This window comes from Scardinius erythrophthalmus (genome assembly GCF_964197995.2).
Source record: "Scardinius erythrophthalmus genome assembly, chromosome: 21".
Classification (NCBI taxonomy): domain Eukaryota; kingdom Metazoa; phylum Chordata; class Actinopteri; order Cypriniformes; family Leuciscidae; genus Scardinius; species Scardinius erythrophthalmus.
In genome coordinates, this window is record NC_138241.1 from 12,528,276 (window position 1) to 12,672,454 (window position 144,179).

Below are 144,179 nucleotides of genomic sequence, written 5' to 3' on the forward strand. Positions count from 1 at the left end.
AAAGAATTTGCAAATTTTCTCTCAGATCGATTGGTCAATGTCGATAAAGTATTAATTGTTGGAGATTTTTACATACACGTAGATAATCAAAATGATACGTTAGGAGCTGCGTTTATAGATTTATTAAACTCCTTTGGGGTTAAGCAAAACGTTACCGGACCAACTCATCGTCTTAATCATACACTCGATTTAATTATATCACATGGAACCGATCCAACCGATATAGATATCATTCCGCAAAGTGATGGTGTAACTGACCATTACATGGTAACTTGCATATTACATACCCCGGTAATATATCATGCTGCGCCACGTTATCGATTAGGCAGAACAATCCTTCCATCCACCATAGATAATTTTTCAAATTGCTTATCGGATATGTCTCAGCTGCTGCCTGAACCTAAACAAACAGATGAACTAGACGAACTAACCAGCACTATGAGCACCATTCTCTCTGGAAAATTGGATATTGTTGCACCTATGAGACTAAAAAAGGTCAGAGAGAAAATTAAAGCACCATGGTACAACAATACTACGCGTGTTCTAAAGAGAGAAACCCGTAATTTAGAGCGTAAATGGAAACAAACTAATTTAGAAGTTTTTAGAATCGCTTGGAAAGACAGTATGTCACACTATAAAAAGGCCCTAAAAGCGGCCAGGGCTAAGCACCTCCGCAAACTAATAGAAAACAACCAAAACAAGGATCCTAGGTTCTTATTTAACACCGTGGCTAGACTAACAAATAAACAGATGTCTCCTGAACAAAATATCCCCTTACAGTTTAGTAGTAATGATTTCATGAATTTTTTTACTGAGAAAATAGAAAACATCAGATCCACAATTGTAAACGTTCAATCCTCAATCGCGCCTTATAATTTAGCCTCGATTATCACCCCGCAAGAACAATTACAGTGCTTTACAACTATAGAACAAAAAGAGTTAAATAAACTTATCATTTCCTCTAAAACAACAACATGTTTATTAGATCCCATACCAACTAAACTATTGAAAGAAGTGTTACCTATAGTGGAAGAGCCTCTCCTCAATATTATTATTAACTCATCTTTAACTTTAGGTCATGTTCCAAGAACATTTAAATTGGCAGTTATAAAACCTCTTATTAAGAAACCACAATTAGACCCAAATAACCTAGCAAATTATAGACCCATTTCAAATCTTCCTTTTATGTCCAAAATATTAGAAAAAGTTGTGTCTGCCCAACTGGGCTCTTTCTTGCAAGAAAATGACACCTATGAAAAGTTTCAGTCTGGGTTCAGGCCGCACCATAGCACTGAAACTGCGCTCGTTAAAATCACAAATGATTTACTCTTAGCTTCTGACCAAGGCTGTATCTCAATACTAGTTTTACTTGATCTTAGTGCTGCGTTCGATACTATAGATCACACAATACTCTTAGATCGACTACAAAACTATACCGGTGTTCAAGGACAAGCATTAAGCTGGTTCAGATCATACCTATCTGACCGCTACCATTTTGTCTATTTAAACGGAGAAAAATCGATCATAACTCCAGTAAACTATGGAGTGCCGCAAGGATCTGTGTTAGGCCCTCTATTATTCTCAATATATATGCTGCCACTTGGAAATATTATAAGGAAACATGGAATTAGTTTCCATTGTTATGCTGATGAAACTCAACTAAATATTTCATCACGGCCGGATGAAAACGCTAAATTATCCAAATTGACAGAGTGTGTTAAAGATATAAAAGATTGAATGACGCGCAATTTTCTTTTATTAAATCCAGACAGGACAGAGGTACTAATCATCGGTTCAAAAAACCACCCACAAAACCTCTCACAATACAACTTTAACATAGTAGGATGTCCTGTTACTTCATCCTCTACAGTAAAAGACCTGGGTGTTATATTAGATTGTAACTTGTCTTTTGAAAATCATATTTCATATGTTACAAGAACAGCCTTTTTCCACCTTAGAAACATTGCTAAGCTACGTAACATGCTATCAGTTTCTGATGCAGAAAAGTTAGTTCATGCATTCATGACCTCAAGACTAGATTACTGTAATGCTTTATCAGCTGGTTGTCCTGCATCCTCAATAAACAAGCTACAGTTAGTCCAAAATGCCGCCGCTAGAGTTCTTACTAGATCAAGAAAGTTTGACCATATAACACCAATTTTATCATCACTACATTGGTTACCTATAAAGTTCCGTATTAATTACAAGGTATTGCTACTGACTTATAAAGCCCTAAACGGCTTAGCTCCAGTTTATTTAACGGATCTTCTATCGCCCTATAATCCATCGCGCTCTTTAAGATCACTAAATTCGAGGCTTTTGGTCATACCTAGGATATCCAGATCCACCAAAGGAGGGAGAGCATTTTCACATTTAGCTCCAAAACTCTGGAATAGTCTTCCTGATACTGTTCGTTGCTTAGACTCGCTCTCCCAGTTTAAAACTAGATTAAAGACGCATCTCTTCAGCCAGGCATTCATATAATACTTTTAATCTTACAGTTAAATCCGACCTCTAGTTCATAAACGCCAGAGGAGAACTGGCCCCCGACTGAGCCTGGGTTCTCCCAAGGTTTTATTTTTTCTCCATTAGGTCACCTGATGGAGTTTTTCGGTTCCTTGCCACTGTTGCCTTTGGCTTGCTCAGTTGGGGATACTTAATTTGATTAATCGATTCAACAGTGCTATTGATCAGCATTACCAAACGTGGATGTTTTACACCAGAAACAAACACTGATGTACTATTTTATTTAATACTGTGAAGCTGCTTTGATACAATCTGTATTGTGAAAAGCGCTATATAAATAAAGTTGACTTGACTTGACTTGACTTGATTTCAAAATGGTATATTTTTTTAAATTGTGCAAACTCTATAAAAGATTGGATGACAAAAAAATTACTTGAAGTTAAATACTGAAAACAACAGAAGTACTTATTTCGGCTCCTGCTGCTCTCCCTAAGGCAATGGAAAGTCTTGGCCCTTTATCTCTCTCTGTTAAACCTATACCCTTCATCATTTAGGAGTTCATAATGGGACAGGCCTTGAGTCTTTCTCAACACGTTAACTCTCTGGTTTGCACCTGCTTGTATCGGTTGAGAAACATTGCAAAACAGAGGCCAGTTGTGTCCACAGTGGAGATGAACCTTGATTATTGTAATTCTCTTTTTACTTGTCTTAGTTATTCATCCTTGAAATGATTTCAAGTGGTTCTAAATGCTGCCACTAAACTTTAAACTAAGTCATCAAATAGATCACATGTAACCCCAATTTTAATTTCCCTACATTGGCTACCAGTCAGAGCCAATGTAAAAATCCTTGTGATTGTTTTTAAAGCATTGCAGGGCCAAGCTCCTGTTTAAAAGAGATGTTGCAACCTTATAACTCCTCAAGTAGGAATCTGAGATCCTCCAAACAGGTCTTGTTAGCTGTTCCTCGTTCCAGATTAAAGACTAAGGGCCCTATCTTGCACCCAGCGCAATTGACTTTATACACCGACGCATGTATCATTCCTATTTTGCACCTGTCACGGAACAGTGAACGAGAGACGAGGATACAAATGCAGAGGAGATTTATTAGTGACAAGCAGACAAGGTACAAACTCAAAACTCAGGAACTCCAGGAACGAGAAACTCGGACAAACGAACCAGCACAAGACTACAAACACAAGGAGGCTAAATAGGGGAACAAACAAAGGAGGGTAACGAGAAAGACAGGTGGGACAAATTAACCAATAATCAGATAACAAGATGGGAGGGGCTAGACAATAGACACGAGCACATGGCCCAAAATAACAAAACACCCATGTGCAGCACAAGACAGGACAGGCATGTGAAAGCACCGGCGCATAGCGGACTTTTCCCTCCACAGACGCACGTTGGTTAACTAAGAAATACACTTGCGCTCCCAGGGGCGGTTCAGCGCAAAGAGGAGGCGTGTTCCGGCGCAAACGTTCCCTCATGCTATTTTGCAGGTTTAGAAAACAATTCCGCCACTGACCGGAAAAAAACTAGTTTAAAGTAAGTGGCGCGTTGCGCATGTTATTCATGTGCTATTTTAAGGGCGCATGCTTGGCCATAATCAATGTAGCGTGTGCACAACGCGCATACACTTTGATTCTCTCATCTACACACAGACGCAGCAGTTCTCATTTTTGCAAATTATAGCCTACATTATTACGATAGATAGATAGATAGATAGATAGATAGATAGATAGATAGATAGATAGATAGATAGATAGATAGATAGATAGACAGTTTATTATAAAAGCATACATCTAGCTTACACATTTACCCAAATTATCATACGCCTGTTTAACCGAAGTTAATTTGGGTGTGTTTCTCCATCCCCAACGTCCCTGACGAAAACGTCGATCTCCTCGGCTGTGAACCGCTCCTCGTGTGCGCCTGGCAAATCCGCCGTTATAATAGCAATCCGCTACAGAACAAGCGCGCCTGCTCTTAAAGGGAATGCGAGATGTCGCTCTGATTGGTTTATTTCACGTTACGCTCAAACCACACTTATGAATAATGAAGCTACTTCAGACCAACCCAATTTAGATTTGCGTCGGGCGCAAGAGTCATTTATCCCGCCGGTATAATAGCAACAGCGCCCAAGACCCGCCCACAAAGTTACTTGCGTTTTGCGCTTGATACTTGCGCTTCAGATCGTTAAAATAGGGCCCTAAAGGTGACTGTGCCTTTGAGGTTGTTACTCTTAAACGTTGGAATGCTCTTCCTTTGGATCTAAGATCTGTGGATTTTGGGGACACTTTTAAAAAGCTTGTTTAAACTTTTTTAAACTCGTTCCATTCTGTTACAAAGAGTAAAAAGACAAAAAATAAAGATGGCATCTAAAAGTTGCGGTTAGTGGTCAGTTTGAGTGTAAATGTCTATTTTTGATCAACATTTTCCACTTCTGATGTCATTTCTAGCAAGAAATTAGTATTGTAGAAGTTAAATATTTGCTTAGTTATCACCAAAGCTTTCTCTAGTTTGTTGGAGATCATTAAATCGTTATGCTGCCTCAGAAGTCTGTCCGAAATCCGTTTTTTGAGGTATCTTTTTGCGCAAATGCACATGCAAAGTCACTGCTTGATAGGGCAGAGGCAATACGCAACACGAGGCAATACGTCAGCTGCCTAAGCTTTCGGACGCATTTCAATGTAAAATATGTGAAAAATAATGTGTTTTTTGAACATTCAAGCATGAAAATCGATTCTAGTAGACCCTGAAAACAAAATCAAGACTTTATAAAAGGGCACTCACAAAGCAGTGCTTTATAGTTCAGGGATATACAGGGATAGCTCGGCCCAAAATGAAAAGTCTATCATCAATTACTCACTCCCATGTTGTATTTCAATTTCAGTTAGTCATAACTGAGGCTCCCTAGTGGTCTCCTCAAAAAAAAAAAAAAAAAAAACCCTGTTAGTTTTGACTTAAGGTTTGACTGTTTATGATTGAACGGGACGATACAGTAGTTGTGACGTACTGTCTCAAAACTCTTGCCATGTTATCTTGCAATGTACTCACAAAAGCCCCAGAGGGTCAGTCTGAGTCTCCTATGGCTCAGCCAGGATTTTTCATCATTTTTGCTTTGTTTTGCATCTGTTACATCATCAGGAAGCTGCATTCTAGATGGCGTCGAGTCTTGTCTGCAGCTGTTCAGTGCGTGTGGAGCACATTCCGTCTGATCTGTTATTCAGTGCCAATGTAAAAGAAAACAGATGCTTTACTATGTGCAAATCCATGTAGCTCTTTCAGAGCAGGGCAACCTTATAAAGGAAACGTCGCTGTCGCAACTTTTATCAGTGCACTGCCAAAACACACATCTGTACGGAATTCTGTCAAAGTGCTGGATATAAATCTTCTAATCATGTGATTGAAGGTTGTAAAAGATGGAAATGGCTTTAATGATTTCTACATTATAAATATACTAGTCTATATTAATGTTTTTATTCAGGTACGTTCAATTGAAAGTTTCAGTAAAGACATTCATAATGATTTCTATTTTAAATAAATGCAGGGTTTTTTTTACATTTCCATTTATCAAAGAATACTGACAAAATGTATCTTGGTTTCCACAAAAACATTTAGCAGAACAACTGTTTTAAAAATGTATAATAATAATAATAATAAATGTTTCCTGAGCAACAGATCATAATATTAGAATGATTTCTGAAGGATCATGTGACACTGAAGACTGAGGAATGATGCTGAAAACTCAGCTTTGATCACAGGAATAAATAACATTTTAAAATATATTAAAATAGAAAACATTTCTTTTAAATTGTAATAATATTTTTCAATATTACTTTTTTTACTGTATTATTTTTATAATAAATGCAGCTTTGGTGAGCATAAGAGACATTATAGAGAGACAATATTAAAGTCCCCCTGTGGTCATTTTTTTATGTTGTTTATATGTCTATGTGGTGTTTTTAATATGATTTAGGGCTACACCATTGCTAAGTATTTTCTCTTTAAAACTGCAGTGATCTGCAGAGTCTCAGAAGCACGGTTTGAAATCGCTGGTGTTTCTGACGTGACAAACTACCTTGTAAACAATCACGTCAACGTGCCGGCTGGCTTTAGCATATCACTAACTATGACCGCTCTGAAGCAGTGGAGTCTCAAGAGAAGCAAGGTTATCCCGGTATATTTTTCTGTTGATATGAAAAATCGGGGTAGATTTAGCAAGCGGGTGTATGATGTATATGTTATGATGAACTACATGCCTTTCTCCACTGAGCGTTTCTAAGGATGCTGATTGCTAGAAGGCCGGTGTCTGTATCTGAGATGGCGAACGGGAAAATGGTTTGTGTAACATTAGGAAAACATTATTAGCTGTTGGATAATGTAGTCAAGCAAAAGGCTAACGATATTAATTACCGTTATGTGTCCGACGTTTAAAGAGCGATACCATTATGCAGCGTTTACCTCAGTAAGTTGAGTGAATGGATCTCTCCCGATCTCTGAGCTGGTGTGACTGAGCGAGAGGAAGTGGTGCTAATTAGCATTTTCATGGATCGGCATATGCTAAATGAAGCAAGCTTGTAGAGTTACATTCAAGCTATTTAAGGCATGAATACATTTTTTTCACAGGAATAAACGTTTAAATATGTCATTTTGGTGATAAAAGGTGAGTTGTAAGGGATTATTGACCTTTGAAGATTAAAGAAAATAGTCCAATGCCATGGTACAACGAGCACACTCAAGCCCTTAAGAGAGCAGTCGAAAAAAATGGAGCACAGCTAGTAGAAAACAAAACTAGAGGTTTTGCGCATTTCGTGGGAAGACAGCATTATTGCATACGGAAAAGCAAAACCAAACACATCCATAGGTATTTATTTGATACAATGGCTAAATTAATGAGAAATAAAGCTTCAACCTCAGACGTTTCCAAACAGCACAGCAGTAAAGACTTTATTATGAACTTATTTGCTTGCAAGATTGATAATATTAGAGAGAAAAGTATAACCATGCAACCGTCTACTACAGTATCGCATCAGACAAATTAAATTCATTCATTGCTTTAGGAGAGGAAGAATTGTCTAAACTCATTAAATCATCTAAATCAACAACATGTATGTTAGACCCTGTACCGACTAGCTACTGAAAGAGATGATTTCATAGATCCTCTTCTTAATATCATTAATTCCTCTTTCATTAGGATACACACCGAAAACTTTTAAGCTGGCTATTATTAAACCGCTTACTAAAGAAAACCCAACTTGATCCTACAGAATTAGTCAATTACAGGCCCGATCTCGAATCTACCTTTTCTTTCAAAAGATAGTAGAAAAGACAGTATCCTATTACTATTATTAGGCACGTTGATTTTCTGATCATATTTTATTTCCAGGAACATTTTGCCAATTCCAAACCATATTAATCTTAATAACTACTGTTAATTTTGTATTTAATCATTTATAAGTGATATATAATTGTTCATGAAGGCTGGAAATTATTTTCAGGTGTGCAGAATTATTAGGCAAGTTTTCTATTACAGATAAAATAAGCCAAAAAAGAGATTTAACAAAGACTGAAAAGTCAAAAATTAATAGTAATTAATGATGAATTTTAATTTTTGGGCGAACTATCCCTTTAAATGTGACATCGAAGAAACATATGTCAAAAGTAATCTAAATTTAATCAACAAGTAGTCAGATTACATTTTCAAATGTGTAATCTAAGAGATCGTTACTGACTACAAAATTTTGTCTCTGTAGTCAACAATCAGAAACTGATAACAATTCCCTGTAATCCACTGCCTACTGAATACTATGATGCTTTTACTCACAAAAATTATCATAGCTGACTGTGTAAAATTCATGCTGCCATATGTAAACAAAGATGACTTCCGTATTGACCATGACTGAAAGCTCTGCCTCAGATACAAAAAAAGGTTTGTGTAGAAGAATATCATGTGGCTTTCGAACATGACTTTGTATCTTGTGTCTCACACATCTTGCTGTTACTTCCCTCTATGAGGCTGGAGAGGAGCAAAGTGAGGGAGAGACAGAAATATCTGAGGGTGTGTAAGCCAAGGTCTAACCACTGGCATGCAGCAGGAAACAGGCTTCTCTCCAGCAGGAGGATATGTTTGCTTCCCTGACAGAAAGAGAGATGGTTGTGATTACTCATAATATTCATAAAAGACACGGTCATACATCTTTTCTGTTGTCAACTACCTTCCGGTCACATACAGTTGCACATAGCATGTCACAACAGTGTAACTGTAACAGATACCTCGTGCTTTTACACTACTTTATATAACCCCACTTCCAGAAAATTGTAAAATGCCATAAATTCAAGAATCTGGTTTTGTTAATTTTCTTAAATCTTTGTTTAACTGACAAAAGTACAAAGAAAAGATGACCAAAATAATTGGATTTTGTAAATATAAATGATTGGCTGTAACACACTCCAAAAAAGTTGGGACAGAGGCAAAAGTGACTTGTTAACCTACTGGAAAAGCTGCTTTATTTCAGATTTCAGATTTAATTTAGTAATTTAATTAATTAATTTGATAATTTAGTATACTGGCACTATTACTGCTGGTGAGTAAAACATTAAATAAGAAAATACCAGGAAATGCAACAAATGCTTTGAACAGTGTAGTTCAACTGTTTTTTGGTAACACTTTACAATAAGGTTCATTAGTTAGATAAAGGATTAGTTCACGTTCAAAAAAATGTTTTGCTGATAATTTACTCACCCCGATGTCATCCAAGATATCCATGTCTTTCTTTCTGCAGTCGAAAAGAAATTAAGGTTTTTGAAGAAAACATTCCAGGATTTTTCTAAAAGGAATGGACTTCAATGGCAACCAACTATTCCAATGTTTAAAGAAGGTTCAAATGTCCGTCTCAATGCAGCTTCAAAGTCTCTACATGATCCCAGTCGAGAAATAAGGGTCTTATCTAGCGAAACAATCGGTCATTTTCTAAAAATAAATAAATAAATAATATATATATATATATATATATATATATATATATATATATATATACAGTGGTGGACAGAATTAATGGCACCCCTGGTAAATATGATCAAAAATGGCTGTAAAAAATAAATCTGCATTGTTTATCCTTTTGATCTTTCATTCAAAAAATTTGCAAAAATCTAACCTTTCATTGAAGTAAAAGAATTTAAAGTGGGAAGGAAATCACATTATGTCGGCCACAATTATTGGCACCCCTAGAATTTTTTACGAGTAAAATATCTCTGAAGTATTTTCCCATTAATATTTACCTTTATTTAGCACACCAGGGTGACTAGGAACATTAAATTGTCTAGCTATGACTTCTTGTTTCACAGGAGTTTAAATATGAGGAAACACAAAGGCCAAATTCCCTTAATCATCCATCACAATGAGTAAAACCAAAGAATATAGTTCTGCTGTGCATCAAAAGATTGTTGAGCATCACAAAATAGAAAGTGGCTGTAAGAAAATATCTAAAGAATTGAAAATCCCCATTTTGACCATCAGGGCAATAATCAAGAAGTTCCCATCAACTAAAGATGTTACGAATCCTCCTGGAAGAGGACGTGTGTCTATATTTTCTTAATGGATGGTGAGGAGGAAAGTTTGAGTGGCCAAAGACTCTCCGAGGGTCACAGATGGAGAACTGCAGAGATTACTGGAGTCTTGGGGATCAGAAAGCCTAAAAAAAAATATCAAACAATCCCCTACATCCCCACATGTTGTTTGGGAGGGTTTCAAGAAAAATCCTCCTTGCTCCTCCAAAAATAAACTCCAGCATATTCAGTGGTCAGACACGACTGGATCTTCAAAAGGGACCGGATTCTATGGTCAGATGAAACAAAAAAATGGCTTTTTGGCAGAAAACCCACCAGATGTGTTTGGTGCAAACAGGGATAAAAAGTACACCATGCTACGGTTAAATACACTGCTCGATCTTATATGTTGTGGGCCTATTTTTATGCTGGAGGTCCTGGACATCTTGTTCAGATACATGGTATTATGGATTCTAGCAAATACCAACAGTTAAAAAATCAAAACCTGACAGCCTCTGCTAGAAATCTTATAATGGGCCGTGGTTGGATCTTCCATCAGGACAACGGTCCAAAACAAACATCAAAATCAACACAAAAATGGGTAACTGAGCACAAAATGAAGCTTCTGCCATGACCGCCCCAGTCCCCTAAACTGAACCCTATAGAAAACGAATGGGATGAACTGAACAGAAGAAGGACCAACATGAACTTCTGAATCTGAAGGATCTGGAGAGATTCTGTATGGAGGAATGGTCTCTGATCTCTTGTCAGTTATTCTTCAAACTCATCAGTTTAGAAGAAAACTCAGATCTGTTATCTTGGCAAAAGGAGGTTGCAAAAAGTAGGCTATTTAATAACAGGGAGCCAATAATTATGGCCATGCAGCGTGTTTTGGAGAAAAGCATTTATTTTATAATGTGATTAACCCCCCACTTTCAATTCTTTTACTTCAATGAAAGGTTAGATATATATATATATATATATATATATATATATATATATATATATATATATATATATATATATATATATATATTTTTTTTTATTTTATTTTTTTTTTTTTTTAAATGACCGAACGTTTCGCTAGATAAGACCCTTATTTCTCGACTGGGATCGTGTAGAGACTTTGAAGCTGCATTGAGACGGACATGTGAACCTTCTTTGAACCTTGGTATAGTTGGTTGCAATTGAAGTCCATTCTGTGTAGAAAAATGTTTTCCTCAAAAACCTTAATTTCTTTTCGACTGAATAAAGAAAGACATGGATATCTTGGATGACATTGGGGTGAGTAAATTATCAGCAACAATTTTTTTAAAGTAAACTAATCCTTTAACTACCTTAATTATTAATGTTAGTTAATATTAATTTCAACATTTAATAATATGATAATATGATAATAATAAAATTAAAAAATGTTATTAACAAACATTAACAAAGATTAATAAATACTGTAACAAATGTAGGCCTATTGTTCATTGTTAGTTCATGTTGGTTAATACATTAACTAATGTTAATTAATGATGTGTAGATTAATGACAAATGAAGTGTTGCCAATTTTTTTAGTAAACATGATTTTACTCTTTAGGAGATATTTTAGGTGAAAACACCACCCACTGATGGACCAAAAACTTGGCTCTTCTTGACCGTTGGAGTTGTTTGGACTTGGAAATCCAAATTAGGCTACATTAAAACTAACACAGGGCATGGTCATAACATCTCTATTAATAGACTCTGTCCCTCCTACAACTGTAGACAAACTTAAAAAATATGAACAAACACCCTCTACAAATGTCAGCATCTGTTTTTAACCAAATTCCAGCCGGAAAAAGTTTGTCACACTCATTAACACAGAAATACGCACTCATGTTGAATGAATCTCTGTCTTGTTTGCGGGCAAATGAAGCATTTAATGCTAAACTGAGCTGACCACAGGAAAGAGCATGCAGTCAAAAGTCACAAAAAACACACACCACAAAAACACCACAGTAGGATCCCTTGGCAGCCGGTTTAACAGACATGATAGTCGGTGACAGTAATGCAAGCGCCCCCTGCTGGGATATGTCTGCATGTGCACATCTTCACACAAGTTTTTTACAGTCTGTAATCTAAAATGTATTTTTACTGTCAGTTATATACACCGTATAGAATCTATGGTAAAAATCACTGAATATAAATGTTCGCTGATGAAGTGCTAATGGCTAAAATGGGGAATTCCGAATCTGAATTCTGATTGGTTGAGTTGCAATAGATAAATTCTATATTACTGTGCAAGTTGCTTTACAACCGTAAACATTCATATTTATATTCATCTAGATTTCTGATTAGACATTTTAATAATATGTGTAAATATTTACAGAAAACTGGTATATTTTATCATACGCTTACATGCAATTACAATTTTTATTCATTTATTTATTTTGAAACCAATGTTTCAACCACAAAATTCTTAACATTCTGCTGGTTAATGAGTTTTTAGACATTAAATGGAGATCAAATTGAGACTTTTGAGAAAAGTATCACACTTATTTAAATGCTCATTTGCAAAAGTTCTGCTCTTACTTCATATCAAAAATTGTCTTATTTATGTATATTTGTATTGCTCCCAATGAATGTTAGGAAAAATATCAAGACGACGTGGAAAATGTATTTAATCACAACTGAATATGAACTCTGATAACTGAACTCTATGAACGCCATGGAGTTTCCTGACTAAAAGAGCAAACTTAAATAGTTTGAGACAGCATGCAGGCTTACAGACGCTGCACTGATGTGTATCTTCTTCTGCTGGTGTGCGAGGCCACTGACATGTAGCTGAAGCACGTACAGACTTTAGATGGAGAGGAGAAAAGGAAACAATCGATTCATCTCTCTCTCTCACTCCTGTATGGGCCCACTGCCAACGGGAATCCTTTTTATAGCCTATAGTGAGTTATGAATTCATGGGGGCACTGAGTAATGGAACAGGGTCACGGTGAGGAAAATAGCATGTTTTATTTCTTTCTTTTTCTTTTTCTAAAATCACTTTATGCGCACGTATGTCTGGCAGTTATTTTACTGTATCTCAAAACGTGCAGCTTTGGAATGTGAAACATTTTCCTGGACCTGGATACATCTAAGCAGCATTTTTTGTTGTTGTTGTTTTGGAAATATCCTCAGGAAGTTCAGTGAAGTTCAAGTAAAATCTGATGGTTCTGATATGCATTTAACTGCCCTTACATGCACGAACAGACCATCAGATTATATGTGCCTTTCAAAATCCCATTACACAAACAGTAATATACTGTAACAGGCTACTGTAAATGTGGTCATTCTACATGCAGCTTGTGTCAGTAGCTTAATAGCAGGTAAATGCATAGCCTCAGGAACATATTTTATTTGATCATGATACTCAAATGTAGCTTTGGCACTCAGGAGTAATGCCAATGAATGCTTTAATCAAGACCTGTGTATTCAGTTTTTCAATGATATCTGGGGGAACATGCAAGTGCAGATGAGTGGTAGTGGAAATAGTACTGAAAAATACACTCAAGTAAACGTATCATTCTTTTCCAAAACATGTAGAGCAAGTAGAGTAAAATACACTAAAAAATACACTAAAAAAATACACTTAAACAACATGGAATGGCTATTATAGAGATGAAAAAGCTATTTTCAGTCACTGTTTAAATAATAATGTTTGGGAAAAAAAATTCAAATCAGTTGTAAGGCCTTAATAAACACTTAATACATAACAAAAAATCAATGTTCAGAACAGTGCAAAGAATACAAAAACTCATATGAGAGTGTAACATCACAACTTTGGCTGGTGCCTAAAACCAACATTGTGCCAGTTGACTAGGTGAGTGTTCATGTTGATGCTGCTTATAGGACAGCAGTATCAAGTGGTTGTAGCTAGAACGTAGCAGGCTCCCCTTGATAAGTGAATGTAGAGTACAACCCTCCCATCCTCTGCTCCCCACTGGAGCTTTCTCTACTGATCTTTAAGACCCAATGAAGAATGGTCTTTTGTCTTGTATGTTTGCAAACCTTTCTTGTTGTAGGACACGAGGGAGTGTTGAAGTCTGAAGTCCGGTATGTATCCTACGGACAGCATTATCGATAGGTTGCAGCTATAGTGCTTGGCAGACTCCCCTTGGTAAGTAAGTGAGCAATCCAGGTTGAGTATAGAGTAGAACCCTCCCCCATGGTTTTGGGGTCTTAAAGTAGGATCCTCTTCTCCCCTTTATCTCTTTCAGTCTGGAATAAAGGGTGTTTCTCAAAACCAAGAATGCAAAGAATGGACTTGTGTTCTTGGGGAGAACGCTCTTGCTTGATGTTCTTGGAAGAATGAACTCACAAGGTGATGAGCACACAGAACGCTGCTGACAGTTTGAGACGATGTGTTCTTGCTGGTGTTGCGCAATAATACCCCCGCACAGACGCCGTCTGCACTGCAGTACCCAAGCATAACGAGAATTATTGACGATAACAGCCAGGCTTTATCGCCCAAGCCTACCCTCAGCTCAAGGGATTACTCTACAACTGTACACTATAATGTAATGTATATTCATAACAATAAAACTACGCTTATGGAGATTCTCACTTCCGAAAACGTTTGAGCACATTTTCGATTCGCCATAAATTTTCGTAAAAATGCCAATATTTGAAATCTACACAGTTGATTTCTCACATCAAATGTTCTCAGTAGTGAATTTAGTGATGTTACCAACCTATGCATCCTCGGTAAAATGGGCGTGTCAAGAACACTTCCGGGATTTTTAACCGTTCTTGCCAAAATGCAAACTTGTGTATTGGGACAGTACTTGGGCAGCGACTGATGACGTTTCACAAGTCCACAAGAACACAAGTACAGACAAGAGCGCATATTGAGAAACGGCCAAAGACAGCATTTCAGGTGGTTGTAGCTTGCATTCTGCTAGCTCCCCTTGGTAAGCGAGTCTTCAGGGTTTAGTGTAGAGTTGAACCCTCCTCCACTGCTGAGGGTCTTAAAGTAGGGTCCTCCACTCCCTTGTGGGTACGCTCGGTTGGATCTCCGAGAACCTGATGAAGATTGTTTTTTTCACCTGGAATTAAAAGCCCTTTTTGTTACTGGGCAACTTTGGGAGTGCTGGTGTCTTGAGATCTCGTAGGAAAGCTTGAGTGGTTGGAGCTAGCTCTTTGCCAGCTCCACCTGGATTGCAAGTCTTTAGGGTTCGAGTGTTCCTTCCCCACTGCTCGGGCTGTTAATTAGAGCTCGTTATGAGAGCTCGTTCTGTTCTTAGAACCTGATGGGATGTGGCTTTCGCCTTTATTTGCGAACCCTTTTCATTGGATCCAACTGACTTTCATTGCATGGACAAAGATTTCAAGCAATGACTGAATGACAGAATTTTAATTCTTGAGTGGACTTTCCCTTTAAATTTGTATATTTATTTGCGAATCATACTTTGATTGTGTTACAATGACAGTTATGACATCTCTGATTAGAAATTATTTTTTGCAGATTGATGGTTTAAACATGTCCGCATAAGCTATTTAATATGTATGAGCTATGATATCAAGCTATTTTCAGCACATTTTAAAACATGTGCTGGTATCTAAAGGGGAATTAACATGCAAACAATTCTGATGACCTCAATAAAATATTAATAGTGACAGAATCTATATATGGAGTTGCATAAGTTGGCTTTTATGCTGTGGTTGTATATCTAACATATTTCAAAACCACCATGAGAGATTCCAGTTATATCAAATATCTTGGATGACTTTATGTAAGAGTCTTTATCTACTGTATCTATCAGTCTTCCATTCATACCGCAGGCGTCTGATGCTTAGATAGCTGTTGATCTTTATATATAACTTCAGTACAGTTTCAGCATGTGTGTCTTTGAATAACATGCCGTGACATTGGTGATTAATCTGGATCAGAATGAGTTCTTTGGTGGATGACACCTATCATTCAATCTCATGTGAAGCAGCACCTTCTTCTGCTTTGGGCTTGTTTGTGTGTTTATAGGTTGAGCGAATACAGGTTGGTTTGGAACAATGAAGTGTTTTCATGAAAAGAAGCACGTCCGTGAGACTGCACGTAGCAATCGAAGCCATGCATGCAGGCTCCACCTCACACACCTTCATGTGGGCTTCACCATCACTACACTGTGTTTAAATGGGGCGGTACAGGCTAGGTTCATGGTTGACTGCACGTTTTAAATAAAAATGCATAAATAGCCTATGTTACATAAAGAAATTAGACTGTGTGTTGCATCCTCCATTGATTTCAACTGACAAAGTTGCATCCAAGAGCCACTTTTATAGCGGCTTTTTTTCTCACAGTTTTTTTCTTGTAGTTTATATCTTGCAATTCTGAGAAAAGTCAGAATATGAAGTCGCAATTCTGAGAAATGAAGGCAGAATTGCAAGATATAAACACAATTCTGACTTTTTTTCTCACAATTGTGAGATATAAACTCACATTTGCAAATTATTAGATCTGAATTGTGAGATATAAACTTACAATTGTTAGGGGGAAAAAATAGATGTATAATTGTGCAATTACTTATTCTTTTTTTTTATTCCGTGGCTGAAACAAGCTTCCATATGCAATAGAAGAGTCAAGAGAGAGTCATTATAACAACCAGATGTTGTAATGTATTATGAGGTGAATCCTAGACTTTTATTGGAATGTTGAATGTCAGAGGTCTCATTCAGCTCTTATATGTTTTAAATGGTTCTAACATAATTGGGCATCTGAACATCCCACTCTTCATGGACAGGAGCGGGTACCGTAGGTGTTTCTCCCTGCCTTCTTGGCTGTTTCGATGATCAGTTTGGCATATTGGAACAGCTTTTCCTCCTCAATGACGAGAGTGGTGTTCCTCGCCACAAAGTCCTGTTCTTTTAGTTTTTTTAGCTATTTCTTGTATGTAGATGACCTGTTGAGTTTTTCCTTCTTCTTCAGTTTTAGCTCTTTGAACTTGAGGTTCTTGCTTTTCCATGAAGATTTGATCTGCTTCCTTCTTGGATTTAGCATCTCCAGAGCTTTCTTATGTTGTATTAAACCCATAAGCTTTATATTTTCTTTGAAACACAAAAGGAGGGAATTTAATGCAGCATTTCCATACAATGATAGTTTGCAGTGAACACAGCTTCTATTGCACTTTATTGTGTGCCTTCTGTCGATTGCTTTGTGTGAGGAAAAGGCTGAATTCAGTGGATTTATCCAATAAAGTGGAAATTATTCCCTCTGCTCCACGTATTCAAAATACATGTCTATGTTTTTTTTATTATTATTTTTATTGGACTATGAGAAAAAGTGACAGAATTTTTGTTTATGAGTGAATAATAACGATGCTCTTGCTTGTCTGAAAGAAAATCACAGAGCATTCTTGATTAGGGCAAGAAATCTTTCTGAGAAATGGCAGTTTAAAATCAATCATGCTTAGACACGGCCATCAATGGTTCTGCTTTTAAAAAGGCTGCCATTGAAAGTGCTTTCAGATCATAAGGCATAGAGACAAGATTGTACTGATGATAAGCAGATGTTACGACAGTACATAATAGTTTCACCTAAAAATAGACATTGTATATCATTTTAACAATTATGTATAAATATAAATATGAATTAAAAAATAAAAATGAATTAAGTGTATATTTGGCATTCTATTAAGCAAGATATTAGTATGTAATATGACTCCATTAAGAAGTTAAGGGTTATCCATTAAATCTATTGAAGTATTTACATCATCAGTTTATGTAGACAGTAACTCTTTACAAAAGGCCAATTCTATATATAAATAGATTTTATTTTATTTACATCGATATATGTATTATTTATTATCTTAAACAATAATAATAATAATAATAATAACCATGTATTATTCATATAAATTTTAAATTGAACGAATTGGCATTCTGTTATGTAGATATTATAAAATATGACTCCAGTTGAATAATTAAATTATTATTAAATGATTATTCAATATTTATGTATTTCATACAAAACTTTCAAACAATCTCTGAATGAAAATTCAAAGGGTCCCTTTCACCTGAAGCAAGTCGGGTCAAGAACTAGGAAAGAGCCTCTGCGGTACATAAAATAACTTTTATATGTGCAGTGATTCGTTTCATATTCAACCGGTCTGGGAGACCAGCTGTCACCGAAGAGAGGCGTTTTTCAGTGATAAGGTTTTTTCCATCGGCACTCTTAAAAAAAGAATTCAGGGGACCTGTTACCACAACTTAAATAAATGCATGGATGCAAGTTAAAAAAAAATAACATATGCAAAAGTCTAGTGTGTAGAAACATTCACAAATTTAGTAAGGTCAAACAGTCAAACAGAGATAAAAAGTCCTTGGCCATAGCACAGGCTTTCTGATCAAAATGTATGTTAAAATCACCCATATTCAGAATTCTCTTAAAGGCCCTCTGAAATCATTAGTTCATCTCAAAGAGCAAAAAACAAGTTCACTCTCTGAAGACACAGTGGTAGCTGATGAGTTTCCACTTACACGCAGTTTCTGTATTTTCTTTTACACGACAGTTTAGACGCCGGAATTTTATGAATGACCAGACAGAGAGAATGATGTCACCTGTTCCTTCCTCTGAGAGAACAGTGCTGTGCTGAAAGGCTCAGACTGCAAACATGTCTGTTTTTATTGCTTAGATCCAGGTCACATAATAACTGACTGCAAAGCATGGAAACAAAAGACTGCTGATGAACAATCCAAGAGTGTAGCTTTTGCTCAAGCTGGTTCTTTCTCTGACCACTCATTTCCACAGCTCCAGAATCCTGGCTACCAACCCTTCCTGTTAACTGGCTCTGTGTCTCTTTCAGCTGTCTTACCTGCGAGATACGGGGACAGCACAGTCCTTTACTCTCAAGTTTTTTTTTACTTTTAGTGTGAATATGTTAGACTTAAGGTTATGAATAAGCTGGTGTTACAAAACAATGAAACAATTTGCATTTAGGAGATATAAGCATTCAAACTTACAGTCTCTCACTTCCTCTAAAATTTTTTGACATCACCGCAGACTTCAGCTTCTCATGTCAAGTCAAGTCACCTTTATTTCTATAGCGCTTTTTACAATACAGATCATATCAAAGCAGCTTCACAGTGATAACATGAAAATAATACAACAAAGTTTGTTAGAAGAAAATCGTGTCATTGTCCACCTCAAGTAAGGCAGATCAATAATATTGTTGAATATTAAATGTCCCCAACTAAGCAAGCCAAAAGCCAAGGCAACAGTGGCAAGGAACCAAAACTTTCCACAGCTTCTGTCCAATCAAATGCTCTCTAGAATCTAAAGCTCCGCCCCCTATGCTATAAATACCACCTGACCAAAGCGACCGTTGACACGTCACGGAGCAATATGGGTTGGAGACGTGTGTTCGGTTGCTCAAACTTTCAAGTTTTATTCCGTTTTCCAACTGTACGTTGGTTAAGAATGAAATGGCCAGAATTTATTCACACCTCTACTATTGAATCCAATGTATCATCAGCGCTCATATTCGCTTCTGTGGTGCTGTCAAGTATGACTTTCAGTCTGTGAGGTAAACTAAACCCTATTGGCTATTTGAAAAGGGGGAGGAGCCATTCAGTATGTCCCGCCTTAGCTTCCTGTTTCAGTGGAAATTACGACAATGCATCATACAAAGCTTACGCGTTCCAAGGCACTTCAGTGGGCCTTTAAATTTAACAAACAACATTGTCAGCAAAAAAAAAAAAAAAAAAAAACTCTGACAGAAATTCTGCATTTGGTTTTTGAGGTCTATAGATCGTAGCAATAGCAGCAACATGAGGAGCAGTTACACTAAGTACAAGGCATTCAAAACATGTAAAATTAAGTAATGCAGCGTTTAAAAAGTTAAAGGTACCTCAGCGAATGGATGAATGGATTCCTGTTCCTTCTACGACAACCTCAATGAAATGTTAGGTGCAAGCACTTGTGCTCGTTTGACAGATGTTGTTGAAGGTGGAAGTGTTTTAGTGTTTACATGCAAAATGCACTGAGATCTGAGTTCTTTTGAGGTTGTGGTGTGAACAAGAAATGGCCTGAGTGTTTTCATGCATCACAGTGTCTATGGTTTACAGAGAATGGTGCAAAAGTTGGTTGCAGTTCTGTGGGCATAAAGGTCAGAGGAGAATGACAAGACTTTTCAGTCTCACAGCAGCTGAAATTTCACAATATTACAACAAATGAGGAAGAGCACCTCTGAACACACTGAAGTTTGGATCATTGAAGTGGATGGGATACAGGAGAGAAGAACTAGTGGGCACAGATATAACAAATCTGGACAGTTCAAGAGTGTGAACACATTAAAATATTGCAAGGTCTGACCAGTGGGTCAAAGTTTGATCAGTTAACATGACCCCATTGGACCCCTTCTGGTAGATGCTGTAACTACACCATCTGAACCCAAAAGCATCTTTCCCCATTCAAGTCTATCAATGATTCGTATTTATATAACAACTTTCTCCAAAACTAAAGGTTGCTTTACATAGCCAAAATCACAGGCAAGAAATAACATATTTTTCAAACTTTTGACTTTTGAGAGTATTACCTTTTTTTCTGTTACTTTTGATCAACTGAATGCATCCTTATTGAATATATATATTCTGTACACCCCCCCCCCCACGCACACACACACACACACACACACACACACACACACACACACACACACACACACACACAATATTTATATTTCACTGTATCTTTAGTCAACTAAATGCATCTTTGATGGGCACACAATACTTCTTTCAAAAGCATTTTAACATAGGCTACAGTGTAATGTATACTGTAATTGAGTGCAATGTCATTAAAATAGGCTAAATGTTTGAGCGAAGATACTAAAAGCCAATCAGAGCAGCTGAAACAGCTGGTCCACAGTTCAAGGTTGATCAGATACATGTGTGTATAGAGAGAAACACACCATAGCACTGAACTCCACCGCAGTGAAGGCCACAGACCTGCTACGTTACAGTAAGTTTTCCAAACTGAAGTCAACTTCTAACATTGCTTTGACGGTGAGTCAGGGTTTTCTCTGTCTTATTTTTTGGAATATGATTACAGGATTGTGCTCAAGAGATTCTTTGTGCGCATATTTCGTACAGATTATTTAAATGCAATACAAAAACAGCTTGTTTTTTAGCTTAGTTGTACATTTTCTGCAGGTCTGTTTTAGAGTCTGTTTTTGTAAATCAGTGTATATTAGCAATGTAAGTGTGACTCTGTTAATGAGTGATTTTAATGAACTTTGATTCTTTGCTTCATCTGTTTTTGGCAGGTCATTAACATTGATGGTGATGGTGCCTCTTTATATATAGTTCAATTAGTTTAAAGTACAAATATGTATACAGTAAATAACTATAACAACAAACAAAACCATGTTACTAGGCTACCATGTTTCAAGTTCTCTTGTAAAAACTTAATATTGCATCAAAATTGCTTTTTGAGAGTGTAGCCTAATTTAAAAAAATAAATAACACGATATGATACCATGGCACCATCTTTCGTTGTTATTGCAAAATATTTTGTAACATTTATGTTCGACTTAAGTTATACTGTAAATGCTTGCAGTTTCTGGGCGGAACCTTCACTATCGAGCACTGGAGCGAAACGGACTGTTTTTGCAGACGAACCGCGGCGCTCAAGGGAATTTGAACAGGTAAAATCTGCTGTTTTTATTAGAATATCGCTGTTTTATGCTTTTGCTGATGGTTCTGAACGGATGTACTCTGTTCTGAGAATGGTATAAGTTTTTTTTTCTTCTCCGCTACATATATAACTTAGACAGATCGCATGCTGCCCGTTAAGACCTTGACAGCTGATTAATATGACCACTGCTGCTATTTAAAATGTTTTTTTGCTCTCTCTTTTTTCCACCTGAACTTTGAAACTTAACTTTAAGTTGAATTGAGAGCCTGTATCAGAATAAGTATGTGCTTTCATTATTACTGCTGCTTTTATTGCTGCTCTTGTTTTGCTCTCATGTGAAAATAATGTACCACTTGCCTGGGAAAATGTATGTGGAAAGGTTTACTAAACGAATGCTCTGGTCAAGCCCAAACACCTAGCCTAAACGTTATTAAACACCTAACTTGATTAAGAGTTCTGACTTAAAATAAGACACTTCTCATTGACTGACAGCTTTTGAGGGTTTCAAGTTCAGCTTGTTCATTTTGATGTATTTAACATCTTATGTTGTCAGTGTTGAGGACAGTTGTGTACATCAGGATTCTTTGATGAATAGAAAGTAAAAATAATAAATAAATATCAGCATGTAGCTATCTGAAATATTATCTTTTGTTACACTACTGTTTAGAAGTTTGTGATCAGTAAGACATTTTTTATGGAAAGAAATGAATAGGCTACTTTTAAGCATGGATGCATTAACTTGACCAAAAGTGACAGTAAAGACATGTATAATCAATGTTACAAAAGATTCTATTTCAAATACATGATTAATTTTCTATTCATCAAAGAACCCTGAAAAAAAAAAAAAAAAAAAAAAAAAAAAAGAAATTCACAACTGTTTTCAACATTGATAATATATATACACTACCGTTCAAAGTTTGGGGTCAGTAAGATTTTTAATGTTTTTAAAATAAGTATCTTCTGCTCACCAAAGCTGCATTTATTTGATAAAAAACAATAATAATAATAAAAAAAACAGTAATATTGTGGAATATTATGACAATTTAAAATGACTGTTTTTTATTTTAATATATATTTAAACTGTAATAATAACTGTTTTCAACATTGATAATAATCATAGGCTAAATGTTTCTTGAGCATCTAATCATCATATTAGAATGATTTCTGAAGGATCATGTGACACTGAAGACTGGAGTAATGATACTGAAAATTCAGCTTTGATCACAGGAATAAATTACACTTTACTGTATATTCACATAGAAAACAGCTGTTTTAAATTGGAATAATATTTCACAATATTACTGTTTTTGTTTGTATTTTTAATCAAATAAATGCAGCCTTGGTGAGCAGAAGATACTTCTTTTATATATATATATATATATATATATATATATATATATATATATATATATATATATATATATATATATATATATATATATATAAAAGATACTTCTTTTATATATATATATATATATATATATATATATATATATATATATATATATATATATATATATATATATGTGTGTAATTTTATTTATTTTTAAGCATCAAATTAGCATATTAGAATGATTTCTAAAGGATCATGTGACACTGAAGCCTGGACTAATGATGCTAAAAATTCAGCTTTGCCATCACAGGAATAAATTAGGCCTACATTTTAAAATATATTTAAATAGAAAAAAAGTTCTAAAACTATACAGATACAGTGTAAATAAATAAACAAATACAGTTTGTTCCTCTCTTTACAATATTAAAAATGTAGCCTATTTGACATAGTGCAGGGCTATTAAATTAAACTGCAAAAAAGTGTAATTTTGGTGAAATAAAACGTTGAAATAAGATATAAACTTTCCTTTAGTGATTCCTATTATTTTTAACCTAAAGTTTTGATTATTTATTCAACAAGCCATGAAATGATCTTCTTGTGTAATTAGCTGTCCCTTAGGATCATGTGTTTGTTTGTTAGCAGAATACTTATGTGCACTGGATGTGAAGTGTTTAATCAGTGTTTTTTTTCTTTCTTTCTTGTCTCTGCAGTGTAGGATGGCTCAAGCAGACAGCAGGGCTGTGGCTTTGGGAGTTCTGGCAGGGGCTGCTGGGATCAGCTTGGCGATCGCCTACTTCCGGAAAGTTGGAGCAGGTGATGGCAGAGTCGTACACCTGAGCAGCAATGCAGATCACACGGGAGGCAGTCTGGGTCTGCAGACGGGCCAGGCCGAAGTGCTGGATCGGCTGGGTGCTCTGATCCATTGTGTGTCTGAGCTCAAAGAGGAGGTGAAAGCCCTGAAGGAGGCACTTCCACACCTGCAGGACAACGTCAGAGATCAGCTTAGGGGCCGAAGCAGAGAAGAAATTGGTGCTCGCAAGGCAAGTCCACTTCATCGAACTCCCGCCAGGAGAAAAAGAGCAGGTGTCCCAGACAGAACTGAAGGACAAAGCTCTGAAGAGGCAGAGAGTGAAGGAGGGTGAGTTTACTGAGATCCCAACTTGGCAGGTGTTTCAACTGTGCGTTTTTTTCCCCCGTAGAAATTCTTCTAACTGACACCTATTTATTAAAGGGATAGTTCACCCAAAAATGAAAATACTGTCATTAATTACTCACTCTCATGCAGTGTCACCATAACCCCTTCTCTTATGTTGTTCCAAACCCATAAGGCTTTAATTTGTCTTCGAAACACAAATTAAGATATTTTTCTGTTCAAACATTCATAATGTGATTACAAAATAAATCCATATGGATTGAGTATATTTGCATTAAAGGGGTCATATAATGTCATTTTTGTACAAGCTAATATGATTCTTTAGGGTCTAAATTAAAAGTTGGTAATATACTTGTAAGAAAACACTAATTTTACCTGGTCAAAAACAGCTCTGTTTTCAGCACGCCGTTTGAGTGCATGCGTCTTTAAATGATAATGAGCTTTGCTCACCCCGCCCCTCTGTTCTGTGCGTACACCATTTGTAACACAATTTGACACAATAACCATAACGCGTTTATTATAAACATGGGATTATGAATTATATTGAGAACGTCATACATAGAAAACATGCTGTAATGTACCCTGAGTGTAAAAATAGCCGCATTCATCGTGAAGCGTGCAGCAAGCGATTTGCAAAGATTAATATAAAGATTAATATAAAGATTAATATAAAGGTTAATAAAACATTACACTCACTTCAGTTCTTCTGGAGGTGCAGCAGGAACACAAATATTTGGTACCGATCCTTTTTTCAGGAGCAGCTTCTTAGCAAATAATCAGCTTTTTACTGATCCTCGTTTGTAAACCACTCTGGTGAAATGATTCGCGCAAACATGAAAGCATTGACGTTGATCGCGGGGAATTCCCTTCGAAAACAAACTCAGCCACTGCGTCTTCAGCGGTTCGGATTTAGGAACATCAATATGACTGTGTTCGTTATTACACCCAAGAACAGAACACCACAATCTCTTAGACGCCATTCTGCTCAGTGCTCCAGCTATCAGCAATGAACGCGCCGGTTGGCGCGGGCTATGATTGACAGCTCGCTCACGAGGGCGTGAGGGCGGGTCTGTGTTGAAACGCTGCTGTCAATCAACCATTGTGGGAGGGGCGTCGATTTTGTGACGTCACAAAATCGAACAGCTTGATTCAGGAGAGGGGGAAACATATAAGAAGATAAAAAAAAATACTGGATGGATTTTTATCATTTTATGATGGTTGTGTACAGGCACTGCCAACACACATTTCAGTACAATCAACTTGTAAAAGTGCATGTACCATTATATGACCCCTTTAATACATTCACTCAAACATCTGTTCATCATAAAGCAATCATTGACTCGATTCATATGGATTTATTTTACAACTCTTTATTAATGTTTTGGAGCGTCAGAGTTTTGGGTGAATAGGCTTTCAATGGAGGCACAGAAATCTCTCAGATTTCATTAAAAATATCTTCATTTGCGTTCCAAAGATGAACAAAAGTCTTATGGGTTTGGAACGACATTAGGGTCGGTAAATGATGACAGAATTTTCATTGATGTGTAACCTATGCCTTTGATTATATTTAATGATATCACATTTGTTTCTATGACAGCCCTAGACTCGCAGTCAGATTCTTTGGTTAACCGATGCACCTTTTGTCTATCAATCATTTTACGCATTAACAGGGCTTCACAAATGTGGAAGCAGGAAGCTGAGAGCGTTCAAAACATTCAGATTCATAAGCAGTGTGTCAGTTGTTAGTTTGTCTTGACAGAGCACCAGTTTGGTACCACTTTGGTACTGTCCAACCATCTTACTGGTATGATGGTATTTTTGTTGAACAGGGTTTTGAAAATAGTTGACATCAGTGGCTAAGTTCCAGAGCAGCTAACATTTAAGGTTGGGAATTGCATTTTTTATTTATTTTTTTGTCAGAGCAAATTACTCTTATGATTTACCCACAACCTGCAAATTATTGTGTAGAAAGTATAGTTGTTGAGAATAGACATTTTAGATGTTAGAGGAAATGTTAAAGCCTACAAATATGGTAAAAATAATAATAGTATGAATGGAATGATTATTCCTAGAAATAACTGTTTTTGATTAAATATTATTTTGACTAATTCTGTTTGTTTTTTTTAACTAAAAGCTAATCAACTAGTAATTAAAGGGGCAGTAAGCAATTTCTTAGAAACACTGTTGATATTTGAAATCATCCCAAGCACACCCTCCCTTCATTGCTCCGCCCCCAAAATGCACAAACTCGCAATTCAAGAGTGGTTGTCTCTTTATCATAGCTGAAGCGAAAGCAAAATAGTGCTTCACACGAAAAATGAGATTTGAACATATACAAGCAAGAGTTTGTTGCTAGTCGCCAGAAGCACACCAGCTCCAGAAAAACAATGCCACTCAAAACTGTCCTGTTATTAGAGAAAACATTACAACAACAGTATATCTTGGTTCTGTGAAAACTAATGCTACTCGCGTATGGAGCAGAAACAACGCAACCTCGGTTGCCTACAACCTACAAGCGTGTTGTGGTGCTCGGCCTGATCCACATTCAACAGCGTTTCTCAGAATTCGCTTACTGCACAATTAAAACAAAAAAACATAACTAATGCATTCCTAGAAAATAAACAAAATCAGGTTTTTAAACTGTATTTAGACATGCCCCTAGTTTTGGAAAATGCCCTCTGCTGATTTTAGTAGAGCATTGTTCGTTCTTAATTAAAAAACATTTTGGATTTTGATTGGTTTTTGACATCTCTGGACAAATGTAACATAATCTTGAGTTTTAGGAGGATTAGTAGTGTGCACATAGCTGGGGCATGATTCAGGGAGAGAGACGAGAGCGTTCGTCTGTACAGACGAGGTGAACTCCGCTGCCTCCAGTCATTCATTTGAACGATTGTTGACTAAATTCAGCATTAAGCACTTTACAAGTCTGTTCCAGTCTCACTAAATTCTGCTCCTGAAGCCATTCAGAAATAATCTGTTTTGTTTTCCATAGCATTAAACTTTAGTTCTTGTCATTTTTAAAACGTCATGTTCTTCAGCGCCTTAAATATCCAAAAAAATGATTTGTTATTTTAAGCCGCTTGGTTTGTGCAATTTCGCCTCCACATACTCGAAGTGTAAAAATAAAGGAAGCCCTGGAGGCGTCTAAAGAAACGTCTCTGCAATCGGTTTTCATTAGTTGTTTGTCTGTTTTGAGCATTTCTAGACCATGACTGTGTTTTGTGTTGCTCAATGTTCGGTTATCATGGTTTTGAGCAGCTAGGATGTGTTTTAACACCACAATGCAGTGCAGAAAATTTATTCAAGAGCGTGTGTGTGTAGTTTGGGCTTCAAAGGACCGTTCATCTGTCAAAACAGTTTCCTCCTTTCTGTCTCTCTTTAAAGCACCGGCCGACCAGTCTAAAAGAGTGACTGCTGATGAGTTATCACAGCCTAATTTTTACTGTCTCGTGTAGGAACTTGCTATTCTGTCAACGTTCCCACATTGCTAGAATGAAATCACGTCACAGCTCGCCTTAGTTGTTGAAGGATCTTAATACTTGAATGTTTAAAACGATACCATTTATTATGTTTGATTGCCGTAGATTTAGAAAAAGTTATTGTTTACATAGAGGCAGACGTCAGATCACTCCAGCTCTTATAGGATGGAAATGAATGAATGCTCTTTAATGAACTGTTCTGCTAAATGGACTGTGACTGTATAGGATTGCTAGAAAGGAAATGTTTTTGAAGATGCAGACAGCACATCATTGTGTTTGGAGTTTAATCATCTTATTGTGACATGCAGATGCTCAGACCTATAACTTTCTTGTATTTGTACTGAAATAATAGTTCCCTTACGAGAACGTTCTCTCGTACTGCGTTGCAAACGCTGAGGGAAAACTCCTTTTCTCGAGAATATTGAAGCCTTTATTTTAAAACGCATTGCTGCAGCACAGGCGAGAGCATCCAGCTCGCGCGAGCGTGCTGATAGGCTGTGCAAAAGCAACTGCACAAACCAATGGCGGATCAGCAGAGGCGCGCGAACCAATCAAGGCGCTTGGCGCTCTGCCAGAGTCAAGCGCGCGAAACTGCACGTGACAGAAGAGTATAAATACAGAGAAAATCCGCCATATGACAGATTTAATCTCCTTCAGCTCGACTCACCTCGTCGCTGATCTTCTCCGGATAAGAAGCCGCTCATCGTTGAACAGCCTCTCAGCGGAACAGCTTCGCATCCCGGCCTTCGCCAGCTGAGCGTTTCCCTGTGGCATCCGACGAGTATCCTTTTTCTATCCTTTCTATCTCTTCTAAAAGAGCAAAACCGCTGTTTTCATAGCGCGCGGTGTTGTTGCAAATGCCGCTCTCGATATGTGATTCCTGCGGGGTCTCCCTGCACGTGTCTGATAGACACACACAGTGTGCCGCCTGCCTCGGCCCTGAGCATGCCGAGTCAGCGCTCACTAAAGGCGGCTGCCTTTTCTGCGACGGTATGCCTGTTGCTACTCTCCGCTTGAGGCTCGCTCTCGCTACTTCGGTGAGTGGTCCCGCGAGCCCTGTAGGAAGAAGCGGCGCGATCAGAGGCGTCCTGAACGCGGCGAGTTCAGCGAGTGCACACCGGGTCCTTAGTTGCCAGCCGTTGCAACTTAGTCCAGCCGTTACTTTCTAGTCCCCAAGAGGGACGGCGGCCTGAGACCCATTTTAGATCTCAGACATCTGAACAAGGCCCTCATGTCACGGCCATTCAGAATGCTCACTACCAGACACATCCTGGCGCAGATTCGCCCAGGGGACTGGTTCTTCTCAGTAGATCTAAAAGACGCTTACTTTCACATCCAAGTGAACCCCCACCACAGGCCATTCTTGAGATTCGCCTTCGAGGGGCAGACTTGCCAGTACACGGTTCTACCGTTTGGACTGGCACTGGCACCTCGTACATTCATGAAGTGCATGGATGCAGCTCTCTCCCCCCTGAGACAGCGGGGTATGCGCATTCTGAACTACCTCGTCGACTGGCTCATACTGACTCAGTCAGAGGCGGAATCCCATACTCACAAAGCCTGGCTCCTCTGCCATCTGGAGTGCCTAGGGCTCAGGGTGAATTTTTCCAAGAGTATTCTGTTGCCCAGCCAACGCATCACGTTCCTGGGAACAGTTCTCGACTCCGTACTTATGAGAGCATGGCCCACATCGGCCCGTGCTCTATCAATTCAGCAGCTCGCCGCGTCGTTCATAGAGGGGTCTTATGTACCCCTCAGAACGTTTCAGAGGATCCTTGGCCTGATGGCCTCAGCATCATCAGTACTCCAACTAGGCCTACTGCATATGCGTCCTCTTCAGCTGTGGCTAGCACCTCAGGTGCCACCCCACGCCTGGCACTCAGGCCGGTTAAACATCAAGGTGGACCAGCGCTGTATTCGAGCCCTGGCTCCTTGGAAGAATGCCAGCTGGTACCAGCAGGGTGTAAGCATGGGGTTGGTCTCAGAGAGGAGGGTTATTTCGACAGACGCTTCCAACTCGGGTTGGGGAGCCCTGTACGAGGGCAGGCCTGCCTCCGGCCTCTGGTCGAGCTCGGAGAAACGCCTACACATCAACTGCCTCGAGACGAGAGCAGTTTTTCTAGCCCTGAAAACCTTCCTCCCATACCTGGCAGGACACCACGTTTTGGTTCGGACGGACAATATGTCGGTGGTCTCTTACATAAATCGCCAGGGCGGCCTCAGGTCCCACAACCTGTTTGCCATAGCCACACAGCTTCTGCTATGGGATCACACCAACCTGCGCTCGCTCAGGGCAGCTCACGTGCCAGGCACGTTGAACACAGGAGCAGACATGCTCTCTCGGGGCAGGATTCCCCCAGAGGAATGGTCTCTCCCCCCCCAGACGGTTCTCCTGCTTTGGGAGGTCTTCGGGAAGGCAGAAGTAGATCTCTTCGCCTTAGAAGACAACTGTCACTGCCCAATCTTCTTTTCAAAGAACAGGGATGCGTTGGCCCACCACTGGCCCAACCTTCCCCTCTATGCGTTTCTCGGTCTCGATGCTCCCTCAGGTCATCGAACGGATCAGGAACACGAAGTGCGCAGTCCTCTTGGTAGCCCCCCTCTGGCGAACCCAGACCTGGTTCCCAGAGTTGATGCAACTGTCTGTAACAGACCCTTGGCCGATTCCAGTGAGACGCGACCTCCTGGCTCAGGCGAACAAGACTGTTTGGCATCCCCGTCCCGACTTGTGGGCCCTACATGCATGGCCACTCAACGGGTACCCCAGGACCTCCCAGAGGGGGTCCTGAATACTATTATGGAGGCTAGAGCCCCGTCTACTAGACGCCTCTACCACCTTAAATGGTCAGTGTTCTCCAGCTGGTGTTTAGCTCGGAACCTCGATCCTCACACTTGTGAAGTACCTATGGTGCTTTCTTTTCTCCAAGAGATGCTGGACGCGGGTCGCTCCCCCTCCACACTCAAGGTGTACGTGGCAGCGATTGCTGCATTTCACGTACTGATAGCTGGAGCCTCCTTAGGTAAAAACGACCTCATAGTTCGTTTCCTTAAGGGTGCTAGAAGGCTTAACCCGCCTCGACCACCGTCAGTTCCGGCTTGGGACCTTTCTCTGGTTCTGCTAGCTCTTAGGGGACCCCCCTTTGAACCGCTTCAGTCAGCTGATCTGAAACCCCTCTCCCTGAAAACCGCCCTGCTATTAGCACTGGCGTCAGTTAAGAGAGTAGGGTTACAAGCGCTTTCTACCAGCGCTGCCTGTCTGGAGTTTGTCCCCAATGACTCTAAGGTCTTCCTTAGGCCAAAACATGGATATGTTCCTAAGGTGCTCTCAACTCCGTTCAGAGCCCAGGTCATTTCTCTGTCAGCTCTTCCTACCTCTGAGGAGGACTCTGATGCTCACACGCTCTGCCCCGTCAGAGCTCTGAGAGTTTATCTGGAGCGTTCGGCCTCTTTCAGACAGTCCGAACAGCTCTTTGTTTGTTTCGGGGGCCGGACCAAGGGTCTCCCGGTCACTAAGCTCACGCTGTCTAGATGGATAGTGGAGGCCATTGCTCTGGCTTACACCTCACTGGGCCTTCCTCTTCGTGGGCTTGGTCGAGCGGTGTACCTATCGAAGACATTTGTGCGGCGGCCGGCTGGTCCGTTCCGTCCACATTTGCAAGGTTTTACAACTTAGAGGTCCCTGCTTTGCAGGCACGAGTTCTCTCTATCTAGACCCTGGCTCTGTGGACCCAGACTAGTTTTAACTCAGACACATGTTTGTCACTTGAGTTTGTGGGATCTTCTTATGACTGGCCCTTGGCCCAGATCTTTGTTCATTGGATATCTCTTGGCCCGATGTTCTGGTCTTGGTATCCTGGCTATTCTGTGACTTCCCGGGACTCCCTGGTAGCTCAGAGCGGCCACAAGACTAATAGCACGGCGTTTTAAATAGTGTTCCCACAGCGTTTGCAACGCAGTACGAGAGAACGTTCTCGTAAGGGAACGTACTTGGTTACTTACGTAACCTCGGTTCCCTTAGAGATAAGGGAACGAGTACTGCGTTGCCTTGCCGTGCTGTTTCTCTTACATCGGGGTTTTTTCGCTTCAGTCGATTAAACCTGTCATATGGCGGATTTTCTCTGTATTTATACTCTTCTGTCACGTGCAGTTTCGCGCTTGACTCTGGCAGAGCGCCAAGCGCCCTGATTGGTTCGCGCGCCTCTGCTGATCCGCCATTGGTTTGTGCAGTTGCTTTTGCACAGCCTATCAGCACGCTCGCGCGAGCCTGTGCTGCAGCAATGCGTTTTAAAATAAAGGCTTCAATATTCTCGAGAAAAGGAGTTTTCCCTCAGCGTTTGCAACGCAGTACTCGTTCCCTTATCTCTAAGGGAACCGAGGTTACGTAAGTAACCAAGTACGTTTATTTGTGACTTAATGTGGCGTCTCACTTGCCGACTTGGTTTGGGGTCGGTAATATTTTTTGATGCTCAAAAGAAGTCTCTTATGCCCACCAAGGCTGCATTTATTTGATCAAAAATACAGTAAAAACACTAATATTTTGAAATATTATTACAATTTAAAATAACTGTTTTTCTATTTGAATATGTTTTAGAATGTAATTTATTCCTGTGATGGCAAAGCTGAATTTTCAGCATCATTACTCCAGTCTTCAGTGTCACATGATCCTTCAGATATTATTATAATATGTTGATTTGGTGCTCAAGGAATATTTCTTATTATTATCAATGTTGAAAGCAGTTGTGCTGCTTAACATGTTTGTGCAAACTGTGATAAAAAAAACAGGATTCCTTGAATAGAAAGTTCAAATGAACACCATTTATTTGAAATATAGAAATGTTTTGTAACATTATAAATGTCTTTACTGTCACTTTTGACCAATTTAATGTGTCCTTGGCTGCTGAATAAAATAATTAATTTATTTCCCCCCCAAAAAAAAAGTTTTACTGACCTTAAACTTTAGAGGAATAAAGAACTGTTTGTGGGTTCAAACTCTTGGGGGAGCGGATGAAGTCATCTGAATGTGTGCACAGCCAGTGAGTGTTGGGATGGAAACCGCGTTCCCACTGAACAGCTCTTCTTTTGAAAGGGTTTGCCTTTGTCTCGCATTTTAAAGGCTTGAGTTTTAATCAGTTAAATGGAGGTGTTCAGCATGACCACAGTACAAACCTACACTCTTTCACTGTTTGGTCTATCTAAAGCCATTATAGATACCATAAAAACCATAATGTTACTTTTTACCATGGTAATGACATGCTATGCTTGGTTTCTGACTGTTTATCATGATCTAAATGATACTATGGGAGACCAACTGTAATTGTCTTGTAAAACTGTAAAAGTTCTTACTTCTACTCTTTTTTTTTTTTTTTTTTTTTTTTTTATATACAGATGTTACTGTTTTTGTTAGTACAATGAAATGTACACTCAAGCTACTGCTACTGTCAAGTCATGCTACTTGTCCACAACATTGAATCTGGCCCCCTTTCAAAACGAGTTTGGACACCCCTGATCTAAAACATGATTTTAAAGTCCAAATAGGCCTATAACTTTGTGCACTACAGTGTCAGATATTTTATTATTATTATTAATATGGCCATTTTAGGGGCAATATGTGGCCCCTAGAGAATTTGCTAAACATTTTTTACCTTTTATAATGTTTTTTTTCTTACATTAAAATATGATGTTCCATTTGTTGAAACATTTCATCTGAATCAGTTAATTCCATACACTCTTAAAAATAAAGGATACAAAAGTGGGTTTGCCCGATGCCATAAAATAACCATTTTTGGTTCCGCAATGAACCTTTCAGTAAACAGTTCTTATAAGAACCATTTATTTCTTACTGTGAAGAACATTTAAATATGCGCGTGATCATAGGTAACTAAACCTATGCGCGTGAACTCGGCAATCGACTACTTTGGACTTCAACCGAAAACAGGATGTAAACACAGGTATTCGCGCTGGCTTAAATGACATCATTTTTATACATATCTTTCACATCTACTGCAGTCAGATTCACTCGTGTTCACTCAGAAGGAATCACTCACATTTTCTGTGCACTTGTAATGACACATCAAGGATGTTAAGAGGCTAAAAGCAGGTTTAGTACTTGCCCCATTGAAGTCAACAGGGTGCAAATTTTAAAAATAGAATAATTCGGTGTAGGCAACACCGATTTTTGTCGTTGTTCTCTGTATTGACAGCACTCCAAATGTACAAAAAAATGAGCTCAATGTTAAAATTGACCGGAGTTCTCCTTTAAGACCAATGCTTGGATCTACTGGTAATACTGACACATATATCCGGTTTTCACAGAGCGATAATTGACTGTGTTTTTGTGAGATACTCCACATGATTTGCATTTTGACAACTGTGTCTGTATTTGACCATTCACATGCAAAGAGAAGTGAATTCGGGATTGCACCGAATGTTTGGCAACCAAAATTATTCGTCTGAAATTGCTTCTTTTTTTGTGCTATATTCGGGCGAATAATTTCTGTTGCCAAATATTCGGTGCATCCCTAAGAAGCAGAGAAGTAATGCAAAGGCAAACGCTAATGATGTGGGTTGATGTTTTTCCAGATGATGCGTCAGAACTGAATGTACAGCCAGATCCTTGACAGTTGTTGATCTTTGCTGAGGAAAGATGTGATTGCTCTCAAACAAACATTGTGCTCTTGAACCCACCGTTCTGCTCATGGTGGCTACACAAAGAGGGAGATAAAAGATTGGCATCGGAATAATCCTTGTTGAAGATTCTGTGTTTCCTGGGTGTGGCTGCATCCTTCAATCCAGAGGAAAAACAATTTCTTTCAGATTCTGGCTGTGCGTTATAGCAAAAAAAAAAAAAAAAACTCTTTCAGCAACAACTTTTTCAGACGTTTTGGCGATATTCGCAAGTCTTAATTCTCTGTTCCACATATTAAGGCCTTAAAAAGGTCTTAAATCAGAGCATTATCCCATTAACTCTATGGAAGTAAAATAATGACAAATGTTTTTGAAACAAAAAGCCTGTTGAATTGCACTACTTGAAAAAAATTAGGCATTGCATCAACCATGCTTGCATTTTAATGCATTGTATTTTTTTAGGGCTTGCATTTTCATGGCCTGAAATTCAACATGGTTGAATATTTAAGCTGTGAATATTTCAATTAAAAACATTTCAAACACATTTTCATTATTAAAAATTCAATAATCCATATTCACCTTTCATATTTCACTTCCAAAATATTCAAACTGTTTAAAAATACAACCTATAATATTCAACAGGCAATTTTCGGTCCATTTTATTTCGCTTTGCAAATTCGCTTCCACAAATTCAGTGGTTCAAATTCGACAGTAAATTCAAAGGAACTGCAGGAAAAGCAATAGATTACCGAGATACTTTCCATCTGCTGTTAGTCAATCTCACCAGCAGGTGGTGCAAACACACGTGTTGTTGACAAAGACAGAGCAACAGTTAGAGCAAGCCATTCATTCATAAAATGAAAATGATTATCTGTGTCAGACTCAGTATATATGCTGAAAAGATGATAAAGACACAAAAGCTGTGTTTATGTATCATTCAATAACTGTATTGTTACTTTCCCTGTGTAGCCTACATGTCATCAGCTTTCTCTACCTGAACAGGAATATGATCGGTTTCCCTCAATACCTCATACTCAAGGATTCCCCTTCAGTCGGGACAAAACGCTTAACGTAGCTTAATGGACTAATACAGTGATATGAAAGACCAAACTCGCACCTTATTGGGGATGTAGACTGTAGGCTACCTATAGGCTTGATGGACTAAGAATATGAACGTAACGCGCAAAGTTTCATGCAGAGCGTTTCGTGATATACTGGCATAAAATCAACACTTGATCAATACTAACACTTTCTCTTCTCTCTCTCTCTCTCTCTCTCTCTCTCTCTCTCTCTCTCTCTCTCTCTCTCTCTCTCTCTCTCTCTCTCTCTCTCTCTCTCTCTAGTATAGTATAGTAGGCTATGCCTACATGTACTACATTATCTTAAACCGGGAAGAGTCATAGCACTTGCATATTGTTGTCCTCCTATTATTAGTTTAACTGTAAATCGCTTTGGATAAAAGCGTCTGCTAAATAAATGATTAAATGTAGCCTAATAAATGTAAAATTGGCTTGACATTGGACATTCGCACATTTAGGGACCGTCTCAAAAGTTGCATACAACATTGGCATACACGTTTCTAACTTCAAAAGCAAACTTCAATTTATTTGAATAAATATGAAAAATCCAAAGGGTGCGCATTATGCCTGACACTACATGAACACTTTACAGTTGGTTTTATGACTGTAAGTCATTCTAGAAAATGCTATTGAAGTTAGAAACGTGTATGCCAATGTTGTATGCAACTTTAGAGACGGTCCCTAAATGTGCGAATGTCCAACGTCAAGCCAACTTTATGCCACTGTATCACTGGGAAACGCTCAGCATTAAACTTTGCGCGTTATTCTGGGTCCATCTGCTTGCCTGCGAGTTTAGTCTTTTATATCACTGTAATTAGTCCATTAAGCTACGTTAAGCGTTTTATATGTACAGCAGGGGAATCCTGAAGTATTGAGGGAAACCCTAATAGCTTGCATGCAGCACATCGCCACAATATAAAGTTAAGGCCACTAAACAGCCAAGAGAAATATATGTCAACCTCAAACATGTAACATTGGATCTGTATATCCGCATCGGGGAATAACATTATAATCTTGTTCACGGTAGAGAAAGATGCATGTAGGCTACACAGGGAAAGTAACCGTGAAGACACTGAATTTAACATAAAAAACCGCCTTCATAATGATCACAAATACACTTACATTGCTGTAAATGAGTTTTATGAATGAATGACTTGTTCTAACTGTTGCTGGTCTTCGTCACAACACGCGCGTTTGCACCTCCTGCTGGTGAGATTGACTAACAGCAGATGGATAGTATCTCGGTAATCTACTGCTTTTCCTGCAGTTCCGTTAAATTTACTGTCGAATTTGAACCACTGAATTTGTGGAAGCGAATTTGCAAAGCGAAATAAAATGGACCGAAAATTGCCTGTTGAATATTATAGGTTGTATTTTTAAACAGTTTGAATATTTTGGAAGTGAAATATGAAAGGTGAATATGGATTATTGAATTTTTAATAATGAAAATGTGTTTGAAATGTTTTTAATTGAAATATTCACAGCTTAAATATTCAACCATGTTGAATTTCAGGCCATAAAAATACAAGCCCTAAAAATACAATGCATTAAAATGCAAGCATGGTTAATGCAATGCCTTTTTTTTTTCAAGTAGTGCAATTCAACAGGCTTTTTGTTTCAAAAACATTTGACATTATTTTACTTCCATATAACTCATCTTTGATAATCAGTGATTTAAAACGTTTTGTTCCTGTGAAAATAATTTCTTCATGCCTTGAAGTAACTGCAATGTATCTCTACATTAGCATACGTGGAACCATTAATATGCAAATTAGTCCCGTGTCCACTCACTCACATCAACTCGGACTACTTGATCCTGGTCAACTTTAGTACACGCTGCTACACTATGGCAAGTGGAAATATTGGTTTAATTCAGTCATACATGTTTGAACTAGAAACTGTTTGAGAAGAAGAGGAAGACCTATTATCAGAATTATACAGGGTCGCCCACAAGTCGATGTATCAGAATGGGAATGCGTTTTATGTATTGCTTTCTACAGCGTCGGACACATACCGGGATTAGATATGATTAACCCTTGGACTGACTACATTATCAAACAGCTAATAATGTGTTGCTAATGTTACACAAACTATGTCCTCGTTCGCCATCTCTGAGTCAGACAGCTGCCTTATAAATATCAGTATCTTTAGAAACAACCCAATCTTATGAAATGCGTCTCTATAGCACGCATTGTATTTATCATACAATTTATACACGAAAATTAGTTTTTACGTGCATATGATACACACTGTAAACCCCTTGGGTAGGATTATTGGTGTGGGATACGTGGGTGGTTTGGGTATTAAATGTTACAATTCAAAGTTTACCATGCATCATCTTGAAAGCAGTCAGCGTTATTTGTCTGAATAAGTTGTAATGCGTGTATTGCCTGATAGAGCAAAATCTATTTCAGACTCCTAAAGAATTACTAGAATTACAGTTTACACATGAGTAAAGTTTTATGTAGGCTGTATTTTGTTGAATTAATTATTAACTTAACCATCGTTTAAATCATTAACCACTTCGAAATGCATGTTAACAAAATCATTGTTGAAATATTTGCAGTTAGCCTACTATATGAATAAAAAACAATACTACAACACAACATAAATACATAAACCCAACAATACAAGACAAATTAATTTTTTAGGAAGTGAATTAAAAGTAATGAAGATCATTAGGAAGTTGTCGAAAGTGTTACTAATACAACTCATTTTCTTTACTTGGTCTTATAAAGGTCATGAAAAAATCTAGTTTAGTTTAGAATAATTAACATAACAAACACTAATATTGTGAAATATTATTACAATTTAAAATAACTGTTTTGTATTTTAAAATGCAATTTATTCCTGTGAAACAAAGCTCCATTTTCAGCATCATTACTCCAGTCTTCAGTGTCACATGATCCTTCAGAAATCATTCTAATATGCTGATTTGCTGCTCAAGAAACATTTATTATTATTATCATCAATTGAAAACCGCTTTTGCTGCATAGCATTTTTGTGGAAACCGTGATGCATTACTGCTTAAAATTTGGGGGAAATAATATTTTTAACAAAAAGTTCAGCAAGGACACAGTAAATTAATCAAAAGTGACAGTAAAGACATTTATAATGTTACAAAATACAACATTACAAATGAATGCTGTTCTGAAGACTGGAGCAATGGCTGCTGAAAATTTAACTTTGCCATCACATGAATACATTACATTTTATTAATATGATAAAACAGAAAACAGTTAATTATAAAAAAAAATAATTAAAGAGAGAAATAATTGAGAGAAATTAATATATTGTATTTTGGAGTTTATTTTTTTTATGTGCTGCTCAACTTACTTAGTTTTGGGATGTGACTCACAATTATGTCTGCATGACACTGTATGCAGAAGAAGTGAAGAAAGACATTGCAGAGGTAGAGTTGCCAGTATACGTTTAGCAATAATGAGGGTCTGAGAAAGACATCACTTCAGATAGACAGATAAGAATGGCTAAAACGACTCAGATCTCTGGCAGTTAACATGTAACTATAGCCCCTGAAATCAAAAACATCCTGGTTTTAGAAGAAATCTCTATCACTAAGTGTATCTTTGATTCTGGGGGCTGTGATCTCCTTTGAATGTCATGAGCGACCTTCGCGTATGTAACATTGAAGTGCCCAGGGAGGTTCCAGCTCCAACACATCCCTGCAGAACTATCGCTCGCAGTCTCAAATGTTCTCACGAACAGCATATGACGCAAATGCTGTAGGTGCCAGCTCTTAATGGAAGCCTTTTATGTTTTCACTTTTTGTCAAGCTTTTCATTTGTACCTTAACCTGTAATTAATGTTTTTTACACACTCATGTCAGCTGCTGAAAGTGTTAGTGCACACCTACGGTAATTGAAAAGGGACGTTTTTTCAAAAGCTGTAAAAGTTAGGCAGGTATCGCATGCCTTGTTTTAAGAAAAATAAACAACTCTCACAGTGCTTTTACACAAAAGCCTTTAGGTGTCAGTACTTCAACCAGCAATCCCAATAAACGGTTAATTACCCTACTTCACATGTACACAACCCTGTGTGATATTTAGCATGCAAACACTTTATGAATGCATACCCATTACTGACTGCATTATTGACCAACAAAAATTCCCTTTTTTTTTTTTTTTACGTTTATTACCAAATTTATGCTCTGCCTCCAAAAGGTAATTCCTTCAACTTGTCACTTGAGAAGGAAAAATAAAAACAGAGGTTGAAATCATAGTCAAAAGCAAAGTCTTTAACTTCTTGTTTTGAAGCATGTTTCCTAAATGTATCTTTTAGGTTAAAGATACCTTAAAAGCATTTTTTTTAACTTTTAGAAACCCACTTTGCCTTTGTATTGTGAATGTAAGCAAGTTATTTTCTTTGACTTATAGAGTCACTTTAGTTTCAATTCAGCTCCAAAATACATTTAACGCAGTTATGTATTTAAGTATGTAAGTTACATCCTTGTTGTCAAGAATTGTCATTCCTTTAAGACATAGCTAAAGTTATTCAGTCTCATAAGAAGCCAATGTCATCACAACAGGTGCATGATCACTGTCCTCTTTACTGTGTGCTACAGATATATAACCGCACTGACCGACTCTGAGGAAGAGGAAAATGACGATGAACGAAAACCACTGCAGGAACCAGTGGATGAACTCATGGCCCTGTTGCAGAAAGCAGACCGACTGCACAGCTGTAACGGGGCAGAGAAAGCACAAGGCCTGAATACTCTGCTAGAGAGGAAAGAAGAGGTATGTAAACTAACTTTTGAAAGTTGAGTGTCAGGGTTTGTTTTTTGGAGGGAAAAAATGTTTTTATTCAGCAAAGGTGCATTGAATTGATCACAAGTAACAGTAAAGACATTTATAACGTTACAAAAGATTTCCATTTCAAATAAATGTTATTCTTTTAAAGGGACATTGTGTAGGAATTTCTCCCATCTAGCGGTGAAATTTGTATTTTGCATTCAAACGAATAGTGCTCTCTTGCGCCTCGCTTTTTCAAATGCGCGTTGCATCTATGGTAACCGTTACGTACCATAAAGCTATGACAGGATGTGTTTTCATTGAGGACAGAATGAGAATAAAAATATTGATTTTAAATAATAAAATATCTAAAAAACTACACATTGTCCCTTTAAAGTTTCTTGAAAAAACATATATCACGGTTTCCACCAAAAATTAAGCGGCATAATTGTTTTCAACATTGATAATAATAGGAAATGTTTCTTGAGCACCAAATCATCATATTAGAATGATTTCTGAAGGATCATGTGACATTAAAGACTGGAGTAATGATGCTGAAAATTCAGCTTTGCATCACAGGATTAAAATTTTGTCACAATAAGTCCAAGACATGGCTGATGTACACCTGTGAAAGGATTCTTGATATCTTGAATATTGTTGTCATGGCAACACATCAGACTTTAATATTCTTTTTGGTTGTTTTTGAGACTCTTAGCATGGTTTAAATTGCATGAAACTCAACACACACACCAGAGTTGTCAGCCAGTAGACATGGGCAAAGCCTTAAGAAATGGGCATGTAGGAAGGGCTTGACTAAAGTGGGGGGTTAGTTTTACCTACATTCATCAAACTCAGTACATATATTGTTCTCATCAAGCCGGACAACTTTCTAATTTACAGTCAGTAGCTCCGACCATCAGAAAGTTAGCTATTTTGGTTTGAATGTGGATTTCTTGAATCCAGCCATTAATTTTTAACTACTGCTCCATAGGGCTTCATACGATTCACACCAAACTTTCTCAACATGATGTCAACATTTCAATATAGTGAAGATGCTTAATTGCAAACGGGTATTGGATATCTTCTAAATGATACATCACACCATTTATTTCCATATAAAATAATATAAATAAAAAGTGAATTCATGCTATCTGGTTGAAAGAAAGAAAGAAAATCAATTGAAATGCATACTATAAGAACTAGATGGCAGCATAGGCCTATTTTTACACAAGGTTAAGAACAGTAGCTTTGTTTACGCGGACACCTTCTGTTTCGATAGGAATTAACGCATTCCGATTTATGAATCTGAACATAGAATTCAGTTTACATGAACTCTATATAAAGTGATCCGATTGATGTGGCCGTTTATATGTCACAAGCTTCAAATCGGAATCGGATTTTTATGAAATGCGCACATTGCATGAACATACAGTTTCCCCTCTGTTTGCACATACTATTCTCCTAAATTACTCATTTTCTTTGATTTCGGGACGGAGATGACGAATAGAAGGAGAATTTTAGAATGACACAACATTCATTTATAACACTTCATTCAACAACAACAGTTCGTTCCTTGCATTATACATCATTACGCCATTTCTGCGTCCTTGCACATGCACAGTACTTTCCCAGTTTCAGATCCAATCCTATCAAGTGTTTACATAATCTTTATCGGATTATTAAAGGTTTAAACCACCACTTACAATCCGAATAAAATTTTAAAAGTATTTGGCCAATTCATTCTGATTGACGTGGTTACATGAGACTTTTTTTTATAGCGATTGTTTTCAGACATAATGAATTACTTTTATTAGCTACTGTATTTTGATATACTATACAGTATATACTATAATATATATACATATATATATATATATATATCTATCTATCTATCTATCTATCTATCTATCTATCTATATATATATATATATATATATATATATTATAGTATATAGAAGATAAGAAATCTCTCAGGACTGGACTTAGGATCTGTTTCTATGTTTTAATGGCAAAATGCCTTTATTTTGCCATTAAAACATAGAAACAGATCCTAAGTCCTAAGAGATTTCTTAAAACCAGATATAACCAGTTTATTTGAAGTGCACTGACAACATAGTTTTATATAATTAGTTTAATAATATATATATATATATATATATATATATATATATATATATATATATATATATATATATATATATATATATATATATATATATATATATATACATACAGTGAGGAAAATAAGTATTTGAACACCCTGCTATTTTGCAAGTTCTCCCACTTGGAAATCATGGAGGGGTCTGAAATTGTCATCGTAGGTGCATGTCCACTGTGAGAGACATAATCTAAAAAAAAAAAAAATCCAGAAATCACAATATATGATTTTTTAAACTATTTATTTGTATGATACAGCTGCAAATAAGTATTTGAACACCTGTCTTATCAGCTAGAATTCTGACCCTCAAAGACCTGTTAGTCTGCCTTTAAAATGTCCACCTCCACCTCCAGATGCACCTGTTTGAGGTCGTTAGCTGCATAAAGACACCTGTCCACCCCATACAATCAGTAAGAATCCAACTACTAACATGGCCAAGACCAAAGAAATGTCCAAAGACACTAGAGAAAAAATTGTACACCTCCACAAGGCTGGAAAGGGCTACGGGGAAATTGCCAAACAGCTTGGTGAAAAAAGGTCCACTGTTGGAGCAATCATTAGAAAATGGAAGAAGCTAAACATGACTGTCAATCTCCCTCGGACTGGGGCTCCATGCAAGATCTCACCTCGTGGGGTCTCAATGATCCTAAGAAAGGTGAGAAATCAGCCCAGAACTACATGGGAGGAGCTGGTCAATGACCTGAAAAGAGCTGGGACCACCGTTTCCAAGGTTACTGTTGGTAATACACTAAGACGTCATGGTTTGAAATCATGCATGGCACAGAAGGTTCCCCTGCTTAAACCAGCACATGTCAAGGCCCGTCTTAAGTTTGCCAATGACCATTTGGATGATCCAGAGGAGTCATGGGAGAAAGTCATGTGGTCAGATGAGACCAAAATAGAACTTTTTGGTCATAATTCCACTAAACGTGTTTGGAGGAAGAAGAATGATGAGTACCATCCCAAGAACACCATCCCTACTGTGAAGCATGGGGGTGGTAGCATCATGCTTTGGGGTGTTTTTCTGCACATGGGACAGGGCGACTGCACTGTATTAAGGAGAGGATGACCGGGGCCATGTATTGCGAGATTTTGGGGAACAACCTCCTTCCCTCAGTTAGAGCATTGAAGATGGGTCGAGGCTGGGTCTTCCAACATGACAATGACCCGAAGCACACAGCCAGGATAACCAAGGAGTGGCTCTGTAAGAAGCATATCAAGGTTCTGGCGTGGCCTAGCCAGTCTCCAGACCTAAACCCAATCGAGAATCTTTGGAGGGAGCTCAAACTCCGTGTTTCTCAGCGACAGCCCAGAAACCTGACTGATCTAGAGAAGATCTGTGTGGAGGAGTGGGCCAAAATCCCTCCTGCAGTGTGTGCAAACCTGGTGAAAAACTACAGGAAACGTTTGACCTCTGTAATTGCAAACAAAGGCTAATGTACCAAATATTAACATTGATTTTCTCAGGTGTTCAAATACTTATTTGCAGCTGTATCATACAAATAAATGGTTAAAAAATCATATATTGTGATTTCTGGATTTTTTTTTTTTAGATTATGTCTCTCACAGTGGACATGCACCTACGATGACAATTTCAGACTCCTCCATGATTTCTAAGTGGGAGAACTTGCAAAATAGCAGGGTGTTCAAATACTTATTTTCCTCACTGTATATATATAACAAAATTTTGTTAGTCCATAGGTATTTATCTTGAAGTATATATATATATATATATATATATATATATATATATATATATATATATATATATATATATATATATATATATATATATATATATATATATATATATATATATATATATATATATATATATATTTATCTTAAAGTATTTATATATATATATATATATATAAAATACTTTAAGATAAATACCTATGGACTAACAAAATTTTGAGCTGCATATGATAACTTCACATTCATTTGAAAGTGACCTTTAACATCCTATAACATAAAAATGCATCTACATTTAAATGATCTCATGGATGTGGCTGTTATGGTTCATGGTAGTGGTACCAGCTGCTGTAGTAACACGCAAGTTCACACTTATGCACATTGCTCCGCCATGCACAGTTGTCCTAAAGCCACCGGGATGGAGGCTACCTCCATGCTGGGGCTTAGACCCGTCATCGCTGCTTGTGGTTATATTTTTAATCTGAAATAATATTTCACAATATTACTGTTTTTACTGTATTTTTTATCAAATAAATACAGTCTTAGAGCGCATAAGAGACTTCTTTCAAAGACATTAAAAAGTCTTACTGACACCAAACTTTTTAATATAGTGTTCTGGTTTAGTAATAAAAGTTATGCATGTGCTTACAGTTTGATCAGAAGTGGCAGTACCTTTGGCGGTTGTCCAGAGCCTATGCAGATGCACATGATTTTGCCATGGACCTTGCAGAGAAGAAGAGCTACGCTGAAAACGGTAATCACCACTTTCATGATTACGGGTTGATATGTATATACACTGTAGACATTTGAATTGAGAATTTAGAACTGAATCATATGACATAACGTTGACTTAAAATTAAAATTAAACATTTGGTGGCTTTTCTCAGCAAATATTGATTCATTAAGTTAATTAATTATTTGGCATATAATTTGATTGAAGTAGATTAAAATAGTTAAGTAATTAACTAATTAATTTATAACCCATCTTGACTTATTCATGAAAACATTCTCTGCCTTCCCTTTCTGTTCCTGTTTGTCCTTCTCTCCTTGCTAATTAAATGTAACACAATATCAACTCACTCCATGTGTGTATTGAGGGACAGGATGAACTTGTTCAGTTTCTGATCCTTCTTTTCTATTGTGTCTTTAATTGCTGTTCTCCAGTCACTTCTCTGTATGAAAGCTTCATTAGCTATGTTTCCATCCGAAGTTGTGGATTTAACTTGTGCACACATTTGGAATACCGCATAAAACATGTACTAAAATCTGCAAAATATCTGTACTAAAAATGGAAGTTGCTGCAATCGGAGAAAGCCATTGTGACTTATTTATCCTACATCATAAATGACTTGCATTGATGACGAAACGCAATAAACGCTGTCATGTTATCTTGCATTCGGATGTCTGTCCTCAGTTGCATAACGCAGTGGTTCTCCACTGGTTTGGCCATTGTGACAAACACACAAGTACCATCCCACTTTACTTAACATAAACATAAATTGTTAGTCTGCCTATCACCAGACCAAGCTCAATCTTTTAAGATTGAACATTGGTCTGGGTGGTCAACGGGCATAGTTCAAATGACTATATATGCAATTGTATAGTCCTTCAACCAATCAGACCAACGATCCAGGTGACGTACTTTTCAGTGAAAACTCCAGGCAGGAAATGTGTAACCAAACGTGTTGGTTTGTAGCATTGATCAGCGGTTTGCAGAAGCAGCAATGGCATCGAGTGATTTTTGCAGGTTGTGCAAAAAAAAAACATGAAAGTGAGTGGTATTTACACCCACTCTAGCTATTTGTTTGCTAAACTAATGAAGCCATTGAGCATCGTCGAGAGGTTAAAAGGAATTGGATTGGATTAAACCCGCCAATAGTGCGCCAGGTGGATAAGCCAGTTTGTGATTGGTGCCTGCAAATTTGTAATGGAAGCAGGATAGAAGAATGTACAGGTTTCCAGCCTGAGCTGCAGGGCAGATTGTTAGAATATCACTAAGAATGATGAATAACAGTCTACGGTAAGGCTATTATTAACAGCCCCAAACAAGTATTTGCTAATACAAAAAAGTTGATATGATGACCACAGTCACCAAAAATATAGAAAATAACAAAATAAATGAAAAAGAAGTGGTATTGTGGAAACTACTGAAACTACATTTACCATGATGTACACATCACTAAAATATAAATTAACATATGGACACTGATCCTGATGAATAGAATGAACATCATACCAACATGTAAATCCTTCCCTGCACAACGTACCAGTTATGTAATTTATTGGTACTTTTTGGTAATTTCATGACTTACTAAACACAACTACGATGTTACATGCTTGTGATTTGCTCTTTATAGTGAGGTGATAAAGTTTGTTTTTCTAAGGTGATACTATTTATTATGTTATAATGAAACTGACATATACGTCTACGATAATATCTTGTTTGTTGTTTTAATGATGTGCAATCTGATAGTAGTATTGAGTATGTCCCTCACTTTACAAAGACACACCTGGAGAGTGCACGCATACTAGTAGGTTAGACGAGTGCGCTTGCACATTTAGTGCACACTTTCACTGCATGATTTAGTCTACTAAAATGCATTTAGAATGTCCCCAATATTCAAGATAAGGGGGCAAAAAAACCTCTGGATGTCTTTTACAGTCATAATATAGTTTATCAGTATCATGATTACAAATGTTATATTGATTTTATACAACAGTTCAATAAACAAGTTAATATTAAGTGACTTATGTTTAGACACAGTATTGCCAGTTTTTGCTCTATTTCACAGACAAAAATAATTCATCATCATTCTGATAACAGACTTTGACTCAGGTATTTCAGAATGATCAAACAAACATTTGAGATGCTGTGCAATGAAATTAGTGTGCTGGTTAGTCTAGTTATCCAACCACATCCGTGTGAGTTTTTTGTTGCCCATAGAGGGATTTATTTGGTAGATGTGTTTCAATTGTAGTTTATGCGCATGTCTTCTTATCATCGGATAAAAAAATGTATCCGCCTCAATTGAGCTCATGTTTTTTCACACGCATTTTTTGAATTTATGAGCATCTTGGTGTTTCCATCCAGCATTGTTTTTTATACGATATCCCAAACTGCTCATAAAAATCGGTGGATGTAAACATAGCTAATGTCAAAGAGTTTGGAAGCAGATCAATTATTACTGCTATTTAAACATCTAGAGAGGAAGTACTGTATGTGTGTCTTGTTAGTCTATCTATGAGCAGGTGTGTGATCATCTTCTGCAAAAGGAACCTTTGAATTTAGTTTTATTTAGGCTATAGGAGTGATAACAGATTGGATGCTGCTGGAGTGTTTATTTTGTTTGATTTTTCATTTCAGGAAAAAAAGTTGGTGAAGAGGCAATATCCATCAATCCACTGTGTGCAGAAGGTCATCAGTGGTAAGTTCATGTATTGAATTAATTTGTTGTCCATATAGGCAGTTTTTTTCATACTAATTTTACAACTGGGTGATTGAAGAAGTTTCGTAGCAGTATGAGTCTTCAATTTGCGGTATGAGTTATCAATTTATGAATTCTCAAACAAGAACATTTTGGGGGGAAAAATGAGAGGGGTGAACAATATGTAGCTGTATGCATGAAAAACAATTAATGGTAATCTTTATTGTCACTAGGCATTTCATGCCAAGGTTGACATAATTGCTCAGTGGCATTGTTTTTTAAGTGATGCTTACTACATGCCAAATGACGTCCATCTCCCCCTCTCTGGACATAATGGGCGGAGCCTGACCTTGTCCAGCTCCACCTCTGTGGACCTAATGGGTGGAGTTATATTTAGCAATATGGATATTGTTGGACTGTCTACTCTAGATCGACCCATTACGTCCAGTGAAGGGGAGCTGGACGTCAAGCTCCACCCATTGGCTCTGCAGTGAGCATGTTTCAGACAACTTGGATCATGGACCTTCACCGCTGCAGCTCACTCTCTGCCTTCCACTATTTTCCATATGCGTTTTGTCCATAGAAATTTAGAAATGTAAAGCGGCGTGATTGGCTGATGGTTTCCCGGGCACCGCACGCAGATGCGACTAATCATTAATCAAATTCATTTTATTAATCAAATTATTTTCTTTATCGATAATAACATTTTATTGAGTAGTTGTTGCAGCCGTACTAGAAACTTTAAACTTGTTTTTTCCCATCTGCTGTGACTCTAGTGCCTGTGGTTTGATAATATGTTTTATTTTATTTTTTGGCTTTCACCCACCTATTTAAAATAATTAATTCCCAGCGCTTCCCGTACCTCTTACTGACAACTTTTTGCGTAGTGTAGACTTTACTGTGCCATTCTATGGCCCTTTTTTCCCCTCAACAATTTCAATGACCTCAAGTTGGATTCGAGAGGTTTGCAAATCTGTCCCTCATTAGTGAAACATATTTACATACTTGTTTGTAACGCCAGAGGAGAACTGGCCCCCGACTGAGCCCGGGTTCTCCCAAGGTTTTTTTTTCTCCATTAGGTCACCTGATGGAGTTTTTCGGTTCCTTGCCACTGTTGCCTTTGGCTTGCTCAGTTGGGGATATTTAATTTAATTAATCAATCAACGATACTATTGATCAGCATTACCAAACGTAGACGTTCCACTAGAAACAAACATTGATGTATTGTTCTAATTTATTGCTGTGAAGCTGCTTTGATACAATCTGTATTGTGAAAAGCGCTATATAAATAAACTTGACTTGACTTGACTTGACTTTGTAGCACCTGGGCTCCTGTGTGTGTTTGTGGGTATCTGAATATATATGTGGGTGTGCTTGTATGTGGGTGTCCTGCACCGGAGGTGATTTTCAGGCCTGTCCCTCTGGATAAACTCATCTTACAAAACTCTCTCGATAGCATCACCACACCCCAGGAATGTAAACATGTGCAAAGACAGCTCCAAGCTGACATGACACACTCACCTACTTAATTGCAGTTGCTTGAAATTCCTGTGCTTTTATTCCAAAATTAGTATTTATACACTACTGTTTAAAAGTATGGTGTTGTTTTTCAACATTGATAATTTCAAAAATGTGTCTTGCACACAAAATAAAATAAAACAATGATTTGTGAAGGATTATGTGATCCTGAAGACTGCAGTAAAGGCCCCGATATACTTCAAGTGTAATCGAAGAACGAACTGGTGTGATGTCATTTCATACAAAATCAAGCCAAAACAAAGTTCGTAGTTTGTTTAGGGAGTTCGAAACAAGTTTTCTCCGGGTGGCAAACGCCTTCATACCACCATTGGTATTGTTTGTTTTAACCCTAAGGCTCCGCCTTCTTTGATGTGGAAATCTTCTCCGGTTCATTTCCTCTGATGAGTCTGTCAAGGTCAGACATCCACGAGTGAAAACAAACACTGCAGAGCTGCTTTATGGTAGAAATGAAAGTGTAATTCTAATTGAATACAACACTGACACTGTTTTTTGATGTTTAATACTGTAAAGCTGTTTGGTTTAAAGCAATCTTTTGTATAAACTGCTACATAAATAAAAGTGACGTGACTTTACTTGACATGAGTGTCGAGCTCGTGTAATCATCCACATCGCGATGATCAGATGCTTTCTTGACTGCTGTTTTCTCACTGATGTCATTTTTAGTTGTGTTTATTTTGTTATTGAGAGGAAAGCACAAAGCATATATTTACATATTCATCTAAACAGCGTTGCCGGCGTTGGGATGTTCGCTAACAGTAAACTGCTGCAAAGGTATTTCCAACTTCTTTTTATCCCTAAATGAAGAACAAAAAAGAGCTTCGCTGTGAGTGTATCGGGCCTTAACGATGCTGAAAATTAAGCTTTGCCATCACAGGAATAAATTACACTTAAAATACATTAAACTATATATTTATAGTTTAATATATATAAATATTTCCTCACATTGAAAGTCCAGTGATGACAATTTCAGATGATGGCAAGCTGCCTGTTCATTTTCTCTCAGTTGACTGACTTTAGATCAGATCAGTTTTGCTCCCTTTAGTTTAATTCTTTGTGAGCTTTAATGGTTTGTCTGTTTATAGTGGCCAATCAATTAAATACTGTAATATTCAGTGTTGCTGTGGTCAGAATCTTTGTGATTTGTTGTGTGTTTGCATTTGTTTGGTTACAGGGTATCTTAATGAAGTATGTTTACTGTTCTCGGTATTTTGCCAGTGTAAATCCCTTCGCAATGCTTTCCGTTCCCTCACAGATGCCAGGATTATCAAATAGAGCCCTGTGGAGAGTCATTGTGGCGTACGCACAAGCATCTCCATTACAGCTGCTTTTATCTGTCCTTGGCATTACAGTTGCTTTTCATTGAGGATCTAGCCTTCAGCTCATTTGAAGTCTGTCCTTAGCACATTGCCATGACTCTGCTTGTTGTTGTATTGCGTTTTTTTTTTTTTGTTTTTTTTTTTGTGTGTGGCCATTGTGTGGCCATATTCATGTATTCATGAGCAGAACCAATTTCAGTGTAAATCAGAAGTAAAACATTTTACATGTAGTTATTTAAATTCAAATAGATGTACACTAATCTTCAAAAGTTTGGAGTCGGTGTGATATTTCTTATTTGAATTTTTTCTTATTTGAAGGGTGCTTTTATTTGAATTAAATAGAGTATAAAAAAACAGTAGTATTGTAAAATATCATTACAATTTAACATAAACAATAATTTGTTTTCTGTTATATTTTAGAATGTAACTTATTTCTGTGATGGCGAGGCTGAATTTTCAGCATCATTACTCCAGTCTTCAGTGTCACATGATCCTTCAGAAATCATTCTAATATGCTGATGTGCTGGTCAAGAAACATTTATTATTAGTATCAATGTTGAAAACTGCTTATTATTCTACGTGATTTTTCAGTATTCTTTGATGAATAGAAATTTTATCATAAATGGCTTTACTGTCATTTTTTGACCAAGTTACTGTATTCTTGCTGAATAAAACCTTATCAACCCTAATCTTTTGAACAGAATGATTTACACTGGTAATAAATTGTATATTAGACATTTGAACAAACAACTAACCCCAAGTACTATATGTTCATACATTATCCAGCGAAAATAAATCATTCCTCCATTATTCTTTTTTACATATTTATTTATTTCGATTTCAGTATGATAAAAAAGGGGGAACATTTTAAATTAATAGTAGCTAGACATAGCTTAAGTCCCTTTTTTCATAGTTTTTATTAAGTACTAGTCGAAAATCATAAATATGATTCCTTAGAAAAGTAATAGCACACTATGCATGGCTTCATAGAGACTTAGCAGCCGCATAGCAACACCCTGGCAACCACACACAACTTTCTAGCACAATTGTGGTGCACTAGCCAGAAAATGTAAAGCTGTAATTTATGCAGTTGTATTTATATTTTTTTTTAACCTGTATCCGAAAGTCCTGATGCAATGCAGAGTTTGTGTCCGTCTTGCTCTTCTTTTTATGTGCAATTAGTTCAGTTTATGGGGTTTGACATTTATTTTGTCAGATTCCCTGAGATGAAGGTTTCTGTCAGTACTGTATCTCATGGTTTAAAAGCAAAATGTATCCTTCAATTTCACGTCATAGCTGGTTTTCCTCGCACACAGAGTGGCAGTTTGACCTTGAATGGCAATGGCAGCTCTTGTCATTGAGACTTCACTGAATGCTCAGCCCAAGGTGACGAGAGAGAACATTCTGTTCTGAGCCAGGAGGTGAAAGGAATCAGTTTAACTTTTAGACCTTTGTTCGTGGCCAGTTGCTCAGGGGATTTCTCTGCCCTTGAGGAAAATGCTGGGTAAACTTACATAAGCTTCTGGCTGCCACAAGTCTTACTGTTCTGCGGATTTTTTTTTCTTTCTGTGTGGTGCATTTTTGTGTATGCATGAGTGTGTATGAGTCTATATAACATTTCAACTCACCGAAAGTTCTCAAAGCAACTGTCAGGAACAGCCTATGGCCAAACCACACATTTATTTGTAGTGTCATTTCTGTTTTGATTAGTTTTTTTCTCTCTGTCCAACCCCCCCTTTTACGGTGGCCGAGAGAGCTCAACACGCTGCAACTGAAGACAACATCTTCATCAATTTCACAACATGTGTGCTCCAAATACTCACAACACAACCAAATACAGAAACACAGTGCAAAAGTTCACAACACAACCAAATACAGAAACACAAATAGCACAGACCACAACGGAAATGTTTCCAGGGGACCCCAGTAAGAGACGAACCCGGCTGAGACATGCTTATTGCCCGTGAGCATCCCTATGCCCTACTCCCTTCGAAGGGACAACATAATTCCCTCATTATTTTCATCTGGGATGTTCATATGACAACGTGATATTGACATCCCAGACAACACAGGGATGACAACGCAGCACGGTGTCCATAAGCTGAATACCTGTTATTCCTAGAAATATCTTATTATTGCTGTTAACAAAGATTTTGCAAATAAATTTTACATTTTATAAAAAAAAAAAAAATATATATATATATATATATATATATATATATATATATATATGTATGTATATATGTATGCATATATATGTATGTATATATATATGTATGTATATATATATGTATGTATATATATATGTATATATATATATATGTATATATATATATGTATGTATATATGTATGTATACATGTATGTATGTATACATGTATGTATGTATACATGTATGTATGTATACATGTATGTATGTATACATGTATGTATGTATGTATACATACATGTATGTATACATACATGTATGTATATATACATGTATGTATACATACATGTGTGTACATATACATACATGTGTGTACATATACATACATGCATGTATACATACATATATATATACATACATATATATATATATATATATATATATACATGTATGTATACTTACATGTATGTATACATATATGTATGTATATATATATATATATATAATATATAATATATATCCATTATATATCTGTGTGTGAGTGTCTCAACTTTAAAACTTGCCGTCTCATCTTTGGACCCTGCTTTACCTAACATTTCTTATGAAACTTATTTAAACATAACATGACAAAATGTGTACAATGTAACTGATGTATAGATTAATATCTTTCCCTCATGTTCTTTTTCTCTATCTTTTTTATTTATTTATTTTAGTTTTCAGCTCATTTTTCTTTTCTCATTAGTATTCTGATGACATTGAACATATTGTTAATACATTTTGTATATTGCATACAATGTCATAAACATGTCATATGTCTGTATGTTTTGCAAAAAACATAAAATAAAGTAGACTTTGAGCTATAAGCATGTCTCAGCCGGGTTTGTCACTTATTGGGGTCCCCTGGAAACATTTCAGTTGTGGTCTGTGCTATTTGCAGCGTGTTTCTGTATTTGGTTGTGTTGTGATATTTGGAGCACAAGTGTTGTGAAAATGATGAAGATGTTTTCTTAATTTGCAGGTGTGTTGTCTTCAGTTGAAGCGTGTTGAGCTCTCTCGGCCACTGTACACATTTCAAGCTAGAATAAACTTTACAGAAGTTTCACTAGAACACTGGAAACTGCCTGAAGCTCACAAAACCTCCCCGACCTGTTCTATGCATGAAGAACTACATTAATAGAGTGACAGACATCTGCTTGTTTTCTTTAACACTTTTTATGGATTTTATGGACGCATTCTGTCCTTCAGTGAACTCGAACTCATCTGCTTTAAATTGTCTTTTTTTTAATGTAACTAGATTTGCATTTCCTGAAGGAAATATCAGTGCTTGCGATACAGCATAATAATAGAGTTGTAGGTACCGGGATTTAGACTTTGGTTCACAGTGACACCATCTTTGAACTTCAAAGGAAGTTATCAAGGGTTAAATTGATGCATTAATGCACCTCTCACATGTTAGTATGCAAATAAATGCTACAAATAATGCGTTCGAAAATGCATATGCTAGGAGTGTAATGAGATCTTGCAATTTTAAAACGTGGCAATATTTCTCTTCAATGTTAAAGACTGGCTTGCGATATCAGCATGAGAGTGTGCAGAAGTCTTTTACTGCACATGATCATTCATTCTCAGAAAGTAAAACCTGGAATTCATTACAAGATGATTAGTGGTTAAAACATTTAAAAATGCAGCTGCATTGTTTTGCATTTTGTGACTTTCTTTCGAATAAAATGCAAATTTTCTGGTCATATATTTCGTAAATTAAAGGCACAGTATGTAACTTTTTTGCTTTAAAAATAGAAAAATCACTATATCTATGTTATATATTTTTTTTAGTTGCGTACTAACATTATCCCGACTGTTTCCAAAAACTTTCAAACCAGGAGAAATTTGTATTTTAATTCGAAGACACGGCACGTTTCTTTATTTCCGTTTTGTCGCAGTCAATGGCGTCATATCCGCGTTGTCCCTGGTTTCCGCTCGTGCTGCCATAGCAACCAGAGCCCTCTGATAGTAACCAAAGCGACAGATGTGGACAAATGTGTAATTCGCAATGTCTATTTGCACGCTGTTGTTGTTTTTTCGTTCAAACATTATGGACCATGGCAAGCAAACTTTGGATAAAAAAGGAGAACTAAAACGAGAATCAATATCAGCGCGGTGTTTTCGAGATGCCGAGAGCTCCCATAGACAGTATATAAACGAGAGCTCCACGTCCGAGACTTCGACCGCTCCTACATGTCGCCTACTTTATTAACCCTCTGAGGTCGGCAAACGCGCCGGCACGTTTTGCTGGATTTTCTTCACATTGTAGCACTATAAACTTAAATGACTTCGTCATTTATGTTCATACAGAAAAAAGAAATATAAAAAAAGAATCTGTGATATTTTTACTTTTGTATGTGTCCACTTACAATCAAATCAAAACATTGTGCTTTTGTAAAATAAAGAAAATAAACAGGGTGTGCGTTCTGCCTCTCCGTCGTGGTGAACTTTTTTTTCTTGAGCACGTCTATAAACTGAAACAAAACTCAGCGAATACTTGCAAGGTTGCTCAGAATGATAGGGCCTGATGGCTCCTAATAGGGTCGTTAGGGGAGGGTCTTTGTCTTTCTCAGGTGTGAAAAGCTGACATATTAATGAGCTCCCGCATAAAGCTTTTTCACACAAAACACGTAAAAATTTTAAATCAATATATTGTCTTATCTGAATGAGCAGTCAGGGTGATTTTCACATAGTTTTAGAGCAAATATTCTAGGCTACGTCATACAATTTTCAAAAGTCTTGTGAAGAAATAATAGGTTTGGGTTTCATGACCTTATTTCAGTGAGAATTTTTTTTTTGTATTTTCACAAACCACGCATAAATGTCATTATCTCAAAACAACAAACCTTTACATACATGCTGCTGATATATTATTGTAGCAGAGTTTGTGCTGAATACAGTGCAATTAGACTTTAGCCATGAAAATGTCACAAGTAACAGAAATAAGCACAAATGTCAGAGCATGTCAGAACACCTCCAGGGCCCAGAAAACAGCTCAGACCCCAGAGGGTTAAACAGGTGAGCACATTTACATAAAACTAATCAATGTTTTCAATGTTTCTAATCAAAACTAACTCAATATAGTTCAACAATGATAAAATGTCAGAATATGATCTCTATGTTATTCTAATCTAGCTTACTGCTAGTCTCATACAGACAAACTAACACATTCAACACATTCAGATGCAGTTTAGTGTGCTAGTGTAATGTTAGACCAAGTGAAACAGCGCTGCATTACCTCACAAGTTTAATTTGTCTAATAAACTGACCTGTGAGTTGTAATTCTGCACTTGCGTGTAGTTCGGTAGAATGAAATGTCCATATTCCTTTTATATCCACGGGACTCGCGTCGCGTGTGGAGCTGATAGCTGTCTCTTAGCAATCCCGAACTGCTTTATATCACAGTCATGATAAAAGCATCGATGTATTCAGTCATCCATAAACATTATTAGATCTTGACGTTGACGACAAGATCCATAATTCTTAGCAAATGTTGCGTCATCAATCTACGCCTTTGTTATTGTAAATAGGTTAGCGATCCCTAGTGGCGAAAAATGCCATGTTTAAGATTTCTTAAAGATAATGTAAAAATATTTATTCGTTCCCGTGACCCCAATATCGTGTATCGTCTTGTCTCGTGAGCTAAGTGTATTGTCGCACCCCCAGAATATGTATATCCAAAGCGACTTAAAAATGAGGAACATCTTAAGCAATTTATGATGCATAATTCAATATACACTGCCATTCAAAAGTTTGAGGTTGGTAAGATTCATAAGTCTCTTATGCTCACCAAGGCTGCATTTATTAGATCAAATATAGAGTAAAAAAAATAATAATAATAATCGTGCAAAATAACATTACAAGGATTCTTTAATGAATGGAAATTTTTAAACTAAACATTTAATTGAAAATAGAGATTTTTCTGCAACTTTATAAATGTATTTACTGTCAAATTATACATTTGTTGCATCCTTGCTGAATATAAGTATTCGATTGAATATAAGTAGATCGCGATTAATCGCATCCAAAATAAAAGTTTGTGTTTACATAATATATGTGTGTGTACTGTGTATAATTATTTTGTATATATAAATACACACACATGCATGTATGTATTTAAGAAATATTTGCATACACATACTGTATATATTTATATATAATTTATATTATATATAAATATATATTTTTTTTATATATAAATTACACATTTTTCTTAAATATATACAAGCATGTGTGTGTATTTATACAGTGCTATGCATAAGTTTAGACACCCATGCTAAAGTTGACTAAAAAGAGGAATAAAAAATCATCTTTTGGAAATTGAACTTAATGCTGTCAGGATACAGACCAGGAGACAGAGGTAAGTGAATCAAACACAGCTTTATTTACAGATGATCAGAGTGCGAGGTGAGTATTCACTCAATTTAAGTGCAGAAGTCGTGAAGGAAACTCGTTGTGGGGTGAAAAGCAGGTAAGCACTTTCACTTTGGATAAGTTGACGTCAAGCAATCTCAGTTCAGTAATCTTTGTCTCTTCTCTTTCAGATGCAGATCGGCAATCAAACAAACTCAGTTGAAACACTGGAAACTCAAAGGAACACAGGATCTCAGGCAGCATGGACTCAGACAGGATTTCTGAAGACAGCACAACAATGACATAAAGGTGAGTGTTTCAGGTAAGTATACATTACAGCTTGAAGTCTGGATGTGTCAGAGGAAACGGAGACAACGGATTATGGTCTGTTCCTGTTGGAGGCTTGACCCAGACTGAAATCACAGGGAATGTTTTATGCGTTGACTGATGAGGTTAATGATTGGGAACAGGTGCGGGTGATTAATGATCCTGAGAGTGAGTGCAGGTGTGCTAGAGGGAATCTTGGGTAATGTAGTGCAGAAACCAACGGTAACCGTGACAGTACCCCCCCCTCTCCGAAGGCGCGTCCTCGCGCCGTATAACATCCAAAGGGGTGGGAGGGTGGGCATCCTAGATTCCAGGACGTTCCAGGCGGAGCAGGCTGGTCAGGGGACCAGGGCGGAGCAGGCTGTGGGCGTGGCCAGGGCGGAGCTGTCGGACCCTCGGGTGTCCAGGGCGGAGCTGTCGGACCCTCGGGAGTACAGGGCAGAGGTGACCCTTCGGGTGGCCATGGTGGTGAGGACCCTTCGGGTGGCCATGGCGGTGAGGACCCTTCGGGTGGCCATGGTGGTGAGGACCCTTCGGGTGGCCATGGTGGTGAGGACCCTTCGGGTGGCCATGGTGGTGAGGACCCTTCGGGTGGCCATGGTGGTGATATTTTTTCAGGTTGCCATGGTGACACTGGGAACCTTGTCGTAAAGACCTCCGCGGTCCCCCTAGCAGGTATACTGCGCCCCCCCAAAATTTTAATGGAGAACTTGTCAGGTTTTGATACATGGCTAGATGAGGCAGGGGGAGAAAGCAGCTCTAGGCTGGATAGGACCAGCGACGAAGGCAGCTCGGGGCTGTGCAGGATCAGCGGCGAAGAGGGCTTTAAGCTGGGTGAGACCAGCGGCGAAGAAAGAGCTTTTGGGAAGACTGGCACTGGCTCTTGCTCGTAGGCTGGCTCTGGCTCTGGCTCTTGCTTGAAGACTGGCTCTTGCTCCGGAACTGGACTCGGAACTGGACTCGGAACTGGACTCGGAACTGGACTCGGAACTGGACTCGGAACTGGACTCGGAACTGGACTCGGAACTGGACTCGGAACTGGACTCGGAACTGGACTCGGAACTGGACTCGGAACTGGACTCGGAACTGGACTCGGAACTGGACTCGGAACTGGACTCGGAACTGGACTCGGCTCATCTGGGCCGACAACTGGCTCTGGCTCTTGCTCGAGGACTGGCTCTGGCTCTTGCTCGAGGACTGGCTCTGGCTCTTGCTCGAGGACTGGCTCTGGCTCTTGCTCGAGGACTGGCTCTGGCTCTTGCTCGAGGACTGGCTCTGGCTCTTGCTCGAGGACTGGCTCTGGCTCTTGCTCGAGGACTGGCTCTGGCTCTTGCTCGAGGACTGGCTCTGGCTCTTGCTCGAGGACTGGCTCTGGCTCTTGCTCGAGGACTGGCTCTGGCTCTTGCTCGAGGACTGGCTCTGGCTCTTGCTCGAGGACTGGCTCTGGCTCTTGCTCGAGGACTGGCTCTGGCTCTTGCTCGAGGACTGGCTCTGGCTCTTGCTCGAGGACTGGCTCTGGCTCTTGCTCGAGGACTGGCTCTGGCTCTTGCTCGAGGACTGGCTCTGGCTCTTGCTCGAGGACTGGCTCTGGCTCTTGCTCGAGGACTGGCTCTGGCTCTTGCTCGAGGACTGGACTCGGAACTGGACTCGGAACTTCTGGGCCGACGACTGGCTCTGGGGGCATGACGCTCTCAGTCTCGGCGGGCATGGCGCTCTCAGTCTCGGCGGGCATGACGCTCTCAGTCGCAGGCTCGGCTGGACTGGCGTGAAGTGCAGGCTCGGCTGGACTGGCGTGAAGTGCAGGCTCGGCTGGACTGGCGTGAAGTGCAGGCTCGGCTGGACTGGCGTGAAGTGCAGGCTCGGCTGGACTGGCGTGAAGTGCAGGCTCGGCTGGACCGGCGTGAAGTGCAGGCTCGGCTGGACTGGCGTGAAGTGCAGGCTCGGCTGGACTGGCGTGAAGTGCAGGCTCGGCTGGGCTGGCGGGAAGTGCAGGCTCGGCTGGACTGGCGGGAAGTGCAGGCTCCGCTAGGCAGACGATGTGCTCAGATTTAGCTGGGCAGATAACAGGCTCTGGTTCGGCTGGGCTGATGACTGGTTTGGTGTATTTGGTGAAACGTAGAGCAGATCTGCGAGCTCCCCGGACGGACATTAAAGCGGGGTCAAATAACTTGGACGTCAGATCAGCACTGTTTGAAATCAGCTTTCGTGACCTAGGCCAGGTGATCTCCGCTATGGGTCCGGAGCGGTGAAGGACCGTTACCTTTTCGGGCAGGCTTGGGCTGACTGGATGCCTGGGTTTAGTTGCGTTGACGAGGGAAGCAGATTGGACGTGGAGATCAGACTGGATGTCTTCCACAGTGAGTGATGAACCACACACCCACAGCGTGCGGTCAATGAGTTTGATGAGAGGTAGATCGAGATCATCCAACAGTAGTATCTGGGCAAGTGGATCGTCTAACCCGCTCCAGAACTGTTGCTGAAGGAAGTCCTCATCCCAGCTCCCATCCTGATAAAGGCAAAGGAAAACTTTAGCAAATTCCTCCAGAGTCCTACCGTTCTGGTTGAAAATAGTGGATTCCTTGGGGTTCACAGAAACACGGTCTGCGGGCTGTGTAGGATCCATAACGGTATGCGGTCAAGCCTTCTGTCAGGATACAGACCAGGAGACAGAGGTAAGTGAATCAAACACAGCTTTATTTACAGATGATCAGAGTGCGAGGTGAGTATTCACTCAATTTAAGTGCAGAAGTCGTGAAGGAAACTCGTTGTGGGGTGAAAAGCAGGTAAGCACTTTCACTTTGGATAAGTTGACGTCAAGCAATCTCAGTTCAGTAATCTTTGTCTCTTCTCTTTCAGATGCAGATCGGCAATCAAACAAACTCAGTTGAAACACTGGAAACTCAAAGGAACACAGGATCTCAGGCAGCATGGACTCAGACAGGATTTCTGAAGACAGCACAACAATGACATAAAGGTGAGTGTTTCAGGTAAGTATACATTACAGCTTGAAGTCTGGATGTGTCAGAGGAAACGGAGACAACGGATTATGGTCTGTTCCTGTTGGAGGCTTGACCCAGACTGAAATCACAGGGAATGTTTTATGCGTTGACTGATGAGGTTAATGATTGGGAACAGGTGCGGGTGATTAATGATCCTGAGAGTGAGTGCAGGTGTGCTAGAGGGAATCTTGGGTAATGTAGTGCAGAAACCAACGGTAACCGTGACAAATGCCTTAATTTAAAAAAATGAGGAAAAATCCAACCTTTAAGGACACCAATTTTCTTTGTGAATGAATAATGTATCGTAAAATGTATTTATTTACGATACATTATTCATTCACAAAGAAAATTGGTGTCCTTAAAGGTTGGGTTTTTCCTAATTTTTTAAATTAAGGCATTAAGTTCAATTTCCAAAAGATGATTTTTTATTCCTCTTTTTAGTCAACTTTAGCATGGGTGTCTAAACTTATGCATAGCACTGTATACAAATTTAATTATACACAGTACACACACATATATTATGTAAACACAAGCTTTTATTTTGGATGCGATTAATCGCGATTAATCTTTTGACAGCCCTAAATTCAATACATCGCTGCCTTGCAAGCACATCTGTTGCTGGTTTATTTCTACTGGTATTAATTTCATACAGTATTTTGTTTTATACTTTCTTGTTCACAAAGTATTATGGTAAATTATTGTTTATTCTTAATGCCTCTGTGGAGGGAAATCCCAGATTCCTAGAGTGGGGCAATGTGTCAGGTGTGTGACAGCAGACATTCTGCCACTGGCTTCTATTGCATAGCTGTGGTTAAATGTTCAGGCCTCTAGACATTGCCATAACATGACAGCAATTAATATAAACACTTCACAAACCAATCTGTGAAAGGAGGGGGAAGGAGTTAGCCCCTGGAACATTGAGCAATCGTCTCCCCACCTGTACTCTCTATGCCAGCAGTTGTTATTTGTAATTACTTCTGGTATGCCTTTATGTTGTTTCAGTTCAAATTTATTTGTAATTCATCATGCTTTAGACACATTAAAAGTTATTTGTGGTGATCTCTAACTTCATGTCCATGTTAGCTCTGTTCCAAAACCTACTGTGTACTGTGTACATAGGCGACATCCTAACTACAAAGAGTTCGATGTTGGCATGTTGTTATGCAAATAGCATATATGTAACACTTTATTTTACAGTGCTGCTGTTATATGTTACACATAGTTACTATAGTAATAACTATACATTTAGCATAATTACACATAAATAATCCTAACCCTATAGTAAGTACACATTTTTTTATATTACTCAGCATTTAAATCTATAATTACACAGTAACAGTAAAGGGTACTTTTTAGTGCTGTCAAAGTTAGCGCGTTAATAACGCGTTAACGCAAAATCATATTAACGGCACAAATTTTTTTTTAACGCACGATTAACGCAGCGCGTATTTTCTGTTTGACCCGTGGCCCAACCCCTAGTTGGAGAAATGGAGATTCACAGTGTTGCCAACTTGGCGACATTGCAGACCCCTTTAGCGATTGTTTCCCTTCAAAAAAGCTCCCAAACCTTATTTAGTTTCTGAGAATCTACCGGTACCGCCGGTGCTCTCCCAGCATGCGCGCGCGCACACCTCTCTCTCTCTCTCTCTCTCTCTCTCTCTGCGTCTCGCAGCGCTTTAATTCAGTTAAACACAGATAATATGTTGCTTCTCTAAATTTACATGCAAGCATAGCCGAAATCATAGCACAGATATTGTCTTTATCTTATGTGTATTTGATTTCATCAGACGACGGCTCGATTATCAGGATTTTTGTGCAGATTAACATCTGGGAACGGAGAGCTGGTTATGTCTTAATGGGTCGCGTTTCAGTCACCATTTCATATTCATTCCGTTGTTTGACTGTCAACAGAAACAGTAAGATATACCAATGAAAACAGTTTTATTGAGAATTTTACTTCATCAAAATGGGCACAGAGAGAGACAAACTAATGTATAATAAATAATAAATGTACATTTAGCATTTTCAGAATAGCTGCCCTGTCATGCAAAAATCTAAACATGTAAACAATAGCTCAGTGCAAAGAAAGAGAAGTAATGGGAACCTGGTATTTCTTTGTTCTTTCTACATGTGTCTAATAGACATGAACAAGTTCTATGAAAAACATCTATGACCTTTGAAACATCTTCAACGTCTCGTCTTCATGCTCTGTGTTGACTATGGTTTCAAGAATAAACATACATTTGCATAAAGCATCCATATTTATCCATGCCCATGTTGATTAGAGTATTACAAACTTGAAAAGTATTAATTTAAGGTACATTTAGAACAGATAAAAAATGTGCGATTAATCGCGAGTTAACTCATGACAATCATGCGATTAATCGATTAAAATTTTTAATCGATTGACAGCCCTAGTACTTTTACATGACAACTGTGCACTGAAAACGGAAAGTTCGGAAAACGGAAAACGTCACCGTTTTCACAAGTTTACACGGAAACGGTAACGTTTTAAAAAACGTACACTTTGAATCACGTTTTCAAAAGTTTGTGTTTTCAGGTCCCCAAAACGGCCAAAACGCAAAAAAAAAGTTTTCCATTTTTAGTTGAAAGCGATATCGTGTAAATGGGTCCAAAGTGTAAAACCACTTTACAATAGGGTTTAGTTTGTTAACTACATTAGTTAACATGGACTAAGAATGCACAATACTGCTACAGCATGTATTAATCTTAGTTGATGTTAATCTCAAAATGTACTACATTTTTTAAGATACAAAGTTGTATCTGTTATAACATTAGTTAATGCACTGAGAACTATATTTTTTTTATTAACTAACATTACCAAAGGTTAGTAAATGCTTTAAAAAGTTTGTTAGTTAATGCATTAACTAATGCTGACAGTGTGTTACAAATGTATCTTTATAAACCCCTTTCATCTTGGGTATCTTAATTCACTTCAGCTTGTTGCAATGCATTTTGGGATTGCATTATCCATGAAGGATATATTTGATGCTCTCTTAGAATTTGGCCAAAGCAGCATAATGTTAGAAATATGATTACTTTAACCCCTTAGCTGTCACCCCCCTTTTTGAGAATAGACATTAAAATGCACTATTCAAGCTTAAATGGTTGTAATTCAAGAATGCTTTGGAGTATAGACCCAAGTTTGGTCTTGTTTTAAAGGGAATAAAATGCAGATTATTACTGAAGTGAAAGCACTTCAAAAAGTATGAAAAAGTTATGGAAGTTTAAATTTACATTAAATCAAATATAATTTATTTAATATTTTTCTTTTATTTAAAATATATATTTTACAAAATATGTTTTACAAAAAAAATTACTATAAAATCAAAGCCATATATCTAACCAAGTTGTGTTCCAAATTTGAAGTTGATATCACAAAAATTTAGAGTTTCCATGAGATTTTGTTCAGGCGTATTACCAAAAATAGCCACCGAGTGTCATTGAATTCCATTGAATTTAACTGTATGCATTCTACCATAACAAATTAATAAATTTCTGTCCAAATATCACTTCTGTCACAAAATATGGAACCTTGAGACTCAGACCTTTCTGACAATATGTGTTTTGTCAAGATTAAAAAATATTTTGATCATAAATTATGAAACATGATGATGCCCAAAAGGGGAGGAGCCTGATAAAATAATTTAGAGTACCGTTTCTATGGTAACACAATGTCCAATTTCAAAACAGTTTACACAGGGTGAATTCTGAGATCGTAAGCTTTCAAATGATACCTAATTTATGATAACTACTAAAATATGTGATGTAATAAAAAAGGCAATAAAAAAGATAATATTATATTTTAGAGGATAATATGTATATTATACTTTTTAGAGGATAATATTATTTTATACATTTTTTTATTGACAAATACTAGATTAAATGTTTTATTATGAACTTTTAGCATGAAAACCAAAGTTTCAATTATTAAAAGTGTGTGCGTCGACTTTTTGTGACAAACGCCATAAACGCCTGTTATGATGTAGATTTTTTGAGGTGCACTCTTGTCATAAATTCATCTATTTATGTTCCTACATAATTTATAACAAAAAAAAACAGTCCTAAATATCTATTTAGGAGTCTTAGAACTTTCCAACGATATATAGTTTGTCATAATTAGATTAGGATTAAATAGTAATATAGGGAAGTAAAGTTAGGCGTGCCGTATACGGTACGGTGACCCTTAAGGGGTTAAAATGCTGTCTATGTAGGCAGCAGATTTGGTTTTGTAACAGATCTGTTGATTTTAAGGCATTAACATGCCTTAAAAGCCCCCCCCCCCGTTAAGTTTACTTTAACAGTCCTTCTTTGCACCATTGTGTCACAGTAGCCAATAGCCAGACAGAGAAATTGCTAAAACTTGCCCAAGTTTTAGTTTACTTTGGGAGGAAGTTTGTGAAATATGTTCTTAAACTGTCTGGCCTGCAGCGATGCAAGTTCAGAGAACTAGCTCCTCAACAAGGTGATGCAATATTCATTCTCAGTCATCCTCTTTCCTAAACAGATAAACTGGTGGTACATAGTCAGAATTTGAAAGAATTTGAAAAATTTGAACAAAACATTTCAGCTTTTTCAGTCCAAGAACTGCCCACTTTCACTGTTTGCGCAACGCATAGAGTGACTTCATTACATTGTTTACATGCCGTTTAGCAGAAACTGTGTATAGACTTTCTATAATAATGTATACTTCTTACATTTGAATGACATAGACATAACTTGGAGAACAAAGCAGAATTTGCCATTTTGTTTGTGCATATCTAGTTTACTTGCTGTTAAGTACAACTTGCTGTTAAGTACACAAATAGCCTGCAAACTTTAAATTTCTCTTCTCATTGATTCAGCCTTAGTAAATCTCATTTGGTTTCTAGTTATACATAAAAATAAAAATAAACTGTTTGGCATTTCTCTTGAAAGTTGCACAAAGTCAGCCAATCAGATTACATCTTGCTAGATTGAGATGTTCAGATGGTCAGTGAACAGACTGTGTGTGGTCCATGGCCTGTGGCTGAGGCTATTCAGTACGGCACAATCTTGACTTCATCAATGATTTAAAATGCTTGAGAGGGAATTTATATTGAAATAAATGCTCTTGCAGTCTTTTTGTTACTGTGATCCCTTCCTGCATGCATTTAATTTTCCTTTATTTTGTCACGGAATTGCAGTCTAAACAGCCACACACACACACACACACACACACACACACACACACACACACACACACACACACACACACACACACACACACACACACCAGTGTAACTGAATACAGTAAGTCTATCTATCATGTTACATCTGTGCTAGTATTGAGTTTCTCTCTGGTGAGCTCAAGGTCAAAGCTTTTTGGATACAGGCTCTGTCCCCAATTCAAACTCAGACAAACGGAGCCCCTCTCACCTTATGTGACAGTAATTCGACCTCTTCACCCCTTGATCGAGCACATAAAAGGTGTTTGTGCCTGGCTCCATTGTCTGACTGTGAGTACCAGCAGGATTTACATCGCTATGGTGGAAAAGCTTTGATCATCTCTCAACCGGCCCTTCAAAACACTTTAACTACAGCACACGTACACACGCACATCAGCCCTTTCACCTACTTTATTTCTTTTTCTTTCTACATAATAAAAGACACCAATCTTTATCAAATAGCCTTGTTAAAATATTCATATTAATCAGAATAATTCTTCTGCAGTTTATTACATTAGTGTAACTGCGCATGTGGTTTACCAAATAACTTGGCTTGGGTGTACAATTTGCATTTTACATTGGCTTTGAATGTAGTTCATTGGATGTCTTTGACAATTTTGTTGCTTTTTTGCCATTTCCGGGTTTAAAAACATAATAATGTTGTCTCTTTATCTCTCCCCAGAATTAAATGCTACTGTAAGCGTAGTCAGCGTCGTAAGCAATGCACATTATGGGCCCTGTTTTAACGATCTGAAACGCAAGTATCAAACACGAAATGCAAGTAACTTTGTGGGTGGATCTCATGCGCTGTTGCTATTATACCGGCGGGATAAATGACTCTTGCGCCCGACGCAAATCTAAAATGGGTTGGTCTGAAGTAGCTTCATTACTCATAGGTGTGGTTTGGGCGTAACGTGAAATAAACCAATCAGAGCGACCAACCAATCCCTTTAAGAGCAGTCGCGCTTGTTCCATAGCCGATTGCTATTATAACAGCAGATTTGCCAGGCGTGTGTCAGGAGCGGTTCACAGCCGAGGAGACCGACGTTCTCGTCAGGGCCGTAAAACACAAAGAAGTGACATTGAATGGGGATGGGAGAAACCCACCCAAATTAGCTTCGGTTAAACAGGCGTATAAAAATTTGGGTAAATGTGTAAGCTAGATTTATGCCTATTTTTTCACATCTTCATGGACACAACAATTATTTCCCTCGTGTGTTAATATTTTTCCTTGTAGTAATGTATGGTTTGTGTGTAGATGAGATAAGCAAAGTGTATGTGTGTTGTGCACACGCTACATTGATTATGGCCAAGCATGCGCCCTTAAAATAGCATATGAATAACATGCGCAACGCGCCACTGACTTTAGACTAGGTTTTTCCTGGTTAGTGGCGGAATTGTTTTCTAAACCTGCAAAATAGCATGAAGGAACGTTTGCGCCGGAACACGCCTCCTCTTTTCGCTGCACCGCCCCGGGAAGCGCAAGTTAATTTCCTAATTTACCAACGTGCGTCTGTGGAGGGAAAAGTCCGCTGTGCGCGGGTGCAAAACAGGAATGATACATTTGCGCTGGGTGCAAGATAGGGCCCTATGTGTTAATTTACCAGAAATTGGTGCATATATACAGAAACTATCCTGGCTCTGATTCAGTTAATCATTATCCTGTTAACCATTATCCTATATGCCCTCAGTTTGTTCTGCTTTGTCTTCGCTTTTGTCTTTACGTTCTTGTTAAATTGTTGCGTTGTTTAATCTGTATTTTTGATTACAGTTTTTGAGTATACTTTCTTGCGATTAACTGAAGACACAGGTGCACAAATCAATTGCTAACCATAGAAACAAGAGAGTAATGAGTAACCAAGGCAACTAAACAGAGCGGGAAAACAGGATATAATACATGATTTATATTAATTAATTAATTAATTAATTAATTAATGAAATTAAGCATAAATTCTATTCATGTATTAGTAATTGTTCTTTTTCTCTTTCTGGTTTTCTCTTTGTAGGTATGCTATTCTTTGTGGACTCCTGACTGAATATGAATCTATTCAGAATAAAATTAAAAATGGCTACCTTTTTAAGGTGAGTGCAATAGTTTGTGGTTTGTAAACATGTGTTTTTTAGGCAGTGTTCTAGATGTTCTTATGTTTTAATTGGATTGCAAATATGTAGACATGTAGAAAAGGCTTTAAAAGCAGTGAATGCATCTCAGCATAAGGTCATTTTGGTTGATTTCAGTGGTTGTATGTGATGATAAGAGCATAACATTAGCTTCTGTGAGAGTTAGTATTCATAATCTTATCTGAGACAAGAGGAAAGGGAATGAGGGTACCCCACACACACACACACACACACACACACACACACACACACACACACACACACACACACACACACACATATTTCATAAGAGCAGATCAGTCTCTGATACACGTAGCATTTTATCTTAGCTGTCAGCTAGATTTCCAAACAGCACACACCTGCAGAGCACTGGCAGGTGAGCTAGCAGTGAGAGAGAGAGGAGCTGAATGACAGATGCGTGTGGTAGGTTTTTCTCTGTTCGTGCGAGACAGTTCAGGAGAAAAATTTGTGGTATCTCAGCTGTAGAGATCAGCAAAAAAGACAAGTTGTATCACAATTAACAAATCTCTCTCTCTCTCTCTCTCTCTCTCTCTCTCTCTCTCTCTCTCTCTCTCTCTCTCTCTCTCTCTCTCTCTCTCTCTCTCTCTCTCTCTCTCTCTCTCTCTCTCTCTCTCTCTCTCTCTCTCTCTCTCTCTCTCTCTCTCTCTCTCTCTCTCTCTCTCTCTCTCTCTCTCTCTCTCTCTCTCTCTCTCTCTCTCTCTCTCAAGGATCATCTGCATAAAGCGATTGAGTTGAAACCTGAAGATCCTCTGTCATATTACCTGCTGGGCCGCTGGTGTTATGCTGTGAGTGACAAAACATTTGGCATATTTGTGATATTGTCATAGTTAAAGTCTATATCAGGGTTCCCACAGTCATAAAAATCCTGGAACATACATAACCAAATTTTCCTTATATATATATATATATATATATATATATATATATATATATATATAATTAATTAATTAATTAATAATATTACTATTTAATTAAGGAACATTTCTGTAGTGAATACACACTACCGTTCAAAAGTTTGGGATTGATAAGACATTTGTTTACATTTTGTTAAGAGTTCCCTATATTGTGACATATTATTACAAATTAAAATAACTTTTTGTATATATTTTAATATTTTTTAAAATGTCATTTTCAGCATCATTACTCCAGTCTTCAGTGTCACATGATCCTTCAGAAATCATTCTAATATGCTGATTTGCTGCTCAAGAAACATTTATTATTATCATCAATGTTGAAAACAGTTGTGCTGCTTTGTATTTTTGTTGAAATCAAATTTCATTTGGTCAGGATTATTGGATGTTCAAAAGAACAGCCTTTATTTGAAAAATAAAGCTTTTGTTAAATTATAAATGTCTTTGCTAATGTTTTGATTAATTCAATGCTTCCTTGCTGAATAAAAGTGTCATGCTGACCTCAAACTTTTAAAGGGACACTTCACCCATTTGCATTAAGCTTTGCATTGTTAGAAACCCAGTCACACTATTGAATGGTCATGCAACATTTTTTCATTTTCCCCCGAGACGAGAGAAATCTGTATTTACCTCTTTACACTTCCTCCTACAATGACGCAAAAATCGTCATTTTGCGTCATTGTAGGAGGAAGTGTAAGAGGGGGGGATTTCTGTTAAGACTACAAGCACTAGATCTAACCCTTTCAAACCCGCCCATAGGGGGTTGGACCTAATGCGCTAACAGACCTATCACAGATCAGTGCGAGTGCGTTTGATTTCAACAGCAGAAACCTGCAGAAAACAGGGACGTAGAAAGCTGAGTAGTAGGGGTTACCATACTCTATTTCCCGGACATGTCCGGCCGTCGAGATCGACAAAAATGTCCGGGATTCAGCTTTTGCTTTCTGCGGTCGCCATTCATTGTTTACATGCTCACCTTTTGTTTCAATCTAACTGAATTCACCCCGATTGGTGAATCTGAATGTAATGTTTACATGAATGCTAAACAAGTGATCGGTTGATTTGCGTTTTAACATTGCTAAGAAAATACCCGCACCTCCGTGAGAGATAGCCCATGAGACCGGTGCATCTCACAGGCGCGCTCATCAGTAATCACAGTAATACAGGGAGCAGGACGAGGCTAGCGCCGCGGGAGAAAGACGCGAGGCCGGTGGCGTGATCGGTTGAAAGACGCGAGGCCGGTGGCGTGATCGGTTGATGTGTGTTTTACCATTGCTAAGAAAATACCTGCTCCTCCGTGCGAGATACGAGAACAGTGCCTCACAGGTGTCGGTCGTCAGTAATCACGCCACCGGCCTCGCGCCGTTCTCCCGCGCCCCTCAGCCTCGTCCTGCTCGCCACAGTAAACATGATGAATGGCGACTGTAGAACGCAAAAGCCGAATCCCGGACATTTTGGGCAAACTCGTCACGGAGACTCACTCGTAGCCTAGCCTTGCCTTGATGTTTTTGTTTTCAACTGCGCTGTCTTACCGGTAGGCGTGGCTTGGGAGTGGTCTTGTAGGGCAGCGAAGCAAGTGCATTCTGGGAGTTGTTGTCTTTCATCCACATAAGCCAAAAATACATTTTCTGGCTTTTCTCAGTCTAGAAAGCTCCAAATTCAAAAATAATTTCACATTTCTTCTACATAAATGACCCACTTTCAATACACATTCATGTCTCCACGGGTGAAATGACCCTTTAAGTGATTTTTATAGTCAAGTCAAGTCATCTTCATTTATATAGCGCTTTTAACAATGTAGATTGTTCCAAAGCAGCTTTACAGAGATAATAGGAAATTAAAGTAACAGAGATTGTTTTGGCTTTACAGCAGCTCTAGAATAAAGTTATTGTCCAGTTAAAGTTAGTTTTGATTGATTCACTTCTGTTGTAAAGATCATTAGTTATTAATTAGGGCCGCTAACACGACACCATTTTAACAGAAAACTCTTAAGTTCTCTCAACGCAAACTTTAAAAACGCCTGTGAGAACGCTGATGGCGTGCACATGCGTATTACGAGTTCAGTCTATAGGTATGTGCGCTCCTAGTGAGTATAATCTATTAAAAAAAAAAAAAAATCTTGGAAGTTAATGATCAAAAACGCGTGAACCCTGCTGTATTATGACTAAATGAGTGCTGCAAAAATACATTTTAATTCAGCATATATATTTTGTTGAGCATCCTTAAAATAAGATAATTAATTGCCTTATGTAATTAGCTTTTCAAATAAATCTAATTTCTTGAATTAGGTGTATCTTAATATATCATTTTGTTGTTGTTGTTGTTGTTGCATAGAATAGGCCTTTTTTTCCATCTGCACATTGATAAGCTGAGTTCTCATTTATGATTCTCTTATTAACATGTTGTGTGTGCAGGTGTCCCAATGTACGTGGATTGAGAGGAAAATCGCTGCTACTCTGTTTGGAGAGCCACCCAGTGCCACCGTCCAGGACGCCCTGCAGAACTTCCTCAAGGTAAGACGTGCCTCTGATCACCTGCCCACACACCGGTGATTGACTGTGTAACAAGCCTCTCTATTCAACAGCCAAACATTCCATTAAATGTATGAAGTGTATGTCATTAATATTTAGATATATGAACACATATAAAAACATGTTTTTCTGAAATTGTCATCATTTTCTGGATGGCAGAAAACAAATTAAGCAATTGTTGCCATTTTTTCTTGTATTTATTTCATTCATTTGTTACATTTTTACAATTTTTTCATTAGGTTTTTTAGGTAGACAGATTTTCACCTCTTGCTTCTGTAGCTCCAGCAACCTCTGCAATGAAATCAACCAGTCCAATTTCAAGATTTTCCCACCGTAGACTTTCACACTGCAAGCCTTAGTGCTCAATTCTGATTTGTTGCTCAGATCTTATTTTTTGTTTTGTTTGGCTGTTCACATTATTTTTTTAAATGTGGCCAATATCAGATTTGAGTATGAACTGACAAGCATACACAAAAGAACAATAACAAGATTAAAGGTAGACACAGAGGTATCTGAAGTCAGCATTTATGCTTTTGTTTATGAGCTAGTGTGCCGTTGAAGCCCGCAAATTTATGTGCAAGCGATAAGCGATAAGGAAGACAAAGACGAGGATGATGAGAAAGAGAGTGGATTTTTTTCTAGTTTTCATAGTATTCCCTCAAGTTTTGTATGAGCTGTCACTCACCGTGATACTTCCCTTAAAACTCATCTTTGATCACCAAAATTACATATTTAAACATTTGTTCCTTTCTGGAAAAAAATTCTCCATGCCTTAAAATAGCTTGAATGTAACTCTACACTCTTGCCTCATTTAGTATACACGGTTCTATGAATATGCAAATGAGCCCCGCCTCCGCTCACTTACACCAGCTCAGAGATTCATATGGAAGTAAAATAATGACAAATGTTTTTGAAACAAAAAAGCTTGTTGAATTGCACTACTTGAAAAAAAAAATGCATTGCATTAACCCTGCTTGCATTTTAATGCATTGTATTTTTAGAACTTGCATTTTTATGGGCTGAAATTCAACATGGTTGTATGTTGTGAATATTTCAATTCAAAACATTTCACACACATTTTCATTATTAAAAATTCAATAATCCATATTCACCTTTCAGATTTCACTTCCAAAATATTCATTATGTTTAAAAATACAACCTATAATATTCGACAGGCAATTTCCGGTCCATTTTATTTCTCTATGCAAATTCGCTTCCACAAATTCAGTGGTTCAAATCCGACAGAAAATTCAACAGTTGACATCCGAGAATGGCAGGAATATCAGTAGTTTGCTGATTGATAATCTCCATAGCTGTTAGTCGGTCTCACCAGCAGGGGGTGCAAGCGGCTGTTGACGAAGAAAACTATAGAGCGGCGCAGGTGAGAGAGTCATTCATTCATAAAACGGATTTACAGAAATGGAGTAAGCGTAAGTATTTGTGATGATTATCAGATCCAGTATATATATGGAAAAGCTGATAAAGACACAAAAGCTGTGTTTTACATTTAAGTCAAAGTTAGTTTTGCACATGTAAGCAGCTTTCTCTACTGTGAACGAGATAAAACGTTAAATCTGAGGTAGTAGAAATATATTTCTCTCGGTTGCTTAGTTTTCTTAACTTTACAATATGTCATTCTCCAGGATTTGACATTTAGCCTATTATAATGGGTTTATGTGAACACTGTTTTTTTAAGTTCACTTACATTAACATTTTTTTGCATTTTTGCTGTAATTGTTAATAAATGATAAATAATAACAATCTGATCATTTATTATTTGCAGTTTATGCCTACAAATTGTTAAAAAATTCTGGCTTTCAATAAGGTTAAATGGCTATAAATACTCATTTTATGAAAAAAAAATAATTCAATAAGGGCATCAGTATAGGCTAACATTTATACTGGCCTTCATTCACTAGGGTGCTGTTGTTTCAAGTCAAGTCATCATTTATATAGCGCTTTTAACAATGTAGATTGTTTCAAAGCAGATTTACAGAGATAAACGTATAATTTAAGGTAACAGAGATTGTTTTGGCTTTATAGCAGTTCTTTAATAAAGTTATTTTCCAGCTAAGGTTAGTTTTGATTGATTCGCTTCCGTCGCAACGATCATTTGTTATTAAATTAGGGGCCGCTAAGACGACACCATTCTCTCTACACAGACTTTAAACGCGAACCTGTGAGAAACGCTGATGGCGGTCTCATGCGCATTGAGAATTGGTTCTATAGTAATGTGCATTTAAATATATGTGCGCAGGTTTGGAATTCCCTACAAACCAAGCCTAAACCTGAGCCTAAGCCTGTTTTCCTTAACATGTCTGAATAGTGTTCCCATAAAACTTCATTTAAAGCCCTGGGAGTTGATACACAGCCTAATTGTATACATTTTCTTTATTTATTTTTTTACTTTACCATTTTTTTATGGACCAGTGAATTTCCCAAATGGGCCAATGCAGTTGAATCAGTCATGGGTGACACTCACTTACACTCAAGGGTGCGTTGAAGATTCAAGGGTCCGTTAAAGATAAAACCGGAGCTTAAAGTTTAATACTCTAACAACAATTTTCACTGTACCCATCCTTTTTTATGGACCTTTAAACTTTGCATATGGACAGGCAGATGAATGTGCCAAGTCATGTATGGGAGTTTTTCTCGCCCACAAAAAAAGTTTTTTTGTTTTTCATTCACTGGAAGTGAATGGTTATAATACCAACTTGACTAAGACTATTGCATATGCTATATTCATTTTCTTTTTATATTATAATGATTTCCATTAAACACCATCATGCTGTCATCATGGCTTATGTTATGTTAATTGCTATGTGCTAGCTTCCTTTATAGTCGATATTTCTACTATTGTTGTGTCTTTCTCTTAACACATCTCCATGATGAACCACTTGTAGTTTTCCGCCTGTTCGGCATAGGTCCCTTCCTCTTGGAGGTGTCGAGCCGCAGTGATACATACTTGACCGTCACGGCTGTCTGCCATATTAACCGAGTGACCAGAAAACTATTATTATGTAAATTCTTTGGACTGACTCCTGTCATTCAACCTATATCTGATTTAGTACCACATATGGAAGTGGCCCAAAGCAGAAAAAAAAAAAAAAAAACAGATTCCATGTGGTTTGTGCTGTTTAAATTATTATTATAATTATTTTTATTTTATTTTTTTTCAGATTTGGGCCTCTTTTGTCTGCAGTCTGAACGTAGCCTTAGTATGTTCTGCAAAGGGGGATTAAGTAACAAACCATGTTAATTTATGAAAGAGCATGACCTGTGTTCCTACATTCACCGTTTTTACATAACGTTGCTCTCTCCTCTGATGTTTTCCTGTCCTTTGTATCTCACCCATCACTTCTTATTTAAGGGGTCTGTGCTTAGACTTGTTGCACCCTGCCAAGACAACAGAACATTCTGGAGGGTTATACAACAGCATGACTGATTAAAGGAGAGAAATATATCGTTCTTCATCATTAATCATTAATAATCCAATAATTATAGAGAAAAAAATGGAGCAGCTGTGTATGTCCAAATAACATGATATCTCTTTATCCACACACTGAATGATCTATCAGAATACAGCATTATATGCTACATGGCCAAAAGTATGTGGAAATCCCCTTTACAGTTATGGGTTTCAGCTACACCTACAGAGTGTGCATACAATCAAGCATCAATACAGCCGTGCATCTCCTTAGACAAATATATTTAGTTGAAATTAAGATACCTGGTAACGCATGATAATTCACAAAGCAAGTTTCATACAGAAATGTCTTCTAGAGGAAAGCCTGAATATTCTATTGCTTCAGCAAGAACATGCAAAAGTTGTGGTCGGTCAGATACTTTTTTTCCTGAATGAAATTAATACATTTATTCAGCAAGGGTGCATTAAATTGAACAAAAGTGACAGTAAAGACATTTAAATTGTTACAAAAGATTTCTATTTTAAGTAAATGCTGTTCTTTAGCACTTTCTGTTCATCAAATAATCCTGAAAATGTATTACAGTATGTACCACAGGAATAAATTACATTTTAAAATATATTAAAATAGAAAAATATTTCATAATATTACTGTTTTTAACTGTATTTTTGATCAAATAAATGTAGCCTTAGTGGGCTTCTAAGAAACATTTCAAATATCTTATCGACCTCTCAATTTTTAACAGTAATTTGAATGATGTTTGTCTGTCCACGCACATTGGCCATGCTGTTTATAGTCATGTTTGTGTTTTTGAGACAATGTTTTCAGTCCTGGATGAACCTAGAAGCAATGTAAAATATTAAATGTCCATGTTAAAATGTAAGTCTTTTTGTGTGTGTGTGTTTGTTTGTTTGCTATGGTGGGTTAAAGCTAAGGAAATCTTAAAAAATATGTTTTTTTTTTTTTTCATTTCCAGCGCAATCTTGGAAATTAACAGTCCTAAAATGTTAAAAATGTTGGAAAAGTATATATATATATATATATATATATATATATATATATATATATATATATATATATATATATATATATATATATATATATATATATATATATATATATATATATATATATATATATACACACACACACATAATCATGAACAACTAAAATGTAATCTAAAATCATGAAAAAACTGTTTCTCAAAAGGTGTATGAACCCTGGAGTTTACTTTTGTAGAAAGCATAAGCTCATATGTGTGGCTAGTGCAGTGTTTATATTTTGTGTATATTTTTACATTTTGACAGTGTTATTTATTGCTCTTATTATAGTGTTGGTTTACAGCCTTCAATTGTAATTGTTTAATATTTCATTTAACATGCAAAATGTTGGAGAATTTGCCCTAGATGTTTGCCTGGCAGCAATGCAAGCCTTCTTTAAAGAGATTGTGTTTTTTCATGATCACATTTAAGTAACTCCACCTGAAATGCAAAAAAAAAAAAAAAAAACGGAAAGAAAGAAAGAAAAAGGACATATTGTGTTTGCTTACTTTGTCCTGTGTTTGATTCTACAGGCAGAGGAGATCAGTCCCAAGTACTCGAAATTCAACTATGTGTTTTTAGCCAAGGTAATGACTCTCTTGTTTGAGGTTTTGACTATTTATGACCAATATTGTTGATGACATTAGGTATTTTGTTGGCTCTGTTCCAAACCTAGTGAGCTGTCTTGCTGTTTACCACCTGTATAGATAACAACGTCAGATTTTTTAAAACCGACATTAATGTGATGAAATTCGAGTCAACGTTGACTAGTCGCTGATGACGTCATTGATGAACAAATTAAGCCTGAACCTCGAGCTGAGACTGAACACGGGTTGTGCACAGCTATGGCATATGACACAGCGCTCCTACATAACAGCTTATTTGTATCAGTTCTTTTGTCTTTGGGTGATATTTCTGCTCATTCTAAATCAGATATAGACAGTGCTTGAAGTGGAGGGGAAAAGGTGCCGGTACTCTCTAGTAAGGGAGGGGGAGGGGGAGGAGGAGGGGGAGGGGGGGGGGGCAGGACTGGCTCCTTATTAAATTATGGAAAAAAAAATTGAAACATTTTAAAATAGTCCTATTTGTGGAAAAAATATGTAATATTTGAGTTACATAAAAGCTTTTTATTTGTTTTCTTCCTAATTGTCCTTGAAATAGTGGTAAAAAAACAACAACAAAAAAACACCCCCAACACAAAAATGGTTTGGCCACTGATCAAAATTTGATGTCATTTGATTTGAAGTTCAGTACGCTCAAAATGTCCGGTGCTCAGAAAAGAGAAGAAGAGAAGAGGAAAATAGAGGCCTGGGAGATTTTCTAAACAAATATTTTAAAAAAGGTGCATGTGACGGTGAAGCTGGAACTAGTAAAGTCAACTTAGAGCAAGGTACAAAACAGCGCAGCCAATGTTCCCGAGCCTTGTCAGCGGTTTTCCTGCATTGACATTTTTTGTGTGGCCGCCAAAGCAAATTTTTGTCCCAACAAACTAAAGCCTTATTTGATCGGCGAGTGTAGAATAGAATGAGTGTTGATCGCCTGACAGGGCGCATAACGAGCAGAGAGAGAGAGAGCCCCAGCCGCGCGCGCACTCACGTCTTCAAACAACACGTCGAACGCTGTCTTTTTGCTCTCTCTCCCTCGCGCATATATTAATAAAAATAATTTGACACGATAGTAAAAGGTCGGAAGACCGTAGTTTCACGTGGAGCATTTGGAGATTTTTTCTCTTCAATTAACGCGGGCTGTGAATTGTGCGCATCTAAGATGATCTCGTCCCGGGCCCAGGCAAGACTGTCAGCTGGCCTGCCCTCTTGCATTGGCAAATCATGACATTTGAAATTTCTACAGTGAAAAACAAAACTTGGAGATATTGCAGGTACAACAACAATTTATTGTTTGTTATTTATTAACAACATATTTAAACAAGTCGTGCGTGCAAACGGAACTCCTCCAAGTCTGCAAGTCCAAAAATACAATTATGGTGAGATTACTACATTTTATTTAATTAAATGCATTTATGGTGAAATTAATATATTTTCATGTCATTCTGTGTTAATTCTGTCACTTTAATTCAGCGCGTGCAGCACAGCAGAAATAGACTCGGTGCGGAAATGAACACTGCATCACTGTATACGAACCGCAACTGGGACGGATCGCCGGACGACCGCATCCGCATGCAGTGTGAAAGCTGTTAACATGGGTGCGGAAAAAAAATACGCACCCCATACGCACTGCAAACGGAGTATAGCCTATGTGAAACGGGCGTGACACTGACGCTTTTTCTGTCAGTGGTAGAGTACCGGCTACATGCGAGTAGCGGTACGCAAGAAAAAGTGCAGGTACGCTTAAGAGTAAAATGTAGAAGTGCCGGTACGGCGTACCGGTGAGTACCGCCCCACTTCGAGCACTGGATATAGATATATGAATGCATTAAGGCCTGTTCACACCAGGACGTTTAACGCCTTGTGACTAAACAAAGGGCGCCAATGTGAGTGTGCACACCGGCGTGAAAAACGCCATGCGTAAAAGCGTAATTTTTTTAAAAACGCCTCGGGTTCGTTTTTTTGGTTTGACGCGCCGCGCCAAAAACTGTCCGACCAATGAGATTGGCGTAGCGTCTACACTGCCGGGAAGAAATAAGACGAGGAAGATGCAAGGCAAGATGATTGTAGAGCTGCTGGTCTGGTTGGTGTCGGAACATAAAGAACTATATGACAAACGCAACAGAAATCACAAAATTACAAAAATCTTGATTTAAGAGAACTTTTATGGAGTGGTTTCTGTTTTACATTAAGCACCATCTAATGTCAGGGAATGAATTTGCATGTTCACTCGGCTCATCGTCAGCGAAAATCGCTTTTTGATTCTGTGCGCTCAATCTTCATGTGATATGCGCGCTACTGTCTGTGTGTTGTGTGCGTAATGCAGTTTCGAACGCAATTAACTTACCTGTACAATAAGCTGTGTAAAACGTACATTCACGCGATCAATTTTGAGCATCCAGATGGTATAATCAGCATTTGTCATTTTAACTGAAATGGTGTGTAAAAATGGACTTATAAAAAGATTTATTATCCTGTTGCGCCCTCTGTAGGCCATGAAAGATCAGCAACTAGGCTGTTCAACCCCTAATCTGTGAAGAGCACAGGGTGCCAGTGACGAATTTGCCAACCTTGGTGTTCTCTGGCAAATGCCAAGCGTCCTGCACAGTGTTGGGCTGTAAGCACAACCCCCACCTGTGGACGTCGGGCCCTCATACCACCCTCATGGAGTCTGTTTCTGACCGTTTGAGCAGACACATGCACATTTGTGGCCTGCTGGAGGTCATTTTGCAGGGCTCTGGCAGTGCTCCTCCTGCTCCTCCTTGCACAAAGGCGGAGGTAGCGGTCCTGCTGCTGGGTTGTTGCCCTCCTACGGCCTCCTCCACGTCTCCTGATGTACTGGCCTGTCTCCTGGTAGCGCCTCCATGCTCTGGACACTACGCTGACAGACACAGCAAACCTTCTTGCCACAGCTCGCATTGATGTGCCATCCTGGATGAGCTGCACTACCTGAGCCACTTGTGTGGGTTGTAGACTCCGTCTCATGCTACCACTAGAGTGAAAGCACCGCCAGCATTCAAAAGTGACCAAAACATCAGCCAGGAAGCATAGGAACTGAGAAGTGGTCTGTGGTCACCACCTGCAGAACCACTCCTTTATTGGGGGTGTCTTGCTAATTGCCTATAATTTCAACCTGTTGTCTATTCCATTTGCACAACAGCATGTGAAATTGATTGTCAATCAGTGTTGCTTCCTAAGTGGACAGTTTGATTTCACAGAAGTGTGATTGACTTGGAGTTGCATTGTGTTGTTTAAGTGTTCCCTTTATTTTTTTGAGCAGTGTACTTTTACTCAGCAAGGACTCATTAAGGGCACATATGAACTTTCTATTCATAAACGATCACAGTTTCCACAAAAATATTAACTAGCACAACTTTTCAACTGATAATAATAAGAAATGTTTCTTAAGCACCAAATCAGCATATTAGAATGATTTCTGAAGGATCATGTGACACTGAAGACGAGAGTAATGATGAGGAAAATTCACCTTAGCCATCACATGAATAGAAATAGAAAAGTCATTAAATGGTTATAATTGACATTAGTGTTGTTTTTACTGTATTTTTGATAAGTGCTGCAATGGTGAGCATAACAGAGTTTTTTTTTTAAACATTTTAAAAATAATACTGGCTTCAAACTTTTGAACATTATTGTAGATAATTGACATTTCTCCAATAACTTCCATCTCTTTTTTTGGAACAACTTTTACATAGGTAACACACATATGTCATCTACATAGGCAGATCACTAGGTTTTTTTAACTGAGCCAGTAAAGCCTTAAAAGAAAATGAAGAACATTGAAATGGTTGACTGTAACTGCACCTACTGTATATCACTTTTCTCCTGTCAGTGTTACAAAGACTTGGGTCAGAGGAGTCGTGCCCGACAGATGTGTGACGCTGCCTCTGCGCTGAGCATTGTGACTAAAGAGGTGTTTTTCTTATTCGGATTAATCAGATTTATAGTCTGAGTCTCTTGTCATTGTAATTCTATGTCAGTAACTGAATTATTTTTGCACTTTCTCAAAAGGACAAGGAGGCACAGAAGGAACTGGACTCTCTTTTTGCATCACTTTAATATATGTCTCCAACAGAAGGGAAAAAGGCTCTCTGTCTTTGTGTTCCATCTCTTTAGACTGGACTGTGACTGGACTGTAGCCGTTTACACACAAACCAACATATGAACTTTGTTCATGGCCGGCTGGCCAGGACGCGTGATTTATTGTGCATCCATTAAAATGCACAATATACTGTATTTGTTTTACAGGACAATTTTATTTTATTTTAATTTTCCCCCCATGAACATTTTAGACATTAACACTAATAGTTGCAATACACAACATGGCTGTCATCTATTGACAACGCCATGAGTATCAGTGGCTACCGTTAGAATGAATTTCACATTAATGATATCTTCAAAACCCACAAATTCTTTTAGATTTTCTAAAAAGGATTGAAAAAAATTGTAATTACAGAGATTATTTGGGTGAAGTGACACTTGCAGCTTGCAACATATTCTGACCAAAAACCACAGGAAATTTCTTTTTGACCAGAATTAAAAGCATCAAATTACTTTTGTTTTAATGTGCCTTTTAGGGGCATGTCAAAATTATTAATGTACCTAAAGATTATTTTATAAAACAGCATGGCTATAAAGTTATATTTGTGGAATCTAGTTTACCTCCTAATAAGTGTCTGATACAAACCTTTGAATATCTTTCGAAGAACTTCAATAATTAGTTTGTCCGAAAAGCCGCTGAAATTAGACTGTGCATAAAATCTGAAATTATGTCATATATATATATTATACTTTTTATAGCATGTACTGTTTATCCCTCCTGTCTTTTACGGGTGGTTTTTTTTTTTTTTTTTTGATTGTTTGATTTAGGGATACCCAAACAGCTCAATCTGGATTAAATCACTTATCTGAGTTCTCTTTGTGGAATCTGTATTGTTGTTTGTTTTTCAGTATGATATATAATTAGATAACTTGGATGACTTGTGTACATTTTAATTCATACACATTTTTTTGACCAAAGATAATCGCTAAACCTCTACATTTAAAATTATGGGGACCATGTAAGTGGAAGATAAGTTGTCCTGTTATGTAGTTGCTAATATTGTTTTAATGTCATTTTTAGTGTTTATACGATCCAGCATTAAGAATGTAATAATTGTTTGTATGTTTACATGATTGCACTTGCTTTATATGGTACATTTTAGATTGTTGGTGAATTGTACAGAACATTGATACTGTAACCATGCATATGAAGATATTCACTTCATTGCTGCTGCTCATTACAATATACAATAAGGTGAATTCAGACTGTGTTGAACGTTGGTCATATTTTTTTATGTTTTACTGTATGTTATTGGTGTGGCATGAATTGGTCATTTTAGCAGCAGAAAACATAATTGCAGTCTACTTGAGCCTAACTTTAAATTAACCAGTGATGTGAGATATTTTTTATTGTTTTCATTAATATTTTGAATCAGTTTTTTTGTTTTACATTTTCCGTTTTCATTAGAATTTTAAAGTACCATTATTTTGCTTTTTTGAATATTACCTTTCATGCAGTGTGTAATATAGCGGTTTGTGAATGTAAAAAGATCTGCAAAGTTTTAAAGATCAAAGTGCACAACAAAGTTATTTTCTCCTAAATGAAAGAATTGATTCTGAACTTGCCAAAACGATTCGTCAGCAATTCCAGTTTCACTTCCTGTTACATAGGCATGTAACAACAAATTTGCATAATGCCAGCCTTTGATCTTCATTGGCTGCCCGCGAACAGCGTCTCCTTTGCCCCGCCCTCAAACACTGTAGTTGTATTCTGAGTCCTGGACGAGAAGATGCCATTTTCAGCTCAGCAAATCCACTTTGATATGGTTATAGGCGTTTCATTTCTGATGTGCCCTGTAAGCGATAGACCAATCACAACAGACTGGGCCTTCTGATCAATCAGAGCAGAGTAGTCTCTCGGAAAGGAGGGGTTTAGAGAGACTGAATCTTTGAACAAACTGTTTTCAGGCTTTCAGTGTATATTATGAGAAAAGTGTTTTTGACCTTGGATGCATGTAAACCAGGGGCCTGTACCATGAAGGTAGCTGAACAAACTCGGGGTTACAGGATAAGTTTTGAGTTGACAAAACCAAACCGATGCAATCAGGCTTTATTGGTACCATGATGCAGCTCATCAACTTTCTCTGTCAACTCAGGCTTTGATCCTCAAGCTATGATTACTCCACGCGCGCGTGCACATAAAAGAGTGACGTCGACACTGAACAACCAATCGCGGGTCGCGATTTTTCCGCGGAGGATCAAGAGATAATCATTCATAATTACGATGAATTTAAATATGTATTTCAAGCTCGAAACAATACGGTCTCTGCGGCCAAAGCAAGAGAAGACTGTTGGAGAAAGATTGCTGATTGTTAATGTGTAGGCCTAAGTTAAACAAATACGTTCTATATTTATGTAAAATTATGTATGTATGTGTAGCCTATACGTGTAATATAGCCTATAGCCTATTTTTTATAATATATAAAAATGTGCATGTACCGGTACTAAGAAAAATTAATATTCATTGATTTTTAGATGCAACCCCAACTCCAAATGTTCTTGGCAGCAGATAAAGACAAAATATAAAAATATAATTCAAAGTGGCGAGTATTTACCACAACCTTTTATTACTTTTGTGAACATTTTATCACAAACACTTGTTTGCAGAAAACAGAAATAAAGAATTAAATTCAGAAAACCAGAATACACTGTGGCGGAGGAGTAGGCTCTGAGTAGGCAATAAGGGACGGCCGATTATGGATGGGATTACAGGTGCTGTACAGTCTGACCCTGGTGCTGGCTCCTCTAAGCAAGTAACACTGGGTACGTGTGCAATACATTACTACTTTTTTAAGTTTTAAATATGGCTGACTGTATGTTCTGCAGAGGGAAATACAGTGTCCCTGTTGAAGCCAGCACATACACACAGTCTCCCACGCAGAGGTCAGTATGCAGCAGACAGAACACCAAACATAACCGACATTACAACAGTTATGCTTTACATTGGCCTATTTTTATTTATTAGGTTGGAGGAAATGAAGACACTCTGTCTGTGTGTTCTCAGACAGTTGCTGATGTGAATGCACTGAGCTTTTTATTATGGCAAACATTTGAATGTGTGGCATAAAAAAGGGACTGGCCCTTACACATCTTTTACTGTAGGATTTTTCACAACCTGCTCCAGAAACTGAGGCCTCTACCTCAATGGGCTTCAGAAGAAATGTGTAAGGATTTAAAACCCTTGACATAAATTACAGTCAGTCCTGTGTTTGTAGGAAGTCAAGGAACTTTTTGTGATTTTGATGAGCCTCCAGAAAACTTGTAATGATCATGTTTGTGGTGGAATTATGTTTCAGGAGGAAACAGACTCAGTCAGGTCCCTGTACAAAAGGAGTCTTGAACTAGACTGTTCACTAAAGGAGACTTGAACTAGACTGCACACTAAAGGAGCTGGACTGTGAGCTGAGGAGGCTCCAAACAAAATCAAACAGCTGGATAAAACTGATCTCAGTATGTATATACAGTGCTATGCATAAGTGAATACACCCATGTTAAAGTTGACTAAAAAGAGGAATAAAAAATCATATTTTGGAAATTGAACTTAATGCCTTAATTAAAAAAATTAGGAAAAATCCAACCTTTGAGGACACCAATTTTCTTTGTGGATGAATAATGTATCGTAAATAAATAAATGTTCTTCCTTAAAATACATGGTGCATAAGTGAGTACACCCCTATGTTAAATTCCCATAGAGCCAGGCAGATTTTTATTTTTAAGTATTTATTTTTTATTTATTTTTTAGGATACTATGCATCCTGATAAAGTACCCTTGGCCTCTGGAATTAAAATCGCCCCACATCATCACATAGCCTTCACCATACCTAGTTATTGGCATGGTTTTATTTCAGTTAGCCTAATAGCTGGTTTGATTTGCATTGAGAGATGATCTTATGGAAAGTACCCCATGCCAATCTCTAGGTACGGTGAAGGCTATGTGATGATGTGGGGCTATTTTAATTCCAAAGGCCAAGGGAACTGTATAAGGATGCATAGTATCCTAAATTAAAAAAAAAAAAAATACTTAAAAATAAAAATCTGCCTGCCTCTATGGGAATTTAACATAGGGGTGTACTCACTTATGCACCATGTATTTAAAGGAAGAACATTTATTTATTTACGATACATTATTCATTCACAAAGAAAATTGGTGTCCTTAAAGGTTGGATTTTTCCTAATTTTTTATATTAAGGCATTAAGTTCAATTTCCAAAATATGATTTTTTATTCCTCTTTTTAGTCAACTTTAGCATGGGTGTATTCACTTATGCATTGCACTGTATATATATATATATATATATATATATATATATATATATATATATATATATATATATATATATATATATATATATATATATATATATAGTATAACTTATTTAACCAAGTAACACTTTAGTATGAATATTTATTAATGCAACTTTCTCTTGCTCTCTTTCTCCCTCCCATCCCACAAAACCAATAAAACAGTGTGAGACCTATCTGCATTTTCAATGTGCTTTTATTAAGTGTAAAATTGTATGGTGATTGCATCTGCACCAGCTGGGTGGTCAAGTGTGATCAGGTCAGTTTCATCGGGCAGAAGCTGGTTTTGTGGTGTTTCTCGCTCCTTTCTACTGGTGGCTATATTGTGCAGAATGGCACATGCAGCCACTATCTGTGATGTCCGCTCTGGTGACTCTGAAGTGCCGAACACAGTTGAAACGTGCATTTAGGATGCCAAAGGTCATCTCTCTTCACTCTGGTTTTACTGAGGGCCACATTGAAGCGGTGCTGTGGCCCTGTCTGAGGGTCATGATAGGGGGTTATTGTGTAGGTTTTTCTAGCTCAGTTCAAATTAACAGTGTTTTGTATTGTACCAAATTTAACTTGCTTTCCTCAAAGTGCTGACACAACACAGACTCACAGAACATTTGTAAGACAAGCACTGGAGCCAGGCCATTTGGCATCCAAATTTGATCATATATGTTCATGACCACAAGTCGTCTGCAGATGAAATGTTTAGTAAATCATTGTTATATCTGTTGATGTTACTATTAATTTAAAGATTCATCTCACAGAAAATAATCATCTCACATATTCACATCATCTCTACCTGAACATTATGGCTGTGATAGGACTTCCTATTAACATAATCTGCCTCATGTTCCCCTAGAGCAGAGGAGATTGGAGCAATAGACTGCATACATGTTGCAATGACTTGGGAATCCTATCATAAGATTAACAGAAGAATAATAAAAAAAGATTCAAAATAATTCTTAACATGTATTATATTGTATAGTACACTTGTGAAATTTGCTTAAAAAAAGTGTTCATGTGATGTCACCCTATCAATATATCTTACTGGCAATTTTATAAAAGCCCTCTTTTATGGACATGGACGATAAATGTCCGGGTAACACTATTAATTAAACTATTCATGTACTCCTGCAGAGCGAGGACCACCTTACGAATGGTTTGACAAACTGTGTTTTCCCCTAGCTTCTGTGCGTCACCGTGCAAGAATGTACCACTTGCAAAAAAAAAAAAAAACCGCAACGCAATATTTGCGGTACAGTAAGTGCATGAATCCGACGTGTTAAATTCTTTATGTGCGGCTCAAGTAGTTCGCAAAGACAAGACATTCCTTCCGCGGAAAATCTGTATCTTTCATACAAGTAGGCTACTATCAGTTAAGGCAAGGGGATTTTGACTGGCTAAAAACTCTTTCTCTACGAAGTGCTCGTCAAACAATTTGCGCTGATATATCCACCGGATTTGTAAGAAAAGGTGAAGTCATTGCAACAGACACTTGGAATAAGTTACGTCACCTAAATGTTTCTTTGCTCTCAGCTGATTGGTCAAACTTCAGTCTGAGATCTTGAATCCAGAACATTTTAGCCGTGCAGCGTAAAATACCATGGCAACGAACACAGATTAAAGCCGAGCTACTTTCATAGTACCTAAAACCCAGGGTTGGCGGAAACTAAGCTGAAACATAGCTGGCTAGCCACCTAATCCGGCTTCATGGTACAGGCCCCTGATGTAGGAGACTTCCAAAACAAAATTAGAAACCTTAAAAATAACAAAATAAGGGCACTTTAAAGTTTTAGTAATTTTGTGGTTTTTGTCATTTTTATTCGTTTTCTTTTTTTTTTATATGTATGTATTGGTTTTATTTATTTTTATTTTAGTTTTAGGTTTAGTTGTTTTAGTACATCAGTTAAACTACATTCAAATGATAAATGTTGCCTTTGTCAACTAGATGAAATAAAATAATTTATTATTATTATTATTATTTTTAATTTTCAGTTAACTTTTTTTTTTAAAGTAACATTATTTAAATTTAAAGTAAATTGTTGTAGTTTCTGTTTTTATTTTTAGTCAACTATATTAACCTTATTGCTGATATTACATACTATTCTTTTACTGGCCTAAAAGTGCCTGGACATCATAAAATGTAAAGCATAGAGACACCAAACTTGATATGATGATGCACAAATTTCACCCACTACTCAGGCAAGTGTAATGACATTTACATTTTTGCTTGGGAATCAAATTGAATGTCTAGAATCAAGTTGAATTGGACTATTGATCATGTGCTCTTCAATTTCCATCTGTAAAAAAATTCAGACATTTTCAAATTTCTTTGTTCAAAACTTCTGATGACAACTTTTTTCTGTTTCACGTTGTGCTCAATGTGCTTAGACCTTAGACTGCAGTAGATGTGAAAGATATGAATAAAAATGAAGTTAATTCGGCCAGCGCTCATACCTGTATTTACATCCTGTTTTCGATTGAAGTCCAAAGTAGTCGATTGTCGAGTTCACTAAACAGTATGTTTAGTTACCTATGATCACGCGCGTGAACTCGACAATCGACTACTTTGGACTTCAACCGAAAACAGGATGTAAACACAGGTATGAGCGCTGGCCAAATTAACTTCATTTTTATTCATATCTGTTACGTCTCCCTTTTAAAGGTGTCTAGGGTTAATAGGGTAAGTAACATATAAGTATTGAATTTAAATAAAAAAAAGAAACCAGGTTCAGTTACTGATAGTTGTAATGATGTGTTATAATGATTCAGACAGAAACAGATATTCTCAAACGATTTTTAGTAATTCATAATAATAGTAATAATACACCCGATTGCTTTACAGTGTCCATGTGAGTAAATAAATATTTACAAAATATACAAGTAACATCAATTGAACAAAAAAACACAGAACACATAAGAGGAGGACAACGAGCGGTGCTAAATCAAAGAAATAAACAAACATAACAAAACAAACTATCTTAACCCTCTTATTCCTACTAATCTAACAAAGAAATAAAACACGAAAATAAACAAATCTTCGGCCAACGGATAGCCAACTAAACTACACTAGCTAACAAAACATAAGTACATGAGGTAGCACCCGCTCCTTACCTGATGTATTAAACAAACAAACTCTAACGTGTTGTACTGTGTAGGTCACGTGACATACTGCTATTCCTCCTCTCTGCGTCTGGAGAGATCGTGGACAGCAGTTCACATATCAAAATAATCAAATAATACAAACTTAGGAAAACATAAATAAGAAAGCAAATCGAGGAGGCTAACAACACAACAGAAATCAAACAAGAAAAAACACGCCCCCCTCCCTTCCTCTCGTCACTTCCAGCTTCTTATAGAAGGAGAGTACTGATTGGCTCCTTCAGGAGAGAATGTCATTGGCTTGTTAAATCATGATTGACATGAAGTTGAACCAATCGAAGTGGACCTAAAAATAAAGGACAGCTCAGAAGAAACAGGAAGGGAAGGTAAAAGAAAACAACCAAAACGATGCAGACGTAACACCCACCCCCTTAAAAACAAACTTCTACACATAATAGAAGTTTGCATGCTCTTTAAACCCGGGAGAGAGCATCTGCCACCACGTTATCAACACCTCTTTTATACCTTATTTCCAGATTATAATTCTGAATAATGAGAGACCATCTCATCAATCTCTGGTTCTGGTTGTACATGCGTAGAAGAAAAGTTAGTGGGTTATGGTCTGTATAAACCGTTACAGGAAGGACAGTAGAACCAACATAAACGTCAAAATGTTGAAGAGCTAGCAATAAAGCCAGAGCTTCCTTCTCGATAGTAGAATAGTTACGTTGATGCTTATTAAATTTCTTTGAGAAATAACAAACAGGATGATTGATTTCGTCCTTACCCTCCTGCAATAACACGGCACCAGCTCCCACCTCACTTGCGTCCACCTCCAACTTAAACGGTGTGGAAAAATCAGGAGAAGACAACACGGGTTCGCTACACAATAAGGCCTTGATGTTGTCAAAAGCGTTCTGACAGTCAGGTGACCAAACAAACTGGTTGGCAGGGCTAAGCAAAGCAGTTAAGGCAGTTGCAACTGATGAAAAGTTCCGGCAAAAACAACGGTAATAACCTGCCATGCCTAAAAACCTACGCAACTCACGTCTGGTAGTTGGCACAGGAAACTCACTAATAGCCGAAATCTTTGCTGACAACGGGCGCACTTGACCCTGACCCACCTGTTTACCTAAATAGGTCACCGTCGCTTTCCCAATCTCACATTTAGCAAGATTAAGAGTTAAGGATGCCTTCTCTAAACGCTTAAACACGGTTTCCAGTAACAATACATGCTCCGGCCAGCTTTGTGAATAAACAATCAAATCGTCAAGATATGCATTGCAGTTAGGAACGTCGACAAGTACCAAATTGACCAATCTTTGAAATGTAGCAGCGGCATTTCGTAAGCCAAAAGCCATAACGTTGTACTGCATGAAGCAATCTGGCGTTACGAACGCTGAAATTTCAGATGCTCTAGAGGTCAAAGGAACTTGCCAATATCCTTTTAGTAAATCGAGTTTACTAACAAACTTTGCAGATCCTATGCTATCCACGCAGTCTTCCATCCTTGGTAAAGGAAAGCAGTCTGGTATCGTTACAGCATTCACACGTCGATAATCAGTACAGAAACGTTTAGTGCCATCGGATTTCTGCACTAAGAGACACGGGGAACTCCAAGGACTAATGCTAGGGCTGGCCAATCCCTTCTCCCCCAAATACTGAGTCTCCTGTTTCATTATAGCTCTTTTAACAGCATTAATCCTATAAGGGTGTTGTTTAATCGGACGTGCATTACCTACTTGAATATGTTGTAGCACGTGTGTAAGTGTGGGAACATCACCCAAAATAGAAGAAAATTTGTCAAGAAGCTCTACAACATCCTGCCTTTGACCTTCATTAAGATGAGCTAGAAAGGTTGACAAGTCAGCTAGAGTTTCAGAGTTTGATAGCCTAGCTGATAATAATGGTGCATCACACTCCAGTACACCATCCTGATCAGCATCCTGCTGTTCAACCACTGGACTCGCCTCGGAAGCCACCCCTACTGGCAAAACAACAGGATTGTCATTTTCCATGGTAAGAGATTCTGTATTAGAGACGACTCTAGTATGATAAGCCTTTAGCATGTTAATATGGCATACTCGCTTCTGCCGTTTTCTATCAGGAGTTCGCACGACGTAATCAGTCTCGCTCTTTTTCTCTAGGATCACGTATGGTCCGGAAAATCGTGCGGATAATGCAGATCCAGGAATGGGGAGTAAGACCAAAACTTGATCACCAACATCAAAAGACCTATCCACTGCACGTTTGTCATAACGCGCTTTCATTTCCCCCTGAACTTTAGACAAAGATTCTCGGGCTAGTGTACAAGATTTCTGTAATCGTTCACGAAACTTACTTACGTAATCTAGCACATTTGTTTTCTCACCATTTTCAATCCCTAACATCCTTTCTTTCAGGGCTTTCAGAGGACCTCTCACCGTATGTCCAAAAACTAACTCTGATGGACTAAATTTAAGAGATTCTTGCACAGTTTCTCGAATTGCAAATAAAAGCAATGGGACTCCTTCATCCCACTCCTTTCCTGTCTCGATGCAATATTTCTTCAACATGGATTTTAATGTCTGGTGGAACCTCTCCAACATTCCCTGACTCTGCGGATGATAGGCACTAGATATACGATGTGTAATATTTAGCGACTGGAAAACTTGAGAACAGAGTTTAGATAAAAAATTGGTGCCCTGATCGGTTTGCACAATCTTAGGCAACCCGAAAGTCGAGAAAAACTTTATCAAAGTTTTAACAACCACTTTGGCTGTAATCGTACGAAGCGGAATGGCCTCTGGGTACCTGGTAGTGGAACACATGATCGTAAGTAGGAACTGGTTACCAGATTTCGACTTTGGCAATGGCCCCACACAGTCCACTATCACGTGTTCGAAGGGTTCACCCAACACAGGTATTGGAATCAAAGGAGCCGGTGGTATCACCTGATTAGGTTTCCCTGCGTATTGACAAACGTGACAGGTTTTACAATACTGAATGACATCACGCTTAAGACCATACCAAAAAAAATGTTGAAGGACACGGTTGTAGGTTTTTGTTACTCCCAGATGTCCTGACATCAGATGGTCGTGCGGCAATGACAAAACCTGCTGGCGAAAAACGGTAGGAACTACCACTTGATAAACTACGTTCCACTCATTCTCTATAGTGTTACTTTTGTGCCATTTTCGCATAAGTAATCCATCCTTAACTAAGAATGAAACGTTATCCAATTCATCGTTATTCACTGACCTAAAACATTTTCCCAACGATAGATCATTTCTTTGAGCTTCAATGAGTTTTTCACGAGTTATGGTTAATGACAAAGGATCACTCACTACAATCTCTCTCATCTGGTCATTGACACAAAACTTGGTCTCCACAACCTTCTCAGCCTCCCCATCTGTACACAAGAAAGAGTCAGATAAAGATATGTCATCTCCTTTCTTAGATTGAGCCCGTGTAACAACGCATGAGGGAAAAGCACTCGGGTATTTCTGAGACAATTCATCTGCCTTAAGATGAGTTAATGGAGTATCTACCACTTCCAGTGAAGGTATTACCTGCCCCCCGGCTAAATCGTTACCTAAGATGAAAGATACACCTTTAACTGGTAATACTGGACGTACCCCTACCTCCACGAAATCGGTCACCAAGTCGGACTGGAGATGGATGCGATGTATGGGTACTCTAATCACCTCCATACTGAAACTCTGCACTAACCTACTAGAGCCCACTGATGATTGGTCTGAAAAAGACAAGACGTTAGCACATACAAATGACTGTGCAGCTCCTGTGTCACGTAATATCTGGACTTCCACCTGGTCCTCCTTTCTGCCTGTTAACGAAACAAACCCTTTAAGTAAAAAAGGCAAATAAGTAGGGTCTGGTATATCAGGACAATTTTCAGAAAGTGAACAGGCATTTACAGAATTCACAAACGCAACTTCTTTCCTCGGAAAGTTCTGTTTGCGTTTCAAAGCAAAACAGTCAACAATCACATGTCCCTTTTTATGACAGTAAAAACAGTCACGAGTCTCTTTAGACTTCTCACCACTCTGTTTGGGCATCTGAACACTCACTGAAGACCGCGGAAAGGAACTCTTCTCAGCACCTGCTATTTGAAAAACATTTTTATGCGTAAGCACAAATTCATCCGCTAGTACTGCAGCTTGTGAGAGTGTCGCCACCTTCTGCTCATTCAAATAAAGCACCACCTTCTCAGGAAGACACTGCTTAAAATCCTCAAGTAGCAGGAGTTCCCTAAGTGAAACAAAATCATCAGCCTTACTAGAGAAACACCATCTGTCAAAGAGCATTCCTTTTTCTCGTGCGAATTCTACAAAGGTTTGAGTAGTGTTTTTCTTACAATTTCGAAAATGTTGCCTGTAAGCCTCTGGTACTAACTCATATGACTTAAGTATGGCTGACTTAACTACATCATACTTAAGACCATCTTCCAAAGACAACGTAGAGTACACTTCTAATGCTTTGCCGACCAATTTGCATTGTAATAGCAATGACCAAACCTCCTTCGGCCAACCTAAAGAAGTTGCTATCCTCTCAAAAGCGTTAAAATAACTATCCACTTCAGATTCTCTAAAATTCGGCACCAGAGCAATGTGTTTTCCCACATCAAATGTGGTAGAACCCGAATTAGACGAATTAGTACTCACCGACGAGAGGTTCGGCTGTCCAGAGGAGACTGGAGTAACCTTAGCCGCTTCAATCTCCAACTTACGAAGCCTTACCTCTTTGTCGGCTTGAATTTCAAGCCTGCGGACTTCCAGACGCATATCCAGCTCTGCTTGACGAGCTCGTTCTTCCGATTCCATATTAAGTCGAGCAATTCGCACTTTCGTGCGCATTTCCCCTCTCCCACTGGGAGAATCTGGTGAAAAGGGTTCAAAAAGTGGCAAAATTGGCCTGGCTTCAGCCTCCGCCTCAGTCACAGCCATCTTAACCTCCTCTTCACCTATTTCAATATCATCTTGTACTTCATCAAGAGCATCAGTCTCTTTGTCTACGTCAGGCAAAATTTCTAATTCACACAGCCGATCAATAACTTTGGCTTTAATTTCTTTTTTTAGCGATTGCTTTGGAATATGAATCTTAAAGTGGGTAGCCATTATTAACAACTCATCTTTCCGACACTTTTCAATAACCTCTAAAGAGGGATTATCAAGGAAACTCTGCAAATTAAACGCCATGAGCACGCTCAATATTCACTACTTGAACTAACGTTAACACGCCTCATAAAGGAGAAGGATACTCTACGATATAAACTCCAGCAGCCATACAAAGTCTCTGCCTTTATCAAAACAACCCACAATAAACAGTAACCAATTGACGAGCCCCCAATTATGTTACGTCTCCCTTTTAAAGGTGTCTAGGGTTAATAGGGTAAGTAACATATAAGTATTGAATTTAAATAAAAAAAAGAAACCAGGTTCAGTTACTGATAGTTGTAATGATGTGTTATAATGATTCAGACAGAAACAGATATTCTCAAACGATTTTTAGTAATTCATAATAATAGTAATAATACACCCGATTGCTTTACAGTGTCCATGTGAGTAAATAAATATTTACAAAATATACAAGTAACATCAATTGAACAAAATTACTACTAAAATTATTACTACTAATCTAACAAAGAAATAAAACACGAAAATAAACAAATCTTCGGCCAACGGATAGCCAACTAAACTACACTAGCTAACAAAACATAAGTACATGAGGTAGCACCCGCTCCTTACCTGATGTATTAAACAAACAAACTCTAACGTGTTGTACTGTGTAGGTCACGTGACATACTGCTATTCCTCCTCTCTGCGTCTGGAGAGATCGTGGACAGCAGTTCACATATCAAAATAATCAAATAATACAAACTTAGGAAAACATAAATAAGAAAGCAAATCGAGGAGGCTAACAACACAACAGAAATCAAACAAGAAAAAACACGCCCCCCTCCCTTCCTCTCGTCACTTCCAGCTTCTTATAGAAGGAGAGTACTGATTGGCTCCTTCAGGAGAGAATGTCATTGGCTTGTTAAATCATGATTGACATGAAGTTGAACCAATCGAAGTGGACCTAAAAATAAAGGACAGCTCAGAAGAAACAGGAAGGGAAGGTAAAAGAAAACAACCAAAACGATGCAGACGTAACAATATCTTTCACATATACTGCAGTCAGATTCACCGTGTTAACTCTAAAGGAATCACTCACATTGGCTGGGCACTTGTAATGACACATCAAGGATGTTAAGAGGGTAAAAGCAGGTTTAAAATATGCCCCATTGAAGTCAATAGGGTGCAAATTTTAAAAAGAGGATAACACGGTGTAGGCAACACCGATTTTTGTTGTTGTTCTCTGTATTGACAGCGAATTTACAAAAAAATTAGCTCAATGTTAAAATTGACCGGAGTTCTCCTTTAATAATTGCCATCATTTTTATTTGTACAATTCTGTTTAGAGAAACAGAAGTTACACTTCACTTTCAACTTCATAAATGTAGGTCAGGTAGTTTTCAGTCAGTATCGTGCCTGTACACTCTTGTCCAGAGAGCAGCCAACCATAGGCAATGCCAGGAAGACATGATGAAAAGGGCTTATTTTCAGGTGTCACGGGTGATATTACAGGGCACTCGTACTGACTCACCCATCAGTTGTAAACAGAAATAACCTTTTCATGTCTGGACACCTGAACCAAGCACTGGGTTAATAATGTCTTCAGCGGCAAACAGCTTCTTATTAGAGACTCTTCTGTACTGACATGTTTTATGTGAATTGACATCATGTAATAAAAGGTAACATTACTAATGTAACCCCCGTACCCTGAAGGAGGAACGGGGGTTAATAACCTTAGTGAAGGTAAGGTTAGTAACCTCCCTGAAGGAGGGAACGGAGATGTTACGTCAGTGACTGACCAATTGGGATCTCACCTGAGAGCCCAATCACCTTCGAGAGGTAACAAAACAAGCCAACAAACATTGGCGAATGAGATTTGCATCGTGAACCACTCCCCATGATACAGGAATATAAGGAAGCGTGCTGCACTCACTGATTAAGTTTTTGCTGAGTCGTCAATGACAGGTCCTGGCCGCTCAGCTGTGGTTACAGGGTTTGTGGCGATAGGACGTAACATCTCCATTCCCTCCTTCAGGGAATGGGGGTTACATTAGTAACCTAGATTAGTTACCTCACGTTTGACGTGACGTCAGTGACTGACGAATTAGGATCCCTAAGAAACACAATCGATGTGCCTTCCCAATGCCCCTTGTAAGCTGCCTAATCTCTTCGCACTTGCTGGGGCGGAAAAATGGACAGGGCTGTGTGGAATATTGATCACTGTCGTTCCTTCTTACCCTAGACTAATTGGATAACACTATTACCAATGGAAAGCAATGCTACAGATACTACATCCTGCCTGTATGGAGGTAACATGTGGAGTTACACATATGGACTGGCCATTAGGGAAGTGCTACATATGGAAGGTCTATGTGGTAGATAGATTCTGCCTTGTCAGGGATGAAGTCAGTACCATTATAGAGACGGCAGAGTGGACCTTGCCAAGGAAGAGACACTGGCTGTGTGCTAGTGCATCTGTGCAGAGGGTCCCCAAGGTCAGGGAATAAAACAACTGTCAGTGGCACATGTCCGGAGAGGCAAACAGGTCTACTTTTGTGGCTCCAGAGAATCTCCAAATCGACTGAAACACCTGAGGGTGGAGTCTCCACTCTCCCGGCCCGGGAGCGTGAGCTGTTGTGAGAGCGTGTCGGCTGCATGATTGAGCTTTCCTGAAATGTGAATGGCACCCCATGCGATGGTACTGGACATCCGTTGGGGGATGGCTAGATGCTTCTCCGCCTCCTGGCGGACGTCGATGGCTCCTCCGGTCGAGGGCAGTCGGCAGTGAGTCCCCCGTTCCCCGCTCCACCCCCATCATGCCGGACGGCAGCAGGCTCCGGCCCACGGTGAACGGGAGGGACGACTCCGCTCCCTCTCGGACGGCAGCCACATCAATGTAGCAAAGTTTGTTGTTGTAATGGGGAGGAGGAGGTGGGAACCGGTGAACATTTATAGACTTTTAATAACAAAATACAAAATGAAATTACAGCCCCTCACGGACGACTGCTGCCACATATAAACAAAACATAAAATAAAACAGCCCAGGCCTGGTCCTCTCTCGTCCTTAACTGTCGCTGCTCCTCCTTTTATGCTTCCACTCCTCCGTGAGAGACACGAGACTGGTCCGTCGTCCAGGTGTCGCTAATCATCAATCACGACACCGGCCTCGTGCCATTCTCTCACGGCCCTCAGCCTCGTCCTACATGCCACACTTCTGACTCCAGAGGAGATGATGGCAGACGAGTTGTGACATGGGTCAAGAGTGTAGACCACCTTGACGGTAGATGTACGCAACACTCGACGTACTGCTAGCAGTTCAAGGCAATTGAAGCCAGAGGATGGATGCCCGTTTCATACAGCACCTCAGCCGGTGTTGGAGTCTAACCCCCAATTTCCACCGGCTGCGTTACGGCTGCGTCACGGCTCCGGCACGGCGGCGGAGTCAATAGGTTTTCCATTAAAGTCAATGAGTGTATTTCCACTGAATGCGGTACAGCTGCGTTCCGACTCCGGCGATCCGCAGCCCTCCGGAGCAGATACGCAGAGCTTCTATTTTTGCCGGATGCCGGAGAGCTACGCAGCACTACAGGGCAGAATGCGCAGGACAGGAAGTCGAGCAAAAAAACAGAACAAACCAAAACAAAATAAAAGATCCGGTTAATTTTCTAAATAAAATACACCGTGATCATGGCGGATCATATTTCCCTACACTACACCTTGAAAACGTCATAATATGCCATTCCTCATAACGTTCTGTTTATAGAAACTATATATCGCGCGATCATACGTGAATTAGCGAGATCTCGTGGGTCCTCGTGACTTCAGCTGTCAGTCATGGACGCAGCCGTTCCGCAACAAATCCGGACCTGGTGGGTATTGACGGACGACGGAACACAGAGCTGTCATGCAGCGGAGCCGTTCCGCAGCCGTTCCGCATCTGGTGGAAATTCGGGGTAAGACAACAACATGCAATTTCTGACCTCGGGCTGAAAGCTCGGTGACATGCCGGTGTGATTGCCACCCAGTGTGTGCTTCGTTACCATAGCCATCTCGGGACTCGACTGTGTAACCAGTGCTGAAGCGGTCTTAAATGAAGCAATCCGAGTGGCATGACCATGGATGCCATGTGCCCCAGAAGTCTCTGAAATACCATTAGTGGAACCGCCATCCTGCCCTTGAAATAAATTCAAGCAGTTAAGCACTGCCTGAGCGAACTCTATCATGAGACGCGCCGTCATGTTGAACAAGTCCAACTCCATACCGAGAAAAGAGATCCTCGGCACGGGGACAGTTTTCTCTTTTTCAGTTGACCCGAAGCCCAAGATGGCTGAGGTGCCTGAGTACCAGGTCCCTGTGTTCGCACAACTGTTCTCGCGAGTGGGACAGGATGAGCCAGTCGTCGAGATAGTTGAGAATGTGAACACCCACTTCCCTTAGCGGGGCAAAGGCAGCCTTTGCAACCTTCGTGAAACCGCGGGGCAACAGGGACAGTCCGAAAGGGAGGAACTTGTACTGATATGCCCGCCCCTAAGACGCAAAGCGTATGAATGGTCTGTGTCGAGGGAAAATCAAGATATGAAAGTAAGCATCCTTCAGGTCGATCGCCATGTTTTAGTTTAGTTTCCGCCAACCCTGGGTTTTAGGTACTATGAAAGTAGCTTGGCTTTAATCGGTGTTCGTTGCCATGGTATCTTAAGGCCCGTACACACCGGGACGAATATCGGCGCGCGTTATTCCCCAAGCGTTTTTCAACGCGTTCACACCCAAGCGATTTTCGCTGACGATGAGCCGAGTGAACATGCAAATTCATTCCCTGACATTAGATGGCACTTAATACCACTCCATAACAGTTCTCTTTTATCAAGATTTTTGTAGTCGCTGTCGCGTTTGTCACAGTTCTTTATGTTCCGACACCAACGAGACCAGCAGCTCTACATTCATCTTGCCTTGCATCTTCCTCGTCTTATTTCTTCCCGGCAGTGTTTAGACGCTACTCGGCATATATCTTCTTCGCCGTTACGTATGTGTGCTCGGCAAGACCGTTTTGTGTTTGAGCGCCCCCAAGTTGTGTTTTACTGTAACTTCAGAAGCTCCAGACACGTGAGCAAAAGCGGCAATCTCATTGGTCGGATAGTTTTTGACGCGGCGCGTCAAACCAAAAAAACGAACCCGAGGCGTTTTTAAAAAAATTACGCTTTTACGGGTGGCGTTTTTCGCGTCGGTGTGCACACTCACATTGGCGCCCTTTGTTTAGTTACGAGGCGTTAAACATCGGCGAATATCACGCGCGAAATTTATCACGGTGTGAACAGGCCTTTACACTGCACGGCTAACCTGCTCCGGGGCAGGTTATGTTCTGGATTCAAGATCTCAGACTGAAGTTTGACCAATCAGCTGAGAGCAAAGAAACATATAGGTGACGTAACTTATTCAGTGTCTGTTGCAATGACTTCACCTTTTCTTCCAAATCCTGTGACATCTCAGCGCAAATTGTTAGACGAGCACTTCGTAAAGAAAGAGTTTAGCATGACAAAATCCCCTTGCCTTTCCTGATAGTTATTTGTATGAAAGATACAGATTTTCCGCAGAAGGAATGTCTTACCTTTGCGAACTTCTTGAGCCGCACATAAAGAATTTAACACGTTGAATTCATGCACTTACTGTACCGCAAATATTGCATTGCGGTTTTTTTTTGCAAGTGGTACGTTATTGCACGGTGGCTGACGCACAGAAGCTAGGGGAAAGCACGGTTTGTCAAACCATTCGCAAGGTGGTCCTCACTCTGCAGGAGTACATGAATAGTATCATTAATAGTGTTCCCCGGACATTTATCGACCATGTCCATAAAAGAGGGCTTTTATAAAATTGCCGGTAAGATATATTGATAGGGTGATATTGATTTTTGTATTTTTTTTTTTTTGCAAATTTCACAAATGTATACAATACATGTTAAGAATTATTTTAAATCTTTTTTATCATTATTCTGTTAATCAAGTTATTGCAACATGTATGCAGTCTATTGTTCCAATCTCCACTGCTCTAGGGGAACATGAGGCATATTATGTTAATAGGAAATCCTATCACAGCCTTAATGTTCAGGTAGAGATGATGTGATGTGAGTATGTAAGATGATTATTTTCTGTGAGATGAATCTTTAAATTAATAGTAACATTAACAGATATAACAATGATCTACTAATCATCTGCAGACGACTTGTGGTGGTCATGAACGTATGATCACAAGTTTGGATGCCAGGCTCCAGTGCTTGACTCACAAATTTTCCATGAGTCTTTGTTGTGTCAGCGCTTTGAGGAAAGCAAGTTAAATTTGGTACAGTACAAAACACTTAATTTGAACTGAGATAGAAAAACCTACACAATAACCCCCTATCATGACCCTCAGACAGGGCCAAAGCACCGCTTCAATGTGGCCATCAAACAAGAGTGAAGATAGAGATGACCTTTGGCCTCCTAAAGGCAGGTTTCAACTGTGTTCGGCGCTTCAGAATCACCAGAGCGGACCACCCAGCTGGTGCAGATGTAAATGCAATCACCATACAATATTACACTTTATAAAATCACACTGAAACTGCAGATAGGTCTCAAACTGTTTTATTTGTTTTGTGGGATGGGAGGGAGAAAGAGAGCAAGACAAAGTTGCATTGATAAATATTCATACTAAAGTGTTACTTGGTTAAATAGGTTCACATACTGAGATCAGTTTTATCCAGCTGTTTGATCTCCATTTTTTTTTTTTTTTTTTTTTTTGGAGCCTCCTCAGCTCAGTCCAGCTCCTTTAGTGAACAGTCTAGTTCAAGTCTCCTTTAGTGAACAGTCTAGTTCAAGTCTCCTTTAGTGTGCAGTCTAGTTCAAGACTCCTTTTGTACAGGGCCCTGACTGAGTCTGTTTCCACCTGAAACATAATTCCACCACAAACATGATCATTACAAGTTTTCTGGAGGCTCATCAAATCACAAAAAGTTCCTTGACTTCCTACAAACACAGGACTGACTGTAATTTATGTCAAGGGTTTTAAATCCTTACACATTTCTTCTGAAGCACATTGAGGTAGAGGCCTCAGTTTCTGGAGCAGGTTGTGAAAAATCCTACAGTAAAAGATGTGTAAGGGCCAGTCCCTTTTTTATGCCACACATTCAAATGTGTGGCGGCCAATGTAAAGCATAACTGTTGTAAAGCAGGTTATGTTTCTGGTGTTCTGTCTGCTGCATACTGACCTCTGTGTGGGAGACTGTGTGTATGTGTGCTGGCTTCAACAGGGACACTGTATTTCCCTCTGCAGAACATACAGTCAGCCATATTTAAAACTTAAAAAAGTAGTAATGTATTGCACACGTACCCAGTGTTACTTGCTTAGAGGAGCCAGCACCAGGGTCAGACTGTACAGCACCTGTAATCCCATCCATAATCGGCCGTCCCTTATTGCCTACTCAGAGCCAACTCCTCCGCCACAGTGTATTCTGGTTTTCTGAATTTAACTCTTTATTTCTGTTTGCTGCAAACAAGTGTTTGTGATAAAATGTTCACAAAAATAATAAAAGGTTGTGGTAAATACCACTTTGAATTATATTTTTATATTTTCTTTATCTGCTGCCAAGAACATTTGGAGTTGGGGTTGCATCTTAAAGGGTAACTAAACCCCTGGTCAGAGCCTGACTCCACCCACTGGCAATATTTGAAAAATGCTAGAAAAGTGGGCAGACCCCAGCGGAGATAGAGGGGACGAACCGTGAGCGAAAGGGCGTGCACCTGAGACCTGCTGTCAGACTCTCTAAAATGGATAGTTTGCTCACAGGGTCGCAAGACGACGTAAATATGCATCTGATGAGTTTTATCGAGTTGATGTCAGTAGTGCGCGCTCTCTATAGGCATATTAATATTTTGCCGCTATGTGAAAAAATCCAGCAAAATGCGCCGACACGTTTGTCGACCCCAGAGGATTAACTTTAGCCTAACCATAAATTGTGATTATTATATATATATATGATCACTCACATCAAGACGCCGCTTCGGTGGTGGAGTCCATGCAGGATCGAGGAGCAGCGTTTGGCACTGCGTCGCTGTTCAGCGCGAGCTGTGTGGAGAAGCCCATTTCCACCTCTATTGCGTTTCAAAAGCAATTCCACGTAAAATGCAGGTTTTACACTCACGGTCTTCCAGGCCAAGCATGCAACCACTGGCACTTAATTTCCAAGTCTGCTGGAAAGCTATGCAGTCCAGCAGTGCTGTTGCACCCAGCAACAGTACACCTACCACTGTACTAAATACAGATAAATCTACGCTAGCTCATCCAAGGGCGTGGTGAGCTCGTACCAAGGGAGGGCGTGGTGAGCTGGAACCTGCCTACGTCACGCAGTACCGCTTACGTCACGCAGTACCGCAACATCCAATAGGAAAATTCAACTGCAGTAGCCACCGTTCAACCTGAAGAGGGCAGCACTCAGACGTTTTTACACCATAGTTTAGTTACCCTTTAAAATCAATGAATATTAATCTTTCTTAGTACATGCACATTTTTATATATTATAAAAATAGACTATAGGCTATATTACACGTAGGCCTATAGGCTACACATACATATACATAATTTTACATAAATATAGAACGTATTTGTTTAACTTACACATTAACAATCAGCAATCTTTCTCCAACAGTCTTCTCTTGCTTTGGCAGCAGAGACCGTATTGTTTCGAGCTTGAAATACATATTTAAATTCATCGTAATTCTGAATGACTATCTCTTGCTCCTCTGTGTAAAAATATACTCTCTACTCGCGATTGGTTGTTCAGTGTCGACGTCACTCTTTTATGTGCACGCGCGCGTGGAGTAATCATAGCTTGAGGATCAAAGCCTGAGTTGACAGAGAAAGTTGATGAGCTGCATCATGGTACCAATAAAGCCTGATTGCATCGGTTTGGTTTTGTCAACTCAAAACTAATCCTGTAACCCCGAGTTTGTTCAGCTACCTTCATGGTACAGGCCCCTGATGTTTTGTTTATGTGTTTACTTGGTTTTGTGTTTGCTTATTTTATGATTAACGTGTTTAAAAGTTCACTGGTTCCCGCGGCCGCCTCCTTCCCTGAACAACTAACCTTAGGCTTGTTTGAGATGAGCAAAATCTGTGCAGAATCGATCACCGGTGATCAGCGCGAGATGCATGCCGGTTAGAAATGTGTCCGAGTGCGGTCCGCCTTGCTCTGATGTCATGCTGACGTATGTCAAAAAACTCTCGCGATCGCAAGTCGTACATGTCGGATTCTGCAGTCGAGCGCAGTTGCTCTCCACTGACTGCGCTGAGCAAAAGCACGATGGGAAAGGACTTGCTGACGACACAGCTTAATGCTCATTGGTTTAAACAACCGTGATGTATTGATCTCTTTTAAAATGTTTGATTTTAAAACTCTGATATCATGTTTTATGTGTAAATGTTATGTGTGAATATTCCCAAACTATCTGACAGTGCTGGGTTATGCAATTTAATTTTTATATAAAAAATAAAATAAATAAAAACACAAATGTCTGTATTAAAGAAAAAAATATTGATAAACATGTATTTGGAATAGAATTAAATAAGTACTTTGGGTGTCTTGTTCATTGTATTTATTTTCATATAAAAGCAACAGAACTTGAATTACATCCAGTTTATTAGCAACACTGTGCACGAGCGTGAATCCCGCGATATCAGTCTTTGATCTCACAGGTGTCAGATCCACTGCGAGAAGAGAGATCTGTCCGGCTTGCCTGCGCTTTTTTCACTCCTCCTCTCACTGCAGCCGCCTACTCTCGCATACATTTCAGGCGAGGCAAGGCGCATCTCAAACAAGCCTCTTGTTACAGTCAGTTTTTGACGTAATGTCGCATGTGACTGATTGATAGGGAACTGAGGCAGTCTTCATTTATTGATGCTTTTGATTATGAGCCATTTTATTGTTTCTTACTTTTTGGGTGGGTTGATGATATTTTTGAAAGAAGGCTCATTAAATAAGGAGATGATTGTGGACTATATTAACCAGCCAATGAAATCCTTTGTCATTTGTTCAAGTGAGTGAGAGGCATTGTTTGTCGCCACATCACAGATGAAGAGGGCAAAGTCTTCATATAGGATCATTTAACTTCATTGTGATTTCTCTGTACATTTTACCACTTCCGTGTGTGGAAGTATCATATAACAGGACAACTGTTCATCCTCAGGAACTGAAAACCATCTCATAGTCGGTTCTCTCACATACAGCACATAAATAATACTTGAAGGCCATTACCTGGAATCCTGGAGGATTGAACTGAAGACATAAAACTGGCAGCAGAGCAAGCAATGAGACTGTCAAAAAGTCTTTAATTTCTGAGCTTTATGCAAATTGGAGAACCATGTGTTCTACCATAAGTATTTCAAAATTGAACTGTAGCTGATGGAGTATACTTTTTACAAATCAGTGCATCCATTACATTGCTATACTTGCTGTATTTCAAATGCAGTTTGGATGCTTTCATTATAGTTAAATTTAGTTTGGGTTAACAAAATGCGTTCAATTTACATCATATGTTAAAACTTAGGTATTTTAAAAATGGCCATTCATAATTCAAGTAGGCATATTTGATGTATTGAAAGTAATCATACAGAGAACAGAAACAGAAGACAATCACATTAACATGAAAACTTTTTTGTTAATTGAATATATATAGAAAATACCATAATACTAAAAGCAAAACAAAAAAAACAGAAAATATAAAAAACTAATTTGAATTATCAAAAACAACTATGATATAGTATATGATAAATATAAGTCATTGGCGGTGTAGTATTAGTAGTTTCCTTGGCGAAAGCACTTCTGCCACAGTCCTACTGTTGATCCTACAACAGTAAAGTGTGCTTTCTTTCTTTACCAGGGATGGGATCTTGGATAGGAGCAGGCGGCTGTTGGTGTATCAGTAATCAGCTGGCTTTATCTGGACTTGTCACGCAATCAAACCGCTAATCAGAACAGGATGTGCTGGGAAAGCAAGATAAAGCACTTCATAGGGAAGGGTATATCCTACTCACTTGCCTTCTATTTTAATTTCCCAATTGAGTGGCTGCGTGCAGATATGATGTGTGTAATAAAGTTAGAATGGTTATTTTTTACTGGTCACCATTTTCCTAGGGAATAGGGAGCCACTTGTTTTTATACAACATTAAATCAGCCAGTTTTGTTTTACAGACTCATTTTTTTTTTTTTTTTTTTTTTACAGCATTTATAAAGCATTTACTATCATACAAGACTGAGTAATGATATTTTGATTTACACATTTATTTACACATTCATATATTATGCACTACATTTAATCACAAAACTGTAAACTGTATGCAGTTTAAAATTTTAAATGACAGAGCTTAAATGAAGTAGAAAAATATAATATTTCATGTTGGTATCACATGGCCTGGGAACTAGAAGTTCAGTAATAAACTTACATATTAATGTTTTGCACAAAAATATATAGTAGACATAACACAGTTCAACAGCCTATTAACATCAAATGTTATTACAGTACAAAAAGATATTACCGCAAATCAAACATCGCTATTACAATTCAGAATTACATTGCAGCACTGCAGTTAGAAGCGTGAAAATATTTGTCACAACACACACTATACAGTTAGTTAACAAACCCTGAAATTCCCCTTCTGGATTCCCCTAACTAGAAGGGACCCAAGGGATACAAAATGTAGGAGGAGGCTGTGGTGAACACAATGGAAGTGGACTGCGTTAAACCCACCTATGTTTATTTGGTAATTATAAATTAATGGTAAGAAGTCAGTAATAACAAGGCATCGACCTCAACAATGCTGTAATGCACAGGGATTAAGAGGAACAATAAAGTGCTATAAAAGTATACTGTACAAATTTATCAGTTTATGAACAGTATATAGTGACGATTACAGTGTAAACACAGGGCACAGGGCTCATTTGAACTAAAGGACTATGCAACAACTAAACAAGGAAAAAGTACTTTTAGCTCAATGCAGTCATGTAAAATATTAACAGAACATTGTTAAAGTCAACATAAATAGATAAAAGCAATTGTATGTCTGCATGTTATATACAGACTAGGAGAACTAGAATTAGAAACATACTCGACTAAATAATGCTATGCATGTAAATGACTCAAAACTCTCAGAAATCAAACATGGAAGCTTTCATTTGTATGAATAAAGCAAGTCACCATGTAATGTCCTGTTATGTAGCTTTTGCTTTGCTGCTCTTGCAGAGTATATTATAAATCAGTGCATTGTGTAGTTACAGTAATGCATGAGTGTGTTTTTATTCCTGTAGCTCGTTCTGAGCAGGAAAATGTTTTGCCTGAGTATATGTAGTCTTTAAATATATTTATATTTATATATAAATATATGCAGATATGAGATATTCTTCAGTGTTTGTTTTCTTATCCAACCTTCATTTGCCAGAGTATTTAAGTTGTGTGCTTTGATTTCACTTCAAACTTGAGGTCTTTGTCTCTGTTCTGTAGGAGTCTAAGACATTTCTACCATGCTGTCCAGGAGTTCTGCGCTGTCACGGAGTGTGACAGACACTTTAAAGGCTTTGGGTTTAATCGTGAGCCCATAGTCAAAGTCCATGTTGGGGATACTTTCTGCTGTAAAGCTACACTGATGTAGCAGCAATGAAGTGAAGAGGAAGAGCTGTATCTTGGACAGGTCTTCTCCAATGCATCTGCGCTTCCCCGCAGAGAAGATCAGCACGTTGGTGGTTAAGTCTTTGTTGAGCGCTCCATCCTCGTCCAGGAATCGCTGTGGGTTGAATACCTCAGGTTGATCCCATTTGGTCGGGTCATGGTTCAAAGACCATTGGTTGATGAAAATGATGGTATCTTTGGGGATGTCATAACCATTGATGGACGTATCCGTGGTCGTGCTGTGGGGGATCGTTATGGGGACGAACGAGGTGAATCGCATGACTTCGTAGATGAAGGCTGTGAAATATGGAAGACGAGGCTGGTCTGCAATGGTTGGAAGGCGACTGCGATCCACCACTCTGTCTACATCCTCCTGAAGACGTTTCTGGACTTCTGGATACCTGTAATATAAGTGAAGACCTCTTTCAGCATTTTCAACTTTCTACTGCTTGAGTTCACCAAGTCACCAAGAATTTATTATGGACATTAAATGTCGACATTGCAAACATTTGTATTGCGAAGCAGAACAGCTGTTTCATTGAGGATTTAAATGATGTTTTATTAACAAAGTTCGGGAGGAGCACGTTCAGATAATTAACACGAGAGCACTCAGCAATCAACGATAAGAGGTGTATACTGTATATTCACTAGTCTCACCTCAATTTATTGACAGTTTAGCAGCATCCCTCCACCACCCCTTCTCCACACTTCTAGTCCTAACCATTTAAATACGGGGGGAGTACTCTGGGTTCGGGCCGAACTCCGAGCTCAGAGCCCTCTCCCCGGACAGCACGCCAAATACGCATTAAACTTTACTCCCTCTTATTGTATGTAAGTGTGAAATCGTGAAATGTAATTTGTATCCCATATATGTATATAAAATAAGCCTAAAGTCTCATCTGTACTAGTATCCTGCATGAAGCAGTCATTGAGTTGAGTTTCACAGAGTGGCCTACATGTTAAAAAGTGTTAGTGGGTCAGATTTCATGTTGTGTTTCTGTAACCTGCCCTCATTATTTGCTGCCAGTACCTGCACGGAAGAGTTACATAACACGAAAGCTGTTGGGTGTTATTGAGATCCGTATGTCTCTTGTGGACTCTTGTAAATCTGTAAGTTGTCGTACTGCAAAGCTAGAGTTCGCCCAATAATAAAAAAATTGTCGTCACTTACACACCTGCATGTTGTTCTGAACCTGTATGAGTTTCTTTCTTCTGTTGAACACAAAAGAAGATATTTTAAAGAATGTTGGTAGCCAAAGAGTTGATGGTAGCCATTGACTTCCATAGTAGGAAAAAAAAACATACTATGGAGGTCAATGGCTACTTTCGTCAACTGTCTGGTTACCAACATTCTTCAAAATATCTTAATTTGTGTTCAACAGAAGAAAGAAACTAATACAGGTTTGGAACAACATGAGGGTGAGTAAATGATTACAAATGTATAACTTTTGGTGAACTATCCTTTTAAAGTGCTGCATAGTTCAGCTAAATAAATAAATAACAATGCTGTTATAATGTACTAATGTTAGTTTCAAACCCATTTTTATTTTATTTTTTTCTGGGCAACATAAGGAGATTCATTGCAGCGGCTCTTTTTCATGCAATGAATGTGATCATTGATTGATAGTGTCAAGCAGAGTATATTGAATAAATCATGTTGCTTTTTTCCTTTTTGGAGCTTCACGGTATAAATCATTGTCCACTGAGCAGATTGAACGTCCAGCAATATTTCTTCTTTTGTATTCCCACAAAAGTAGTTTTATGTGATTTTAAAAAAAATAATGTATTTAAAGCATTTACCTGACTAGTAACAGAATGATCCACTGTAGAGCTGTAGATAGAGTGTCTTGACCGGCTCCAAAAATATCTGTCATGGTCGATGGCACGAACTCCTCATCCAGAAAGACCCTCGGCCCCCCTGACATCGCTTTATCCAGAGCTACGATGAGCGCGTCAGTCATGTCACGGACAAGGCTCAATGAAATAGTCTTGCGGTGCTCCACCACTTTGGAATGAATAAACTCGTAAAACTCCACGTTGAGTGCTTTAAACTGGTCAAAGAGAGTTTTGATTGGGTTTGGGAAGTACTGCAGCCAGGGCATCACATCCACGATGCTTCCAGCTCCGACTGTCTTGGTAAACTTATCATTTCTGCCCACCACCTGCTGGAACTCCACATCATCAGGTGAGTACCGGTTTCCGAAGCACACGGCGCTCATGGTGTTCGCCACAGACACCACCAAATACCGATGCGGTTCGAAGAATCGCTGCTCGCGTGTTTTAGTCAGAAACAAACGGATGAGCTCTCCGATCTCGCACACGATGTGCTTCTCAAAAGTTTGTTTGGTTTGGATGTTGGCTGTGGAGAAATTTCTCACGGTGCTTTGGGCGATCTTTCGATGCAGTTTCCACCACTGGCTGTAGCTATTGAACGCCAAACTTTTCCCACCGGACACGAACCGGAACGAAGCGAAGTCGGGTCTGCCGGCAAAATCGGCAGCTTTTTTTACAAGCGCCGCTTTAATCGCGTCTCCGTTCAGAACCACCACGTCTCGGCTGCCAAGTTTGATCTGAAACACGTCGCCGTATTTCTGGGCCATTCGGGTGAAGAAAAAGTGAGGACAGTTACCGAGCTGAGCGGCGTTACCGATGACCGGCCATGGGAACGGACCCGGTAACTGACACCGACCGGGTCGCCGCCAGAACATGAGCGTTAAACACACCAGCAGAGATAGTAAAGCACTCCGCGACGAAAGCTGGATGAAATCATCCACAGCCGCTAGAAAATCCATTTTTGCTATATTTGCAAGCCTCGAAATCAATGCAGAATCACTTTGAAGTGGTCAAACACAATTTACCTGTTGAGCATCAATCACTGTTAAAGTGTCTGAGTGATTCCTATGAAATTATAGAGTGGGGATAAAGTTTGTAGTGTTGTGATGGTTGGTCTAAGATGAAATGAGTTTATCCACGAATTGATCCACGACTAAATCACATCACTGAGAGTCTCCTCCTTTACACACACACATACACATGCATGCACGCACGCTCTCTCTCTCTCTCGCTCTCTCTCTCTCTCTCTCTCTCTCTCTCTCTCTCTCTCTCTCTCTGAATGCGTGACTTCAACTGCTATGTATTTTGAACTATCTATCTATCTATCTATCTATCTATCTATCTATCTATCTATCTATCTATCTATCTATCTATCTATCTATCTATCTATCTATCTATCTATCTATCTATCTATCTATCTGTCTATCTATCTATCTATCTCGCGTGAAAAAAATGTCACCATGCTGTTTAAAAAAAAAAAAAAGCAACAAAACCTGGTAATCGTAATTTTAATTCACCAAAGAATTCCTGAAATTACGGAATATTGCAAAGAAAAAACATGAGTCTAGCCTACATATAATGGGCTAAATTTGCGGTGAAACTGTTTAACAAGGCAAAACGTGTAGCCTTCCAGGGTAAAATAAATGATATTTTATCGTCTAAATCTAGTTATCCACTGAAATGGGTTAATATTTTTTGCTTAATTCAAAGCTGTTGTAATGGGGATGCTTTAGTTTTCTCGTGTTTGCAACTTCACTACCGTGCAAGTCAGACCAGATCGTAGAAAGAATGATGATGTGTGCTGAAACTGTGCATCAAAACTAATGTTTGACAGGACAATATACAGTAGTGTACTTCCTTCATTACTGTGGAAAATACAATAGAAAAGATAACAAGTGATGGAAAATGATGCAATGCTGGAGATGTTTGATAGTATTTTCCTCTTTCTCTGTTTCCACCCGTTGCCACTAGGAGGACCACATTCCCAACCAGCGCCAAATTATATGACACTTAAATTAAGTAATGAAGGGAAAATAAAGACCTGCATTTATTTGTTTGTAACTCTACAACATTTGTCGTCCGTATTTTGTATTTAAAGTCTTACTTGGGATGCAACATTATAGGCCTACTTCAACAAATGTAAGGCTATACCTGTAACTTTATACCTTATTATAAATTTAATTAATCAATATTTACAAAAAAAATAAAAAAATAATAATGTTTATTTATTTATTTATATTTATTTATTTATTTGTACTGGAGGACAAACTCCATTCCACAATGTTTGGTATGAAAATATGATGATCACGATCCACTCTGTTTTCACAAAGCAGATGCACAATTTCAAAGTGTGCTTAAACAGCTCGATTAATATGTTCCGAGTGAATCATCTTTGAAAATCGATTCATAATTGCTTTTCTTTTTTTCTTTTTTTTTTTACTTAGTTGCATCAGACTATTTTGAGGTTGTTGTTTTGTTTTGTTTTTTTAAACGTAGGCTATATAAAAATAAATATGCCTTTTATTACAAAATACATTATTATATACATATATATACATTATGTTAACATTATAAAAGAGAGACATTTCATATAAAGATATGTTCATAAAAACAAAATACTTATCTAAAAGTATGCCGAATTAGTCCAGCGGCATCTCGAGAGTTCAGTACCACGGACAGCGCGCGTGCGGCGCGCACTGATCACGCTATGACACGTCAAATCACTTAACAGGGTTTTTAGATCCCCAGAAGAACACTGACTCTTTACAGCAATCAGAACTTGACAACTTCAAATGGGCTATTATAAATAATAAAATAAGATAAAATAGGCTAGTAGGCCTATAGACCTACATGTGCCATCAAAAAGTGGCTATATGCGCACAACACACCTTATTACGTTCCATTATTTTCCACATTTTAAAATGCTGTATATTGATACGCAAATATTGTAAGGCTGAATTATTAGTCTATTTTGTTATTAAAATATTGACGTTTTAACAGATAGGCCTAATGATGTAGGCCAGTGTCATTTCTTTAATCCTTATTAAAAAAAAAAAAAAAGCCTATCCATTATCCTTTGTATGTGTCAGAGCGGAGGCTTTCGGGACCGCGCGTAAACGTCACATCTTTTTGATTTTCCCGGTGAAAATGACCCGAGTCCTTCACGATCAGTCAACCGGCTTTCATAGAAAAACCTAGGAAGTCGCGGAAGATTACTTTTTTAAGTTTCGTTAGAATCTCACACATTGGCAATAAAAAAGCGATTAATACATGAACATTCTTACATATAGGCCCTTTCCGATCTGTTAACATAACATAATGCACTGTAGCCTAAATTAACATCGATATCAACAATTTTATTAACTATAAGAAAGGTTAACAAATGCTGTAAGAATTGCTCATGACACGGACACACACACACGTCAAGTCAAGTCACCTTTATGGCGCTTTTTACAAGATTGTATCACTGCAGTAGCTTACCGGTGATAACGTGAAAATAATACAACAGTTTGTTTCTAGAAGAAACTTGCGTCATCGTCCACCTTAAGTAAGGCAGATCAAAAATATTGTTAATTAAAGCTGCAAGCAGCATTTATCGGGGTTCAAGCAGTTAAGGCCTTTAAGGCCTTAAAGCACAAAAGCTTTAAAATCTATTAAGTTTTATTTAGCAAGCATGTAACCACTGACATAATAGATGGAAAAGACCATTTACAGCCAATACAGGCAATGTAACAGGAAATACATGGTTTTAAAGCTGTTTAACATTTATAGGATTTCTATACATTTCTGCACTGGTTTGGGGCGAAAAACCTAGGACTAGTTAGTAAAAGTACGTTGTTGACAAAATTCAAAATGGTGGAAAATTTATCATGGCGGAAATTAACATTATCTAAATCTCGAAGATCGGATCAGATCGGATCGAATAATGATAATCGATTCAAGATCTTGAGAATCGGAATCGAATCGATTCTTGAAATTTGAATCGAAACCCAGCCCTACACAACACTGTGTAGCATGTAGTGCGCAACTTGACTTGATGTGCTACACCTAGATATAGTATTCGGTAGGGCATAATTAAATCAGAAGCAAGGATCATCTACTGGAGGGAGGATATGGTGCAACAGGAGAGCAAATAGTTGACAATTTTGTTCTGATTCAAAGAGAAAATGATATTGATAAATTAAAAAGTTCTCTTTGTAGTTTGTTTCAGAAAGATGAGTGACAAATAAGAACAATAGAGAGTTAGTAAATGAAAACAGACATCACCGACTTGTTTCTTTTTAATGATTCAACAGCCTAAAAGCTTCGATTAAATTAGGTGAAGTTCGAAAGTGGAGCTTAAAGTTAAAAATAATTACCACCTAGTTTCATCACATCTATCTTTTTAACGAATCAGTGTTTTTGAACATGTTTGTACATGTACGGTTTAATGACTCAAAGACAATCCGTTGCTGTAACAATGTGACTGTGCACTGAGTGACAGCCTTTCAATGCGCAGAGACGCTGTTTAGTTTTCGCTACATTCGTTACACTTATTTATATAGCAACACATAAATATAAAAAACAAAAACAAACAAAAGAAAATTGTAGTTATCCTACCAGTTGATGGTTTCAAATTACAGTTCAAATGGGAAACAGGTCCATGGGCACTGGTTAGCATTTGTGCATGTAATTGCATCCACTAGGCAGACGATTCACCTTCACAGGATTATTTATGGCACAAAACAGGATACACTTGACGATCACGTTCACATAGGGAAAAAAAATAGAGAACAAGAAAACGCAGCCTTGGAAAACACAAGGCAAACGTACAATAATTAATTTCTGACTCAACATTTCAGTAACAAATGACATGCACAGCTCAAATGACACATTAATCCAAATTTATTTAACACATCGATTCGACACTCATAAAACAGTCACTGTCACAACTCATGATACAAAGATGTTAGCTACACGCGGTAGCTTTAGCCCACGGCTAACTAGTTCAGCTCGCGCTGTGACTGCGGCCTAGTCAACTCAGCTCAAATCAAATCATTTCTGAAATAGATATCTGTCATAAGATAACATATGACAAAAAAAAGTCACTCACCAAAACGAGACTGCATCACATATTCAATTTAAGAAGATTGTTCAATAAAGATTATCACACTATAAATCTTACTCCGATTTCACCTTTTACATCTTTCTCTGACGACAAGTTGATGCATCCAAAGTTTCCAAGTGCACACAATCACAGTTCCCGATAGATTATGATGATCATTTAGTACAAGGAGTTTCTGAAGAAAGTTTCCGTGCTGCTGTCTCATCTGATCTATTCTGTTCTCTCATCATGCTGACAGCGGCAGCGCCTGCGCGAACAGTGGGCGGGCCTTAAGAATATGCCGCTACTGTTGGCTCTCAGGGGTGTCAGTCACTGCAGCACAATCAGTGATTGGACGACTCGCGTGTTTTTGCCCAGTGGTTTTTACCAGTGCATCAAGTAAATAAAAAAAATGGATGTAATTGAAAAAATAAATTTGTCCAGAACAGAGCGACAGGACTGAATTTAAACTGTTATAGAAGAGCTAATATACTGAGAATGAACTGGTGAAGGATTGTCTCTCTGCTTTATTTTATAAGAAATATTTCTGTGTCTAGAGTTCCTAATGCGCTGTACTCTCAACTTTTGTATAATAGTACTAGTCATATTTTTTTTACACCAGGCATGAATAAAAGGAATGTTTTTTATTTCCTGTTTCGAAAACCACTGGAAACCAACGGACTGTAATGTATAGAGGAATGAAAATATGGAATCATTTACCATTGATATCACACATTTTTACAAGAAAAATTAGTTTTAAAAAAATATTTAAAGGAATATTTAATGGCAAAATATATTAAATTGTTGATTTTGATATTTGGAATGGATGATGGGTTAGTGCGTTTCATTGACTTGACTTTTTATTGTTGTTGATTAAATGTAGTTTTGTATGATTTACTTTTTGGGACCCCAGGAAGAGTAGCCACTGCCTAGAAAGAGGCTAATGGGGATCCAAATAAACAAATAAACTTATATCATTGATGGAAAATACCATTTACAGCCAATACAGGCAATTTACTGAGGAAAGTTTTTTTGACAGTTATAGCACCACATCTTGCCTGATCTCCATCACTTTTGTTAAGTGTCCTCAAAGTGTGCCCATGCAGGTCTGTCAAATTTGTTGTAAATATCTCATTTTGTTTTGAAGTTTAGACACTTCTGTTTATGAGAGAATAAAAATGATCCATGGGTGACAATGATTTAAAAATTTTATTTGTTTATTTATTTTTGTCAGTTCCTATCTTAATTGTGACATTTGGGCGTTATTGTTTAGCTATTGATCTATGTTTTCAAATTTCACGAAATTTGGACTAACGGTTTCGAAGATAATTGCAAGTTTTTTAAGTGCTTAATGACAATGATACACAAACTATAAGGAGAAACCTGGAATATTTGGTATTGTTGGACTCGGGAAGGATTGAGGATTTCAAAGGACTAACGGTTGGGTGCGTTTATAGCCATTTTCATAAAGTTTTTTCCATGTTGTAGCGCCACCAAGTGGCCAATCGTCACGATTTTTTTCAAGTAATCTCAGATTGATCTCATAAACACGTTTCCCAAGATTAGCGAAAATATCTCTTTCCGTTCACGAGTTATAATTGTTTTAGTAAAAGTGGCCCTGGTGCCATCAAACATTTTGATTTCCCTTAGCGACCGTGAATTTAAATTAAGAATTTTTTTGATGATTATTGATAGTCTCTGTCCAGAGAATATTTCTGCATTGGTTTGGTTTCGATCGGGCGAAAAATCTAGGAGTAGTTCGCAAAAGTAGGTTTTTCAAAAAACCTCAATTTAATCAAAATTGACGCCTGAACGGCGAGCAAATCCGAGGCATGCATCTGGTCCGCCTCGAGCCAAGGATTCCAGCGATATAAGACACTTGAGCCTACGCCTCACGGTTGATGAGTTATGAGCCGTTTCGTACTTTTGCCCGCTGTAGCGCCCCCGTCAGGCCGATCGGGGCGGGCCTTGGTGACGCTGTAGGCGGTGTGAGTACTATCAGCCCCCAAAGTTTCAAGTCTCCACGACTTACGGTTTGGTCTGCCCGATCAGTTTTATGTCTGAATGTTGCATCATGGGAAAATTAACAATTACAATAGGTGTTCAGCACTGAAGTGCTTGAACCCCTAAATATTAAATGTCCACAACTAAGCAAGCCAAAAGCCAAGGCAACAGTGGCAAGGAACCAAAACTCCATCAGGTGAAAGAATGGAGAAAAAAGCCTTGGGAGAACCCAGGCTCAGTCGGGGGCCAGTTCTCCTCTGACCAACGAGCGAACAGTGTATGATTATGATGTTTGTATGATTATGATTATGACACACTGACACACACACACATTGATTCATTCATCATTCATTCAATTCATATTCATTCAAAATATACTTTTAACCTTTTTTTCTTTTATTACAAATAAATGTGGGGAACTATATTTTTGCTAAACATACACTTTTAGTTTTTGATCGCTGTGATGTATCATAGGCTATTTGGAACAACATAATTCCAGGTAGAGATGAATTTTATTTTATCCATTAGATTCATTGCTTCTGTTTCGTTTAGTTATAGTCTCTACACAGTTTACCTTTTTGGGAAAATTGGAAAATTTTGACTTATGGTCCCCCTCCGAACAAACTCTGGACCCCCAGGCCTCTTTACTGTATCAAAGACCAATGCAGGCCATGCTGAGACAGGCCCTGACAGACACAAGCAACACTTTGCCATGGTCCAGGTGTTTCCAGGTAATTGTAAAGCTGTTTGTTGTCATTTTTATGTGCGTGTTTTATATAGAGCTGGTGTCAGCTTGACAGACTGCATCCTGTGGAACTCTAAACATACAGGTTCTATATTTATCCTTAAAGGATTCTGTCAAGCGCTTCAGCTCTTGCAAAGAGCTTGTAAAAATATATCACTAGAAAAGATTACATAAACAACCCATTAAACTTGAATGTATTATGCAATAATTTAAGACATTTCCGTCATATTCAACCTTATTGACATACAGGTTCTTTAAAACTCAGTCAATAACCCTAGGGTTCTATAAAGACCCTTTAATAATATTAATAATAATAATAATGACAATAATATTATAATTTGAGCTTTGGATGTGTCGAAATATATGTGATCTATTCTAATCAAAACTATGAGCGCAAAGCTAGAATTACCAATATTTTAACAGTTTATTTCTGTAAAATGGTGGTTATTAATAATTATGGCAGAAATAACTATTTTATAATTATAAAATCAACATTTATATTGATTAGCTCTATAAAATTGAGGGTCATTTGTTTTTATGTGGATATATTCATGCATGCATTCATTAAAATATTTCATTATGGTAAATAAGCCGGGGGTAATGGTTGTTTCACGACCAAAGTTCAAAGTTCCGTGCGACTGCCACTAGGGGGCGAAATTCGACAATCGTATGTGAATTTTTTTGGTCGTTCCCTCCTTTTACTCACTCGTACGAATTTGGTCGTGAGATAGCATTAGTATAGCCTATATGATACTTAAAGGGGGGGTGAAATGCTCATTTTCACTCAATCTCCTGTTAATCTTGAGTACCTATAGAGTAGTATTGCATCTTTCATATCTCCAAAAAGTCTTTAGTTTTATTATATCTATTAAAGAAAGATAGGCTGTACCGAGTCTTTCCGGAAAAAAACGAGCGGCTGGAGGCGGGCTGTGTGGGCGAAGCTAAAGCTGTGCTAACGCGCCGAGCTAACAATACACAGAGACAATAGAAGCAGTTTTACTCACCGCCCGGTTCCAACGCACGACCGCGAACCTTTATCATTGTGACTGCTCGATCCTTAAGCATTAGACGATCTGCAAATCCGTCGATCTGGGCTATATAAAACAAGCATCGTCGAAATGCAGGGAACAAACAGTCTTGCAAAACCTCCGTTGATGCTCTGAAAAAACAAACTCCATCCACTGGTCCCTTAACGCCGGGTTCTTTGGGAATCTGTGCAGGATTGTCTTGCCCTGGCAACCAAAAACCCATTTCTTTGGTGACATTGACTTCCCTAAAGCCGAGCACAGCGCTTTGATGGGCGCACTGCTTTCGCTCTCTCGCTCTCTGGTCTACGGTTGCGCGCGCGCCCGCGTCCTCCCGGAGAAGATTCCTTAGGACCCGTATAAGGAAATTCCGTTACATCTGACGTCACACATGTCCATACTCGAAAAAAACTTTCCGAAACTTGTGACAAACCGGAAGGAACATTTTTGGAACAGAAATACTCCTTCAAACGTACAATTTAATTTTTGAAACTTTGTCCATGTTTAGCATGGGAATCCAACTCTTTAACAGTGTAAAAAACTCAGTATGCATGAAATAGCATTTCACCCCCCCTTTAAGACTATGCAGATCTGGCTATGTGAGAATATAGTTTTAATTAGGCTGTTCCCTTTTCTTTGTATGACACATTGATACAGTAGGCCTACAGTGCCGTATAGCTCTTTCGGTATCATTCTGAACATTGCACAATCATTCGTTTCATGTGTCATTGAACGGAAGAGAGGCTTTCGGGAGCGCTCGTAAAAGTCGCATCGTTTTGATTTTCCGGGCAAAAAACGACCCGAGTCCTTTACATAAAAGTCAGCCGCAGGCTTTCATAGAAAACCTAGGAAGTCTGGGAAGGTCTCGTTTTTAAAGTTTCCTTCAGCTGTTCACACATTGGCAATAAAAAAGAGATTAATAGGCTACATGTAAAACATCTTTAATATAGCCCCTTTCAGATCTGTTAATATTAGTTAATGCACTGTGAATTAACATGAATATCAACAATTTTTTAACTAAAAGAAATGTTAATACGCAAAACAATATTGATCATTGTTTGTTAATGCATCTAATACAACAAATAAAGACTTTAAAGTTACTTTTTTAAGTTACTTTCATTTAAGGCATTTAGCATGACAGTATCTTGTCATTGAAGTCACTCAATGAAGTCACACATTGAAGTGAAATGTTTGAGTGAAGTAATGATGACCTAATCCCTCGAACACTAGGAACAGGAAAAACCTGACATCTTTTCTTATTCGAAATATTTATAACTCCTGCTCCTTTCTGATTGGACAAAAATAGTATGATATATGGAGAATGTATAGATAACTGCTGAGTAGTGTGACTAGGGAAGGCCGTATAAACTAATATGAAGTAACAAATCAGGAAAATTTAAAATATAGCAATGACTGCCGAAGTTGTCTCACGACTTATGAGCACATTGTTAAAAAAAAGTGCGTGCTTGAGACTGGCTTATCTTCTTTGCTCAGTCAGAACAGTCAACTTCTGGAGGAAACAGACTAACAGGAGAAATCGCCATGGGGCGTTGAGTTAAGTGCTGCAGTCACGCACAGGCACTTTATCATGAGAGGTGATATCAGACACAACTGGAGCTGCCCGTTTAAAGCTTACGACTGTTTTTCTGTGTTGCTATGGCTTAGCTGATTAAGTAGATCCTAAAGACTGGATTGCCTGAGTTATTTACAGGGTAAATGAACAGGAAGAGCCTGAGAATGCTAACATGCCATATTTTGTTTATTTTTTTTTTATTTTTTTTATTTTTTTTTTAATTTATCAAATCATTTTGTTAGCTAAAATTTGAGTGGAAATTTGTGCCTTTGAGATAAAAAAAAATACGCTAAGATTAATCATTAAGAACTAAACATATTAAAATACTAATTCATTATTTTTACCTGTACAAGCGAAAAGGCTTTTCCCTGTCACTCTCTGTGTAGTGTGAAATGTGATATTGTAATTGTGTTGTTGAATAGTAGTTCATGGGAGTTCATTTAGCAAATAATATTTTACTTCCTCCCTTATAACAATATAATTGCACCAGGAGAAAATGACAATTGGTGATCTTTTTTTTTTTTTTTTTTTTTTGCATGGCTGATTTTAGAGCCTGAGACCATATGTGAAAAGAATTAATACATAATTAATTTTCATTGCAAATTATTGCATAACATTGTGAGTGAAAAATGTACATTTGTTTCATTCTCAATATTTCATATGTCCATTTTGGCTTAATTGACAGCACCACTGATCATTTGAAAAAAAATTCCAAAGATCTTCAAGCTATGAAATCTGCTTTGCTTTCATTTGATTACTGTCCTAAAAATAATGCAGAATCTTAAATGTGCAGTAAGCGATTTTTGAGAAACATTTTTGAAATATACCTAAACAAACACATCCCTCCGTTCATTGCTCCGCCCCCAAAATGTACAAACATGCAATGCAAGAGTGGATGTCTATTTATCAAAGCTGAAGTGAAAGCAAAATAATGCTTCGCGAAAAATAAAGCAAAGATGACGAATGAACGACAATGAAGAACATTAAATAGACATACAGTACACCAGAGTATATACAAGCAAGAGAACTCAAAACTATCTTGTTACTATAGCTAACATTACAACAACAGCATATATTGGTTCTGTGGAACAACAACACCAATGTAAAAGTCAGGCTCCCCTTCTCCAGCACTGGAAAGCCTTTCTAATATTAGCACGGGTCCTAAAGCTCTTGCCTGATCATAACCCTTTTTTTTTCAGTGATATTCCTCTGATATTTTCTAATTTGTAATGTCTCTCAGCCATCTCTCTTTCTACAGTCTTTCTTCAAATCTCCCTCTCTCCTCCCCCATAATGAGTGTATATGCCCTAGGTGTACGATATTGACAGAAAATAATATCTCAATATTTTCTGGGATTTCATTGATAACAATAATTTGATGATATTTTATATTGTATATTATAAAATACGATATTATGACGATATTATGTGTTTATTATGTTGGTACCTTGGTAGGTTTAGGACTGCTGAGGACAGCTAACTCCTAAAGTTTTTGATATTCTTTATATTCTTTGTGGTGGTCAATCAGTCGCAGCAGTGACAGAAATTATAATTTCCAATAAGTTTAAATTGTTTTTTACTTTTATGAGCATTTTTACCTTTATAAAGCCATTTTTTGTTAACCTAATTAAATGTATGCATCATATTTTGTGCCAAATTCTTACATTTAATCAATAAATCGAATTAGAATAATAAATCTGTATACAATGTTATAATGTTACAATCATCTTAAATCAGTATCAACAAAATTCACCTTTGCAATGCAGAGGAAACACAGAAGCTGCACCTGAAGTGAGATTTAAATGTATTTATACAGACTGTTTAATGCAGCTCAGAGGGGACATGAGTGCATTTAATCTGCAGTTACAAATGCATAAATGTCTTGATGTTTTAAACATAAAATGTTGAATATTGATATTTAAAATGATAAAAAAAATATATATTTTTTAAAAACCGCCAGTAGGTGGCAGCAAGTCACTGTTAATGAGTGAGTCTACAGTTGTCTCATTCCGAAGGCTGCGGCCTCCGGAGATCGCATTTGTCAGGCTGCACACGTCATTGAGGCTGCTTCGTTTCAGTATACTGACCACTTCATTCCATAGTCATTTAGAGATTACAATTTATGCTTCACTAGGAATAACGGTCAATTTTATAATGGTTACGACATAATTTATCACGTATGCGGTCGACAAATGCGACCTCCGGAGGACACAGCCTTGATGAGACACACATTGAGTTTCAACCGATTCATTAAAATGGCCGATTCATTCAGGAACAAAGCATTTGACTGTCTAAATGAGTGAGTCATTGAATTATTCATTCAATTGATTCGTTCACGAAACACCGCCTTGTGTTACTCATAGATGCAAAACAGTCCTATGGTTTTGTTTAGAGCTATTTTTGTCTGCACAATAGAGCACAAACAGGCAATTTTGTTTCTTAATATATTAGTCATATATTAACTGCTTGTTTATTGAAGTGTTGTATGAAATCAATATAACATTTGTAATCATGCTGATATTTGGAGAAAGAAAACAGCACTCTTCGTGTGATATTGATTAACAGTATTAAATTATATAAATATAAAAGACATCCAGAGGTATTTTTGCCCCCTTATCTTGAATATTGTAAATCATGCAGTGAAAGCGTGCACTTAATGCGCAAGCGCACTAGTCTAACCTACTAGTATGTGTGCACTCTCTAGGTGTGTCTTTGTAAAGTGAGGGACAATGCTGATACTGTTTTCAACATCTGTCGGCGCGTTTGTAGACCCTAGAGGGTTAAGCAGTAATGTACATAAAGTATTGAATGAAAATGTCTCTGAAAAGTGTGTTTATTTGGCAAAAATTGCATTTATTTCACTTACCTCAGCTGTGGTAAAGTATGCAAACAACAGCAAGCGTCACTACGGGAAGCAGAAAGTGTCCGACTTCACGTTTTCAGCTTCTCTCGCCGATCGGTTACATCCAGACGATGTCGAACACACCTGATAAACACTCACCTAAAGGATTATTAGGAACACCTGTTCAATTTCTCATTAATGCAATTATCTAATCAACCAATCACATGGCAGTTGCTTCAATGCACTTAGGGGTGTGGTCCTGGTCAAGACAATCTCCTGAACTCCAAACTGAATGTCAGAGGGAAAGAAAGGTGATTTAAGCAATTTTGAGCGTGGCATGGTTGTTGGTGCTAGACGGGCCGGTCTGAGTATTTCACAATCTGCTCAGTTACTGGGATTTTCACGCACAACCATTTCTAGGGTTTACAAAGAATGGTGTGAAAAGGGAAAAACATCCAGTATGCGGCAGTCCTGTGGGCGAAAATGCCTTGTTGATGCTAGAGGTCAGAGGAGAATGAGCTGACTGATTCAAGCTGATAGAAGAGCAACTTTGACTGAAATAACCACTCATTACAACCGAGGTATGCAGCAAAGCATTTGTGAAGCCACAACACGCACAACCTTGAGGCGGATGGGCAGAAGACCCCACCGGGTACCACTCATCTCCACTACAAATAGGAAAAAGAGGCAACAATTTGCACGAGCTCACCAAAATTGGACAGTTGAAGACTGGAAAAATGTTGCCTGGTCTGATGAGTCTCGATTTCTGTTGAGACATTCAGATGGTAGAGTCAGAATTTGACGTAAACAGAAAGAGAACATGGATCCATCATGCCTTGTTACCACTGTGCAGGCTGGTGGTGGTGGTGTAATGGTGTGGGGGATGTTTTCTTGGCACACTTTAGGCCCCTTAGTGCCAATTGGGCATCGTTTAAATGCCACGGCCTACCTGAGCATTGTTTCTGACCATGTCCATCCCTTTATGACCACCATGTACCCATCCACTGATGGCTACTTCCAGCAGGATAATGCACCATGTCACAAAGCTCGAATGATTTCAAATTGGTTTCTTGAACATGACAATGAGTTCACTGTACTAAAATGGCCCCCACAGTCACCAGATCTCAACCCAATAGAGCATCTTTAGGATGTGGTGGAACGGGAGCTTCGTGCCCTGGATGTGCATCCCACAAATCTCCATCAACTGCAAGATGCTATCCTATCAATATGGGCCAACATTTCTAAAGAATGCTTTCTGCACCTTTAAATGTTTTTAAATGCTTTTTTTCTACTTGTTTGTTTGGTTGAAATCCATTTCAAATCATAACGGAAAGAAAATATTAAGATTTGAGAGTGTTCTTTTGGGTTTCCCACTGTGTGTGACCGGTCCGTAGGTAACTTTTTATAATAATATTTGTTGAATTTACGCATTCTGCATCCTGTGATACAGTTGTGTTGCCAGACCGTCTGATTTCCCCTCTTTGTTTGTCCATGTTACACTCACACTCATGCAGACACATCTGCAAACGCATGCAAGCAGGATATTTGTATTTATCAGCTTCACTCTGTGTGATGGTGTCAGAGAGTTTAATCCAGAGCATCACCCTGCCGCTGTGTTACGGCCCTGTTTCCCACATTACAGCACAATGACCCTCGTGACGCCACACTCTCTTCAACCTTTAGTTTCCCAGGAAAATGATAAAACCCTTTCTTTCCTCCCCCTACAAAAGCTCAAAAACATACTAAAACGATTGAAAAGGCAAACAATGCTAATGAGTCTACGAAGTATCCTAACGACCCCACAAATTAACAACCAATTGAGGTACAGCTTCCATCGGGCTGCGCGGCTTTTTTTGTCTAGCCAACTGTTGTGGAGGCCCTTGCCAAAGCGAGTCACTAGTCCGTGAAGGCGTCTCCCTCTTCCTGACACTAGGAGGGCATTTTTACCCCAGAATTTTGAACTGTCACCCATGTCAGATTTACATTCTTTTTGTTTCTTTTCTCTCCTTTCTCTTTTTGTGGAGGAAACGTTTGCAGCCGACATCTAAAAATGGGCTCTTTGGGGAGAATGTGCAGGAAGCGACATGGTGGTGCGTGATCAGCCGCATGACTGCACTTTAATGTCAGCCCACACAGTGGGCGTGATTGCCCAATGCTGTTTTTTTTTATTTGACAACACATATACAGTAAGCAATGAATGCTTTGAAAAATCGTTACAGTAAATTGTGAGCATAAAATAATTCAGACTTGCGGCGACTTTACGTTATTGCTAATTAATAAGTGAATATGTACTTTTTGAGTAAGCGTATTGCATAGAAAATATCTTTTATGTTAAACAGTGATTTAGTTAGATCTGAATCTATATTGCAAAAACAACACTTATCATGTGAATCAGGTGAGTCTGTGATGTTGAGGTTGACTAATATTTTCCAATACTTTATATACAGTGCTGTAACCACTATAGAATTATTTATAGTACTTAGATTAGTAGTTAATCTTTATTGAGTTTTCAACTGCAGATTACTAAAATATTAACTTTTGTCTCCCCCAATATTGATTATTTGATGGTAGTCTTGTGTACATGTAAACATTGTTTTTAATTCTTTAGAATAGTTTTGAAAAGTATTTTTATTGTTCTGTTTATATGTTGTCTACATAAGTTCCCCAAACCAAATATGAGAACTAGAGCCTTGTGACTGTCCAGTGTTGGTTTCTGTATAAAACTAATTCAGCATGAGACTGATTTTTTTTTTTTTTTTTTTATTTATTTATTTGTTTGTTTGTTTGTTTTTATTGGGAATCTACAGACCAGACAGCCCAAAGTACTATGTTGCCAGCATCCACTGTGGCATGAATAAATTAACCAGTTGATTTTTATTATTATTATTATTATTATTATTTGCAGGTTTATTTTTGGGTTGTTGCAGTTTTGTTTAATCTTTTTTTTTATTTTTATTTTTTTATTATTATTATTTTTTAAACAATTTTTTTTTTTTTTTTTTTTTTTTTTTTTTTGTGCTCCAAACCTATGACTTTCTTTCCATGGAACACAACAGATATTTGCAGAATGTTGCAGAGACAGACTACCTAAGGGTATGTTTACATGTCAACGATGTCAAAAAGCTTTGCTTTTTACACTGTCCAAAAGTTTCCAAATGATCTCCGTTCACACGGATCCGCGAACACGATTAAAAACACTGCATTATGCTGCCAGGCCAGTAGTTGGCCATGTCACTTTGGAACACTACACACCTATAGACAGAACATGTAATACGCATCCCCATTTTCGAAAATTCACGTTTTTATGGTTAACATGGAGATGATAATGGTATCGTTTTCACAAACTTGCACTTTGAAACCCGTTTTCAATTTCAGGCCCCCAAAACGCTGTTGTCGTGTAAATACAGCCAAAACGCATAAAACGTTTTCCGTTATTGTGTAAACGGCCCCTCAGTCTCAATGAACTTTCTTTGCATCTTTTTTCCACACTGTGTACATTACTACTCATTCTGTGTTTAGTTGACGAAGTCTACGGAAATTTGGGAACGACGTGAGGGTAAATAATGTTTGGGTGAAATATCCCATTAATGCTGTTGCCTAACAAACAGTTCCTTACACCTGTTTTGCCATTCATATCAAGCTGCGTTGAGTTGCCAAATACTAATCCTATTGTGATCCAGCCTGAACAAACTGAGTTTTTACGTGTCAGCGGACTTCAACTCTTTACCTCCTCTATTTTATCCAGCCCCCTTGGAAGAGGTCAAAGGTCACCCAGTGCTCAAAGAGATGTTCTGTCTCCCCACTACAAGCCATGACGGCAGTGTTTTCATTAGCAGTTAATGATGACAGACGGTCATGCATGAGTGACACCAGCTTCAGAGTCACGCAAGGCCTCTAAGATGGAAGACACACCATGAAAGTGTTTTTTATTTTTGTCACGAATAGCTTCCTAAAACATAATCCGAGGAAATCCAGTCACCATGAAATGAGGAAGTGACCAAATTTATCCTCCACATATTCTTGGAATACATTTTTTTTTTTGCCTTTTTTTGGATAGTTGCCATACTTTAACAAGGTTTTTTACAGTAGTATTTTTTTTTTTTTTTTGTAGAGTTTATTAATATGAATTGAAAAATCACAGATCAGACAGCCTATGGTACTATGCTGGCACTTATTCCTACCATGCATTGTGACAATAATAAATTAAGCGATGCATTTTTTACAAATTATTTGCAGGTTTATTTTTCTTTTGTAGCTGTTTTTTGTTGTCATTTATAGTTTGGTTATAATCAGTTTATTTTATTTTATTAATTATGTTTTAATATTTATTTATTTTATTATTATTTTATGTTCCATGATTTTTTTTTTTTTTTTGTGTGTTCCTATGACTTTCTTTCCATGGAAAACAAAAAATGTGATTATTGAATGATTATTTTATTTTATTTTATTTTATTTTATTTTATTTTAAAGAAGTATATATAACACGTACAGGAACAAGATGTTCCTCGGAAAATACTTCAACAGATCAATCTTCTAAAAGTACCAGAGCATTACGTAGACAAGACTGTCCGTCGCGTGCAGAGAGGGCAGAGATGTCACTGTTCAACATTGTTATTATTTCTGCACTGGCATGAATTCTGTTTTTCTAATGTTTCTTCTCTCGTTATTTCTGTCTAGCTTTTGTTTCAAGGAACTTGCGTGACATTGTACAGAGTGGGGAGGAGGAAGAAAAATCCCCTCTTGGCAAGACACGGCTACATGCTGAATTTTCCCTGCAGCTAGTAATATCTGAGGCTCTGCCTGCCCTCACAGTATTGTTTCAGGGAGGAATTTGTATCATTTCCTCTGGACTTTTTTCTTGTAATTAATACATCACTCTTTTTGTTCCATCAGAATAAGTGGTAAGATATAGAGGTTTCATCACCTTTGTTATGCATACTAAGAATTACACAGACCTTTGTGTGTAAAACAGTTGCTAACGTTTGTTGTTGTTGATGCTCTTGTCCGTTTTATTGTGTTTGTATCTCCAGGTTTATGGTACAGTCATGCGCGTGGTACCCCTCCAACAGCCTGTAAGAACAATGCAAGGTGAGTGCTGAAATCGCACGTACACATGCTACAACCAGTTGGCACGAGTCCACGCCATCCCAAACAAACAAGCCACTTCCTCTCCACCCATACAATCTGGCTCCAAGATAAAGAATGTACAGTTTTACAGGAGGACATCAGAATAGACAAAACCATGTACAGGTACCAACAAATTGTTGATGTTTCCAGATTCATCTTAACCATCGCAGGAATAAATAACATTTTAAAATACATTCAAATAGTAAAATATTACATTTTAAATTGTAATAATATTTAACAATATTACTCTTTTTACCGTACTTTTGATCAAATAAATGCAGCCCTGGTGAGCATAAGAGACTTTTGAAAGCATTTCACTTTTGGCAGTATACATATTTTTGTAAGTTTTATAAGTTTTTGGAGACTTGATCTGATGGAGCACATCATGGCGGAATCATTTTTCACTAAATTGCATTAAATAAGTAGGCTTAGTTATTTTATTTAACATTATTTTATAAATCCGTTATATATTTTTTAAGGATATTGGTCTAGCACTTTAGGTTCACTGAGACGAGTGTTTGTAGACATTTAAGAGACTGTTGTGTTGACCTTGATTTACAGGTAGCTATTGCAATACTGAGGTGTTCAGTTTTATTCGGTCTTCACAAATCAACTGTTTCTTGTTCTTCACTGGCATGTCTCTTAGGCGTTGAGGACTAGTGCATCTTTGAGCCTACATTCAGTAAGAGTAAAATACTTTAAGTACTGTAAAAATCAGAGACTCTAACCCTCGGTTTCACAGACAATGCTCAAGCCTTGTCCTATACTAAAATGCAAGTTTGAGCTGTTTTAACTGAAAGCAGCTAAAGTAATGTTTTTTTCTGAGGCATGTTTATAAAAGCTACGTCCTAATCAAACTAAGCCCTAATCCTGGCTTAATCTAAACCCTGTCTGTGAAACCAGGTCTATAAGACTTTTACTCAAGTCATATTAGAATTTGTGACTTGTAACTTGTAATGCAGTCTTTTTCACTGTATCTCTACTTTTACTTAAGTATGGATTTCAGGTAACGGCCTACTCTTTAGTCAATTCACCTTCATTTATATAGCGTTTTTAACAATATAGATTATTTCAAAGCAGCTTTACAGTGATAAAAGGAAATTAAAGTAACAGAGATTGTTTTGGCTTTACACCTCTGCTTATCAATTTAAAATCCCTTTAAAATCACAGCTGAACATATGAAACAAGTGCATTGATTCTATCTGAACCTGTGTTTGTGTTGATGAGATTCACCGCAGCTGAACGGATATACCTGCACACACAGGCACTAATGAGCGTTCGGCTTCACTGGCTGTAAAATCTTTCTCATGTCCAACTGAGCTGTTAAGGAAACATGAATCTCCTCTAACAGCAGGAGCCAGACTGTTCAACCAAGACCATCTCGCACTGTTGCCATAACATGGCAGGAATGTCGGTGAATATGAATATTACAGTAGATGCCAAATATGATTTTGCAGAAATGCACAGAATGACAGTGACCTTCATCTAAACCCGTTGCAGACGTGCAGGATTTCAGAGCATGTGATAAACAGCCAGATGTCTTATTGGGATAAAGGTGAAATACTCTATGGTGTTGGATGGCAACTGGTGGATTTGCAGGCTACTAGATCAAAGATTTCATACATATCGTGTGTATGTGTGTGTAATCGCACTGAGCATCTACAATGGCTCAAGCACCTGTAATCATGGTATGCGGAAATTTCTATTTGCAATCAGATCATTTTAAACCGCTAAACTCCTGGCAAGTTCAATGATCAAGTAAGAGGACACACTTAACGACTAGCTGAAACATTCTAAGTCTGAACTGAACACACGTACACACTTTTTCCAACAACTGGAGCAAATTTTAAACACCGACTGAACGCGACTCGGCGCGTTTGGTCATGATCAGTCGTAAGTAATCGGCCTTACGGTCGTTAAGTGTGTCCCTGGCTTAAGTGATTTTATTCAAACAATCTGTCCAAAACAGTAAAGAAAACCAGGCTGATTACATCAGAGATTGCAGACTCAGGCAGAGAGTAGACTCACGTTGCGTTTTCAGTGAATTATTCATTCCAGTGTATGTTTCGAGCTCTGTCGTATGCTGTGATTGTTTCTGAAGAGCGCGAGCAGCGTTGGAATGGAACGTCAAAACATCCCTCCGCCAGATGATAGTACGCAAACTACCCCAGCAAACACGACCGTGTTCCTGGTTAAAAATAGTCGCGGTAGGACGGCATAAATCGGTAAAAAAAAAATAAAAAAAATCGGCCTCGTAAGTAAGCACGAACGATTGCGTTATATTGATGCGAAAACAAACCGTGAATGTGTGCTCTTGATGCACTGCTCGCACATTGTATTTGTACACAAACTCATTTGCAGTTTTCACGTTGTTTTTAGTTTTTCGGCATCTCCATGTTGTATAAAATGCAAACAAGCGCTGATGCACACATAGCCTACTATACACGGTAAATTCTGTTTATGGTGCTTAAGTGCATACATTTATGAATTATATGAACCCTTTTATAATTTGGTTATTAAAGTGTCCTTTTTTGGAAAGACACCTAAATTTACCTTGAAAAAAGCTTGCAGAAAATACAGTTTTGTGAGAATCATCCTTAAATCCAATCTCTACATAGTGTATGCTTAATTTATTGACAAGTGTGTGATTAATAAAAAAAAATATATATATATTAACATATATATATATATATATATATATATATATATATATATATATATATATATATATACTGTATATGTTGTGTGTGTGTGTGTGTGTGTGTGTGTGTGTGTGTGTGTGTGTGTGTGTGTGTGTTCCAATAGAACAGCATTTATTTGAAATAGTGTTTATGATATTATAATAAGCACTATTGGCTTTTTTTATGTTCTATTCATCAAGGAAAAAATAAAAAAAAGATCATGTTTCCAATATCAAGCAGCACAACGGATTTCAACATTGATAATAATAAGAAATGTTTCTTGAAATCAGCATATTAGAATGATTTCTGAAGGATATTGTGACAAATTACATTATAATTTATATCAAAATAATTTTGAGTGAACTTAATAAGAAGCTTTTTTCAAAGACATAAAAAAAATCATATCGACCCCAAACTATATGATTTTATATATAATATTTGTTGTAGGCCTATCTGTTTTCCCCCCAGTACTTTGTTTTATTTGTTATTTATTATATCACTTGTATAGGGACAAATGGCAGGTTTCATGTGAATGATCCAAGAATATTTAATACTTTTATGGTTAGATAATGTTATTGCCCCATGTTTTTAAAACAGAAGAGAGGAACTAATTACTGGACCATGACCCTTTTGTTTGGGTTTTTGCATTCCAGAGTCCTCCAAAAGTAATATGCTCTATTAATTCTGATATTTCTCTAATTAGATCGGCCATTTGTTTTGTCACTGCACTGCAGTCCAGTCCTTCTGTTGTGAAATGAAAAGGTCTCGGTGGAACAGAAGCTGCCCCACAGCGGCCCCAAAAAGCAGAAACCCGAATTCACCTCATCACAAATCCTCTGCACACAAACACATGAACGTGATTTGGGAGTTTTATCCTTTTACAAGGCCTCCCTTGTTCCATTATGTTTTCTATAACACAGAAAATATTTGATGTCAAGCTTTAAAGGCATTGTATCATAAGGAATCAAATGTATGTTCATTTATCAACATTTAAAAATTCTTTTACCTATAGTCAGTAGAATATCGTTTGGTGGACCATCAAAATAAAGTGTAATCAGATATTAAGCATACAGTCTACTAATACTCCATTGGCAGTAGTTGACATGTAGTTGCAAAGTTACTTATAGTAAGTAGAATGTCTAAAGTGGACCATCAAAATAAAGTGTTACCCTGTTAAACTGTTTTCTATTTTAATATATTTTAAAATGTACTATTTTGCTCTGATGGCAAAGCTGAATTTTCAGCATCATTACTCACTACTCATTATTTCCTTCAGAAATCATTCTAATATGCTGATTTAGTACTCAAGAAACATTTCTTATTATTATCAATGTTATAAAAGCAGCTCTGCTGCTTAATATTTTGGTTGAAAAGGTTTGTTAAAGATTTTGCAAACAAAATGTGATTTGTAAATAGTTGTATTTGTGATAATGCAATATAACATGTCAAAAATGTGAGGGCATACAAACACAATTTTTTTTTTATTGTTGTATTATTTATTCATTATGTTGTAGTCAATGTATGCTTTTTCCTGTGAGCTTTTTTTTCTATGCATTTTTTTTTTTTTGCATAGTAAAATAAAACATGTAACTGTATTTTGCCATATATTTTTATTTTGCCCTATATATGTCAGTGCAGTACATCCTTGAATTCTGACAGCATGCATGTTTAAGGTTGGTCACCACCGTAACGGTTGCTATAGGAGTTGTATTTGGTTGCTTTGTTGCTTCAATGAGCAAGAAAGGAGAGGTGTTGCCACAGGTAGTCTGCGAAGAAGAATGGCTGGCCTGTCAATCTGGATTATATGTGTCTCGCTACACTTTGATGTGCCATGACCGTCTGAAGCACTGCACACACACTGCTTCCTTCCACTGTTGGCCTGTGTGAGAGTGTGCTTATACAAACTTTCTTAAACTAGAAAAGATTAGACAGCTATGAACTATTTGCATGCTAATTATCATGCAGAAAACTCTTCCAAACCTGTATGATTCATTTAGTTGAGACATTCAGCAGAAAGTTCACCCTGATATTTCTGTCCTTTCAAAGAATTTGAATGGTGGCAAGGAGCTGTCAAGGTTCAAAATGACAAAACACCATGAATTTAATTTAATTCAATCACCTAATTTTGTTGAATTAGTAATCATTTTAATAATAATTCATGTATTTTGTTGTATTTTTTTTAATTATTTTTTTTAAATATATTTAATAAATATTTAAATCAAATCAAATAATCTACTTTTGTTAATTTAATTATCGTTCTGTTGTAATATTTTACAGTTTTTCTCAATTGTTTACACACAAATACTGGTACTTGAGACACAATGACCACAACATGTAACTCATTCGCCAACCCCCTGAACCAATTCTGCTGAACTACAAGCACAATTCCTGCTTTACACTCAAATTGCAGGTCTAAAACACACTTTTTTCAAAACACTACACACAATTCTCTGCTTTTGGCACAATTTTCATGCAGAAAATCTCTTGTTTTCACAAGGAACACACTGCCATTCAAATATGCACACTGACTCTTCACATGGGCAAACACCCGTCACACAGTTTTACAATTAGCAATCAGAGCTTTAGCATAAAAGGGCAACAGGTCAGCACTTCAATGGAGCAATGGATGCCAACATCGATCAATTATTCTGTTGTTTTGTATGTAGACCACTGTATGTACAACTTTGTGTTGGTTGGGATGTACACTGTGTATATTGTTTTTGTGGGAAAAATAAAATATATTTGTTACCGTGTATTTGTGTGTTCTGAGTATAAAAACAATATTCTCAAATATTTTACAACACACTTATGTATGTACTGTCTGTAGTAAGTGTAACACTGAACAAAAAAAAAGGCCTAAGTCATTATGATGAATGAAGAAGTGTTTTCCATTCATCATAGTGTTTTACATTGAGCACATCAGTGTTCAACTGGTTCTTATAAATGTCTATTCATGTGATGATTTGTGTGTGTCATTTGAAAACAAAATACCATTCTGAGAAGAAATAACATTGTTTTGAATGTAAAGTTTAATTTGCAGGAGAATTGAGGGGGTTTGCCCATTGGGCAATACATTTCTATCTGGATAATTTAGATCGGTCGTGGGCTCTGTGTCTCATCTGGTTGCCCGTTGACGGTAACATTGCCCAGCAACATTGCTCAAAAAGTTTCCCTGTGTATCATCACCTTTACAGTAAAAAAAAAAATCCAATGTTGGCATCCATTGCTCCATTGAAGAGCTCACCTGTGGCCCTTTTATGCTAAAGCTCTGATTGCTAATTGTAAAACTGTGTGACGGGTGTTTGCCCATGTGAAGAGTCAGTGTGCATATTTGAATGGCAGTGTGTTCCTTGTGAAAACAAGAGATTTTCTGCATGAATATTGTGCCAAAAGCAGAGAATTGTGTGTAGTGTTGTGAAAAAAAGTGTGTTTTAGAACTGCAATTTGAGTGTAAAGCAGGAATTGTGCTTGTAGTTTAGCAGAATTGGCTCAGGGGGTTGGCGAATGAGTTACATGTTGTGGTCATTGTGTCTCAAGTACCAGTATTTGTGTGTAAACAATTGAGAAAAACTGTAATCAATGCAATAGCACTACAGTTTTTTTTTTTTTTCAAATTGCTTACACACTAAAAGTGATACTTACGGCTCACTCAGTGAAACCATTCACTCATGTATCGAATCTTCAGACCAAGTCTGCAAAACTGCAAGCAAATTATCTGCTTTACAGTCAGTTTGCAATTGAAAAACAACCTTTTTTTGCAAAACTCTAAACACAGTTCTCTACATCATTCAAAACTAACAGCTCTTTTGTTTCATTTGGGAAAAACTGATGACCTACACCCAATGATCATGTGTGAAAACACTTATACATAAATTGATCACTTAGATATCAAAACTCAGTGTTTTGAGATGTTTACCCCCTTAAATTTATATTTATAGTGTAAATATATATGTAAATATATATATATATATATATATATATATATATATATATATATATATATATATATATATATATATATATATATATATATATATATATATACATACATACATACATACATATGCACACATACACATCGCTTTAGAAATAAAGTTGACTTTCAGACTTGGCTTGTATGCATTTTCAGTGTGTGTGTGTGTGTGTGTGTGTGTGTGTGTGTGTGTGTATGTTTATATATATACTGAATATGCATTCAAGCTACAATATATTGTTTCACAGCAGCCTCACAATAGTAAAACAAATTCTGCTGTAAAGTATGTGTGCATACATACTGTATATACAGCACATGTGCAGCATATGTGCACATACATGTACATGTGAGAAACTCTTGTAACTCCACTGCACACTGAACAAGCAAAAGGCATGAGATATTGGTGTTTTACATTTTGTAGTTTGGTGTGTATGTGGCTAATCATTTTATGTTTGTGTGTAGAGTTACTATGCAGACACACCATTTTTGGAAGAGTTAAAATAGTTTTGAACAAAGTGTTTGCTTTTGCAAGAGATGTCTGATGTTTTGCATGTTTTGTGCGTGTTTTGTGGTTTTGTGTGTAGAGTTTCAAGAAATGGAACCATAGTTTCAGAAATTGTGTGTAAGCAATTAGAAAAAAAAACTGTAATTTTGTTAATTTCAGAATTAATAATTTAATATTTTAATTTGAATGTAATCATTTTCTTTAATTAATGCATTTATTTAAATGTAGTACATAAACAAATCCAGATTCCTCCTGATTAAAGAAAGAGCTTTGAATCAATATAAGTTGGGTGAATTATCTATTTAATTAAATGAAATCATATTTGCACTGCAGCCACAGTCTGACTAACAGCATTCAGGTGAATTTATGAATGGCACATGAAGTACCTTCCTCTTGTTTCCATTGATGAAAGGTTTTTCTGATGTGTGAGAAAACAGCTGTATATGTGTGTGTGTGTGTGTGTGTGTGTGTGTGTGTGTGTGTGTGTCAGTCAGTAAGCTCTGTGGATGTTTTTACAAGGCAGCACATTTAGTTCTTTGTAGTTTACACTAACTTATGCAATCATGTAACAGAATCGGTGTCAGTGTGAAAGGAACACACCAAACTGGATCGGCTAGATGAGGGGGAAGAGGCAGTTTGCTCACACGCACACATACACCTGTGTTACTGCTCTCTGCAATTATCTCTCATTTTTTTCTGCACTGGCCACTGTGACCGGGCAAACAAAGCAATGCAATGTGCAAGAAATAGCTGAGAGCTTGCACATTAGCTGCAGCGGTCTATTTAGGTCAAGTATGTGAAAGTACATGTTGTGAGTCAGACAGACAAAACTGTATTGTTATTGCTCTTTGTCAGTGGACGTGGAAGCTGATTTAGAGTTTCTGTTGTGTTCTTATTGTCTCTGTACTGCCATCGCTTGTGTTGGTCCACCCTAGCAACTCCCTAACAACCATATTCTCACGGAAGGTCCAGAGAGGGAGCGAGAGGAAAGGAAACGTTCTCTTTACAGTGTCATGGCTTTTTGTGGATCAAAATCATTTTAAAGTTTTGTCTTTCTTTTGTCTTTTTTATTGTGGCATGTGTTATTGACATGACATCTGTTACTTAAATGGCTTGACTAATAATGAATGAAATATTTATGTATGCTCAGTCTAATTTATTTAATTTATATATATATATATATATATATATATATATATATATATATATATATATATATATATATATATATATATATATATATATATATATATATATATATATATATATATATATATATAGCTTTTCAAAAACAAAATAATAATATAATTATATTTATATAATATAAATATAACATATAGAAATATGGCACTATTCATTATTCATATTTAGCATTTTTTGCAAGTAGTCTTTAACTTTTTAACTCTATTGTATTTAGCAAATTGTCATTTTCTTTTGGTTACAACTGAAATGTATTGATGATTTGAGGAAGTACACTATTCCTTTTTTTTAAATACTTTTATGATCTCGGCCTCCTATTCAACAATACATCTACAATATCACATTTCGCAATGTTTACACTCAGTTACACAGACAGTGACAGGGGAAAATAAAAATCACTTGTGCAATAAACTTGGCATTGTCAAAATTCTCTGTTCTTAATGAGTAATGTTATTGAAGTTATGATGTGCTTAATCTCCAATAGAATTAGATTTTCTTGTGTGTTAAAGTCCCCCTGGTGAAAATCAAGCTTTTAATGTTGTTTATATGTCTATGTGGTGTTTTTAAAATGCTTAATAAACACTGCTCTTGACATTCAGAAGAGATAACAGATGTAAAAGGTAAATCTGAGATTTATTCTACAGCTCCCTTACTCATTATTATTGGAGAGCATCGTTTGTATGCTATTTATAGATGAAGTGTGTAATTTCTATTCCAATAGTGTCACCAATGGGATTTGCATAAATACAGTTATAATCAAAATTATTCAACCCCCATTGCAAATCAGGTTTATTGGCAAAATTTACAGACTTTCAGCTGTTTACAATGAACAAATCAAACAAAAGTAATTGAAATAGCTCAACACAATGAATGTTTCAAGTGGTTTTCCCATTTCAACTGAAAATGCAACTTTTAATGACTTCTGCAGTCTCAAAATTATTCACCCCCTTCATTGCAAGCTTCTTTAGTGATTAGTAGAACACTGTTTTGCTGTTATGACCTGCTGCAAACAACATGTATAACTGACACCAGCTTCTGGTGGCGTTTCTGAGGAATCTTTAGCCCATTCCTCATGAGCAATGATTATAGGCTATTCTTGGGTTTGCATGCTGCAGCCATCTTCTTCAAATCCCACCAGAGATTTTCTATGGGGTTCAAGTCAGGTGACTGTGATGGCCTCTGTAAAATCTTCCAGGACTTGCAACCAAGCCTTGGTGGAATTTGAGGTATGCTTGGGATCATTGTCCTGTTGGAAGGTCCAATGACACCCAAGCTCCAGCTTCCTCACTGACGGCATGACGTTTTCTTCTAGGTTTTCCTGATACTTCAATGAATCCAGCTGGCCTTCCACACGCTGCAGGTTTCCAGTGCCAGAGGATGTAAAGCAGCCGCAGAGCATCACCGAGCCCCACCATGCTTAACTGTAGACAGAGTGTTCTTTTCCGGCATATGCTTCATTCTTCTTCCTCCAGATATACCACTGATTCATTGGGCCGAAAAGTTCCAGTTTTGTGTCATCGCTCCACAGTACAGAATCCCAAAACTTCTGAGGCTTATTTATATGATTTTGAGCAAATTTGAGCCGACTTTACTTGTGCTTTTGGGTCAGTAGTGGTGTACGTCTTGGAGTACTGGCATGTATTTAGTATGCGCCTTACTGTGCAACCTGAAACCTCAGTGCCTGTTGCCACCAAGTCTTGCTGCAGGTCTTTTGCAGTCACTCAAGGGTTTTCTGAACCTGCCTTCTCGGAAATCTCCTTTTTCTGCCCCGTCCAGGTAGTGTAACCACTGTTTCTTTAACTTTGAACTTGCGAACTATGCTTCCAACGGTGTCTCTAGGAACATTTAGTGCCTTCGCTATCTTTTTGTATCCTGTTCCTTGTTTGTGAAGGGAGATGATATCTTTTCTTAACCTTTTGGACCATTCTTTTGACAAACGTGACACTCAAAAAACCTAGCCAGTTCAGATATTTCATGTGTTCTAGCTCAAGCATACCTGGTGCAACTAATGAAGCCCTTGATTAGTTGCATCAGGTGTGTTTGAGACAACACCTGCTTTGCAGATTTGTGCTGTTGTGAGGGATTCTATTCAGGGGACTGAATAATTTTGAGACGGCAGAAGTCATTAAAAGTTGCATTTTCAGTTGAATTTGGGGAAACCATTTGTTCTGTTGAGATATGTCAATTCATTTTGTTTGATTGATTCATTGCAAACAGCTGGAAGTCAGTACATTTTGCCTATAAACCTGATTTGAAATGGGGTTGAATAATTTTGATTACAACTGTTGCTGTCATATTTGCACAGTGACGGTTTTCAAAAAGGTTGTTTCCATCCATCCATCCATCCATCCATCCATCCATCCATCCATCCATCCATCCATCGGCTTATAGTATTTTTTTAGACACTCAACTATAATATGCTGGCAATGAAGGCCTTGTGATCACTCTCACATGCAAAAACAAGCTGGTTTGTTAACTATTTTATTTACTTTCAGTATGTTAACTTAAATATAAGTTAACTTATAAACTAAATGTATAATTCAGAAACCCTTGTTATTAGCGACACCAGTGGCCGTTAAGTGAACTGCAGCCTGTAAATTATTGCTCAGGCTTGCACTTGTGCACACGTCATTTACAAGAGCCTGAATGGGATTCATTGCCCAAATATACTCACGGCCAAGTACTTTTTTGTTAAGTTAGAAGTGTTAGTTGCAGCGATATACTGTTAACAAACATCCAGACACTTTCCACGCTGAGAGTGACATTTAGATGAATATGTAAATATGTTCTGCATGCTTTCCTCTCATTGACAAAATAAACACACAACAAACAATGACAGTTGTGGATATGGGTTTGTTTGCACAACCTCTGCAATTCATCGGCATCATGTTGACAGATGAGGTAGGCCTAATTAAAATGACACTATTATGATAGTTTGATTATAATGTATATTTGAGACCATAGACTGTATACTTGATCTGGCTAGCCTTTTATTTTCTTTGCATTACACAGTACATAGTAGCTCTTTCAGCATTATCCTGAACATTGTATAAGCATTCATTTCATGTGTCATAGAAAGGATGAGAGGCTCTCGGGAGCGTGCGTAAACATCACATCTTTTTGATTTTCCCGGTATTGTGTAAAATGCAGTTCCTGTGAAAAATTGTTCCAGTGGTTTTAGTATACCTGAATATTTATGATATTTCCCCTATTGTGGGCGTGTCCTTAATACACCACGGAAACGAATGGAGCTGAATATATTAGTGCACACTCCTCAAATCGTAACTTATTTCCAAAAGGTAATGAAATTTCAATGTTATACATTAACATTCACACTTTCAAAATAATGAATAGTTTGTATACTATGATAAATCGTCTGAGCTGTTTTGTCTTTTTGCATCTTTTTGCAAAATTTACATCACATTTGCAGGCTTATTTTGTAAACATGTTTCCTATTAGCCTCTGACTGTAAAATAATGCCCTGCCTCTAGTATTAAAACGTTTTCTTTTCTTGCCAGCCAGTTGCTGTAATGACAGTGGTAAATCTCTCTTTTAATTTACAGCAGGCTGATAAATTCAACACTTGTATTTGAGCCTGGTGATGGATTGTTGTGTTTGTGTGTTGCCATTTGATGTCAACTGGATGGTTTTCAGCATCCATTAGTATATGTATTTGTCATTAAAGGAACGGTTCACCCAAATATAAAAAATGAAAAAAAAAAATTTGTCATGATTTTTTAAAAACCCATATGGTTTTGATTGTTTCATGTAACTCAAAAGCAGTAAAAGCTGCCCTTTTTTACACAATTAAAACTTTCAAGGCAATATGTTTAGGGACTCAAATATATAGGCCTATGTGTTTGTTTATAAGAGAAGTGTGTGTACATTCTCTTTTGATTATGGCTGCAGAAATGTAAAATGTCGACCAAATGATTATGTGCTGTTAACCCAATTTGCATAATTCCTCTCACTGAATTGGCTACTAAAACAACACGGACCGAGCATGCAAATAAATAACGCAATCAACAGGCAAAATTTATAGTACCCCCACATAATAATATGCTATTCATACTTTAGTTTCCTTGCAACTAAGGACAAAAATAGATGGCTTTTAAAGAGCAAGCTTATATATATAGACTCAAAGGCCATTATATCATCAGATAATGGACTTTGTTGAACTTTCATTTGTTTCATGGGAAACCTTTGCAGACTTGCATCATTCACTTATCTGGTGTCTATCATTTATCCTCTCTTAAGTTTCAGTGACATGTCCTATTATTCACCCAACACAGCAGATATGTTGTTTGTTTTGGGCAGATATTCTCATTCATCTTGGGGTGAAGATTGCATTGACATGTTTCTGGCAGATGGTGTGAATTTGCTTTGGATGTAAGAAAATGCCACCTATACTAATGGTTGCTAGAGATCACTGTGGTGCCATTTTGTCTGTGTCTATTATCAAGCGATTACAACTTCCAGGTATTTGGAAGATATCCACCAAAAAAGCAAAGAAAAAAGCTGTTCATGGAAAAAAAGAGGGAAATAAACAGTATGCTGAAGATCTAGTGTCTTTTTGATATCAATTTACACACAAGATCATGTTGGAATCCCATTTTTGTAGACCCTCTCTTTGGGGGTGTTTCATTGTACACAGAGTTGTATTTTTGTAACCTAAAATGATTTTAGTCATATATATATATATATATATATATATATATATATATATATATATATATATATATATATATATATACATTTTTTTTTTTTTTTTTTTGCATGATCAATTAAACGGTTCTGGAAAATTTCTAGCAAATATGGAAAAAAAATGGGCCGTTAAAATCTCTCTCTCTCTCTCTCCCACACACACAAATGTATCATGGTTTCCACAAAAATATTAAGCAACACAACTGTTTATAACTCATAATAGTAATAAATGTTTCTTGAGCAACAAATCATCTCGTTAGAATGATTAGAGGAAAGATAATCATCTGTAGTTTATGCCTCAGGGGAATATGATTTGTATTGACATCACTGTTTTAAGGGAAATAACATTCACATAAAATTTTCCACAAGTGTAACTCCGACGTCATTATTTGACATATACAGTAAAACCTTTTGACAAAACAAAATATTTTCCGTTTTAATTTGAGCACACATATTACTATGTGGTTTCTTCTGAAATGTGCTGGTGGTGTGATGCAAGAGCTCATTGTTCAGCAGGAGTTCCCCTCTTATCAGGATCATGTTTCTGTCACTCAGAAAGGGACTCAGTGTCAGGAAGACATCTGTCATTAGATACCTTATTAATGACCATCTAACGCTCAGTATGAACCAGAGACACCATGAGAACTCTTAACAACATGTTCCTGGTGCATTTCCATTACCTCAATGGCCTTACTGACATGCGCATTTAGGTCAAACAAGCATCCAAAACAAAAGCATGTTGTGTGTGCATAAAGTTTATAATTTTGCTAAATGTAAAATTAATTGTTAAATGTTCATCTATATGAGTGCTCTTTAAAAAAAATAAAAATACGGTAACACTGATTTAAGGTGCAATTCTCACTATTAACTAGTTGCTTATTAGTATGTATATTAATAGGAAATCGGCTGTTTATTAGTACTTATAAAGCACATTTTAATGCCTTATTCTGCATGGCCTTATTCTGCATGACCATATTCTACATCCTAAACTAAATACTTAAAATTAAATTATTATTATTATTATTATTATTAAATACCTAAACTTAACAACTACTTTAATAACTATTAATAAGCAGTAATTAGGAGTTTATTGAGACAAATTTGTAGTTACAAAATTGTTAAATTTTGTTAAATTGTTACAAAAAAACGATTTCAAATAAAACCAGCTTTTTCTATTGATCAAAGAATCCTAAAAAAAATTTATGTCTCCACAAAATATAAATATTATGTATATTACATTGTTAACAACAATAATAATATTATAATAAAATGTTTCTTGAACACCAAATCAGCATTTCAGAAGGATTTCTGAAGGATCATTTGCATAGGCACTTGATATCCTTGACCCCTGATCCGCACAATAATATGAGAAGTACAATCAAAAGTTACATATTTAAGCTGCATGTCTTCATTATATCAATTATACAGTCTTTTAATATGCCATTTTAACAGCTTTCCCCCCTGTGTCCACGACTACAATATTATATTATAACTTATTTATTAGTCTTTTATATATTATTTTCAGTACTGAATAACTATATTAATAACTGACCATGGTGTTGCTTCTCTATGAAGGATATATGTGGTGTGTATGGAAATTCTTGCTGGTCGTTTTATCAGGATCAGTGTTGATGTTAATTGTATGTATTGTTGTTGGGTGTGGAATGTGTAGTTAATGTCCATAAACCCATCTGGTTTATATGTGTTCGTATCCCTCTTACTCTATGACTCTAATGGAAACTTTGAGATCGGCAATCAACAGCCTATGAGGAGGGAGAAAACAGCCAGTGTTCAGCTGGAATGACTTCAGTGTTGAGTGATATACAATCATTAATCATGCAGGAACTTCCTGTCTACATTCTCAATCTCTGAGTGAGGGCCTCGATCACTTCTGCCTGCCCAGTTTTGAAGGTAACCAGTGCTGCCACAGTTCAATGGACTTGTATCCAGTGGCTAAATGCTTGGCACGTTGCTATGATCTCGCTATGGTGGCTCGTCTTTTTGACATTCCTAACCCTATAAATCCTACTGTATAATATTTGATACATGACTTTTATATTATCAACGGATCAACTTTGCTGGAAACCTGTTGCACATCTATTTATTCGTTATTCATTCATTCTGCTGCTGAAAGTTTGTGATTGGTTACAGTTGTAGTTCATAGTTAGTTTAATAGTGAGTATTGGACCGTAAATTAAAATGTGACTGAAATTACATTTTGACATGATCATATCATGATCATTATTCATAAGGAACAAGTATCCTTTCAAATAAGTCTATTATTTGACTGAAGTTTTCATATCATGTGAGTGTACATCATTTTGACCATTTCTCAAAAGTAGAATTGATTTATTTAGGTGCAACATTTGTTAAAAAAAAAAAAAAAATCTTTTTATATATTATATATATTCTAATATGATGATTTGATGCTCAAGAAACATTCATTATTATTATCAATGTTGAAAACAGTTGTGTACATTTTTTTTTTCAAAATTCTTTGATGAATAGAAAGTTCAAAAGAACAGCATTTATTTAAATAGAATATTTTCTAACATTATAAATGTCTTTACTGTAACTTTTGATCAGTTTAACTCATCCTTGATGAATAAAAGTATTGATTTATTTTATTTATTTCCCCAAAAAATAATAAAAATAATAATTCAAATTCTTACTGACCCCAAACTTTTGAACGGTAGTGTTTAATGTTACAAAAGCTTTAGATTTCAGATAAATGCTTTTCTTTTGAACTTTCTATTCATCAAAGCATTTTGAAAAAAAATTGTATACGACTGTATATATATATATATATATATATATATATATACAGTACCAGTCAAAAGTTTGGAAACATTACTATTTTTAATGTTTTTGAAAGAAGTCTCTTATGCTCATCAAGCCTGCAGTTAAAAACAAAACAAAACAAAGAAAAAACAGTAATATTCTGAAATATTATTACAATTTAAAATAATGGTTCTCTTTTTTTTAATATACTTTAAAATGTAATTTATTTTTGTGATGCAAAGCTGAATTTTCATCAGCAAGTACTCCAGTCTTTGGTGTCTTATGATCCTTCAGAAATCATTCTAATATGCTGATTTATGATCAATGTTGGAAACAGTTGTGCTGCTTAATATTTTTTTTATAACCTAAGATACTTTTTTCAGGATTATTTGATGAATAAAAAGTTAAAAAGAACTGTATTTATTTAGAATAGAAATCTTTTGTAACAATATACACTACCGTTCAAAAGTTTGGGAACAATAACTATTTTTTTTTTTAAGAAATTAGGCTAGTACTTTAATTCAACAAGGATGCGTTAAATTGATAAAAGGTGATGGTAACAATTTATATTGTTAGAAATGTTTTTATTTTGAATAAATGCTGTTTTTATGAATAAATGCTGTTAACGTTTTACTCATCAATGAATCCTGAAAAAAAGTATTCCAAAAAAATATATTAAACAGCACAACTTTTTTTTTCATTGATAATAACTGAGTATCAAATCATCATATTAGAATGATTTCTGAAGGATCATAAGACACCAAAGACTGGAGTACTTGCTGATGAAAATTCAGCTTTGCATCACAAAAAGAAATTACATTTTAAAATATATTAAAAAAGAGAACCATTATTTTAAATTGTAATAATATTTCATAATATTACTGTTTTTTTTTTGTTTTTTTTTTTTTTGTTTTTTTTTTAACTGCAGGCTTGATGAGCATAAGAGACTTCTTTCAAAAACATTAAAAATAGTAATGTTTCCAAACTTTTGACTGGTACTATATATATATATATATATATATATATATATATATATATATATATATATATATATATATATATATATATATATATATATATATATATATATATAAATTAACCCAGTGAAATGCATTGATAAAAATGCTGTGTTTGTGTCAAAATGAAACATGTTCATGTCATAACAACATGATCACTGACAGTGTTTGGCATATTATGCTACTTTAATTTATAAAATGAAAATAAATCTATAAATGCCACTTTCAGTATAGAATTGAGTGGAGGTGAGTAATAAAATAAACGATTTTTGCTCTTGTGTGATGACTCTGTTTGATTTCATTCTTAATGCTGTCATATGGCTTTTACTACAGTAATGCAAGATTTCAGCAATGCAATTTAATGATTTAATTGCAATGGCAATTCAATTAAATGGCAATACAAGTTTTGACTTGCTGTTAACAAACATACAGTGGTGTGAGCTGAGGCAACATTTGCTCAATACATTTTTTTTTCATGGTTGAGAACGTGTAAAGATTTCATCCAAACCACATGGTGTGTTTGTGCAAAAGGTGCTGAAAATTATGCAATATCAATAGATCTTGTGTTGCATAAATGACACATTGACCCAGAGTGCCACGATACTGTTGACAGGTTGCTGCTGTCAGTGCCTTTTTTTAAATTACTGAAAAAAATTGACATTTTAAACACTTCCTGTAAAATTAGGAAGATCTGAACATAACATTCGCTTTTCTCATTCAATATATTTTTATGAGCGTTAGATCATGTTCGAATTTAGAAGAGAAAAGACTTCATACTGCAAGAATAAAGGAGCCGTGCCCTCATGCACTTGCTCGATCTCTTGTTTCGCAGGTGTTATCTGAGATATTTAAACATAAGGTGACCCAAACGCCGTGCTGTCTGTGGGGGAGGCTTGTACTGAACACAGCGATCGCGTGAGACTGCAGACATGACCACCCACTGAGATGAAAAGCAAAACAGAGCGCTGTGTGTCTGTGGAGAAGAGTGGCTAAAAGGTTTCCATTTTCATTTCTCATGCCTTTTAACACATGCATTCAATGTTTGAGTTTTTAAAATCTTTAATGCAAATTTGAGTATAGTTGAAATTTTCAAGTCTTCATATCTAGATTCAGTATTGAATAGTAAAAATGGAATTCTTACTTGTAAAAAATGCAGTAATGATCTCTAATAATAACATCTCATGAAATAAACGTTTTTCTCCAAAAAATATTGGCCAAATATCTCTTAAGGATATTCCCATTAATATTTATATTTTTTAGCACACCTTCCTAGGAACATGGAATTGTCTAGCTATGACTTCTTGTTTCACAGGAGTATAAATACTAGGAAACACAAATGCCAAATTCCCTTAATCATCCGTCAGAATGAGTAAAACCAAAGAATATAGTTCTGATGTGCAGCAAAGGATTGTTGAGCTACACAAAATAGAAAGTGGCTGTAAGAAAATAAGTAAGTCACGAATCTGCCTGGAAGAGGACGTGTGTCTGTTGTCTTAATGCACAGCAAGGAGGAAAGTTTGAGTGGCCAAAGACTCTCCAAGGATCCCAGATGGAGAATTTGCAGAGATTTGTTGAGTCTTGGGGTCAGAAAGCCTGAAAAAATAAGCAAACAACCCTTACATCACCACATGTTATTTGGGAGGAAAAATCCTCCTTGCTCATCCAAATACAAACTCCAGCATAGTTGTCAGACACGACTTTAACTTCAAAAGGGATGAGGTTCTATGGTCAGATGAAACAAAAAATAGCTTTTTGGCAGCAAAAACACCAGATGGGTTTGGTGCAAACAGGGATAAAAAGTACACCATGCACACAGTTAAATATAATGCT

At 37.6% G+C, this 144,179-nt stretch overlaps 2 protein-coding genes across 2 annotated transcripts; one reads left to right on the top strand and one right to left on the bottom strand.

The window, feature by feature from the left end:
* Positions 1-20,882: 20,882 nt before the first annotated feature.
* Positions 20,883-81,270, top strand: rmdn2 (regulator of microtubule dynamics 2). The gene is made up of 12 exons (XM_081350292.1): positions 20,883-20,985; positions 21,583-21,670; positions 23,704-24,131; positions 39,914-40,088; positions 44,587-44,689; positions 47,300-47,360; positions 67,298-67,373; positions 68,141-68,218; positions 70,759-70,857; positions 75,874-75,927; positions 79,796-79,876; positions 79,975-81,270. Exons 3-12 carry the CDS (start codon positions 23,710-23,712, stop codon positions 80,020-80,022), a joined length of 1,197 nt encoding a protein of 398 aa, XP_081206418.1. The 5' UTR covers positions 20,883-20,985; positions 21,583-21,670; positions 23,704-23,709; the 3' UTR covers positions 80,023-81,270.
* Positions 81,271-104,842: 23,572 nt separating this feature from the next.
* cyp1b1 (cytochrome P450, family 1, subfamily B, polypeptide 1) lies at positions 104,843-107,966 on the bottom strand (the record flags this gene model as incomplete). The annotated part of the gene is made up of 2 exons (XM_081350293.1): positions 104,843-105,659; positions 107,059-107,966. 2 exons carry the CDS (start codon positions 107,964-107,966, stop codon positions 105,098-105,100), a joined length of 1,470 nt encoding a protein of 489 aa, XP_081206419.1. The 3' UTR covers positions 104,843-105,097.
* Positions 107,967-144,179: the final 36,213 nt, after the last annotated feature.

Excerpts from the sequence above, each read along its gene's own strand:
- rmdn2 (XM_081350292.1), top strand. The coding sequence starts at position 23,710 with ATGGCTCAAGCAGACAGCAGGGCTGTGGCTTTGGGAGTTCTGGCAGGG. Across the intron at positions 44,690-47,299 it reads GAAGAGCTACGCTGAAAACG|GAAAAAAAGTTGGTGAAGAG; the intron begins GTAATCACCACT and ends TTTTCATTTCAG. Across the intron at positions 70,858-75,873 it reads CCCTGCAGAACTTCCTCAAG|GCAGAGGAGATCAGTCCCAA; the intron begins GTAAGACGTGCC and ends TTGATTCTACAG.